At 37.5% G+C, this 144179-nt stretch overlaps 9 protein-coding genes across 23 annotated transcripts in view; all 9 read right to left on the bottom strand.

The window, feature by feature from the left end:
* Window positions 1-1183, bottom strand: part of LOC127518864 (granzyme B) — a 2696-nt gene extending 1513 nt beyond the window's left edge. The window contains exons 1-4 of the mRNA XM_051906077.1: window positions 1048-1183; window positions 676-832; window positions 364-532; window positions 1-284 (exon numbers count right to left, since the gene is read on the bottom strand). The exon at window positions 1-284 is cut by the window's left edge and continues 73 nt beyond it. Coding sequence (XP_051762037.1) covers window positions 1-284; window positions 364-532; window positions 676-832; window positions 1048-1093 — 656 coding nt within the window. The 5' untranslated portion in view covers window positions 1094-1183. The remainder of the gene's footprint in view (window positions 285-363; window positions 533-675; window positions 833-1047) is intronic.
* An 811-nt stretch (window positions 1184-1994) lies between these two features.
* On the bottom strand, window positions 1995-17710 carry LOC127519151 (granzyme B-like). 4 transcript variants are annotated; one of them, XM_051906653.1, is made up of 5 exons: window positions 17576-17710; window positions 17248-17404; window positions 16935-17109; window positions 16600-16860; window positions 1995-2303 (listed from the first exon to the last, which is right to left on the bottom strand). In XM_051906653.1, exons 1-5 carry the CDS (start codon window positions 17619-17621, stop codon window positions 2154-2156), a joined length of 789 nt encoding a protein of 262 aa, XP_051762613.1. In that variant the 5' UTR covers window positions 17622-17710; the 3' UTR covers window positions 1995-2153. The 4 variants fall into 4 exon arrangements, with proteins under 4 accessions (XP_051762613.1, XP_051762611.1, XP_051762610.1 ...); XM_051906651.1 differs by lacking the exons at window positions 16600-16860; window positions 16935-17109; window positions 17248-17404 and adding exons at window positions 2411-2674; window positions 2745-2919; window positions 3063-3219 and having other exon boundaries at window positions 2083-2303; window positions 17576-17650; XM_051906650.1 differs by lacking the exons at window positions 16600-16860; window positions 16935-17109; window positions 17248-17404; window positions 17576-17710 and adding exons at window positions 2411-2674; window positions 2745-2919; window positions 3063-3219; window positions 3419-3506 and having other exon boundaries at window positions 2083-2303.
* Window positions 12019-15533, bottom strand: LOC127519149 (granzyme B(G,H)-like). 3 transcript variants are annotated; one of them, XM_051906647.1, is made up of 6 exons: window positions 15430-15533; window positions 13956-13990; window positions 13499-13646; window positions 13186-13333; window positions 12846-13103; window positions 12019-12744 (listed from the first exon to the last, which is right to left on the bottom strand). In XM_051906647.1, the coding sequence occupies exons 1-6, from the start codon at window positions 15522-15524 to the stop codon at window positions 12586-12588; spliced, it is 843 nt and encodes a 280-aa protein (XP_051762607.1). In that variant the 5' UTR covers window positions 15525-15533; the 3' UTR covers window positions 12019-12585. The 3 variants fall into 3 exon arrangements, with proteins under 3 accessions (XP_051762607.1, XP_051762608.1, XP_051762609.1); XM_051906648.1 differs by lacking the exon at window positions 15430-15533 and having other exon boundaries at window positions 13499-13667; window positions 13956-14556; XM_051906649.1 differs by lacking the exon at window positions 15430-15533 and having other exon boundaries at window positions 13956-14552.
* An 8838-nt stretch (window positions 17711-26548) lies between the features above and the next one.
* LOC127519152 (granzyme B(G,H)-like) lies at window positions 26549-29166 on the bottom strand. The gene is made up of 5 exons (XM_051906655.1): window positions 27963-29166; window positions 27555-27702; window positions 27227-27377; window positions 26887-27144; window positions 26549-26799 (listed from the first exon to the last, which is right to left on the bottom strand). Exons 1-5 carry the CDS (start codon window positions 28006-28008, stop codon window positions 26650-26652), a joined length of 753 nt encoding a protein of 250 aa, XP_051762615.1. The 5' UTR covers window positions 28009-29166; the 3' UTR covers window positions 26549-26649.
* Window positions 29167-29451: 285 nt separating this feature from the next.
* ercc1 (excision repair cross-complementation group 1) lies at window positions 29452-41915 on the bottom strand. Of its 2 annotated transcripts, XM_051906754.1 has the most exons (9): window positions 41748-41915; window positions 38483-38866; window positions 37231-37334; window positions 31625-31724; window positions 31351-31427; window positions 31111-31210; window positions 30904-30975; window positions 30375-30443; window positions 29452-30220 (listed from the first exon to the last, which is right to left on the bottom strand). In XM_051906754.1, exons 1-9 carry the CDS (start codon window positions 41808-41810, stop codon window positions 30155-30157), a joined length of 1035 nt encoding a protein of 344 aa, XP_051762714.1. In that variant the 5' UTR covers window positions 41811-41915; the 3' UTR covers window positions 29452-30154. The 2 variants fall into 2 exon arrangements, with proteins under 2 accessions (XP_051762714.1, XP_051762716.1); XM_051906756.1 differs by lacking the exons at window positions 38483-38866; window positions 41748-41915 and adding an exon at window positions 37822-38469.
* A 20190-nt stretch (window positions 41916-62105) lies between these two features.
* olig1 (oligodendrocyte transcription factor 1) lies at window positions 62106-65697 on the bottom strand. Of its 2 annotated transcripts, XM_051905684.1 has the most exons (3): window positions 65270-65697; window positions 64965-65063; window positions 62106-64842 (listed from the first exon to the last, which is right to left on the bottom strand). In XM_051905684.1, the coding sequence occupies exon 3, from the start codon at window positions 64839-64841 to the stop codon at window positions 64134-64136; it is 708 nt and encodes a 235-aa protein (XP_051761644.1). In that variant the 5' UTR covers window position 64842; window positions 64965-65063; window positions 65270-65697; the 3' UTR covers window positions 62106-64133. The 2 variants fall into 2 exon arrangements, with proteins under 2 accessions (XP_051761644.1, XP_051761643.1); XM_051905683.1 differs by lacking the exon at window positions 64965-65063 and having other exon boundaries at window positions 65270-65690.
* Window positions 65698-77568: 11871 nt separating this feature from the next.
* olig2 (oligodendrocyte lineage transcription factor 2) lies at window positions 77569-106019 on the bottom strand. Of its 3 annotated transcripts, XM_051906918.1 has the most exons (9): window positions 102139-106019; window positions 101862-101890; window positions 101502-101653; window positions 90040-90178; window positions 89225-89312; window positions 86503-86850; window positions 83855-83973; window positions 79660-79885; window positions 77569-79190 (listed from the first exon to the last, which is right to left on the bottom strand). In XM_051906918.1, exon 9 carries the CDS (start codon window positions 79146-79148, stop codon window positions 78330-78332), a length of 819 nt encoding a protein of 272 aa, XP_051762878.1. In that variant the 5' UTR covers window positions 79149-79190; window positions 79660-79885; window positions 83855-83973; window positions 86503-86850; window positions 89225-89312; window positions 90040-90178; window positions 101502-101653; window positions 101862-101890; window positions 102139-106019; the 3' UTR covers window positions 77569-78329. The 3 variants fall into 3 exon arrangements, with proteins under 3 accessions (XP_051762878.1, XP_051762879.1, XP_051762880.1); XM_051906919.1 differs by lacking the exons at window positions 101502-101653; window positions 101862-101890; window positions 102139-106019 and adding an exon at window positions 95310-97695 and having other exon boundaries at window positions 90066-90178; XM_051906920.1 differs by lacking the exons at window positions 83855-83973; window positions 86503-86850; window positions 89225-89312; ... (2 more) ...; window positions 101862-101890; window positions 102139-106019 and having other exon boundaries at window positions 79660-80175.
* A 1380-nt stretch (window positions 106020-107399) lies between these two features.
* On the bottom strand, window positions 107400-135134 carry LOC127519298 (interferon-induced GTP-binding protein Mx-like). 6 transcript variants are annotated; one of them, XM_051906916.1, is made up of 19 exons: window positions 134890-135131; window positions 133719-133948; window positions 132747-132893; window positions 132468-132622; window positions 129895-130033; window positions 129575-129773; window positions 129063-129141; window positions 128788-128910; window positions 128464-128605; window positions 126474-126632; window positions 112932-113221; window positions 112388-112602; window positions 111437-111602; window positions 110625-110677; window positions 110013-110126; window positions 109766-109885; window positions 109515-109607; window positions 108322-108478; window positions 107400-108032 (listed from the first exon to the last, which is right to left on the bottom strand). In XM_051906916.1, exons 2-19 carry the CDS (start codon window positions 133933-133935, stop codon window positions 107904-107906), a joined length of 2697 nt encoding a protein of 898 aa, XP_051762876.1. In that variant the 5' UTR covers window positions 133936-133948; window positions 134890-135131; the 3' UTR covers window positions 107400-107903. The 6 variants fall into 6 exon arrangements, with proteins under 6 accessions (XP_051762876.1, XP_051762873.1, XP_051762874.1 ...); XM_051906913.1 differs by lacking the exons at window positions 126474-126632; window positions 128464-128605; window positions 128788-128910; ... (2 more) ...; window positions 129895-130033; window positions 132468-132622 and adding exons at window positions 113395-113553; window positions 116925-117066; window positions 117156-117278; ... (2 more) ...; window positions 118552-118690; window positions 118940-119094 and having other exon boundaries at window positions 107400-108478; window positions 134890-135134; XM_051906914.1 differs by lacking the exons at window positions 126474-126632; window positions 128464-128605; window positions 128788-128910; ... (3 more) ...; window positions 132468-132622; window positions 132747-132893 and adding exons at window positions 113395-113553; window positions 116925-117066; window positions 117156-117278; ... (3 more) ...; window positions 118940-119094; window positions 119226-119363 and having other exon boundaries at window positions 107400-108478; window positions 134890-135134.
* A 490-nt stretch (window positions 135135-135624) lies between these two features.
* hpxa (hemopexin a) lies at window positions 135625-139425 on the bottom strand. Its single transcript, XM_051906917.1, has 10 exons — window positions 139226-139425; window positions 138801-138829; window positions 138553-138675; window positions 138235-138392; window positions 137970-138123; window positions 137633-137845; window positions 137422-137523; window positions 136608-136732; window positions 136352-136499; window positions 135625-136239 (listed from the first exon to the last, which is right to left on the bottom strand). The coding sequence occupies exons 1-10, from the start codon at window positions 139285-139287 to the stop codon at window positions 136010-136012; spliced, it is 1344 nt and encodes a 447-aa protein (XP_051762877.1). The 5' UTR covers window positions 139288-139425; the 3' UTR covers window positions 135625-136009.
* Between the last annotated feature and the right edge of the window lie 4754 nt (window positions 139426-144179).

Genomic DNA, 144179 nt, shown 5'->3' with positions numbered 1-144179 from the left:
ATATAATTAATATAATATAATACCTTACAAAAAGCATGTTTCCCATCTGAAACACTACAGATCATTGTCTCTGAGTTGAAGTAGTGCTGCCACTTGTTTTTACAATCAAAGCTGAACTGCAGTTTAAGAGTGACTTCCCGCAGCACATTTGACCCCACTACTGCTTTTGGGTTTATTGACCCCCAACCAGCAATGGAGCATTTAACATTAGCTGGTATTTTCCCATTTTTCTTAGGAAGATGCATAACTTTCACAAATTTATTCAGCTTGGCTTTGTTCTTCAGCTACAAATAACAAAATATAATTTAAAGAGAGCAAACAAAGTACATAATATAAAGTCACAGTAAGTGAAGGTGAAAATACCTTTAGTAACATGATATCATAGCTGTAGTCCTTCTCATTATTACGTTGAAATTTAGGATGTCGGATGTATTTTATAACTGGGATTCTCTGCTGGCTCTTCTCATCCTTCTTGATGTTGTGAGCTCCCAGAACAACCTCCAAGTGGTCCCGACCAGAGTAGTCACTGCGACTGGGGGAACAAATTTAAAACTGTGTAAGCCTCGAAGCATTTGAATAACGAAAAGACAGAATTACAGATAGATAAACTAAAAGTCTTGAGGCTACAACTTTTTGAAAAGCATTATAAATAATCCCATAAATAATCATACTCACTTGAAACAGTGGGCCGCTGTCAGTACATAATCCTCTCTGATCAGCATCCCTCCACATGTGTGATGTTTGTTGTATTTTTTAATCTGAATAGATGCCATGTATGGTCTGGAATGAGGTTTAGCCTCTTTTCCACCAATAATACCACTCTCCATCCCACCTGTGACAAAAACATGAGTAACTTGCACCATTACCAGACTATTTAAAGAGGTATTGAATAGACATAGACTTTTTACCATTTGCATTCTATGTCTATTATTTGATTTTCATTTTAATTATATTCTAGTTTAGAGATATTTGATCTTTCAGATTTTCTGCTCTTGCAAAAAGATGCACAATGCAAATTCAGGAAGGAAGGGGTGAATAATATCTTACCAGCCAAAGAGATACCAATGAGAAGAAGAAAAGCGTGAAGAACCATGGTGCATCTGCAACAGCCTGTGGTCAACCATTGAGTGAGGATATGCTATCAAAATACTCAAACTCACTCTCTATCCTCACTAGTTGTATCTCCTCCCCTCTCTTACCTCAAACTACAAAATGAGTGTACTAAATAACAAGCAGACAAAATTCAGGAGGCATTAACAAATGGGAACTACAGTAAGTAAGAGTTTTGGTGTCCTATCATGAGTCGCATTTTACTTTATGTGAGCACCGAACTCTTATCATTTCTGAAATTCATCTGTCAGATAAATGAGAGGTGCCAGAGCCCCATTCATTACCCATGTTTTTTTTTGTTTTGTTTTTTGTGCAAATACTAAAGTTAAAACTAATGTAATCTGCTTTATTTTAAAGTCTATTTGCAAGTATAATAGTTTGTTGTGAATGAAAGGATCTGCTTTCGATAAGACAGACCACCATGTAAAAATACCTTTCCTGAAAGATAGTAGTAGACATATTGACACCTAACTAGAATATTCTCAACTCTGCCTCAAACACACCTCCTCTAGTTTTCATACCTCTCACCACACACTTGTATGGAAACAGAGGGGCTTCATAAGGGGACTTTTCACAAAGTTACTCAGAACAAAGAGCTGTGATGAATTCACATGAGCAATAACTAGCAGGAACAGACTTTATTTAATGTTTATCAAACAATCACACACAAACCCCAAGACAGTTAAAGTAACTATGAAAAACACTCAGTGAAAGCAATCTATTTTGTTCTGTTGTATTTATATTTATATTATATAACTATTATTTATGAATGGGTGTTTTCTGTTTATCCCACTACATTAATAAGCATCCTTCTCTTTGTCATCTCATACATCTGGTCATCTAAACAGACGGTTTAATGGATATTGAAGTGAATTTTATTTTAATAATCTCAAACTGGCTAAACACAAATGCACTGAGGTTTTGACAGGTGCAGCAGGAACAAGTAATTAACAGACTTAAGAACAAAATAAAACTAAGGTAACTCTAGAAGTGAACAAAAAACAGCACCTTTAATGTAAGAACCCAATTTATCTTTTATTTATTTAACCAATCTTCTTTTTAATCCAGGGGAGAAAGTGGGATATGTTTACATAAACTTGAGGATATGTTTTATTTGCACAGTTACCACCATAGGTATATGAAGCAATTGCTAATGGTATGTTATTGCAGATAAGAGGACTTCCTGAATCACCCTAGTGAATAAGATGGACAGAGGAAAGACATTAATATAATAATATAATATAATATAATATAATATAATATAATATAATATAATATAATATAATATAATAATAAATACCTGACAAAAAGCATGTTTCCCATCTGAAACACCACAGATCATTCTCTCAGAGTTGAAGTAGTGCTGCCACATTCTTTCACATTCTGAGTTCTTCTGCAGTTTAAGAGTGACTTCCCGCAGCACATTTGACCCCACTTCTGCTTTTCTGGTTTCAAACCCCCAACCAGCAATAGAGCATTGATTAACATTAGCTGGTGTTTTTTCATTTTTCTCAGGAAGAGGCATCACGTCCACAAATTTATTCAGCTTGGCTTTGTTCTTCAGCTGCAAATAACAATATATTATTTAAAGCAAACAAAACGCATAATATAGTCACAGGTGAAGTTGAAAATACCTTTAGTAGCATGATATCATAGCTGTAGTCATTATTATTCTCATTTTTATGTTGAAATTTAGGATGTCGGATGTATTTTATCACTGGGATTCTCTGCTGGCTCTTCTCGTCCTTCTTGATGTTGTGAGCTCCCAGAACAACCTCCAAGTAGTCCCGACCAGAGTAGTCACTGCGCCTGCGGGAACAAATTAAAAACTGTGTAAGCCTTGAAGCATTTGAATAACTAAAAGTCAGAATTACAGATAGATAAACTAAAAGTCTTGAGACTTTCGCTTTTTGAAAATCATTATAAATAATCCCATAAATAATCATACTCACTTGAAACAGTGGGCCGCTGTCAGTACATAATCCTCTCTGATCAGCATCCCTCCACATGTGTGAAGTTTGTTGTATTTTGTAATCTGAATAGATGCCATGTATGGTCTGGAATGAGGTTTAGCCTCTTTTCCACCAATAATACCACTCTCCATCCCACCTGTGACAAAAACATGAGTAACTTGCACCATTACCAGACTATTTAAGGAGGTATTGAATAGACAGACCTTTATATTATATTATTTGATTTTCATTTACATTATATTCTAGCTTAGAAATATTTGATTTTTCAGATTTTCTGCTCTTGCAAAAAGATGCATAATACAAATTCAGGAAGAAAGGGATTAATAATATCTTACCAGCCAAAGGGATACAAAGGAGAAGAAGAAAAGCGTAAAGAACCATGGTGCATCTGCAACAGCCTGTGGTCAACTATTGAGTAAGGATATGCTATCAAAATACTCAAACCCACTCTCTATCCTCACTAGTTTTATCTCCTCCCCCTCTTACCTCAAACCACAAAATACAAAATAACAAGCAGCCATAACTCAGGAGGTATCAGTAAAAAGAGTAATGAAATACTCAATTAAAAGTATTATTATTCAAAAAGAAATACTATAAAAAGCACCTTAATTCCAAATATCATGTTTATTGAAATTATTTGTTGGTTTGCAGTTTTGGTGTCCTATAGTGATCACACACTGACTGACTGTGTACATAATATTTTATTTGCAGCCAAGGACTGGATGTTGGTTGTGGCAAGCATAACAATGTGTGACATCAAAAGTTACTGGCTAAAAAAAAACAAAAGACAAACAACAAAAATATAGCTGCAAGCAGCAATTAACGGGGTTTAAGCGATTTAAAGCCTTTAAGCACTTGCACAAAAAGATATTACATTTTATTTAGCAAGCATGTAACCGCTTAAATCATAGAAGGAAAATACCATTTACAGTCAATACAGGCAATTTCCCATTGGAAATACAGTGGGTACGGAAAGTATTCAGACCCCCTTAAATTTTTCACTCTTTGTTATATTGCAGCCATTTGCTAAAATCATTTAAGTTCATTTTTTTTCCTCATTAATGTACACACAGCACCCCATATTGACAGAAAAACACAGAATTGTTGACATTTTTGCAGATTTATCAAAAAAGAAAAACTGAAATATCACATGGTCATATGTGTATTCAGACCCTTTGCTGTGATACTCATATATTTAACTCAGGTGCTGTCCATTTCTTCTGATCATCCTTGAGATGGTTCTACACCTTCATTTGAGTCCAGCTGTGTTTGATTATACTGATTGGACTTGATTAGGAAAGCCACACACCTGTCTATATAAGACCTCACAGCTCACAGTGCATGTCAGAGCAGATGAGAATCATGAGGTCAAAGGAACTGCCTGAAGAGCTCAGAGACAGAATTGTGGCAAGGCACAGATCTGGCCAAGGTTACAAAAAAATTTCTGCTGCACTTAAGATTCCTAAGAGCACAGTGGCCTCCATAATCCTTAAATGGAAGACGTTTGGGACGACCAGAACCCTTCCTAGAGCTGGCCGTCCGGCCAAACTGAGCTATCGGGGGAGAAGAGCCTTGGTGAGAGAGGTAAAGAAGAACCCAAAGATCACTGTGGCTGAGCTCCAGAGATGCAGTCGGGAGATGGGAGAAAGTTGTAGAAAGTCAACCATCACTGCAGCCCTCCACCAGTCGGGGCTTTATGGCAGAGTGTCCCGACGGAAGCCTCTCCTCAGTGCAAGACAGATGAAAGCCCGCATGGAGGACTCCAAGATGGTGAGAAATAAGATTCTCTGGTCTGATGAGACCAAGATAGAACTTTTTGGCCTTAATTCTAAGCGGTATGTGTGGAGAAAACCAGGCACTGCTCATCACCTGTCCAATACAGTCCCAACAGTGAAGCATGGTGGTGGCAGCGTCATGCTGTGGGGGTGTTTTTCAGCTGCAGGGACAGGACGACTGGTTGCAATCGAGGGAAAGATGAATGCGGCCAAGTACAGGGATATCCTGGACGAAAACCTTCTCCAGAGTGCTCAGGACCTCAGACTGGGCCGAAGGTTTACCTTCCAACAAGACACTGACCCTAAGCACACAGCTAAAATAACGAAGGAGTGGCTTCACAACAACTCTGTGACTGTTCTTGAATGGCCCAGCCAGAGCCCTGACTTAAACCCAATTGAGCATCTCTGGAGAGACCTAAAAATAGCTGTCCACCAACGTTTACCATCCAGCCTGACAGAACTGGAGAGGATCTGCAAGGAGGAATGGCAGAGGATCCCCAAATCCAGGTGTGAAAAACTTGTTGCATCTTTTGTATTAGATCAAAAGGGTGCTTTTACTAAATACTGAGCAAAGGGTCTGAATACTTAGGACCATGTGATATTTCAGTTTTTCTTTTTTAATAAATCTGCAAAAATGTCAACAATTCTGTGTTTTTCTGTCAATATGGGGGGCTGTGTGTACATTAATGAGGAAAAAAAATGAACTTAAATGATTTTAGCAAATGGCTGCAATATAACAAAGAGTGAAAAATTTAAGTGGGTCTGAATACTTTCCGTACCCACTGTATATGGATTTTACAGCTTTTTAACAGTTATAGCACCACCTATAGTCAGATCTCCATATAAGTTTGCATGCAAGTTTAGAATCATATGTCGCATGTGCTCATCTATTTTCGTGAAGTTCAGATTTTTCTTTTAGGATTTATAGGCTTTTCAGTATATTTTGCCACGCCCATTTTTTTTTAAATGACCCTGTTGTAGCTATCCAAAGGGTAAAGTTCAACTTTTTTTTTTTGATAATTATTGATCTAGAGAGTCCAGAGAATTTTACTGCGTTGGTTTTATTCAGATTGAGTGAAAAACCTAGGACTAGTTTGCAAAAGTAGTTTTTTCACTTAATCGTGAATATTTAATGAACATTTTGATTGACAGCATTGGTTCTTGAGGCAAAATTGTTCAGCATGAAGAGATATACCAAATGATATGAATATTGTGTGGATGTGTGAAACATTCTCATACGCTGTTTACGTTCAGCGGTTCCAGGTTCTACGTCAGAATGCCAAATCATTATTGGCCGGCCCTAAACGGAAAAACTGCTCTACATAATGCGTTTCATCACTATGTTCTTCTTCTTCTTCGTTGGTGTTTTTAGAGGCAGCTTGCATCATCAATATGTCCACACATATTCAAGAATTTATCTTGGTCTCATCACTCCAGAGTATAGAGTCCCAGTAGTCTTCATCTTTGTCAGCATGGGCTCTGGCAAACTCTAGGCGGGCTTTTTTGTGCCTGGCCTTTGGGAGAGGCTTCTTTCATGGACGGCACCCATGCATGCCATTCCTCTGCAGTGTACGCCGTATTGTGTCACGGGAAATAGTCACCCCATTTTGGCTTTCTACTTCTTTAGATAACTGCAGTGAACTTGCATGCCGATTTTCTTCAACCCTTCTCATCAGAGGATACTCCTGTCGAGGTGTTAACTTCTGTGGATGACCTGGACATCTCTGTGAGATGATTGCACTTCCATCTTTTTTAAATTTTTGTACCACTTCTGCTACATTATTCTGACTGATAAGTAAAGCTTTGCTGATCTTCTTGTAGCTGTCACAGAGACAAACTCCGTGATTCCCTCCTCTGGCCACCAGAGGGCTCCCTCACCCGAATATTGACCCTCACACATACACACTACATTTCCCATCAGCCCCGTACCTGCACTGATAACTTTGCCTGGCTGTAGCTCATTCACTGGCCTATATAAACAGTCCTCTCTGCGAGGTCTTGTATTACTACGGGTTGCATTTCTAAGCATTCTTTCTTGTTTTGCCTGCCTGTTGTGACCCAGTTTGTTCCTCGTTTACGATTCCCTGCCGACGATTCCCTGCTGCCTGCCTATTGGACTATTTGCTTTGTGTTTGACCTGTGATTGTTCTCCGCCGGCCCCGATCTCCTGCCTGTTTAACGACCACGACTTTGTCTGCTCTCTGTTGCTGTGTCTGCTGGTATCTGACCACTGCCTGTTTGACTCCGGTTTTAATAAAGTCTGCTTGTAGATCCCACTTTGAGTGACGAGTCGTTACAGTAGTCTGCAACTTTCTGCTGTAAAGAAATTATTTTCTTTCTCAGGTCTTGTGACATTTCTCTTCCATGTGGTGCCATTGCTGACAGCATGAAATGGGAAGGGGTTTTAACACCCTTTTATAGTCAACTGTCTGCACACCTGTGTAATGAATAATTAGTCTCACCTGTGGTTGAATTCTTGTTAAATTAGGCATTTGTAGTCTAAAATTTTGCTTTGCTCCAGAGACTTGTGGGGTGTACTCATTTTTGCATCACCCTAATTTGAATAAAACTGAAAATTTTGTTCTCTAAGTTATATTATTAACCTTACTTTCATGTTATAAGTTAAACAGATGTTATATAAAACTTAGTCTCGTCAACATTTTGGAAATTGTTCTTTGAGATATTGTTTAAAATGTTACTTTTCAAAGGGGGTGTACTCATTTATGCTGAGCACTGTATATATAATGGTGCCTATGGTATAGCAATCACAGACAAATAAAAGTTAGAAACAATATTTATTCTGGGACTTCCGGTTTGATGGGATGGCGTAGACACGTGTTATGTCTCGCTCCCGTATATTTTTGTCTACAATCGCTTCAAAACCCCACTATTTATTTCCATTTTGCTACCAAGTGAACAACATCTTTGTTACATACATATTGGCTTTGATTTATGGCATCCAAATCAATAAAACAAGGCAAAAAAGATCAGAAAGCCGAGGTGTGCGGAAATGACGGTAAAGAGGTTAGCATGGCAGCCATCGCTAACCTTCTGGAAGAGCACTGGGTCGCTCTTTCTATGGACTTCAAAACCACCGTTTCGACACTCGAGGTGAAGCTACACTTCAAAGATTGCTTTGCTCGAGACACACACAATCTCACAGGATGAGTGAGGAGGGGAAAACTTCACTCACACCTGTCGCTATTTATGAAGATTATGCTCCAGAGGTGCTGGAACAACATTCCAAGTACAGAGAGGTGCTGTCTGAACTTTACAATCTGGGCCTAAAACCAGCACTGTTGTTCCCAGCTAGGCTCACTATCATAACGAAGGATGGAGATAGGAGATTTGCATCGGTCGCTGAACCCAAGGATTACATTGCGTCTATATGTCCTGCTGAGGTCTAAACCTGAAGTGACTTAAGCAGTAACATATGGCGGGATCCACTGGTGACTCAAAAGTAGCGTTTGCTAAATGCTTGGATTCCTATACAGACTTAAACGGGCTGTTGGTTACCGTTTGGCTACTGTTACATCCGAGTGTGTTAACGTTTTGTTTATTCTAGATCTATTGATGCCGTTTGTTTAGCACTTGTGGAGGCGCCATTGTATGTACACTCTTGTGTTCACTTAGTTTATTGTTTAGTTCTAAAATATGATAGCTGTACACATACATGTTTACAGACTTTTTTTTTTTTTCTCTGTCCCCTCCTTTTCCCTTCGGTGTACCAGACGGTGCTTATTATTGTACTTATTTTGTTTCCACTCATTTTTGCCTAGTCCGTGAGTCACGGGTGGAATTTATTATTTTATTTTTTCTTCTCCTGAATTGTTTCATTTTTGAGCCACTATGCACATCCATTGTCTGTGTGACTGCTGTTGCGTTTACAGTATGCTCTGTTACATGGGATGTATATTGTATATGAGTATACACAAAGTATTATTATTTATTTATTTTTTACTTATTAATGCTTGAATATGTTATTTATTTTTCTGCTCTTCTCTCCCTTCGTCACAGCAGGCAGTACTTATGGTTACCATACTTATTTTGTTTATATTCATTTTGTTTGGTTTTCAAGTCACAGGCAGAACTAATTACAATTCTTCTCTTAAAGGGTTTCTGTATTGTGCCTTCTCTGGCACCACGCTTATTTGTTGCCTGTAAGACATTTTAGCAGGGGTGTCTGCACTATGTGCCTGTTAAAATATACACAGTATATATATTTTATTTTGTATATATATATATGTTTTACTGTCCTGGGAAACATACATTGCATATGTGTATATGTAAATAATTGAATTTTTGTTGGTTTACTTATGTTCATATGTGCTTTTTTTATTTTGTCAGGGCTATGCTTCATTCTTGTTTACTTGTCACTTTACAAAAAGGGGTTAATGTTTATAGGTAGTGGGAATGAGATGTTGGAAGTCTTGTATCGCTGTAAAGCATTGAGTTGTATTTCAGACCCCTGGAGGTTTAAAAACCCCCAGAGTAAAATGTTTTTCTTTTTTTCCTCCTCCACACCAAACCTTTTCCCGGATTGACTTTCTTTTTGATTGATAATAAATTGCTGCATCTGGTTACTGCTAGTGGCTATCACCCTATAGTTATTTCAGATCACACCCCCACTTCTCTTGATATTAATCTTCCTCTAAAAGTTGTCGTTTCGTCACTGTGGAAATTTAGTTCTCATTTATTAGCAGATCATGAGTTTAAAAACTTTGTGGCCACTCTAATTAGTAACTACATTGAATTCAATGACACCCCTAAGGTCAAAAGTGGATTTTTATGGGAAGCTCTTAAAGCCTTTGTTCGAGGTCAGATTATTCACATCGTACCTGCATAAGGCTGAAAGGGCTAAAAGGCAAGACTTTTTAGATGAGCTCCTCAAATTGGATGAAACACATGCAGTCTCCCCCTCCCTTGCCCTTTACAAAAAACGTCTTTTATTACAGTCAGAATACGATGGTTTTGAAGACACATGTTGTAGAGAGACAACTGCGGCAATCTAAACAGCGTTTTTTCGAGCATGGTGATAAGGCGAGTAGACTTCTAGCCCAACAGGCCCGAGCAGCCAGTGCTTCTAGATCAATTCCGAGAATTATTTGCCCTAGTGGCAATCTTACTGTGGACCCGGTTGAAATCAATAATATCAAAAATATGACATTACTTTAAAGACCTTTTTTTGGTGTGAACCATCCTTTTAGGGCTGAACAATCTGGGGAAAAACTTGAAAAATTAGATGTTCCTGCTAGATATACCCTTTACAAGAACCAACTCAAACCTTTTTCAGTAGCTTTAAAAAAACACACACTTTAGCTATCCCAGACTACATTCCCATTGTTTTTGACCCAATCAGTACAACTATAAAAAATAATTGTTTTTGTAATTGTCAAAAACTTCTAATTACTAATCTGGTAAATGGGTGGTGCATGTTGTATTGCTAAATGCATGTGTTCTCAGTTTTTAGCCTATATGCAAGCCTATATTTTTGAAGCACTGCAAAATCAAACTGATTTAACTTAAACCCATAATTGTGCCAATGTTATCTAATTTATTTTCTACATTAATGTCTGCATCTGCATTTTTAGTATACTTATTATCATTACCGAAATCAGCAACCTCATTTCCGTAACCTATGTATCATTACCACAACAGGTGTTTATTTAATATTTATTGAATAAATGGAAAAATAGTAGTTTGCTTTTAAATGCATGTGCAGAATATATACAATATGTTTTTTCAGGTTTGCCACATCATTTTGAAAATATGTCAGGTTTCATTGAAATATATAAAAAAAAATAGGTTGTAAATTGTGGAAGGTGTTGTGGTAATGAGAGGAATCAATCAAAATAAAAAATAAAAAACTGTTCATTTAAAAATAAATATTATTTCAGAATTTCAAGTAACTGCCATGACTGTTAATAATCCATTTTTAAAAATGTGAAAATGTATTTGCTTTTCTAACAGTGTTGATGTTTTCAGACTGTTGCGGTAATGAGATTTTTTAGGACTTTACAGGATTTTCTGGAAATTGTGTTCAAAAAGGTCTTAAATTGTAAGTAAATGTTTTTAAATTAATGTTCACAAATACTCCAGATTTTGTTTCTAATATCTGAAAAAAAAAAAAAAAATTGTTAAAGCATTTTTTAATTTTCATGTTTGAAATTTTAAAAACCAAGTTTTTGTGAGATTCACCCACCGATTTGCTTCGCCAACAAATCTGCAGCAAATGCGTGATGCTCTCATGTCAATATGGACCAATCTCTGAGGAATCTCTGAGGAATGTTTCCAGCACCTTGTTGAATCTATGCCACAAAGAATTAGAGCAGTTCTGGAGGCAAAAGAGGGTTCAACCCGGTATTAGCAAGGTGTACCTAATAAAGTGGCCAGTGTGTGTGTGTGTGTAGACACTGCAAATCGTATATTCTGAACTCAAGAATCATTGCCACATGATTCTATATTCTGAAGTGAACAGCAGTTTGAGAGTGACTTCCTGCAGCACCCTTGATGCACTTGGTTAGTTAGTTAGTACCCCAGTCCCCAGCCAGTGACATATTCACATTAGCTGGCATATTTCCCTTTTTGGGCAGAAAATAATGTAGTTCATCTACCAACCTCAGAATGCTTTGGTGTAATTCAGTCAATTATCAGAAGTAAAAGTATGAGTTGCATTTTAATTCATGTGAGCACAAAATTCGTATCATCTCTGATATTCATCTGAAAGAGAAATAAAGAGGTGTCATTGCTCATGTAGAATTTGAATCTGTGTTTTTCAAATAAAAAGTAAAGTTAAAACTACAGTTGACTCAGCTTCGGTATACTTAAAAGTGTAATGGTTGTAAATAAAAGGATCTGCTTTAGATAAAACAGACTAACGTGCAAAAATGCCTTTCCTGAGAAACTGTATTAGACATATTGGCTCATACAAGTTTTTGTACCTCTCACCACAAACCTGCATGCAAACAGGGACTTCATAGGGGGACTTTTCACAACATCACTCATCGAGCACAGGGGTGTGAAATGAAATAATATGAACAATAAATGCATGCTTCTCCTTGCATATGTGATATACATGTAGTCATCTAAATGGACAGTTTAAGGAATATGCAGTCAATTTTATTTCAAGTTCAATGAATAAATACTTCACTGAAATCACCTCTTATCACTTGTTTATTAATAGTCTCAAACTGGCAAAACAAATGCTCAAACTGGTTAACCTCAAAAAAGGTTTTTGACAGTTGCAACAGGAACTAGTAGACTTTATGCAGATTGACGAAAGGTAATAAATTAAGTCTAATTATGAACAAAAAAAACTGCACCTTTAATGTAAGAACAATTTTTATTTATTTATATTTAAATTATCAATTAAAAGCAATGCTATCAGAGAAGAAATAAAATAAAAAGTACATTAATTCCAAATCTCATGTTTATTAAAAATATTTGTTGGGTTGCAGTTTTGGTGTCCTATTCATCACACACTGACTGATAGTGTAGATAGCATTTTATTTACAGCCAAAGACCAGGCCAATAGGAGCCTAAGAGGCAATACAGACAACAACAACAACAACAAAAAAGGAAAAAAATGTATTCCTGACCATTTTTATGAAGTTCAAAAAACTGGAAATGGCAGCAGGGCGTAGCCAAAATTAGTAAAATAGCTTTTCAGTGTTCACAATTATACACAAAATATATCATTTAGGTGCATAAATGTTCATTATAAGATGCTATTTTAGTAACTTAATGTACTTCCTAATCCACGGAAGGAAGGCAGATATTTTCATGTAGACCTCAGGATACTTCTTGGATGTACAGTCAGAATGATATGTGTATGCAGCCATTCCTTGAAGTTTGGAGTTGCAAATAAGAGGACTGCCAGAATCACCCTAGAAAGAAACAAATGAAAGACTTAAAATGTATTCTGAATGTAAAATATCAGAAGATCTTTTTTTTATTATTATTATTATCTAAAGTGATGTTTCAGTACCTGACAGAAAGCCTTTTTCCCATCTGAGACACTACAGATCATTTTCTCAGAGTTGAAATATTTCTTCCACTTATGATCACATTCAAAGCTGAACTGCAATTTGAGGCTGACTTCCCGCAGAACACTTGATTCTTTTCCTCTGGGTTTTGTCATACCCCAGCCAGCAATGAAGCATTCCATATGGGCGGGAATATTTTTATTGTTCTTAGGTAGATGAATAACATCCACAAACTCATTCCGCACAGCTTTGGTCTTCAACTGTAACATATTAATCAGTGAATAACTAAATACAAAAACAGACCCACCCCCCAAAAAAGCACAATTTAAGCACCTTGAATACCTTTAGTAACATAATATCGTAGGTGAAGTTATTTTTTGTATAACTGGGATGTGGGATGTACTCCTCTACTTGGATTATCTGCTGGCTGTGCTCATTCTGGCTGATATTGTGAGCTCCCAGAACAACTTCTAAGTAGTTGGAGGTCTGACTGTGAAAACATTTAATGTTGAGGTGTAAACATTCTGTTAGTACATCATTACAAACAATAAAAACAAAATAAAGACTAAAAGACCTCATCATATATTCAACTGTTTTTGAATACTACATATTACCCAGTTTATTAGGGATATTTGCATGCATATACAGTACTTACGACAAACAATGGGCTGATGTCAGCACATAATCATCCTTAAGGAGCATCCCTCCACACATATGTTGTCTTCTATACTGGAGAGATGCCATGTATGGTCTGGAATGAGGTTTAACCTCTCTGCCTCCTACAATACCACTCTCTAACCCTCCTGTGATAATGACACAAGAGGCTATCATGGAGTCAAATACTTGGGTACAGTACAGTTTAACTTGAAAATATATGTCAAATTACAGAAGTAAAATGGTTATGAGCCTACTATTATTATTGATGTATTTCCTATTATTATTGATGTATTTTCTCTATGTATTTCTCTAAATATATAATGACTCAAACTGTTTGAAAGCCATTGGTACAAAAATGTGAATACAACCAGAAATAAATCTAAAAAACAAATTGCATCTCATTAAAATATTTTTTCCCAAAACAATCTGATTGATGCAAGAGATGAATGTCTTACCTGACAGAGAGAAGACAGACAGCAGGAGACAGACACTGAGCAGCATGATGTACGAATGATACAGGAACAGAACATGAACATGTGTATGAAAGTAACAACGGAAAGTTGTAGGGGAAAGTTCTGACGTATGTATTAACACAGTGAGTTGTACAGCGAGTCTCAGGCAAAATGGCAAAAAAGGTATTGTAAACTACAATTAAAGGGGTAGTAGACTAAAAAAAAAAAAAAAAAAGTACATTTATTCACCCTCATGTCGTTCCTACCCTGTATTACTTTACCTTCTTCTGTAGAGGACAAAAGAAGATATTTTAAAGAATTTTGGTAACCAAGCAGTTTTCGTGATCATTGACTTCCCTTATATGAACAAAAAGAACTAACTAACTAACTAACTAACTAAATAAATAAATAAATAAATATTTGTTCAAAATATGTATTTTATGTTCCACAGAAGAAAGTCATACAAGTTTGGAACAACATAAGGGTGAGTAAATTATGACAGAATTTTAATTTTTGGGTGGACTATAGCTTTAAAGGGTTAGTTCACTTAAAAATGACAAATCTGTCATTACTTACTCACCCTCATGTCGTTCCACACCCGTAAGACCTTCGTTTATCTTCGGAACACAAATTAAGATATTTTTGATGAAATCCGAGAGGTTTTTTTTTTTTTTTATCCTCCACAGACAGCAATATAACCCCCACTTTCAAGGTCCAGAAAGGTACTAAAGACATTGTTAAAATAGTCCACGTGACTGCAGTGGTTCAACTTAATTTTATGAAGCAACGAGAATACTTTTTGTGCGCAAAAACAAAACAAAAATAACTTTATTCAAACAATATCTTCTCTTCTGTGTCATTCTCCTACGCATTTTACATCCAGCGCTTCCAGGTTCTAGGTCAGAAAGCCTGCTCAGTACTGGCCGACGCTGTTCACGTGAGCAGCGCGATGCATGCGTGTGATGCTGACGCAGGAGCCGGCCAATAATGAGTCAGCGTTCTGATGTAGAACCTGGAAGCGCTGGACGTAAACTGATTTCTTTAGTACCTTTCTGGACCTTGAAAATGGTGGTTAAAGTGCTGTCTATGGAGGATCAAAAAACCTCTCGGATTTCATTAAAAAAAATATCGTAATTTGCGTTCCGAAGATGAACGAAGGTCTTACGGGTGTGGAACGACATGAAAATTATCCCATGATTTACTCCCCCTCAAGCCATTCTAGTGTGTATATCACTATCTTCTTTCAAACGAACACAATCGGAGATATATTTAAAACTATCCTTAGTCATTGCGTCATTGCTTCGGGTGAAAGGTTGCTCTTCCGCCCAAATCGGCTTGCGCAGTATGCATATGGTCACAGTAACGCGAGTAAATGTAATTCATTACGTTCCACCTCTGAAGTTAAGACATATACCCTTGAATATCAGATGATACGTATAAAGACAAGTACTCAAAATATCAAAGTGTCTCTACACACCTTCTGTGGACCGAGTCCAGGGCACAAAACTTGTTCCTCCTTAGAAGCCTTAATGATGCCCTCCAAAGACTGAAGAGATAAAATGCCATCAACATAAGAACATAAAAGTATTAAATAAAAATAGGAAATGGATTTTATTGATGTAATTTCCACAAATTACATCAACTACATTATTTTGGCTTTTTTTTTTTTTTTTTAATGAAATGGTGCAGTATTTCATTTCATGATATTAAATTATAAACCTCAAAATGCTTTGGTGCAATTCAGTCAAATATCAGATGAGATGAGACAGCATAAGTCCCATTTTACTTTATGTGAGCAACAAACTTTTATCATGCCTCAGTCATTACCCAAGTATTAGGATCTGCATGTGTATTGCAAATACTAAAGTTAAAACTAATGGAATCTGCTTTATTTTAAAGTCTATTTGCAAGTGTAATAGTTGGTTGTGAATAAAAGGATCTGCTTTTGATAAGACTGTGATGAAAGAGCTGTGATGAAATCACATGAGCAATAACTAGCAGGAACAGACTTTATTTAATGTTTATCAAACAATCGCACACAAACCCCAAGACAGTTAAAGTAACTATGAAAAACACTCAGTGAAAGCAATCTATTTTGTTCTGTTATATTTATATTTATATTACATAACTATTATTTATGAATGGGTGTTTTCTGTTTATCCCACTACATAAATAAGCATTCTTCTCTTTGTCATCTCATACATCTGGTCATCGAAACAGACAGTTTAATGAATATTGAAGTGAATTTTATTTTAATAATCTCAAACTGGCTAAACACAAATGCACTGAGGTTTTGACAGTTGGAGCAGGAACAAGTAATTAACAGACTTAAGAACAAAATAAAACTAAGGTAACTCTAGAAGTGAACAAAAAACTACCCCTTTAACGTAGGAACCCAATTTATCTTTTATTTATTTAACCAATCTTCTTTTTAATCCAGGGGAGAAAGTAGGATATGTTTACATAAGCTTGAGGATACTCCATATTTGCACAGTTACCACCATAGGTATATGAAGCAATTGCTAGTGGTATGTTATTGCAGATAAGAGGACTTCCTGAATCACCCTAGTGAATAAGATGGACAGAGGAAAGACATTAATATAATATAATATAATATAATATAATATAATATAATATAACATAATACCTGACAAAAAGCATGTTTCCCATCTGAAACACCACAGATCATTCTCTCAGAGTTGAAGTAGTGCTGCCACAATCTTTCACATACTGAGTTCTTCTGCAGTTTAAGAGTGACTTCCCGCAGCACATTTGACCCCACTTTGTCTTCTGGGTTTATTGACCCCCAACCAGCAATGGAGCATTTAACATTAGCTGGTATTTTTCCATTTTTCTTAGGAAGAGGCTTAACTTTCACATATTTATTCAGCTTGGCTTTGTTCTTCAGCTGCAAATAACAAAATATAATTTAAAGAGAGCAAACAAAACGCATAATATAGTCACAGGTGAAGGTGAAAATACCTTTAGTAGCATGATATCATAGCTGTAGTCATTATTATTTTCATTTTTATGTTGAAACTTAGGATGTCGGATGTATTCTATCACTGGGATTCTCTGCTGGCTCTTCTCGTCCTTCTTGATGTTGTGAGCTCCCAGAACAACCTCCAAGTAGTCCTGACCAGAGTAGTCACTGCGCCTGCGGGAACAAATTAAAACTGTGTAAGCCTTGAAGCATTTGAATAACTAAAAGACAGAATTACAGATAAACTAAAAGTCTTGAGACTTTAGCTGTTTGAAAAGCATTATAAATAATCCCATAAATAATCATACTCACTTGAAACAGTGGGCCGCTGTCAGTACATAATCCTCTCTGATCAGCATCCCTCCACATGTGTGATGTTTGTTGTATTTTTTAATCTGAATAGATGCCATGTATGGTCTGGAATGAGGTTTAGCCTCTTTTCCACCAATAATACCACTCTCCATCCCACCTGTGACAAAAACATGAGTAACTTGCACCATTACCAGACTATTTGGTATTGAATAGACATTACCATTTAAATTAAATTCTACCTTAGAAATATTTGATTTTTCAGATTTTCTGCTCTTGCAAAAAGATGCATAATGCAAATTCAGGAAGGAAGGGATGAATAATATCTTACCAGCCAAAGGGATACAAAGGAGAAGAAGAAAAGCGTAAAGAACCATGGTGCATCTGGAACAGCCTGTGGTCAAGCATTGAGTGAGGATATGCTATCAAAATACTAAAACCCACTCTCTGTCCTCACTAGTTTTATCTCCTCCCCCTCTTACCTCAGACCACAAAATGAGTGTACTAAATAACAAGCAGCCATAACTTGGCATAATAAAGGCATCAGTAAATAAAATATTATTCAAAAAGAAATACTATAAAAAGCACCTTAATTCCAAATATCATGTTTATTGAAATTATTTGTTGGTTTGCAGCTTTGGTGTCCTATAGTGATCACACACTGACTGACTGTGTACATAATATTTTATTTGCAGCCAAGGACTGGATGTTGGTTGTGGCAAGCATAACAATGTGTGACATCAAAAAGTTACTGGCTAAAAAAAACAAAAGACAAACAACAAAAATATAGCAGCAGTTAACGGGGTTTAAGCGCCTTTACGCACTTGCACAAAAAGATATTACATTTTATTTAGCAAGCATGTAACCGCTTAAATCATAGAAGGAAAATACCATTTACAGTCAATACAGGCAATTTCCCATTGGAAATACAGTGGGTAAGGAAAGTATTCAGACCCCCTTAAATTTTTCACTCTTTGTTATATTGCAGCCATTTGCTAAAATCATTTAAGTTCATTTTTTTCCTCATTAATGTACACACAGCACCCCATATTGACAGAAAAACACAGAATTGTTGACATTTTTGCAGATTTATCAAAAAAGAAAAACTGAAATATCACATGGTCCTAAGTATTCAGACCCTTTGCTCAGTATTTAGTAGAAGCACCCTTTTGATCTAATACAGCCATGAGTCTTTTTGGGAAAGATGCAACAAGTTTTTCACACCTGGATTTGGGGATCCTCTGCCATTCCTCCTTGCAGATCCTCTCCAGTTCTGTCAGGTTGGATGGTAAATGTTGGTGGACAGCCATTTTTAGGTCTCTCCAGAGATGCTCAATTGGGTTTAAGTCAGGGCTCTGGCTGGGCCATTCAAGAACAGTCACGGAGTTGTTGTGAAGCCACTCCTTCGTTATTTTAGCTGTGTGCTTAGGGTCATTGTCTTGTTGGAAGGTAAACCTTCGGCCCAGTCTGAGGTCCTGAGCACTCTGGAGAAGGTTTTCGTCCAGGATATCCCTGTACTTGGCCGCATTCATCTTTCCCTCGATTGCAACCAGTCGTCCTGTCCCTGCAGCTGGAAAACACCCCCACAGCATGATGCTGCCACCACCATGCTTCACTGTTGGGACTGTATTGGACAGGTGATGAGCAGTGCCTGGTTTTCTCCACACATACCGCTTAGAATTAAGGCCAAAAAGTTCTATCTTGGTCTCATCAGACCAGAGAATCTTATTTCTCACCATCTTGGAGTCCTCCATGCGGGCTTTCATGTGTCTTGCACTGAGGAGAGGCTTCCGTCGGGCCACTCTGCCATAAAGCCCCGACTGGTGGAAGGCTGCAGTGATGGTTGACTTTCTACAACTTTCTCCCATCTCCCGACTGCATCTCTGGAGCTCAGCCACAGTGATCTTTGAGTTCTTCTTTACCTCTCTCACCAAGGCTCTTCTCCCCCGATAGCTCAGTTTGGCCGGACGGCCAGCTCTAGGAAGGGTTCTGGTCGTCCCAAACGTCTTCCATTTAAGGATTATGGAGGCCACTGTGCTCTTAGGAACCTTAAGTGCAGCAGAATTTTTTTTGTAACCTTGGCCAGATCTGTGCCTTGCCACAATTCTGTCTCTGAGCTCTTCAGTTCCTTTGACCTCATGATTCTCATTTGCTCTGACATGCACTGTGAGCTGTAAGGTCTTATATAGACAGGTGTGTGGCTTTCCTAATCAAGTCCAATCAGTATAATCAAACACAGCTGGACTCAAATGAAGGTGTACAACCATCTCAAGGATGATCAGAAGAAATGGACAGTACCTGAGTTAAATATATGAGTGTCACAGCAAAGGGTCTGAATACTTAGGACCATGTGATATTTCAGTTTTTCTTTTTTAATAAATCTGCAAAAATGTCAACAATTCTGTGTTTTTCTGTCAATATGGGGTGCTGTGTGTACATTAATGAGGAAAAAAATGAACTTAAATGATTTTAGCAAATGGCTGCAATATAACAAAGAGTGAAAAATTTAAGGGGGTCTGAATACTTTCCGTACCCACTGTATATGGGTTTTACAGCTTTTTAACAGTTATATCACCACCTATAGTCAGATCTCCATAAAAGTTTGCATGCAAGTATAATATACTAAAAGTATATTTTGCCACGCCCATTTTTTTAAAATGACCCTGTTGTAGCTATCTAAAGGGTAAAGTTCAACTTTTTTTTTTTGATAATTATTGATCTAGAGAGTCCAGAGAATTTTACTGCATTGGTTTTATTCAGATTGAGTGAAAAACCTAGGACTAGTTTGCAAAAGTAGTTTTTTCACTTTATATTATATTCACGAATATTTAATGAACATTTTGATCGACAGCAGTGGTTCGTGAGGCAAAATTGTTCAGCATGAAGAGATATATCAAACGCTATGAATATTGTGTGGATGTGTGAAACATTCTCATACGTTGTTTACGTTCAGCGCTTCCAGGTTCTATGTCAGAATGCCGACTCATTATGTTTCTACAGTGGCCTTAAATGGACAAACTGCTCTACATAACGCGTTTCATCATTATGTTCTTCTTCTTCTTCGTTGGTGTTTTTAGAGGCAGTTTGCATCGTCACTATGTTGAATACACGTGAAGAAGAAGTAGTAGTCGTCTGGTTTATTAGAAGCAGAGACCGTTCTTTGTTAGAAGTAGGAAGAAACCTCCGTGCTTGACTGGCTACTCTGCTGTCTCAGACAACACCTTTGTCCTGTGTTGGCCACCATAGGGTCTCTACATGCTTTGAAAGGGAGGAGTGAGCGGCAGTGGCGCCCCCAGAAAATTTTAATAGGGGTGGCCAGACAAGGCCACAGCAAATCTTGGGGTGGCAAAAAAAAAATAAAATAAAAAATATACAGGGCTTGACATTAACTTTTTTGCTCACCAGCCACTGTAGCTAGTGGTTTTTCCAAAGTTACAACCACTCAGCATTTTCACTGGCCACAATTTTGCTGTTGGGAAATTACATTTTATATGGTTAAAGTTGACTTTGGCATGCTTAAATTACTTGATTTTGAGTCACTTTACTTGATTTATAACCCTTTCCAACTATCAAATGCAGATTGACCACCCAAATCAAGACTACATTGTATATCAGCTGGTATGTACAGGTGGGCAAGGGGTGGGTATATGACCATAATATGAGAAATTTTATAAGTTATTTTTGTTAGGCAGCATGCTGCTGAATGCATGGACGTAATATACTGCCGCATATTTAGTTTTTACCCACCTGTTTACGTCCACTTAAGCCATAACCGACTGTATTCACGCGAGATACTCCACACGATGGACATTTTGACATCTGTGTGTGCGCGTGTATTTGACTATTCAGGGGCAAGGGGGACTTATCGAGAGAGAGAGAGAGAGAGAGAGAGAGAGAGAGAGAGAGAGAGAGAGGCTTCTGTTGTGTGTCATTCAGCGCGATTCCGCCTATCCCGCCTTCACTAACAGCAAGTTAATCGATAAAGAATTGTGATTGAAATGTAATTTTGTGATATGACGAGCTTGGCTACCTTTCATTTGGCTGTAGGCTGAAATTATATTCAACCCGCCAAAGTGGCTAGTGGGAGTGGCTGTTTTACCCGCCACAGCTGAAATCTACCCGCATTTGGTGGGTTGGCGGGTGTTAATGTCAAGTCCTGTATATATATACAGGGTGCGATTTGTAAAAAAAACAGAGGGGGGATGTTTTGAAAAGGTTTTTTTTTTTTTTTTTTTTTGGTCTTTTTTTTTCACAAACCACAGTGGAGCTATTTTGCATCTGTTACAGAAACATTTTTACAATAAATCTTCTGATTTAACCTTGAGATTTATAGATTAGACAGCTTTGATCTTTGCACCACTATTTACAATGACACTATTTCTTAATTTCTGATAGGAATGCAAAATCATGAAAAAACAACCGGTAGCCTAGTTATTAATCTTTTGAATAGAATACCGAGAGACAAACTTCTACATTCAATCGTGTTTTCTCCCATTTATTTTTGATCACAGTCTATACACATACAAACTTTTACTCCAAAAGTGCGCACATATGGAGAAATACACGTTTAGCTCAGATTTCGTTAGATAGAAGAGAAGCAGGGCCGTACGCAGAGTTTCATATTTACCGAGGTCACACAATGTAGTTTGCTAGGGGGTTCGGGGGCATGCTCCCCCGAGAAAATTGACATTTCCCTGGTGTACACATGTGAATTAAGATGTTTTAAGGCCAACAAATTGATTAAATAACTTTAAAACCATGTCAACAAATACATACATGCAGGCGCAGTTTTAATCGCATGTTTGGTGATTTCATGACTTAATTTACAACAGAACAACGACGGTTCATGCTCGTAGTTTCTTTTGCGCTTCATTTAAAGTATAATAAAGTAGGCTAATATGCAGTGGTGTAATGTAACAAAGTAATAATTCTTCTTTACAGTACTTTTTGGGAGAATCTGTACTTTACTTGAGTTTTTATATTTCTGTCAACTTTTACTTTTCCTCTACATTTCCTAAATAAAATGTAGGCCTATACTTTTACTCCGATACATTTTCCCAAAGCATTTTCGTCGGAAGAACACAGACAGCAAGCACATCATGTGCAAACAAGTGCTCGCACAACCGCGGTTGATTTCATTTTCCGGGTTGCGTCCGTTGCTGGAGCGGCTGAGAAGAGTGCGCTGTCATTATGCAGTTCGAGAGCGACCTCTAGAGGCGACATGAAAACTATCACTGATGCCTCGTAGAGTTTGTTTTGACACGTGACGCGACGCTGCGCGCTGCACAGAGCGCGACACTTTAAAAACGGACAACAAAACGGTATGTTATACAGTGTACACTACAGTACATGATTTCATATCATTATAAAGTATTTAGTTTGTTGACTAGATGCTGCATCAGTGGAGAACAGTAGTATGTTTGCCGTCGAGGCTGAGAGGATGCCAACATTAGTAGTACCTCAAGCGGTTAAAACAGTGTGACAAAAACACCAACTGTTTAATGTCACGATTGTTACCATTCATTTGCATTAGTTTATATCCATTTGTTCGCTGTTATGCATTCATTATCCAGCGAAGTTGCATATTTAAACTGTATTCTCATCATGCAGCGACAGAAACATATCAAATCAGAAATGTAGCCTATTCAATTTCAATTCTTTTTTTATCGGCACTGTAACACATATTTTGATAGATAATCATCAAGTTTTCTAAAATAAAGGCAAATAATATGTTAAAGTATACATAAAATAGACCAATGCTATGCCTTTGTGTGTAAAGTTTGTAATTTTAAGCATGACTGTTTGGATTTGAAATGGCAACACTTTACAATAAGAGTCCATTTGTAACATTAAATAAGGTTAATAAAAATATTGTTCATTTTTAATTTCAACATTTACATTTGAACATTTTAAGGTTGTCTCTTACATTAGTTATAATGCACTATGAATTAACATGAACGATCAATGTATAATTCATATATTAGTATTTTTTATATTTAAAAATTATAATAAACAAAATTACAAAGAAACGAAATGTAAGAGTTAAAACTGAACACAATCTTGCTGCTCAAACTGTGTATAGAACATTTTATATATATATATATATATATATATATATATATATATATATATATATATTTTGCTCCTTTTGTATTTTACATTTACTTGTACTTTTACTTTCAATAGCCTATAGGCTAAGTACGTTTAAGTACTATAGGTTAAGTACGTTTAATATCAAAAAAATACTTTTCGTAGCCTACTTAAGTACAAAAAATATCACATACTTTAAAACTTTTACTCAAGTAACATTCGAAACAGTGACTTTAAGTTCTACCAAAGTCATTTTCTGGTAAGATAACTATAATTTTACTCAAGTATGGTTTTGGAGTACTTTATACACCACTGCTAATATGCAGCGCGCGCCGCATTTGCGCATGCAATTCTTGAGTGCGCGCCGCGAGCACAGTATAACGGCTGATTGGACAGTCATGTTCATTTTTCTGAATTTTACTGACATAGCCTGGCAACGTCTCATCTGACCACAGTTCACTGTTGTTCAACTGAAGCTCCCTCGTCGTCACCTGTATGTAGCCTGTCTTTTCCAATTTTCATTGATTCAACTGATTCGTTCAAAAAGCTGATTCATTCAGTAAAGAAACAGCGCCATTTGTTGCTCAGGGACGCAATTACAGTGCTGTGGATTTGTTTTGAACTAGGCTATAGTCGCTGGCAATTGTGTCTAAAATGTAAACATGAATAAAATTTGTAAGTGGCCACTAGGGACAGCTATAGGTAATTAATTCACGGTCATATAGGTCATTCATGTGACTGGTTTTGAGGTTTTGAGCCCAGGAGCCTGTATAGCTGATCAACAGCCTCACTCATCAGATTTCTCTCATCTCGTCTATGTAAGTTAACACAGTTTGTGTAATCCTGGTGCTGTTCTCTCTGCAACTTTAAGTAGTTATATGATTCCCCTTTTACATTTTGTTAAGTTGCTTTGTCTTATATTCACACTTTGTGTGCTACTTAGCCCAGAGACCATAAAGCTAGCAACTAACCCAGGAAGCAGCAAACCTAAAGTTTGCAGCCTTGGTGAGCGGAGCGAGGTGTGTATTTTTAGTTAATGTTGTCAATGTGTAGAAAATGTATGAGGATGTAAAAGTCTACATTGACTGTTAGTGGAAAATGTTTGTTTTAAGTTTCACATGTTAATTGTTTTATGCGTAATGCCCAAGGGTTTATTAACCAGCTATTTGTGTGTTTACTTTTAGTTTTCACAGTGCTTATGCTGGTTCTAGAAGAATAAAAACAATTGCACCCATTAGAGACTCTCTGCCTCGTATTAAAGAAGCCAAGGGCTGCGACAAAATCAATATAACATTTGTTATCATGCTGATATCTGGAGAAAATGGCACTCTTCATGTAATATTTAACTATAGAGCTTGGCAGACTACGTCACTGCGCGTTGCATTCTGGGTAGTCGCCGCCATGTTTTAGGTCACGTTCAGGAGCGTACAATGACAACAAATACAAATAACCAGATGAAAAAACGACTGTATTTACGTTAATTTTTTTAAAGAGCTGCTTGCACATGCTTAGAATAAATGGACTAATATTTGAATCTCTTGTGTTCATTCGATCGCTCAGTCGTGTGGCCAGGACACGATATACACACGCATAGAAATCATACTGCTGCCTTCTATCGGACCACGCACAGGAGTGATTTCTCTATTGCAGTTTTTAATAACTAAGTGGCACCGATATATCTGCCAGATAAAATAATAAACACAATATAGATTGATCTCAGCCAGCATATCATCATATCGCCCTGATTTCTTAATGTTAAAGCATTAAGGGCCTCTGTAATGCAGCTCTGAAATGAATTATATTGTGGAATCGCTACAGCAAGTAAGTTTTACTGGACCTAAATGGAACAAATACATGATTTTTTACTGAGAGAAGCTGAGCAATGAATCAAAGCAGTGCTGCTTTATGAACACGGAGAGTGATCGCAACAAGCTAGATCTCAAATAACATTTCTAAACGTGCTTTCGTACATTATTCATGGCGTGAGCACTTACATATTCAAGCGGAAATTATGAATCTAATAAATACAAATGACAAAGCCACATTTTGGTCAAGTTTATTTTCATTGAGTTTCACTTTCACCATTATGTTGTTTCTAAGCTGGAGGGCAGAAAATTAGGGACATTCTAACGCATAACGTGAAAAAGCTTAACGTGGCTTAATTTACTAAGACAGTGTTATTAACAAACAAAATTTAGTATGCTTTATTAGTTTGGTGTTTACTATGTACAGAAAAGCAGATGAGCCCAGAATATGAACGCAGCACATTTAATTACACAAGCGTTTTCCTCCCATAAAGAAAACGCTTAATGGACAGTGACATTAAAGACCAAACTTAGTAAACACTCTACTAATAAAGCATACTATACAGAAAAATTGGTGTGTGCAGAGTTTGATCTTTTAATATCACGCGTTTTGTTCATATTCTGGGCTCATCTGCTTTGCTGTACATAGTATTTATTAGTATGATGTTTACTTACATTAAGCCACGTTAAGCATTTTAGAATGTCCCGAAAATGGGACAAAATGGCGCTCCTTTTCACATCCGTTTTCAGTATATGCAGATAGTTCATAACACAAAAAACAACAATTATGATAAAATCGCAGACTAAATATATCGCACACCCCGGTCCTACCCTCTTCACAGTAATTATAAATAACATTTGAAATTCAGGTCTGTAGATATTTCTATTTAGACTCTTGGGGGCAGTGAAACAGCTAGGCTACTCTGGTGGCACCAATCAATCTACAATCTTTTTTGGTGGCATTTTATTTTCTTTCACTTCATGAACTTGTGAATTTACATTATGCATTTAAATTAATAGTACCCACTGCAAAATCATACGGCCACCCCTGGCCACCCCTTGGGGGTGCCCCTGGTGAGCGGTGGACTGAGCCCTTGGTTGCAATTGCAACCTCACCACTAGATGCACTAAAAATTACACACTGCAATTTTAATAAAGAGGAAATGTAAGTAAGTGATTTCTAATTATAAATCCTATTTTGAAGGTTGTTGCTGGCCTTCTAATGACATTTGTACTTCACATCACTTTTATGCACTTCTTAATCTTTGTCATTTCTTAATGATACCACTTTTCAGCCATTTCATAACACTTTCTAATTATATATAATATACACATACGGTGACTATGGAATAGCAATCACAGACAAATAAAAGTTAGAAAAAAATATTTATTTATTCTTGACCATTTTTATGAAGTTCAAAAACTGGAAATGGCAGCAGGGAGTAGCGAAAAATTAAGGTTCCTAATTATTCACATGATTTAGGTGCATAAATGTTTGATGATGTTTCAATCACTTAATGTGCTTCCTAATCCATGGAAGGAAGGCAGATATTTTCATGTAGACCTCAGGATACTTTTTGGATGTACAGTCAGAATGATATGTGTATGCAGCCATTCCTTGAAGGTTAGAGTCGCAAAAAAGAGGACTGCCAGAATCACCCTAGAAAGAAATAGATAATACTCAAAATGTATTCTGCCACTATTTGAATTAGCCACTATATAAATACCAAAAGTGATGTTTCGGTACCTGACAGAAAGCCTTTTTCCCATCTGAGACACTACAGATCATTTTCTCAGAGTTGAAATATTCCTGCCACTTTTTTTTACATTCAAAGCTGAACTGCAACTTGACGCTGACTTCCCGCAGAACACTTGATGCTTTTCCTCCGGGTTTTGTCATACCCCAGCCAGCAATGAAGCATTCCACATGGGCGGGAATATTTTCATTGTTCTTAGGTAGATCAATAACATCCACAAACTCATTCCGCACAGCTTTAGTCTTCAACTGTAAAATATTAATCATTGAATACCTGAATGCAAAAATAGATCCATCCAGAAAAAAAGCACAATTTAAGCACCTTGAATACCTTTAGTAACATAATATCGTAGGTGAAGTTTTTGTTTGTATAACTGGGATGTGGGATGTACTCCTCTACTTTGATTATCTGCTGGCTGTGCTCATTCTGGCTGATATTGTGAGCTCCCAGAACAACTTCTAATAAGTAGTCGGGGGTCTTACTGTAAGAAAATTATAATGTTGAGGTTATTTTAGTGGAAAGTATCATGTCAGTACATTGTTACAAACAATAGAATCAAAATAAAGACTAAAAGACCTCATCATGTATTCAACTGTTATTGAATACTACATATTACCCAGTTTATTAGGGATATACCTGTATGCATGCATAAACTTACTTCCAACAGTGGGCTGATGTCAGCACATAATCATCCTTAATCAGCATCCCTCCACACATATGTTGTCTTCTATACTGGAGAGATGCCATGTATGGTCTGGAATGAGGTTTAACCTCTATGCCTCCTACAATACCACTCTCTAACCCTCCTGTGATAATGACACAAGAGGCTATCATGGTAACTATGGAGTTAAAACTTGAGTACAGTACAGTTTAACTTGAAAATTTATCAAATTACAGAAGTAAAATGGTTATGAGCCTAGTATTATTGATGTATTTCTCTAAATACTGTATATTACAATTACTTAAACTGTGGGAAAGCCATTGGTACAAAAATGTGGATTTGTACAGAAATTATATTCATTCCCAAAACAACCTGTCTGATTGATGTAAGAGGTGAATGTCTTACCGGACAGAGAGAAGACAGACAGCAGGAGACAGACACTGAGCAGCATGATGTACGAATTTGCTGATACAGGAATGGAACATGAACAGCATTTGACCCTCAGTGGTGTCTATATACTCTCTGGCCCATATACATATGAAAGTACACAACGGAAAGGTGTAGGAGAAAGTTCTGACACGTATGTATTAATAACACCGTGACTTCTCAGGTAAAAAGGTACCATGAACTACACTGAAAAAATTAAAGTTCTGTCATTATTTATTAACCCTAACCTGCATTACTTTACTTTTTCTGTAGAACACAAAAGGAAATATTTTGAAGAATGTTGGTAACCAAGCAGTTTTGGTGATCACTGGTGAAAAAAAACACTGATAGGCTATATATATATATTTTGACCAGTAATGTATAAGTTTGTTAACATTACTATTTTTAATGTTTTTGAACGAAGTCTCTTATGCTCATTAAGGCTGCATTTATTTCATAATAAATAGAAAAAACAATAATATTGTGAAATATTATTACAATTTAAAATGATGTTTTTCTATTTTAATATACTTTAAAATATAACTTATTTCTGTGATGCAAAGCTGAATTTTCAGCATCATTACTCCAGTCTTCAGTGTCACATGATCCTTCAGAAATCATTGTAATACGCTGATTTGATACTCAGTTATTATCAATGTTGAAAGCAGTTGTGCTGCTTAATATTTTTTTGGAACCCGTGATACTTTTTTCAGGATTCACTGATGAATAAAAGGTTAAAAAGAACAGCATTTATTCAAAATATAAATCTTTTCTAACAATATAAATCTTTACTATCACTTTTTATCAATTTAACACATCCGTGCTGAATAAAAGTATTAATTTCTCTCAAAAAAAAGAAAGAAAAAAAATTACTGACCCCAAACTTTTGAATGGTAGTGTGTATTGTTACAAAAGATTTCTATTTTAAATAAATGCTGATATTTTTTAACTTTTTATTCATCAGAGAATCCTGAAAAAGTATCACAGGTTATAAAATAATATTAAGCAGCACAACTGTTTCCAACATTGATAATAAATCAGCATATTACAATGATTTCTGAAGGATCATGTGACACTGAAGACTGGAGTAATGATGCTGACAATTCAGCTTTGCATCACAGAAATATATTATATTTTAAAGTATATTAAAATAAAAAAACATAATTTAAAATTGTAATAATATTTCACAATATTATTGTTTTTTCTGTATTTATTATGAAATAAATGCAACATTAAAAATAGTAATGTTTCCAAACTTTTGACCGGTAGTGTGTGTGTGTGTGTGTGTGTATATATATATATATATAAAAATAATAATAATATATATATATATATATATATATAATATGTATATAATATTATTATTATTATTGTTATTAATATTATATATATATATTTTTTTTCTTCCCCGAAATATGTTCTTTTATGTTCCATAGAAAAGTCATACAGATTTGGAACAACATGAGGGTGAGTAAATGATGACAGAATTTTTTATTTTTGGGTGGACTATACCTTTAAGGACTATGCAAACAGTATAACATTCACATTAACACAGCTTTAAGAAGATTCCTATTCATCACTGACTGCAGTATAAAACCTCCCACTGGCTTAGTTGTGATATGACAGTAAATGATAGTATGATGACATTTATTTTTGGCATTTGTGATGGCCATAAACTTTTGGCCCACAAACACATTCATACTCTGAGTCAGTTTGCTCATATAGTCTAATTCCTATTTCCATTCTTATTTGAGTCTGTCCACATGTTTCCATCCATTTTTTCTTATATGACAGGTGGTTTCTATAGGTTTTGTTCCAATTGCAATAAGAATCATGGGGTTATAAGAGAACCTCACCCCCCACTCTAAAATAACAACATAACATACAATTACCCCTGAATACTATTGATATTTATTTAAATTTTCATAAACACCCATTAAAAAAACTGGATTTTTTTTTTTTTTTTTTTACAGAATTACAAAATCAGGTTACATACAAAAAATAAATACCCCCACCAAAAAAAAAAAAAAAATCCCCACAACAAAACTAACAAATAAACCACTGCATTTTGGATTTTTAGAGGCTGTTCATGCCCCACTTACAGGCCAAGATCATTATAGACCAAAGAATATGTTCTAAGACACAGTGATTTTGTGAGTCACAGTTTGGATTTATCCGCTTTCATTCTTCTTGGTCTTTACGAAGGGTTGGTGCAGTATATCATAAAGCCTTCTTGCCTAAATGAAACAATCAGGAAAGGCAATTAAGACACATTCCCTTGAATAGGTGAAGAGTCAAATGCACTTATTGTTAAAATTTGTATACATCAAAGTATGATGCTATGTATAAACCCAACAGTTCAAAATATGGTATCAAAGTGTCTCTACACACCTTCTGCGGACCGAGTCCAGGGCACAAAACTAGTTCCTCCTTAGAAGCCTTAATGATGCCCTCCAAAGACTGAAGAGATAAAATGCCATCAACATAAGAACATAGAAGTATTTCATGATCACTAATTTAAAATACGCAAAGTATTTTATATACACTACCATTCAAAAGAGGTCTGTAAGATTTTTTTTTAATGTTCTTGAAATAAATCTCTTAGCTGAATTTTCAGCAGCCATTACTTCAGTCTTCAGTATCATATGATCTTTCAGAAATTATTCTAATATGCTGATTTGCTGCTCAAGAAACATTTCTTATTATTATTTTTGGGGAAACCATGAAACATTATTTTCAAGGCACAGTATTTATTTGAAATAGAAATGTTTAACAATGAAAAACAGTCACTTTCAATCAATTTTGTGTATCTTTGCTGAATAAAATTAATAATTTATTTAAGAAAAGTAATCTTTTAAATGGTAGTGTAAGTAATAAGATTAATAAGATGTGCATCATATAAAGGAAAAGTGCTTCTTACAGAAAAAGTAGACAGCAGAGTCATGGCATCTGTCTTATTGACAGACTTTACTGTGGTTAAACAATCTGTAACCTGTCAAATAAAATTTATTTATTTATTTATGAAAACTGACCAAGAGTGTTTTTATAGGAATGATGGCATCAGTGTTTGATTAAATGAACCACACATAATAATTTCAGATGTGTTAATAGATTTTTGGGCTCTAACCTGGGACAGGTAATTTTTCTCCACTTGTTCTTTCAGAAGATCTGCAGGTTTCTTCTCGTATGATTTATATGTCTCAAGGTAACGACCTGCTTCCTCAGGACTTGCACATACAAACAGGTAGTTTAGTTAAAGGAACTAAATTAAAGCACTAAAAACTAACAGGAACTTTAACACCTTATATTTACACAAGCCACTAAGGGAATTCCCCTCCAGCTTGATTATTTAGAACCATCCCCCTACCTCCAGGCCAAAATGAGGGTACAGTCAGCCATGATGCATATTCGAGCAAGCTCTTTCAGTGCATGATGAGGGTCTTTCTGATAAATGAGGAAGAGAGAAATGAGACATGAACATCAACAGTCTTTAACTGAATTAAAACTTCAAAAGCAGGCACTAATATGCTTTTTTTTTAACCAACCATTGCTTAATTTAGCATTTAATTCAGATTTAAATAACACAATATATTACAGAAAGGACAAAGAAATGTGATTATGAGTGAAACAGACAAACTCACCACATCGACTTGGACGAGCAACACTCTGAGTGTGAAACTCTGTCCCAGCTGTTTCAGACGCTCATGGATGTAGTTTGGGTTCAGATTATGGTAACGCACACTGAGAGAGAGAAAGAGAAACTAAAACATCCCATACAGTACTGATATATGTTTGTTGAATATAAACACTATTCAAAAAACAATTATTTCAGTTTGGCACTTGTAATTCAGTAAAATGAAACCACTGGTTAAGGGAATGCAATTATTCATACTGTATATTAAACACAAAAATATCTTCTTGCCATATACATAATATTCTAAATCCAATTACAAAATGCTTTTGTTAATTAACATTTCTCAGCTGATTCTACATTGTCTAGTCTGTATTGTCATACCAACCATCACAGTCAGCCACAACATGGCCTTCTTTGAATTCTCACCAATTGTCTTTGCAAAGAGAGGTGGAGATTCTGGAGAATTATGTGGTTTCACACCTGACTAACAGAGAGGCTTCCATTCTCACATAACACTTACAAAATGAGTTTGAAGTGCATGTACACTTACTTTGTCTTATAGTAATGTTAAACTACATTGCTCAGCATAAATGAGTACACCCCCTTTGAAAAGTAACATTTTAAACAATATCTCAATGAACACAAAAACAATTTCCAAAATGTTGACAAGACTAAGTTTAATATAACATCTGTTTAACTTATGACATGAAAGTAAGGTTAATAATATAACTTAGATTACACATTTTTCAGTTTTACTCAAATTAGGTGATGCAAAAATGAGTTTACCCCACTAAAAGTCTCTGGAGCAAAGCAAAATTATAGACTACAAATGTCTAATTTAACAATAATTCAACCACAGGTGAGACTAATTATACATTACACAGGTATCCAGCGGACAGTTGACTATAAAAGGGTGTTAAAACCCCTTCCCATTTCATGCTGTCAGCAATGGCACCACATGGAAGAGAAATGTCACAAGACCTGAGAAAGAAAATAATTTATCTTTACACCAGAAAGGTGAAGGCTACAAGAAGATCAGCAAAGCTTTACTTATCAGTCAGAATACTGTAGCAAAAGTGGTACAAAAATTTTAAAAAGATGGAACTGCAACCATCTCACAGAGACGTCCAGGTCGTCTACGGAAGTTAACACCTTGACAGGAGCATCTTCTGATGAGAAGGGTTGAAGAAAATCGGCATGCAAGTTCACTGCAGTTATCTAAAGAAGTAGAAAGCCAAAATGTGGTGAATATTTCCCGTGACACAATACGGCGTACACTGCAGAGGAATGGCATGCATGGGTGCCGTCCACGAAAGAAGCCTCTCCTAGCCCAGGCACAAAAAAGCCCGCCTAGAGTTTGCCAGGGCCCATGCTGACAAAGATGAAGACTACTGGGACTCTATACTCTGTAGTGATGAGACCAAGATAAATGTTTTTGGAACTGATGGCTTCAAAACTGTATGGCGTTGCAAAGGTGAGGAATACAAAGAAAAATGCATGGTGCCTACAGTGAAACATGGTGGTGGCAGTGTCCTTATGTGGGGCTGCATGAGTGCTGCTGGTGTCGGGGAGCTGCATTTCATTGATGGCATCATAAATTCACAAATGTACTGCTCTATACTGAAAGAGAAGATGCTACCACCACTCCGTGCCCTTGGGCATCGTGCACTTTTCCAACATGACAATGATCCTAAACACACATCTAAGGCCACTGTTGGATTTCTGAAGAAGAACAGGGTAAAAGTGATTCAGTGGCTCCTGATCTGAACCCAATCGAACACCTATGGGAATTCTGAAGAGACAAGTTGAGCATCACTCTCCATCCAGGATCCAATCTCTAAAAGAGGTCATTCTTGAAGAATGGAAAAAGATAGATGTTGCAAAATGTCGCCAACTTGATCATTCCATGCCTAGAAGACCCGGTGCTGTCATTAAAAATCATGGAGGCCATACAAAGCACTAGATGTAGTAGTTTTTGTTGGGGAGTGTACTCATTTTTGCATCACCCTAATTTGAGTAAAACTGAAAAATGTGTAATCTAAGTTATATTATTAACCTTACTTTCATGTTATAAGTTAAACAGATGTTATATTAAACTTAGTCTTGTCAACATTTTGGAAATTGTTTTTGTGTTCATTGAGATTGTTTAAAATGTTACTTTTCAAAGGGGGTGTACTCATTTACACTGAGCACTGTAAGCAAATAAAGGATACAGTAGAGCTGGCTTCATTTATGATAGTGGCAATTTCATAAACTTAAAGAGCTATTGTGCTTATTGTGCACAGAAGAGAAGATATTGTTGAATAAAGTCATTATTTTTGTTATGTTTTTGCACACAAAAAAGCATTCTTGTCGCTTCATAAAATTAAGGTTGAACCACTGCAATCGCATCGATTTTTGTTAACAATGTCTTTAGTACTTTTCTGGACCTTGAAATTGGTGGTTAAATTGCTGCCTTTGGACGAGTTATATAACTCTCAGATTTCATCAAAAATATCTTAATTTGTGTTCCGAAGATGAACGAAGGTCTTACGGGTGTGGAACGACCTGAGGGTGAGTAATTATTGACAGAACTTTCATTTTTGGGTGAACTAACCCTTTAAGTTCTAAGGTGGCACCAGCCCCTGATTTGGCAGTGCTGTGAGGACTGACAGAAAAGCACTGAGCTTGAGTTGAGATGCAGATAATATTAACTTTTTTTTTTAATTATTAATAAATATTAAAAATATATACTAGGGTGTGGAAATGGCTAATAAGCCAATAAGTGCTCATCTGCAGCATCTACTACAGTGGTAATTTATTCTTTTTTATTTCTAAATATGTGTTTACTTTCCTACATCGTGAAACCTTTAGTTTTACAAATGGAGACAAACTATGAAGTATGAACAAATAATGTTTTGGACATCACATTAAAAATATTCAAACTGGGCAATATTTAAAGCTTTGAAGTGCTGGGAAACGTTGTGTGAAGCACTTAAAAGCACTCGAAAACATTAGACCATTTCTGCCACAAGTTATTTCTGTTGGTGTGGTTTCTCATGGTTTCCAGATTACACGTGCGCTGGGAAGAAACGCTTAAATTCACCGCAGAATTAATAACATCGCTGTGAAATCTTGTGAGAAGCATTTAGGTTAAATTCGTCGCAGAATTCTCTGTTAAACCACAGATATCAGATCAAATATCAGATATCAAATCAGAACAGTGTCCACAGCGGAATTCAAGCGGTTTCTTCTCAGCGCACGTGTAGAAATGTTGTTGTGTGATCGAGATCGGCCCGCTGCTCTGAACTCCAGTCGCGACGCGTTGTCTATTATTGGTTCGAGCTGCGCAGCTCAAACGAGTTAAGGCGGGTATACACTGTGCGATTTATGTGCGAGTTCAGCAAGGTTACCAACTCACACTGTACGAGTAGATCGCATGCGATGTAAAGCCAAAGCGCACGATTTACGTGCTCACACTATGCGGTCCGATGGTCGAGCTGTGACTAGACTGCTCACACTATGCGTTTGAACCCACGTACTGGGCTGCGCCGACTGACCATATGTTTCCAGAGATATCGTCAAAGCATAGACATCAACTATGGATATCAAGAGAATTTAGCATTTCCAATTTATATATTAAATTATTATTATTATTATAAGGGTAGGCCTACTTTTATTATTCAATTGATCTTAAAATTAATTTGGCCCACTATAGGCTAATTTCATAGCGCATTACCGCATAACCGACTCGCTGCGAGGATAATAAATCAAAAGATTTGATAGATTAGCTTACTCATCATTGAAAACGATTTAAAGACATTTATACAATGAATTATAGGCCTATAATTAAAATTATTAACAGTCTAATGTGTCCGACCACAGCAATAATCAGTCAATTAAAAGCAGCTTCATTTCAAAAACAACTCTTTAACATGAAATACTTCTCGTTTTTTTCACTATAGCCTACAGAATATGGGCCACAAGAGAAATATTAAGAAAATAAATTAAGACATAGCGTACCGTTATCAGCATGTTGAAGTAGATTTATCTCTCGTTGGTTTTACTTTTGTTTTATGTAAAGGCTGAATAATTGACTGGGGATTGAGACTTCTTCATCGGCATAACTCTTGCACAAAGTTTGCACATTGCTTGCGTGATTTAGCCTACAGTACACTGACTCGCCTTCATGGATTAAAATGAAAAAATTTCCAATATTGCGACGTGACATTTTTCTTTATCACCAATTGCCAAATGATGGACAACGGTCCGCATTTACACTGATAATAAAATTAAGTAAATATTATGAGTAAATGAAAAGTGAAAAGCGAAACAAGTAAATTAATGATCATACAAGAGGCGCCGGTTATGTACACGCAGGTGGCTTGGAAGACGTGGGTATAATAGACTATGGTTTATCCATTATGCAACACGAACTGGAGGTAAGCAACAGTTTGTTAAACTGCAGCTAGTTTGATAGCTACAGAACTTAAAGATCTCCCTCTTTTTGTTTTCTTTCTTGCTGCATTGAAGATGAAATGGTTTAATTTCTATTTTCGCGCAGGCGCAGTGAAGGAAAAAATACAGAGTTTAGGGCAATCGGTTCATAGCTCTGCTTCAACTGTGCCATATCCTCATGAGGGGCGACCAAAATTTCTGACATGCCAGAAATTCATCCGACCATCCGATTGCCAGTCGGGAGAGGTTTATCGCCTCTCGTTTCCCTATATACACTGCAAGGACACTGCAGGACAAACACGACAAATCTGAAAATCGGCCCAACTCAAAAAAAAAGTCGCACGAGTCAGAATTCGGCTCAAAATCGGACGAAAATCGCACAGTGTATGCCCGCCTTAAAGGCATTGTTGCGATGACGTCACGGGATGTGTCTAATCCCAAAATCTGCGGAAAATATGTGGCAATTAAGAAAAAATGTAAGATCCTCCGATTACTGCGGAGTTTACTTGGTTTTGCGATTAAATTCAGCGATCGCAGAATCATGAAATCCTGGAGGGACTGGGTTATGGTAAGTGGCATGACATTTCTGAAATGTGCTGGAAGCGGTTGACCAATCACAAAACACTAGTCCAGCAGACCAATTTTTGGAAAGAGGGGTTTCATAGAGACAGGAACTAAACAGAGCATTACTGACAGATTGGGAAAAGAGGTGCTGCAACAATGTAAAATATGTATTAAAAAAAGTATCATTCAAGCATAAAAACCTATTGCAGTGGACCCTAAAAACAAAATCAAGGGCATAATATGGCCTCTTTAAATATGCAAATCTGTTGAAGGCTTTGAGATCATACATGTATAAACTTATTACTTTCATTCCTCTATGTGCAGTGCATTAAAATCTAACAAGAAGTTTACAACTGGCCTCAAATGTGCACAGTGAAAACAGTGACAACACTGCTTCCATATTTATCTCCATCAGTGTCCTGCTGAAGCTTCTAGCTTTTCAATGTGTATATTCCTATTTTGAAAAAGTACTTTGACTATATTTTAAATAATTTATTTCAAGAGGGACATACAGCTTGAAACACTGACAACTGTAATATTAGAAATAATTAGATTTTCAAGCAGATGTAATTCATCTTCTCACTGGTACTGTACAAATACCCACAGACCAACCTGAGAAAAAGAGCACAAGTTGTCCGCCCCAAAACATAGTCTGGCACCACTTCTCCAAACTCCCAAGGAACATTTCTCACAAACTTTAGGATAGGGTTGCCTCTCTGTATACAGATAAAAACATAACAATATAATCAAGTTCTATATTTAATTGTTATATAGTTGAAATCAAGTAAAAGGTGCATTCAGTATGTTTTGATTTACACTGCCGTTCAAATGCTCACCAAGGCTGCATTTATTTAATCAAAAATACAGTAAAAACTTAAAAAAAACTATTATTACAATTTAAAATAACTCTTTTTTATTTTAATATATTTTAAAATGTAATTCATTTATGTGACACATATATGATTATTCAGCATCATTACTCCAGTATTCAGTGTCACATGATCCTTCAGAAATCATTCTAATATGTTGATTTGGTGTTCAAGAAACATTTCTCATTATTATCAATGTTAAAAAACAGCTGTGCTGCTTAATGTTTTTGTGTATTTCACAATATAACTGCTTTTACTGTATTTTTGATCAAATAAATGCAGCCTTGATGAGTATAGGAGACTTCTTTCAAAAACATTAAAACATTTTACCAACCCCAAACTTTTGAATGGTAGTGTCACGATCACTGTCTGTTCCTGTCAGTTCCTGGACTCCATTTCCCATAATCCTCCTTGCCAATCACATGCACACTCCACACCAATCACCAGCTGCCACATACAGCTTAGCACACTACCTGGACTATAAAGGACTCACACACACACCACCTCATTGCGAAGTCTTGATTTGCCCCGGTGATCAACGCTGAGCGTTTTCTTGTGGACTGTTTACCCTGTTACCGTTGGATTGTTTATTCTCTGTGACCCTTGCTGCCTGCCCTGATCTTTGCCTGTTTCCTGGACTGTGATTGTTTGCTGCCTGCCCTGATCCTTGCCTGTACCCTGATTCTGTTTGTCTGCCGCCTGCCTCGACCATTGCCTGTCCTTGTTTATGTACCTGCCTTTGCCCCTGTCTACCTGTGTAAATACTGTTCTTAATAAAGCTTGCGAATGGATCCCCGCTCTGCCGACCCATCATTACAGGTAGTGTATGTCTGGATGGTTTTTCTTCTTCCTAATGGACTAATACTGACACCTATCCGCATGGATGCATGAGGTCGATTTATTATTTCTGCTACTTCACACCAGAGCATTTTTCAGAAGTATTATGCAATTCTTTATGTGTAAAAGAGTGGAAACAATTTTGAAATAATACAGACCTGTCGAGGACTGACAATAATACTGTTCCCGGATCCTAAGAGATGAGGAGGAATGATACAACTCTCCAAACTCTGACCTTCCTCTTTTGTCTGATCTTCTGTTGGTACCTCTGCTGGTCCCTGCTGTTCAGTCTTGTTTTTTTCCCCTGAGTCTGTGAATGATGTACTAATTGAGCCACTTCCAGCTGTGTTTACACTGCTTTGTCCTGCAGCATCGTTCCTACTTTGGGCAGCAGATATTTGTTTCTCTGATCCATGAGCTGGTCCCTGAAGCCCCCTGTTTTTGCTCTGAACAACGAACTCTGCATAGGACAGTGGTTGACCAGGAGCTGGAACAGATGAGGCCTCTACTTGACCATCTTTGGCTTTAAACAACGATGCCACCTGTGTGAATAAAAGGAACCAGGTTACCTGCATTATTTCAGTGACACTGACGTTTGAATAATTTATTCTTAAAGGGGCTATATACACTTCTGCAGCATTTTTTGCTTTATTCATCTCTTGCAATTTATATTTTTGTCATTTGAAGATTACATTAAAACGGTCATTAAAAACAGAATCTTGGGCAAGGCAACAACAAATTCCTTTTATTTATAGATTTTTTTTTTTTTTTTTTTTAACCTTGTCAAAGACTCTGATGTTCTAGTGAGATTATGAAAATTCATTATAAAATATCAAGTTTTAAAGTATTTTTAAAAATGTGTAAGAAATGTAGAACTATGGTCTGTAGAACTATGATGATCCAAACAAAGACTTAAATAAAACCATTTTTGAGAAATTTATTTTTTATTATTTTTATTATTTTATTGAAAAATTAAGATGACCCCACAGTTATGGCACCATTTCCACCACAAAGAACAATTTTAATAATTTATTTTCCACAAGTTACTGTTGCCTACTACTTGTTCCGTAAGGAGACAACAGTGTCAGTGGAGAACATGCTTGATATAAAATAAGATACAGGTGCTGGTCATATAATTAGAATATCGTGAAAAAGTTCATTTTTTTATTGTAAATTATTTTAAAAAATGAAACTTTCATATATTCTAGATTCCCTACATGTAAAGTAAAACATTTCAAAAGTTTTTTTTTTTAAATTTGTTGATTAGAGCATACAGCTCATGAAAGTCCAAAATCCAGTATCTCAAAATATTAGAATATTTACATTTGAGTTTCATTAAATGACCATCCCTACAGTATAAATTCCAGGTATCTTTTGTTCTTTGAAACCACACTAATGGGGAAGACTGCTGACTTAGCAATGGTCCAGGAGACAATCATTGACACCCTCCACAAAGAGAGTAAGTCACAGAAGGTCATTACTGAATGGGGTGGCTGTTTACAGAGTGTATATCAAAGCATATTAAATGCAAAGTTGACTGGAAGGAAGAAATTGGGTAGGCAAAGGTGCACAAGCAACAGGGATGACCGCAAGCTTGAGAATACTGTCAAGTAAAGCCGATTCAAACACTTGGGAGAGCTTCACAATGAGTAGAATGAAGCCGGAGTCAGCGCATCAAGAGTCACCACACTCAGACATCTTCAGGAAAAGGACTACCAAGCCATTTCTGAACCAGAGACAACGTCAGAAGCATCTTACCTGGGCTAAGGAGAAAAAGAACTGGACAGTGAACAGTGGTCGAAAGTCCTCTTTTCAGATAAAAGTAAATTTTGCATTTCATGTTGAAATCATGGTCCCAGAGTATGAAGGAAGACTGGAGAGGCACAGAATCCAAGCTGCTTGAAGTCTAGTGTGAAGTTTCTGAAATCAATAATGATTTGGGGGGGGCGTGACATCTGCTGGTGTTGGTCCATTGTGTTTTATCAAGTGCAGAGTCAATGCAGCCATCTTCCAGGAGATTTTGGAGCACTTTATGCTTACATCTGCTGACAAGCTTTATGGAGATGCTGATTTCCTTTTCCAGCAGGACTTTAGCACCTGCCCACAGTGCAAAAACCACTTCCAAGTGGTTTGCTGAGCATGATATTACTGTGCTTTATTGGCCAGCCAATATGCCTGACCTGAATCTATGGGATATTTTCAAGAGAAAGATGAGAAACAGTCGATCCAACAATATACAGATGATCTGAAGGCTCAATAGTGCCTCAGCAGTGCCACAGGCTGATCACTTCCATGCCACACTTCACTGATGCAGTAATTTGTGCTAGGAGCAAGTCATTTGCTGTAATATGTCCTGCCGATCAAGTATTGAGTGCACAAAAGAACATACTTTAAAGAACTTGAACTTTTCTGTTTTGAAAATCCATTTTTTGATTGATCTTAGGAAATATTCTAATATTTTGAAATACTGGATTTTGGACTTTCATGAGCTGTACGCTCTAATCATCAAAATTAAAAAAAAAAACTTTTGAAATGTTTTACTTTACATGTAGGGAATCTAGAATATATGAAAGTTTCATTTTTAAAAATAATTTATAATAAAAAAATGAACTTTTTGATGATATTCTAATTATATGACCAGCACCTGTATATGATTTGTGAAGAAAAAACACCCTATCAAGATAATATAAAAAGTGTGTTTAGGGGATTTTATCTGGTTAACGTGCACAGTCATAGCTCAGAGAATGATGTTTGTGTTCTCTCTCTCTCGTGGGAAAAATAAGTAAAAAAAACGAGGGGAAAGACGTTTTAAAAAATACATGCCTGGCCTCTTAGGGCCTTCGTAATGCGAGGATCTTCCATGATACACAGAAGAAAAAGGTTATATGGGTTTGGAATGGATAAACATGGTGGTGAGTAGGCTAAATGATGATTATAGAATTGTCATTTTTGAGTGAACTGCCATATGAATCTAGATTGCTGTGAATTTTTTTTTTTTTTTTAAGTTCTGGTAGGTGTCTTCAGTGTTGCACTTACTGATCGAGTGGTATATGTAGACTTGCGGTGGGCAACATGATGCATCAGTTTGATTTGAGTCATCAACACCATGTTATGGGCAAACTTGCATAAGGTGTGAAAGCTCATCAAGTTGGTAGATCGTGCATGTGTTTTTATTGATTTAGTCTGTAAGGGTGACGAACCTCAGTTAACTTTGAACCTTTATTGCCATGTGACCAGAGCTAATGGACGCTGTTTAGTGATTTACAGTATATGCATTTTAGGTTCAGTCCCCCTGGCTTAATATCAGTGGTGATAGTTTATGTATGAACCGATGAACCTTGTTTGAACCTCCAACTAAGACGCTAGTAGCTGCTACAACACTCCATAGCAACATAATAATAATAGAAAGGAAACAAAACCCACCGGACTTCTTTCCTTTGTGAACGCCGAGTCGTCCAAATTGATATTGAATTTCTTTTTTTCCATTTATTAATTATCAGTAACTGCACAAACTAGAGAAACCAAACATATGACTCCATCTGCCGCCTTTGCAGCGAAACAAAACAGTCAGTGTCAGACAAATGTAATAAACACAGAAACATCGATCGACTCTGAGACGCTTACTGGTACTATCCGACAGATGGCGCCCAAAACCGGGATTTATTACATTTTCTCACACTATTAGACAGATGGCGACATTGCAACAGATTTTAATACTTTTCACACACAGGGTCCCAAATGTAGCCGACCGTTTTTTTCTGTTGCTCAAAAAAATAAAAATAAAATAAAATAAATAATATATATATTTTTTTTATTGTGTGTGCCATATACCACAGTAGATTAATATGCTAATTTACATTTCAGACTGAAGCTAGTTGCCACATCATTTTTTTCATTCAAAAATATTTAAAATGATACATTTGTATCATTTTATGACATTTTATTTTTTTATATATAACTACTTTTATACAATTTAACGCGTCAACACATTTAAGACCTAGGTTTTAAATCAACATAAAAACCACTGCAAGAAACTAATATTTAAGTAATTAGACTTGATTAAACCCTTACAGATATAGTCCTTGTGACAAGTTCCCCATGTGACAGCTAGCCCCAGTGCCTACTATGATCAGTTGGCAGTAGCATGGTACTTTGATACTGTATATAGTATTGCATGGTATTTGTAAGTCAAAGAAGCCGGTTAAAGTGTAAACCCTCTCATTATGACTATGACTATACATAACATTTTTTGTCTTGTAGACTTTTTTCTTCTCTTACCAAACATTTTCCTTAGGAATCATTGACTAAAGTCTCATTCATGACTTTATCGTCTCCTCTCAGCCCTCAGAACATCATGTTCAATGTTTGTGTTATGTATCTAATTAAGAACCCCAAACTCTGACAGACATCTGTGTATTGCCCATTTAACCCAGTTTGTGTGTGTATGTGGATGGCGTTTCGGGACGTCCTGCCACCATGCCATAGCATCATAGGTCCCACAGACAGATGGTGCCAGCTTCTTTCTGAAATCATGTTCATGCCCTCCAAGAGAAGCTATGCATTTACACAACACGCACAAACCTTTGGCATCACACCAATGTATGTCAGTCACCATTCAAGACAAATCAGACAAGATCATAAGTTGAAAGTCAGTATGGACGCACAAAAACACACACACACAAGCACACACACATTCACATACATGGGTGAGCAACCATGAAAGATTTGTCTGGTTAAGTAAGGCTGTGACAAGGACACAGTTAGAGTTTTAAGGTGAGTGGGGCTGTATATTCAGCCTGTGGTGCAAAGGACTGTGGGTAAAGACATCAAGCCAATTAGCTGCTCCATGGGTATAACCTTAAATACGTGTCCTCGTATTGAAATTATAATAATTATAATTCCCAGAAAAGACTTTATTGTATATTCTATACCCTTAAAGATGGAATAGTATTTTATTTCACTTGTTTTCACTGTAGACAAATTAATAACTATACACACACACGTAATTACCTGTAATAAATTCTTAGTCAGAACAATTATGACTGTTAAAATGAAATAAAATCAATGTCAAATACAAAAAGTGGCTGTATTTGTAATCAGATGTATTTTATTAATACAATTTAGGTCCCTAAGATTAGATACCTTCTTATTTCTATCTGCATCATTTTGACATAAGTTTTGGAGTTGTTGGGAGTGTTTTATTCATGTTCAGTGTTCAGAGCAGAATTTTGTTGTTGTTGTTTTTTAATCAAAAACACTTTAAATCAGCTCCACAATACAGCAATTACAGATATATTAACTCTGACAGACATCTGTTATACTAGTTATATAGGTACTTAACCTATATAACTAAATATTTCTATAATAGGATATTATTAATCTTATGTTAGATAACTGGAAAAAAATTGATATTTTGCCATCATTTTAAATTTATAAGGCATTTTTTATCACTTCAATGACATTTTTCCGTGAAGCCCTGGTTAGTTTTTGACACTTTCAGCATATACGATGAAAATTTGCTGCTGTCCTGTAAACGTTTTTCAGGAAAAAACACAACAGATCACATCCCACACCTCTGTAGACCTGAATTAGCTCAGTTTGTGATGGCAGGAGACATGCAGGATCTATCCAGACTAGTGCTGAATGCCATGTCAACTTTTATTTCTTCCACCAACACTCATTTTCACATTCTTATTCATTTTCTTGTCCAAAAAGAGAGAGGAGAGATGCAACAGCAAAGTTACAGATGCACGAGTGCTTTTTAACACTTAGCTGGTATATCTAGACACTGTGTTTTCTGTTTCTCTCTTCCTCTGTCGCTCTTTCTTGCTTTCTCTCTCTGTCTATGTTGGCAGTGAGCCTGGCTTTGGCTGCAATAACGGCCACCTCCAGACCTCCGGCCCCTCCCTCAGGTCTCTCCTCCCCTCCCCTCGCAGACCCCATGCTGAGCCGGCTGTGTCGAGCTGTCAGCCCCCGGCTGCGGGCTGCTCCTGGGCTCCCGGTGTGGGTGTGTGCGTGTGTGTTGGGGCAGAGGGGTAACGGTCGGGTCCGTAGTGGCCGCTTATCTGCCCTGCCATCGCTGGGCAAGCGAGAGGACAGATTGGCCCTCCAGCTGTCCGACTGAAGGACTCGCAAGACCCCTTACTGAGGAAACCACATGCCCTGATACACAACACGCACATACACACACATATCTTATTGAGATCACCACATTCCCTGATACGTACACATACCGAGTCACCCTCAGCTGTAACATATGCGTTTCAGCAGCACACTGACTGTACCATCCTGTGCCAAATGTGCCAAACTACCCTCTTACCCATGAGGTTCAGAAAAAATGCTTTTTTCAGTATGAAAGCGCATACACATTATATCAGCGTCACTCTGCATCATTTAATCACACTGAGCCAAGTGCAGTAGCTAATATCATTACTAAAGTTCATACAGTTTTTATAGAGGAAAAAAACAACTTAAACTATACCCTAAGCTGGTCTTCAGTTGGTCAGGCTGGGAGACCATCTTAAAGTCTAGCACACCATCTTAGGCTGGTTTAAGAATATTATTATTATTATTATTATTTATTTATTTTTTTTTAAATCTTAAAGATACCTTAGTGGCTCCAGCCTAATTTTTAACAACAAAGTACTGAAAAGTCCCATTAATGATGTATTATTTAAACACAAAATTTATGGAAATAACAGTAATGGAAATAACACTGATGGAAATTATATTTTTAACATTTTTGAAAAATGCCCTTTCATATTTTTATAATATATATATATATATATATATATATATATATATATATATATATATATATATATATATATATATATATATATATATATATATATATATATATATATATATATATATAAAATATATTATTTAATATTATATTTATAATTTTTTTTCTTCTAAAAAACACTATGGGACAATTATAATTTATTGTTGAAAAAATTGGTGAATTACTTTTACACAATAAATGTTGAAATGGTTTGTTTATTTTACTCTTTACTTAAATGATTATAGTTAGAGATTGAACGTCTGAAAGAAAAAAGATAAAACTATAGGATCTATACATAAAAGGCATTTATTAAATATATGAAGACATTTTAATTTGATCTCCATATAACAAAAAGTAAAAAATCGAAATCTGTTATTTTGATTAAAAAAAAATCAACTCCTGCACACAAAAGTGCCCAAAGTTGAAGAAATACCCTAATATGTATTTTAAATAAAACAAAGAAACCTACCATGATAAGGAATTGTGTGTATGAATGTATGTATTAATTAATGTATTAAAAGTTGAAAACCCCTAAGCTAGAGCATGAATAAGTAAATACAGCGTTGGTTTATTAGCAAAACAACTTATCTACATGTTTGAATCATACCTTGACTTTATGCAAGTAGAAACATATATTTTCTTTTTGTTGTACAGTTTCTATCACCATGTATCATGGCATTTGTCTCCTATTGCAGCAGACACACTAGGTCAGGAGCCCTGTTGTTGTCTACAACATTAATAACCTCTTCTCTTAGCACATAGACACATAATGAAGTGTGTTTTCTCAGTCAGGTTACAATACATTGGTCCCCACGTCCCAATGCCACATATTATGAGAATTCCCAGTCAGGCTTCGTTACTCTATCTTACCTCCCCCACCCTCTAATCCTGGGACCAGCAATTCCCAAAACTGCCTGTTAGCTACAATATCAATGCACAATTTTTCATTGGCCCCTGGTGGCTCCGTCTTGTGTATGTGTACATCTGTACACACACACACACACACACATAGAGAGAGTGAGCAAGAGAGAAATTAAGGCGATTATGTGTGCTATACGAATATAACTTAGAAAGTAAATCCTACAGTAAGTATGGTTAAATGAGGTGAAAATGCTTTCGTATCTACGTGTGCACTTGTATTTGTTGGTGTGGCCTTCGGGACGACCAGGCCGTCTTGAGAGCCTCCAGGGGCCCATGGTAGCAGGCTGCATGCTGTCTGTGTACGGTCTGTTCTCCAGTTGTGACAGGGAGCAATTCCTTATGAGCGCAATTAACCAGAGAAAGGGTGCGGCCAAGACAACGAAGTCAAAGATATGCCTTTAGAAAGTACAAGACATACCAAGAGTTTCTGAAAGAAGATAAAATCTTAGGTTGGTGGGAATTAAGTTAGATGAAGAAAATATGTATTTTGGGAAAGACTGGATGAGCTTGGATGAGAAGGATAGGTGGAGCCAGGTGTGGAGAGAACCAGGATGCAATTAACAAAGACACTTAAAATGGCCACTAATGAGAATACAACCAAATCTCAAGTGGGAAAGAGCGAGGGCGAACACTGCCCACTGGATTTGAGAGGTCGTCAAGGTGAACATCTCGGGAATACTTCCTCACCAGCCACTAAGCCTCAAATATACATGATATTCCATAACTTTCACGAATCACGCGCACTAAATTACCTCGTCTACCCACAATGCATCTCTTTCCAGATCCAGGGCTTCTTCCCATGACCTACTTCCCCCCTCGTGTGGTGCATTGTTGTGTGTTTGCGGCTGCTGAATGCGCCCTTCTTTTGTGGCTATTTGTGAGACCAGGGGGTTAAGACCCTTGTGTTCTCCCCAGTCTCCAAAACAGGCCTCTAAACAACCGCAGCAACAATAACAACAAAAAAAGCAAACGTTGATGGCAGCCGAACTAGGAAGCGGGCCGTGACGGCATTGCGCCAACACAGTGCCGCCTTTGTCAGCGCTCACATGCCGTATTGTGTGGCACGACATCATCGCCTCCCAGCAGCTGTTGCCGATGGAAACGAGCATGACTGTCAGCCGTGCTGGATTGTGTAATGCTTGGGCATCGGGCACGATGACTCAATGCCTGTGTGAGTTTAGATTGGGTTACCGTTTTTGCCAGGGTTTCGTCTGGCTTTCATGTTTTACGATGTATGCTGACATTCATTCACATTTTTCAGTCTTAGGCCAGAAACATACTTTGTGCAAGTACCCAGATTGCACACATACGTTTCCAAGATGTCCATTAAAGCATGCTTCATCTGGAAAACATCTGTTGTAATAATCGTAATAAAATTATAAAATAAAATAATTGTAATAAAAATAATCATCTTAAAGACAGATGTCTATTGAACATCTGACAGGAGGTAGGAGCCCTCCCCTTGGACAGCACGCCAAATATGCATACTTTTTACTATATCTGATTATATGTAAGGGTAAACTTGTGAACTTAATTCCAGGCGGCTCATGTTGTTATGAAAATGTTTGTGTATTGGGATGCTAAGGTAAGATGATGTAAAATTAGAAAGGGACCTGTCTGTGACATCTTGACTTCTTTGCTTGCTTTCATCACTTAGCCTACACTTTTATTCTTGTGCACTGACTAGTTTGAACACACCACAAAAACTAGCTCAATAAACGCTCATTGACAGCCTGGTGTGTCACATTCCTTACAGTAAGTCCGTTATCTATTTCAGGTCAACTACTGCCATGACAGAGCAACAGATTGAAGAGAATCTTGATGAGCAAGTCAGTTGAAATGAATGAATTTGTTGATGTTTATGCTAGCTACCTAAATAACAACAACATTTTAAATAACTCTTCCAATTCATCCCAAAGGCGTTCAATGGGTTCCAAAATATTGCCACATTCTTGAAAACACATAATTCCTTAGATTGTCAATAGCATTAAGATTTGTCCTCTCTGGAATAGGCAAATGTAGTAATTAGAAGGGGTGACTACCACATACTTTTGGCCATGGTGAAATGAGTGCATCAGTGGTTTCAAGGTATTGCACATAACAGTTTGTCATTGGATACAGGCATGTCATGAAATAGCACAACCTCCAACACACACCTTACTTTCTCCTCTCTTTTCCCTACTCCATGTTTTTTGTCCTCCTTCCTCCATCCTTAATTGCTCATAAATGTCAGAGTCACTGAGTCTCCAATGTTCTTCTACTAAATTAACCCATGTTCCCCCTACACACACATTAACACACACACACACACACACAATTAGCTCTCTTGCACTGACTCAGAGTTGTTCATTAGTGCGGATAAACACCCAGAATTGGAGTTAAAGTGCAAAACACACCTGACAACATTTATTTGAGCAGATCATCCTCCCCCTGCCTCTTGCTGTGTGTGTGTGTGTGTGTGTGTGTGTGTGTGTGTGTGTTAGAGACAGGAAGAGAGACTCACTTGGGAAATTAACCCCAATGCATTCACTGTCTCACCTTGTTATTGTTGCTGTTGCTTGCATGCATGGTGCTGACTCTGACTGTCTTTCTGAACTTAGGTTTTAAAATATTGCCCTATTCACAAGCAGCTAATGCATGTTGCTAATAGAGTGCAACAGTCGGGTTACGGAATTAAAAATCCCATTCATTTTCTCCATAATGAAAGTGATTTGTAACGATAACTTGTAAACCTTTAAAGACAGACCTACATAAATTGATGGTATATGCTTTTGTTTAAGTCACCAGCCTGCATTATTTAAGTGTAAATAACTTCCCTACAATCTCAAACTTATATATTTGCATATACTGTAAATTTGTAACATGGCCATTTTAGTAAAGAAGGAGCATTGCATCCGAATGCAGTATAACATTTATTTAAACAAAACAACAAAAGTAAATTCAGGCAGAGAACAAAATAAATCCAGGCAAAAAACAAGATATTCCAGTCACAGGAGGAACATCCATATAGAAACATCCATAGAGGACAACACCAGACCAAGAACAGAAGAAACACTGGGGATTATATTATATTATATTATATTATATTATATTATATTATATAAAACGGTTAGTTCCTGTCCTTGATTCTGATTGGTCAATAGTTGTGTTTTATTCACGATAAAGCTATGACCGCTTCACCTAACGGCTCTGTGTATCACTACACAACACGCTTAGCAACCACTCTTAGCAACGTAAACTGTTCTCGGTTGATATTGTTCATTGACGCTTACTGTATTATGTAGAAGAGTACTGTGGGAAAGAGACCGACTGAGCCAGTTTATTACCTGCATTTAGATGTAGCATTTTCCATCAGGTCAGTCCTATGTTCATAATAAAAAATCTGTTCAAATGTCCAATGTATTATCTTGTCCTTTTAACAGTTAAGGGTTTTTCCTGTGACTGACAGTGCTAGTCAAAGCATTTGTCAGTTGCGTCTTGTTCCGTGTTCACAACAATTCAGTCTTTTCAATGTAAAATATGTCTTCGCTACTGACAGACACACTCATAAAGACAGTCTTTGCCGCCATCTAATGGCGTGATAATGTAACTTCTGTTGCTGTTCATGGTCAGGGACTGTTTTTTTCCGGCGGAAGGAAGGCTTTTAGTAAAAGTTTACTTCATGAAAGTTGCATTGTTACATATTTTTGGCTTTAATATTTATATTGTGTGGTAACCGTTTTTCGCTTTGCGTCGTGCCTAACAACGCCCTTCAGCCGTGACTTATTCACGATACAGCACAGCCTCTCGTACCTTACTGCTTACATATTATATTATATTATATTATATTATATTATATTATATTATATTATATTATATTATACATGTAAAATTACATTTTATATGTGAATATATGCTAAAAATTAACTGCAAATATTTTAAATGAAATCATTTTAATTTAATAATTTTTAGGTGCACTATATACAGTATTGGATGAGAACAAAAGTTTAACTGAATTGAGTTGGATGATGAAGGCCTCTGTATTCTGCAGTGCTGCTTTATGACTGATTTGACTTAATTTCATAATTGACATCCAATGACTCAAAGTGAACACTAGAGCTACTTATAGCTGAATTGAACTCATTTCATCATTGATGAACTTTACTGAACTGAATCAACACTGAACTGAGTTCAGCTGAATAATGACACTCTTTTTTGAGCTGCTTTACATCCAAATTTAATTGTTTGCATCATTTATCATTATCTTCCTGTTTATCACTGTTAAGCTGCTTTGAAACAATCTGTATTGTATAAAGCGCTATATAAAGGTAACTTGACTTTACAAATGGACTTAAAGCCACAAAGCTCTACTTTTATAAAAACTGACATTTCTCAATAGAAACTTTAGAAGAGATGAAGTGTGAAAGAAAGAAAGATGCAGGTGGTATCTTGTTGCCTAGGTGATGGTTGGTGCAGTCTGGGGGTTTCTATCCCTTTACACCCTGTTCACAGCTGTGTGTGTGAGAGAACCTGCTGGAAAAGACACACACACACACACAAACACAGCAATAATGAGCATCTTAGTGAAAGATGGCTCCATAAGCTCTAAGGACTGACAAACACGCTCTCTCTTCTTCTCACTCATGCTGTCTCTTCTCTGTCCTCTGTCACACAGTGGCGTCTCTCTTCTCCAATAGCGTTTCAATACTCTACTGTCACGCCTGCTGTATGGGGACCAGATCTTATTGTGCTGGCTTAAGACGCACACATTGAAAAAGAGGGTTTGTGTCAAAGCTGGGAGAAACAGAGAGAGAGAGAGCGAGTTGGAAAGAAGAAAAGAGCCCAGCGGGTTCTCTATGATATCATTGCACAGGGAAGAGATGCGTTCCATTGTGATAAACTCTTGGCAGGAATACAATCTGAGATGTAATGCTTTGGGCCGGTCAGGTGTGCGTGTGCCGGCGCGCCCACGCGTGTGTCTGCGAGTCAGTCACAATGTTTGTACTGTGGGGGTTTGTTGACAGATGGTCAGGCTACTCGTAGCTGCTGTGGAACAGACCCGTCTTTGTATCAAAAGAAAGAGAGCGATTGTCATTCTGTAACACTTTCGTATCCATCCATCCATCAACACTCAAGTCCTCTTTACAAAGTTTTTTTATGGTGATATATAAAGTTTCACCTTTCAGTGTGAATTAGAAATATTGCTTTTGAACAATCAGGTGAGCATACCTTCAGAAGTTTGGGTTTGGTAAGATTTTTTAAAAATATTTATAAAATAGTCTCTTATGCTCACCAAGTATTTATTTGACCAATATAGTACAGTACAGTAATTACAATTACTGTTTTTACAGTACAGTAAAAACAGTAATATTTTGAAACATTATTACAAATATTATTATAATAATTTAAACTTTTTAAATTTAATATATTTTACAATGTAATTTATTCCTGTGATTGCAAAGCTGAGTTTTCAGCAGCCATTACTCTAGTTTTGTGTCTCATGAGAAATCATTCTAATATGCTGATTTGGTGCTCAAGAAACATTTGTTACTATTTTTAATGTTGAAAACAGGTGTGCTGCTTAATATTTTTGAAGAAACCATGATACATTCTGGGCACTGGTCACTGGTCACTGGGGTACCTCAGGGATCAGTTCTTGGACCCCTCCTCTTCTCTATACACTACATCACTGGGACCCATTATACAGGGACATGGTTTCTCCTACCATTGCTATGCTGATGAACAGCACCTGCAACTTAACTTAGCTAAGACAGAGCTTCTCATCTGCTCAGCCTCTCCGCCAGAACAGCACCAGTTTACCATCCAGATCAATGATAATCCCATCGGGTTCGGCCAGGAACCTTGGGGTAATCCTTGATGATCAGCTGACCTTTAAAGATCACATTGCAAGAACAGCACGATCATGCAGGTTTGCACTGCACAACATTAGGAAGATCAGGCCCATCCTAACAACATGCAACACAGCTTCTCATCCAGGCCCTTGTCATTTCTAGGGTGGACTATTGCAATGCTTTTCTGGCTGGTCTTCCAACATGTGCAGTCAAACCTCTGCAAATGATTCAAAACGCTGCAGCACATCTTTTCTTCAGTGAGCCCAGGAGAGCCCTCGTCACATCTCTGTTATCTCTCTGCATTGGCTTCTGGTTGCGGCTCGCATCAAGTTCAAGACATTGGTGCTTGCGTACAGAATGGCCACGGGCTTTGCACCCTCCTACTGTCACTCTCACTTATGAGTTTACATCCCCCCTAGAAGCCTGTGGTTGGTAAGTGAGCGGTGCCTCGTGGTTCCATCATAGAGAGGTTCAAAATCACTCTCAAGGATGTTTTCGTTCACTGTTCCTTGCTGGTGGAATGAACTTTGCAACACCATCCGGACATCCGAATCCCTCTCAATTTTTTTTAAAAAACAGCTGAAAACTCATCTCTTCCGTGAGCACTTGCATCCTGTTAAAAAAATGCTTCTATGCTTTCACTTTTCACCTTTGTCTATGCTCTCATTATTCCTTAATCCCTCCCATTTCTAGCTTATACTATTTTGAATGATGACTGAAACTTTTTTTGTATTACTGGCTCTTCTCCTGTTTATTGCCTTCTTAAGATGAATCGCTTGTTGTATTCCTCAACTGTAAGTCACTTTGGATAAAAGCATCTGCTAAATGAATAAATGTAAATGTAAATACATTCAGGATTTTTGATAAGTAGAATAGTAAATTGAAAGCTCAGAAACATTTATTTCCCTTTTTATCAATTTAATGCATCCTTTCTGAATAAAAGTATTAACATATTACTACATCCCCTACATCCCCACAAGTTGTTCGGGAGGGTTTCAAGAAAAATCCTCTGCTCTCATCCAGAAACAATCTCCAGCATATTCAGTTGTCAGATAAGACTGGAACTTCAAACAGGACCAGCTTCTATGGTCAGATGAAACTAAAAAAAGAGCTTTTTGGCAGCAAACCCACCAGATGGGTTTGGTGCACACATGGATAAAAAGTACCCCATGCCCACGGTTAAATATACTGCTGGATCTTTAATGTTGTGGGCCTATTTTTCTGCTGGAGGTCCTGGACATCTTGTTCAGATACATGGTATCATGGATTCTATCAAATACCAACAGATAAAAAAATCTAAACCTGACTGCTTCTGCTAGAAATCTAATAATGGGCCATGATTGGATCTTCCATCAGGACAATGATCCAAAACAAACATTAAAACCAACACAAAAATGTGTCACTGAGCACAAAATGAAGCTTCTGCCATGGCCATCCCAGTCCCCTGACCTGAACCCTAAAGAAAATGAGTGGAGTGAACTGAAGAGAAGAAGCACCAACATGGAGCTGGGAATCTGAAGGATCTGTAGAGATTCTGTATGAAGGAATGGTCTCTGATCTCTTGTCAGGTGTTCTCCAAACTCATCAGGCATTATAGGAGAAAACTCTGAGCTGTTATCTTGGCAAAAGGAGGTTGCAAAAAGTATTGAATAAAAGGGTGCCAATAATTGTGGCCAACGTGTTTTGGAGAAAAACATTTATTTCATAATGTGAATTTCCCCCCACTTTCAATTCTTTTCCTTCAATGAAAGGTTAGATTTTTGGTAATTTTATGAATTAAAGATCAAAAGGATAAACAATGCAGATTTATTTTTACAGTCATCTTTGATCATATTTACCAAGGGTGCCAATAATTCTGATCACCACTATATATATATATATATATATATATATATATATATATACACACATATATATATATATATACAGTACTGTGCAAAAGTCTTAGGCCACCATTAGATGTTGTTTTAGCAATAATATAATGACCATATAATTATTTTTCAGTCTCTTTATTAGAATAAAATTAATTAGTATTAAAGTATTAAAAAAACAGAAAAAAAATCAGGAAAAAAAAACAGCTTTTATAAGATAAAGTGGCAAATATTTCCCCTTACAATTCAGCAATAGCAGGAACTGGCTCTCTTCAACCTAAATGGAACAGAAAAGGACTGGAAGGCCAAGAAAACTTTCAAAATCTGATGAAGATGAAGTTTCTCAGAGTTTCATTTTTGAGAAAATGGAAGAAGTCCAGGAGGTCACACTAAATACTGTTTTTTGCTCAAAGAAACAATTTTGTTCCGATTTTTTTTTACATTTTGTGTACTTATTTTCTGTATTTTCTGTTTGTATCGTAATAAAGAGACTGAAAAATAAATATGGATGGTCATTAAAACATTGCTAAAACAACAAAGCTGGTGGTGGCCTAATACTATATATATATATATATATATATATATTATACATAACATACCATTTTTGATAATTCAAAGATAATTCAAATAATTCAGATAATTTCCAAGAATCTTCATTTATCAAACTCCGCATTGTGCAGAAAGGTTTCCTCCCTCACTTTGTAATATTTAGTGTTTGCGTGTGTTTCACACCTGTGTGAGGCTCACGCTGTGCTACAAGCCTCCCTGTCCAGAGACACCCCGGTAGTAAACAAGCATCAATGTCCCTCAGCAGGAGAGGACAAACTCAGAGAGAAGGTGAAAAAGGGAGGGCAGAGATTCATTTTAGACAGCAATATGTTAAACTAGTACATTCTGGAATTGAAAAATAAATAGATAGATGCTTGGCTACTTATCTTAAGTCTCTCTTACTCGTTTACTTTATGTTACGTTTATGCATTTACAGTAGCCTAATATGCTTACACTAAAAGCCTTACAGGCAAGCATTCCTGACAGTTTCCTTTTGAGGATGGGGCTATGTTTCTACATAGATGACAATCAGTATAATTCCTGTGGGTGGAGAAATATACCATCCCAGTTCACAACAGTATCTTGCATAGATATCAAGATTAGCATTAAAATCAAAATCAAAAATCAAAGTACATTTAAAATAATATTCTAAAGGTGTCCAAATTGCATATGGTGGATTTTCAAAGTGTGCGTGCTTTTTTTGGACTAATATTACCCACAAAAGAGTTTGTGAAATTTCTTTTTCTCTTTTTTGAACTTTTTCAGATATAGAAAACTATTCATGAACATGAACACAGCTTTTAAATGCCATAATTAATAATAATTGTTATGGTAATTAATTTAGTGTTATCAATGTTCATTAAATGAATTAAATTCATTCAATATATGACATGGTAGTATGTGGTTTTAAGACAAAATGTGTGTATTTTCACATAAACAGTGAAGGACAGTAAAATTTATGAGGTTTATTTTTTTTTTTAAAGTTTGATAGTTAAATATTTTAAATGTTTATTGGCATTGCATTATTCCCATTTTTTGTTAATTTTTTTACAAAGTGAATAGACAATAAGTTGGTATATACTGTCAATAACTTGAAATAATATATAAATAACTGTAATATTCCTTTAAATAGTTAAACATCTGCAAGACAAAAATGTGGAGTTAAAACAGGATATATTTTCTCTTTTTCTCTTCATCACCCTGTCTCTTCTCTGCATTTAGAGTTCAAACTGGCAGCATCTCTCTGTCTCTCTCTCTGGTTTTGGGTTAACTCCAACTCTCTGACGCTGTCTGACAGTATGCAAATATATGCAAACGAACCTCCAGTCAAGCCAAGCAGCACCTGCGGACCTGACCAGTCGAGACCAGTAGTGACCTGTGCGTGTGTGTGTGTTTGTGTGTGTGTGTATGTGATCGTGCCCTTCCAACAGAGGGCTTTTTTTACACCACCCACTTTTCTCACTGCCCTCCGTAAGCATAAGGACATTTGTACACAGGCTGAATGAAATGACTTTATAATCAGCACAAGATATGTACAAAATAATAAAATCATCTGGAATTGAAATCTATTGAGCTGAGACAAACTAAAGTTGACTTCATCATCAATAGCTGGGGGCCTCATATTTTTACACATTCTTTGGGATATTGCATAAAAAGTGTTGGATGAAAACAACAAGATGTGAATAGAATGTGTACTTGTTTGCAGTAGATACATTTTTTTAAGTACACATACATTAATAGAAGCATAATTACTAAATAAATTCCTACATTCCTACAACAGAAGTTGCGATAGTCTTTTTTTTCCCCTTTGTGACGTATATCCGAGTGAAACGGGTTCTATAGGGCAAATGCTAAGCAGAGGGCAGGGTTTCAAGAGCTCGTGTTAGCAGCACCGATTACCTCGTGTAGACTCACTTAAAATGTCAGAAACTGTTCAGCCTCTTATGTTCAAACTGGAGTCTGACAATGATGGAGAGACTCAAGAAAAAGTGACAACATGTAGAATGCAACAGGACGTTTCTGAATGGTTAGTTGATGAATTTATGTGGCTGATGTGGGATATATTAAAGTCATTGATTAGCATATTCTGTCATGATAATCTATAAATCGCTCGTGTGGGAACTGTTGTAAGATCCTACAGAGCCAGAGAATATATGCTGCATGAAGATAAAACAGGTATAGTTTAGTTTAATTACAGTTATAATTTGTCATGTTGACATCTTGCTTTTATGACATACGATTGCATTTGTGATACTGTATTGCAATAACATGGCCTCACCCCTTTCTTGCGTGTTCTCGGAGGCAGGGTTTATGTAAATTTTAGGGTTAGTGATGTCACCAACCCGGGAAGAAGCTCGTTGTAGTCCCTACCAGCCGTTTGTTGTAGTCCTTAAACAGAGAATTCTTTAAAAGAAAATATCTTGCTTTGCTTTGAACTTTGAGCATTTTAACTTTGCAGATGTTGTTTATGCTTTAACAGCAACATTACACACTAACTAAAGTTAAAAAGGTGAAATCATTGATAATATTTAGAAATGTTTCCTGAGCACCAAATCAGCAATAATTTCTGAAGGATCATGTGACACTGAAGACTGGAGTAATGGCTGCTAAAAGTTCAACTTTTCCATCACAGGAATACTTTTTTTTTTTTTTTTTTTTTTTTTACTATTTTAGTTCAGTTTACAAAATTGTTTTTAATTCAGTAGTTTTTTTTTTTTTTTTTTTTTTATTTCAGAACATGGCATGTGAACATTGATTGATATTCCCATGTATTAATGTTGGTAAACTTCCATTTGTTAAGTGGATAGGAATATAAATAAGTATACACCTGCAGATTTTGGTCCGTTTATGAATTCTGCAGAGCGGTGCGCTTTGATCCTGCCTGCTGGTTTTGGCATTCCAGCAAGCTGGAGAGGAGAGAATCTGACCCCTCTCCTCCCTCTCTCCCTCTTTCTCCTCATCTTTCTTTCCTTCCCTCCACTGCCCTTGTGCCGACGTGTCTTTAGGTTTGTGCTGGTCAGCACAACGTCTGTCCACCGTCTGGCTGAGTTCTGCTGTCAGTACAGTTCCAGAGGGTGTGTGTGTGTGTGCGTGCTGACGCTTGGCATGGATGTCAGTGTTTCCCAAATGAGGAGAGGTGTGTATGTTTGGTTGGGGTGGTAGGGTGGGGAAAAGCTGAGGTAAGGTGGCTCAAGTCCAGACCTTGTCTATAAATGACACAAACCCTCATGTCTCTCGTTCTCACACACACACACACACACACACACACACACACACACACACACACACACACACACACACAAAGCGTTTGCCCTTCCCTGTCTATGATCAGTGGCAGAGTGCACAGGGGAGAAGGAAGAGGGCATGACAGCATCACTCACACTGTGCGAAAGCACATGCTTTGCACACACACATATGAAAGACAGTGGTGGGTTTCTCTGGCTCATACCAAATACAATGAGAAAAGTGCTTCCAAAAGAAGCATGTCATTGTGGATCAGTTACTTGGCATTACAAACAGACAAATATGGACCATTCTATAATCTTGAAAGCACTCATTTCAAGTTTAACATTTTGCAATACATTAGATTCAGTTATGAAATAATATATTGTATATGGTTCACAATTAAGCATTGGGACACTTTCTGGTTGTCAAATGTGTCAGTGGTACACCTCTGTGAACATCCACTAAAATTCCCATGACACATGTTGGTTAAAAGTAATTGCAAAAACAGCAAAGAATTCAGAGAAAAGGTCTAGCATCATTTGTTTGCATTTGATGCCAATTGGCTTGATATTTTGTAACTATTGCAATAGATTTACACGTGACTTAATTATTTCAATACTTGTCACTGCCAATACGTGTGAATGCCTACAGTATATGTCGATTCGCATTTAATAATTTGCTTTATTAGTTTCCATGAAATACTTTAAAATAAGATTCATACTTTTAAGGTTACACTTTACAGTAATGTTCTACATTTTAACATTAGTTATTTAGCAGAAAAGGAACATAAGCTAACAATGAACAATACTATTACAGCATTTATTATAATGTTAATTTCTGCTTATAATACATTTTTAACATTACATTTTTTAACATTAAAAGCTGCTGTTGATGTTAAATGATAAAGTGAAAAGTGGGGACATGGGGTAATGTCCTCATAAGTCACCCTCTCCTTGTAATACCTATGTCATACCCATGTCATTATACAAATTTGTATCCTGATATGTCACAAAAACACGTGCACACACACACACACACACACACACACACACACACACACACACACACACAGTGTTTACTGAGCACTTTCATTCTTTTGTCTGAAGAGATATGCCTGCGTGCCTCTTGTGGTGAAGTATAACTGCACATAGAGTCATCTGGAAAGAACTTTGACTCAGATGAAGTAGATATTTATGGTGTTTGTTTAACTGTTAGAATTAAGGGCTCTTTTTCTCAGCACATTTTAAAGAAAATAAACAATATATTTGATGAAACATTAATACACAAGAACATTTTACATAAGCTTTCCACTCATTTATATAATGAGCACATTTCTGCTCTTTTAAATCATCAAAAGTTTAGTTTAGTTTAGTTTGAGTGCTAATTTCACACCATACTTATAGAGATTCATATAAAAATATAATGTCTAAAATACAAAATATTGATGGAATTTGATGTAGCTTTTTATTTATAGGATATTCCCTCCTAAAAAGCATTATATTATTTTCGTTACCGCTCTCTGTCTCTATCGCTCTGTGGAAGATCTAGTCAAGCAGCACTAACAGTGAAAAACTAACCCGTCTAGTGGAGCACAAAGAGCATCTCACACACACTCTGTGTGTCTATACACACACACAGACTCCCCACGCTGTGGCGGCGGGTTGACAAGCCCGTCTGCCAAACAACTCAATTAAGCAGAAAAGAGGCGGAAAAAGAAAGAGAAGGAACAGCGGAGAGAGGGAAAGGGAGAGAAAGAAAAAAGCCTGTTCCCTGTCAGCTGCGCGGCCGCCTCTGCGGGGCAAGAAGGGCAGGAACACGTCAGAGATAAAGAAGAGAAGAAAAAAGGGAGGGTGTGAAAGAGAAAGCTCTGTGATGTGTTAACTGGCATTCTGGACCCCAGGGCAGTGCTGGGGCACAGGTCAAACTAAGAGCCACTGGGTCATTGCCACGCCGACAGGGACACCCGGCCCAAACAGTGTGTCTGTGTGTGTGAGAGAGTGATTGTGAGTATGTGTATGTTTGCTCTTCTCTTCAGTCTGGAGAGAACTCTCTCTGGCCCAAGAGTGCGAGTGAGTGCGTATTTATATTGCACTTCACAGACTCTTATGGGAACTGAAACATGATTACATTCTTGCTCCGAATGCAAAAAAAAAAAAAAAAATAACTGGATAGCTAATGACATAGCTATCCAGTCATTCATGTTTTTTTATTTTTCTATAATGTTTTGTGGCATATAGTGGCTGTATAGAAAATATTTTGACACTTTAATCAGACATGACGTGTGAATGTCATTGTATTATGCAAAATATCAAGTGCAATATTATATTGTATTATATTATATTATAATATATTATATTATATTATATTATATTATATTATATATTAATCATAAGGATTCGTCTGGATTTACAAGATGAAATTAAAAGATTTTTCAAAATGAAGACAAAGTATTCAGACACTTTCTGTTTGTCAAACGCTAGTGAAACATGTTCATATATGTAAAGAGCGTCATATGTGGTTTCTCCGCTACTGGACAAAAACTAATTTACCACTTAAATGAACTTGAGATTAGTTAGTTAAAAGTAATTACAAAAACAGCAAGAAAAATAAAGTCAGTTTTCAGAAAATGTCTTGCAGCATTTGTTTGTAGATGCCACTTGGTTTTATATTTTGTTAGATAATGCAATGAATTATACATTTTTGGTTTAAGTGTCCAAATACAACTAGTCAAGCAGCACAATAATTTTGTAGCATTCAGGAGAAACCTGAATTAATAGGCCTAAATTGAACGAAAATAACATGTCTGTTTGGTAATGTTTCAGATATCTTTGGCAAGACATTGAACTCTATTTTCCAATGTCTGTGTGAGTGTGTTTGACTGTTAGGGTCTGGTTTGTTCCCATGCCACACCACCCTGAAGCACTCACAGTCTTCAGGGGCATAAGGGTAATGAGACGCTGTTATGGAAGCCAATAAAACTGTGTGTGTGTGACAGAGAGAGGGTGTGAGAGGATCGGCGGGTTAATGGCACAGGTCATTACTGGGCCCAGTAAAGTGTGTGTACTGGGCTGATATGGCCTGGAGAACAGTAGGCAGGAATTTGGGGTGGAGGGATGAGGGAATACAGGAGGTTTAATGCTCGAGGAGATAAATAAGAGGGGTGGGAAGAGGAGAGGGGTCCCCTGTTACACCCCTCCCTCCCACTCTCTCTTTCATTCACATGTTCCAATTTATGGCTCAGCATTTCCTATCTCCAAGACTCCCCACGTTGAGAAGAGAGAGAGGGAGTGAGAAAGCAGAAGATTTTGTTTTTGTGAAGATGATTTTGAAAAGATTCTCAGATAATACTCGGAAAAGCACGAAAAAGGTGTAAAAACTAAATTTTGATTTTAAATTATTTTTATTTAAATTACTTTTGTGGTTAATCAAAATCAAATTTTTATTTTAAATACATTTTTAAATTGAAACAATAATTAAATTACTAAATTAGATCAAATCATTTTTATCTTGATAAAACATTTTTACAGTGCAGGATTGAAAAAGATTTATACATTTCTGGGGAAAAAAAAGGCTAAGATGTTCTGGATGGTTACTAGGGTGTTGCTATGATGATGCTAGAGTGTCCAAGGTGGTTCTAGGGTGTTGCTAAGTGGTTAATACTAGTTGCTAGGGTTTTGGGTGGTTGCTATGTTGTTGCAATTGTGTTCTGGGTGGTTGCTTATTGGCCCAAGGCAAATGAACCCACCCCAATTTTTTATTCAATAAGCCTTATCACCTAGACAATAATCCCCTCTCCCTAGCTGCAACATTTAAGGCATCATTCAAGGTCATAACACAAATTGCGCATATGAGTTACACATCAAAGTTTAGAGATGAGCAATAGTAATAGTGATGCTTACCTTAGCTAATAATGTTATTGCAAAGTGAATATGAAAAAAAAATGTATCAGTTTCCATCTATGTGTGTGGTGTGTTTTGTATTGGGGTGTGTGTGTGTGTGTGTGTGTGTGTGCGTGCGTGCGTGCGTGCGTGCGTGCGTGCGTGCGTGCGTGTGTGTGTGTGTGTGAGTGTGTGTGTGTGAGTGTGAGTGAGTGTGTGTGATATATCGATGACTCTCTAACCCTTCATAAGTCACAAAGAGGTTGGTATTTTTTGGTCGGGTTGCTGGAATAAAGAACCCGAAGAAGAGAGAAATAAATCCTGGGACATGTGCAGAGGCTTTGAAAGGAGGAGTGGAGATCTTCTCACACTCATCTTTTCACCCATAGCTAAGGATGGATGGCCCTCAATCAGTCTTAAACTTGCCCTGACTCGGACACTTACACACATTTGCATGTTTACCTAGACTTCTATTGTTACTAAATAAAGCAAATAAATGCACGTTTTTAAAATGTGCATTTAAAAACGTTTTTGTTTATTAATTATTTAACTATTTATTAACCATGTCCTTTGAGGACATCCCCAAAAAGAGGTTTTGCTAGATTGTTTTTAACTTCAGGGCAATTTTTGGCACCAAAGCATTAGAAACAAACTTGCTGATTTAAAGCAAAACATGATTTAGCTGTTTCTGAGCCTGCAAATAGTAAAGACCACTTAGATTTTCAACAGGTTTTACTTTATTTATGAGGACATTTTTTGCCAATTTGGTATCAAAACTTGTACACACACATTCTTATACACACTTAATTGACTGGTTTTACATTACATTTCCTCATTCGTGATCAAACTTTGAGATTTTGTGAATTCACAGTACAGATGTCAGTTATTCTCTCTTCAGCACATACAGACACTCACACAGTGGTTGGTTGAGCCATATATCATTGAAGTATACCAGGACACATTGGCATTTAGTGGTGAACAATAGGACACCCCATTCTACTTTCTCTTCTTTTGTCTCATTTTGTTTTGGCTGGATTTAGCTGCACTGATGAGCTGAAGAATGAACACAAAGAGAGAGCAGACCCCTACATCCTTCTCACAATACGCCTACCATCATCAGAGAGAAAGTTATCACCTCAGGAGAGTACGACAGGAGAAGATGGCTTTAAGAAAAGCACTGAAGTGAGCTGAAATTAGTGAGGTAATCTCTTCAAGTTGTCAGCGGACATAAGGCAGCTATATGTAAATGTAAGAGGTGGCAAGTTAAAGTGAGTGTGTGTGTCCTCGCAAAGAGAAGGGTTTTAAGTCGGAGGGTCTTACTTTGATCTTTCCCACTTCTCTGTCCCACCTCTCCCCCCTCTGTACTTCTTTTTCTTTTTTTACCTCCTTGTAAGAAAATCAAGGCCTATTAACCCTAATCTCACTTAATGGCATATACCTCTCCTTTTGTCCTGGGCGATGGGCAACAGACTCTTTCCATTCAGCCTCTCGCCCTCTTTCACGCGTCTGGCCGGACTAATCCCCTTTTGCTGCAGGGCCGATTATTCCTTGTATTTTATCATTATTCTTATGATTATAATCTGCATTCTCATTCAGGCACCCCTATCCACAAGATGGAATTGCTTTCCCCCCTCTTTCATGGCTTTCACCGTGCCCTGACATTGAAAGAATTGCTTCTTCTTTTTTCAACCGCTGTCCTTCGGAGGGGTGGATGTCAGAGTTTGGGTGCAGGAGAGGGTGTTGTTTGTAATTTAGGTAAGTGAACTCCTTTGGTGGAAACACATTTTCTGGCTGTTTGAATATGTTGTTCACAGAGAGTAATGAATGGCACCACACTGGCCCGTGTAAACGCATTTACCTCGACAAGCAGCGAACGAGGGAGTGGATTATAGACGGTGGGGTTGGAGAAAGAGTGTGGGCTAATTATTATTGGGCTGCCGGGTTTGATGTGGGGTTTGTTAGGGGAGTTGAATGGGGTGGCTTCGGGCAAGGCTGGGGTGAAAGAAAGGCTCCGTCCTTGTGCTGCAAAAGGGGTGCACAATTAATTATTTCAATCAGTTTGGATGCAGCCGAGTACACACGCATGCACAAGCTTACTCTGACAGAGAACAAGATGAAAAAAAAACAGCATATGTGCTAAAAGATGAACTTTTGCACTAGTTTTAAACAACAGGCGCACACATACTGTTTCAGTATAACTAGTTTAATTCTAAGAAAACACAAAGGAGAGATAAACACAATATGGGAGACAGTTAAGGCTAGGAGATTTTGCAGAATGTAAAGCTGAAAACTCTTCCCAAAAAGGTTCAATTTGTTTACATTAGCTAATGCCAACTTGCACATTCAAGTTTAAACTACTTGAAATGTTAAAAATGTATTAGTATATGTAGAAATTAACATTAATCAAGATTGATAAATGCTGTAAAAGTATTGCTCAATGTTTGTTTATGAAAATTTATTATCATTTACTCACAATCATGTTGTTCCAAACCTGTGTGACTTTTTTTTTCTTCTGTGAAAAAAAAAAAAAATGATTTCATATTTCGTGTTCCACAAAAGAAAGTCAAACAGGTTTAAAAACATCATGATGTCATTTGGTAAACTACCCTTAAGGTTAACAAATTGGACCTTATTGTAAAGTGTTACAGAAAAATTCAATAACCAAACACCTCACCCTCCACAGACATTAAAAAAACTGCATGTTGTTGTATTGTTCTTTTTTGTCTTTTCTCCAAGGCATGTTGGAATCACTTTGGGAAACGTGTGGCGGGATTAACATGCACCACCCGTGGGGTCCGGCACACCCCACACTGGCACACCGGGCTCTCCGACATGCTGCCTGACCCCCAAGCCAAGGGCTCCTCTTGGGCACCCTGAGGCAGGAGAGGGCACTTTGCCGCACCCAGTTGCTGCTCAGGGGAGGAAAGCAGAAGCTGTCCCGGCCCGGTGAGAAATGGCCACCCTCCTGTCAGCAACAGACGTGGTACAGTCCCACTGACGCCCATCCCAATGCTGACCTCGCCCAGCAGACGCCTCATCTCCTGCAAGGAAGAGCCTAAAAGCAGGATGTAGTTACGGGCCAGCACCAGTGTGGAGATTTTGGACAGGCGCCGCCCGGTCGGAGGGACTCCAGTAGGGAGATAAGGGTGCTGCAGTGTTCCCCCTACACCGGTGGGAGAAGAAGAGTAGGGCACCATGACCTCCCGTAAAGCATCCATGGCCACGTTGAGGTCCTGCATTCTCTTCCTCTCACGGCTGTTGATCTTTCTCCGCAGCTCTTGTTGCTCCTCCGCACTGAGCTCACGAGGGGGTTTCGAAGATCTGAGAGGCCCCTGGAGACCCCCAGCATTGGAGGCTGGTCCTCCTGCTCCTGTTACCCGTACCATTCTTGGCATGAGTTGCTGCAAAGAGCCCTCGCCCTGCTCTCTGCACCTAAAACCAGGCACAGCCTGCATTCTGAAGAAGATATTGAGAAAACATGAGTAAGACAACTGAATCAAATTCAGGAATTTGCAAATATCTTTGGGAATTATGTATTAAAGTTACAGTTCACTCAATTTTTTATTTTATTTACTCACCCTCATGTCGTTCCAATCATGTATGACTTTTTCTTCATCATGTAAAACTGATTTGTCCAAATAATTAAAGTCAGTGGGGCCCAAAACAACACTGGACTCCTTTGTCAAAAAAACAAACAAAAAAAAACCACTGGGACATTTTTCAAAATATATTATTTTGTGTTCCACAGAGGAAAGAAAGTCATACAGGTTTGGAATTGCATATGGGTGAGTAAATGATGACAACATTTTCAATTTTGGGTGAATAATCTCTTTAAAGTTTAGTTGTCATGTTGCTCAGTCTTTCAGTTAGGCAAATACTTTACCTTCAAGCTCTTGATCCACACACTCCAGATCTTCTTCCAGGGATTCCTCAAAAAATAATAAAGCAGTTTACTTCTTCAAGTCCATATTCTAGTCATGAGTTCATCTTCCCTTAAAACAATAATTGTTAAATGTTAAATGCTCAGTTAGATGGTTTGCTCTCTTGTCCACCTACTGTAGCTGTCCTTTACAGAGATCTTTAAACTGTGGCTAACTAACACACTCCCTAACCATTGGAAGAATATGAGAGAATTACTGCTGTAATGAGCTAATGAGTTACTCTTTCACTCTCTCTCTCTTTCTGTTCCTGACGCCCCCTCATCTGCCCTCCATGCTAATGATTCGATCATCATTTCCAGTGGTTAAAAACCATGATCGTAAGCACATGCCTCATGTTTGTTGAATGGGATCTGAAGATGTCTTCATCTCAATGCAATACTGTGACATTTTCTTGCATGCATAGGATATATTGTGACATTGATTTTCAGCTACTGAATGAGGAAGCAAAGGAACAAGTGAGCCAACAAACAGAATGCCTAATGGTTTTCGTTACAGGTGGCACACCGGACATACCCAGTCAAGACTGATTGTAAAACATATAAGCGATGTAATTGTCTCTTTTACCAAACTATTGAGACACTTTCATTTAGCCTCCCTCTAAATGTGAGAGGAAGGAAGAGATGTAAACAGAAAGCATGTTGTTCACATTGAGAGCGGGAGGTGAGAACATAGAATCTCCTGTTTGTCTCGCAGGGGTGAGAGGAGGGTAAGAAGGTTGCGGCACCCGGTCCCGGTGAATGGTATCATGGCATCCATGCGCACATACTCGTAGGCTCAGACAGGAAAGAGAATTTAAAGAGCAATCGCAACGCCAGGCACCTGCAGGGCAACAGAACACAACCTGCCAGTGTGTTGGTGTGTGTGGAAGTGTGTGTGCTTCTAGCTGACCTATAAAAGACAGCCTGTGATGGATTAGGGCTGGGATGTTCGTCAGCTGTATGTTTGTGAACGTGTGTATGAAAAGAAACGGCGACCGAAAGGAGGGAGGGCAAGAAGAGAGGGCCGAAAGGGACACCTGCTCTGACACAGAGACAGAGAGAAGAGATGAAAAAGAGAGGGAAAGAAAGAACCTGGTGTCCACCCGCAACACCGCCCCCCTCCCGCTCACTCCGTCCTTCCTTCCAGCTTGTGGGGGGTTGAATGGGGTGGCGCAGTGCCGGGGGGCTCACATCCGTATCCCCTGCCCCCAGCGCCCATTGCCTCCGTGGGTTTCATAGTGAGGCTGGAGCGGGTCAGGGACCGGTGGAGCCAGGCAGCGGGGGAGATGAGGGCTGTCTTTGTGGGGGTCAGAGTGTTCTCCGTCTGGGCCAAGCCGGCGAGCTTGGGCTGGGTCTCTGGAGCTGCACCTGGGGGTTCAATCAGCTCATTCACACCAAGCCTGTTTCCTGTAGTTACCAGTAAAATGCCTGGCTGAGGTGGTGTTCTCTTGGCACTGCTGGGGTTCCCATCTCTGAGACTTGCACACATGCACGATAGCTTAATGCAGTCATGTAAAACATTGTTCAACTGCCCTCATGCCAAATTAAAATGGAAAGCAAATGTATTTTCAGCCTAATATCTCTATATCACATGTATGGATTGCTGTAGATTATCACTGTAAACCACAAACACTTTTTTCTGCTTAAATATATATAGACAATGAATGATAAATCAAAATCTTGCCATTTTGAATGTACACAAATGCAAATGCAAATGAGATTTCATAGCCTAAGCAAAGAGACAAAGTGTCCATGGATCCTTTATATATATATATATATATATATATATATATATACACACACATATATATATATATTTATATATATACACTCACTGGCCACTTTAGTAGGCACACCTTGCTAGTACCAGGGTGGACACACTTTTGCCTTCGGAACTGCCTTAAATCTTCGTGGCATAGATTCAACAAGGTGCTGGAAACATTCCTCAGAGATTTTGGTCCATATTGACATGAATTTCTGCAGATTTGTCGGCTCCATGATGCGAATCTCCCATTCCACCACATCCCAAAGGTGCTCTATTGGATTGAGATCTGGTGAGTGTGGAGGCCATTTGAGTATAGTGAACTCACTGTCATGTTCAAGAAACCTGTTCGAGATTATTTGAGTTTTGTGACATGGCACGTTATTCTGCTGGAAGTAGCCATCAGAAGATTGGTACACTGTGGTCATTAAGGGATGGACATGGTCAGCAACAATACTCAGGTAGGCTGTGGCATTTAAACAATGCTCAATTGGTACTAAGGGGCCCGAAGTGTGCCAGGAAAATAACCCCCACACCATTACACCACCACTACCAGCCCGACCCGTTGATTCAATGCAGGATGGATCCATGCTTTCATGTTGTTTACGCCAAATTCTGACCCTACCATCCGAATGTTGCAGCAGAAATTGAAATTCATCAGACCAGGCAAAGCTTTTCCAAGCTTCTATTGTCCAATTTTGGTGAGCCCTTGTGAATTGTAGCCTCGGTTTCCTGTTCTTAGCTGACAGGAGTGCCACCCAGTGTGGTCTTCTGCTGTTGTAGCACATCTGCTTCAATGTTCGATGTGTTGTGCGTTCGAGATACTCTTCTGCATACGTCATTTTAATGAGTGCTTATTTAAGTTACTGTTGCCTTTCTATCAGCTCGAATCAGTCTGGCCATTCTCCTCTGACCTCTGGCATCAACAAGGCATTTTCGCCCACAGAACTGCCACTCACTGGATATTTTCTCTTTTTTGGAAGTTTCTCTGTAAACCCTAGATATAGTTGTGCGTCAAAATCCCAGTAGATGAACAGTTTCTGAAATATTCAGACCACCTCGTCTGGCACCAGCAACCATTCCATGTTCAAAGTCACTTAAATCACCTTTCTTCCCAATTTTGATGCTCAGTTTGAACTTCAGCAGATCATCTTGACCATAAGCCTAAATGCATTGAGTTGCTGCCATGTAATTGGCTGATTATATATTTGCGTTAATGAGCAGATGAACATTTGAATCGTTACAAATATGGTCTTAAATTATTTTCATTATCTTTTCATTATTTACATTAAAAAGTCTTAAAATGTAAATTTCTTTCCCTTACACATACAGATACCCTCTGAAGTTTAACAAGTCATGCAGCTACAGCCCCATTCACTTTCTTTGTATGGAAAAGAAATGGCAGGACATTCTGCCCTTTATGTTCTACAGGACAGGTGAGTAAATTGGTGAGTAAATGACAGATATTTCATTTTGGTGTGAACCAATCATTTAAATTGTAAATACCTCTGGATACTCCTTTAATCTTTAGGACTTTCTGTAATTCATTTCCAAGTTTCAATGTTATCAACATTTCATTTCGCAACAAATTCCCTGATCTATTTCCTTATTTCTTGCCGCACAAAGGCAAGACTGGAGACCAAAAACAAACCTGTGCACCAGCAGAAACATCACAATACCTCTGTGACAGACATCTGCGCTTAATTGCCCAGAAACAAAAACACAAACAACAAGGAAACATTGGGCATAAAGAAGTTGGACTACCAGTGCTAACTTTGACAGCTTGCACTGCTAACTATTTTTCATGATGTGGAAGGTCACAACACAAGCTGATGCAAAAAATCAGCAACATTGAAACGGAGAAGGTCTGCTTCCATATTCATTACCAGACCATGGACGCCGAGAAACGTCTGCTAAATGCCGAGCGTGATATTTCAACCGCCGGCTGGCCAGCCTTTCGCCAGCTTGTGTCCGTACTGCACGTACTGCGGAGCTGTCTCGCACACCAACAAACCTGCATAAAGAAAAGTTCTAATGAGAAATTAACAGATGTCACAACTTTATTCTCTCTTTCTCTCCCCTGGAGGGAAGCAGGTGTGGAGTGCGAGACTGGAGGGCCTCAACCTCCGTCAGACGAGTCACGTTCTCCACAAAGTAGCTTCTAAAAATGAGTGTGTATCTGGTGGAGATGCTGTAAAACAGTTGACATGGGGGAGGTGAGCTGTCTAGAGCTTCAGAGCACTGCAAACCCTGCTTGACGTGTTGCTCTGGGCCGGCGGCCATGAATATGAGAAGATTACAAGCTGTTAATAGGGCGGAACCAATGAGCTGAAGGCTGGGTATTGTGACTCCCAGCATGCTCTGGGAAAGGTTGGCCTGGACAGAACGGTTGGCTTCTCAGATGGATGAAGCCAGGCGAAGAGTCACCCCATGGGCCTTTTGTCAAGTTGCCCGAAGAACAGTTGACACTGTTTCAAAATCATACACAGTCGCTGACGTCCAGAGAGTGTTGGGGATCATTCTTTAAACACACGCTCTGAAGCGGTCCTGCTGAGGACACACTGATTATAGCTGTCATGGGCTACTCAGTGCCAGCTGCCGTGTGTGTCACATTTCACTAATAAGAGCACTCACTCTGACACGTCACACTGAACATATGCATTGCAGAATGCCGTGCCAAAAGGCTTCATGCAAAAAAAATGTAAACCTTTTGTGAGACAGAATTCCATTTCATGGTTTTCTTCTTTTTGTTGATCTCTTTACAGCACTGAGGAATAAATGCAAAGACCGTTAAGTTTTGTCAGTTTGCTTCATCATTCACGTCTTTATTGATTCATACTTCATACTCAGGCATTATTAGTTTCTCTGTGTTACGGTTGTACAAAATTCAGAATTGGCTCCCTTTCAGTTCATGAGTGTTAATTTGAATTGAACTGGCCACAGTTCCAGGGCTGTAACAACCATAGATTTTGAGGGATCCTTCCCAATACTCACATTTGGCCTTATTGTCCCCCCAATATTTAATATTTTGTACCTGCTCTGCTACACTTCAGTACACATGCTATAATTCTTGTTAATTTTTTAGGATTGTCTACTTCATTGGTCTAACAGCACTAAAAGAAGCGGTCTAAAAGAAGGTGGGCTTTACTATTCATGGAGACCAAGGATGAATTCCAGCGTGATGCTTCAGTTTTAACAGTGAAAGAGTGCAAGGTAAGATGTAAGTAGCTATTTATTTGTCCTAATGTTTTAGGACAGAATTGTTAAACAACCCCAAGTAATATCCAGTGATATAAATACTGCTAGTCTTGCCTCAGAAGTCACGCCTACGTTGGCTGAACGTCTGATGCGTATGGCACACTTAACTAGAAACACTTCAGGATTTTCGAAGTCATCATCTGGTTGGTTGAATTCTACAGGATGTCCAGGAGACGTGTATGTCGTGTTCTTTAATGGACTGCCTGGAAACAAATGCTGTGATGCCAAACCCCCTTGTGGAAGAAGAACGCCGTCGTGTTTACAACTGTGACAATGAGCGCTTACCGGGATCGACTGAAAGCTGGATTTTCAAAAGTATGTGAAGTTTGAGGCTCCATTGTTTCAGTAAACTTGCACAGCATTCTTGAATGAATAATTTATTAGATACACGCCGGTCTGTTATTATAGGGACATCGACTTTATATTTTCCCGCCCCTAAACACGACTCAAAACAAAGTAAACTGTGCCGTTACATGCGTTACATGTCAGTCGAACGTCCTCTTGGGCAGTTTTTGGCCAGTGAAAGCTGCAATCAGGGTTGCCAGGTTTTCACAACAAAACCCGCCCATTTGCTACTCAAAACTAGTCCAAAACTAGCTCAATCGCATTTCAGGGGAGCCTTCCAGGAGGTAAAATCCATGTTTTGTCGGTAAAATTCACATTCCAAGGGCTAAATATGATGTTATTTGGGGATCTTTTAACTAATTCATAATTTAATCTGACAAGACAAGAAACATTAACTGAGCCATCTTTATATTTTACAATAAAAAATATTATTTGCAAATAATTCAAATTAATTACTTTACAATGAATTCTACTTCTTTTGTTCTTTATTGCCCTAAATCCCTTTAAATCCACCCCAAAAACTGGTTTGGTCACCAATGTTGGTGATTCGATGTTATTGAAACCTTAGCATTATAAACACTTTTGGTCGATTTCATTTTTTTATTTATATATGTAAATCAATGTCTAGCCATTGTCAAGATGGCTGACAAATGAGCTCTTTTGCTTTAAGACTTTAGACATAAGGGAAAGTGTAGGCTCATGAGTTATTAACTGCATGGGATAGTAACAACTGCAGGTTGCCAGTTTTTACAGTGCATAGAGATTTGATTAATGATTTGCATTTCTTGTTTGTCTCTTGAAGGCCAGTTTTGACCAAAAAAAAAAAAAAAAGAAAAAAAATTACCCAATTTTCCACCCAATTTAAATTCATGCCAGTCTAGTTCCACTCAATTTTATTATTTTTTACTCACTTTCCTCTAAGAGTTGACAAGCAATTTGAGTGAATTTCAGTGTTTTTCCATTCAAGTCGATAGCCAGGGCCATTAGATGAGCTCATTTGCTTTAAAAAAGACTTTGGATTGAACTTCTCTTCCATAAGGGAACGTGAAGGCTCATGGGATGTGATAGATGAGTTGACATCACATTAGGTTTGAGAGAAGAGAAGACAAGGAATAACTCAGTGACTAGCTGAACAGACGACAGACAACATGAAAAGCAATAAGCCAGAGGGACAAAAAAAAAAAAAAAAAAAAGCACACACACCCACTGTCAAGATCATAGGCTTAAAGGGCAGGAAGTCACCGGTGGTAAAAGTTTACAGGAAAAAAATAATTAACCAGACAAAATTCACAATATGCCTATATACAAAGCTTTGTGATGTTCCATTGTTTGATAATGAACATAGCATGTGTACAGAGTAAATTTCAGAGCTAATTTAGCTCTTCTGTGTTGAAACTTAACTATAATGCCAGTCTGTCATCCATTCAGGCCTGATGAAGGATGGATTCTCAGATGCTTGTCAAGGCAACGAGTGAAGATAAATGAGAGAAAAGAAGAGTCAGGCGACCCATGCAAACTGAGAGCGGAACACCTCTATCACCCAACCATCCATCAACCGCCCTGACACATGCACACACAACACACACCATCTAAATGTGCCAATACAAGACAGCATGTGTGTGTGGTGACAGAAGTGGGCAGAGAAAGTTTCTCACTCCTTAAAGTTACTAATATGATTTTGCAAAAGGAGAGAGAACAAGAGTGTGTTCCCAGTGGATTGAAACGGAGAGACATATGCCAGAACAGGATCAGATTGCAGGACAAAGTCATTTAGAGTTTATCGGGTACACACACACACACACACTCAGTTTTTTCTGAAAGGAGGAACAGTGCTCATAAGATCATGTCTCTGAAAGGGTTCAGCTGGACAGCAACAAAGACACAAACAAAAGGTCCAGCAGCCACAAACCCTCATTGGCCTGCAGAGCTCCCATGGTGCTCTTTGATGTTAAGTTGTCCAGGCCCTGTCCTCTTTTCACAGCGCATCCACACTCGGCCAGTCATGAATATCCAAGAGTTCAGCCCCTCTTTCCAGGATTATCCCCTCTTTCTTTAACTGCTCAAACATTCCTAATGCACATCTTTCTATCTATCTTACACTCCTTTGACTCTCTTTTCTTTCTCTCTGTTTCTCTGCTCCATCTGTCTTAGTCTCTTTCAGTAAACACATTGATCCACGCTGTATGAGAGTGCATTGGCTTCAAATCATAGACTTGTAGGTGCACACGGCACCCCAGATCATGACCTGCAAACAAACACACAGTCTCGCTGTATACATGCTGGCTGTCTTGCTCGCTCTCGCTCCCAAAAGCCCAATAGCACTAGTTGCAACAGAGACAACTTAAGAGACAACTATTTTTTTTTTTTTAACCCAAATGCTGGGTTTAGTCTGATGGGTAATTTTGCTATTTGTTTTTTTATTATGTTTACCAAGGCAGGTGCTGGGTATAATGTTAAAAATGTGAAAACTACGTCACACCAGTGTGATATTGATGTTTATATTCTTTTTGTATTTAACATCAAAAGACTGCTTAACACAAATGTATTCTCATTCTAAACTGAAAAAGTGCTACAAGCAGTAAATCCAAATTAATTCAAATTAACATCTAAATTAATTAATTAAAAAAGTTAAACACACACACACACACACAAAAAAAAGCATTAAACCAAAAAAGGAAAAAGTGCTGTTTTCTATACAGATTTAAAAAATGATTTACATACTCTAGGCCACACTCTAAAAATGCTGGGTTAAAAACAACCCAACTTGGGTTGAAAATGGACAAACCCACCAATTGGGTTGTTTTAACCCAGCGGTTGGGTTAAATGTTTGCCTAACCTGCGGGGTAGTTTTATTTAACCCAACTATTGTTTAAAAATTACTGTATTGCTTGCTTGCTATTGGAAATTAATATTTATTAATATGTTTAATAAATGAACATTTATTAATAAGTTTAATGAATAACAATTAAACAATAAACATTTAATAAATTGCTTATTAATAAATGTTCACCTTTTGATTATTATTGTTGCCTCATCTAGTAAATATGTCTGATTTTTTTTTATTTTACTTCATTTCAACTAACCTTCATTTTAAAGAGTTAGTTCACCCAAAAATGAAAAAGATGATGATTTACTCACCCTCAAGCCATAGGTGTATATGACTTTCTTCTTTCAGATGAACAATCAGAGATATATTTAAAAAGATCCTTAGTCCTCCAAGGTTTATAATGGTTGTGAATGGCAGCCCAAATTTTGAAGACAAAAAAATGCATCCATCCATAAAAAAATGAATCCATACGACTCCAGGGGGTTCATAAAGGCCTTCTGAAGCAAATCGATGCATTTGTTTAAGACAAATGTCCTTATTTAAAACTTTATAAAGTAAAATAATGAGCTTCCGGCGGGACAGCCATACGCATTCAACGTACGTCAAAAAGTGAACTTCCGCGACATAGTACAAAACGACATGATGTTCTACACTGTGCCATGACATACTACGCTAGTAGTAAGACCTTTATTAACCCCCTGGAGTCTTATGGATTCTTTTTTTTTTTTTTTTTTTTTTTATGGATGGATGCATTTTTTTGTCTTTAAAATTTGGGCTTCCATTCACAACCATTATAAACCTTGGAGGACTAAGGATATTTTTTTAAATATATCTCTGATTGTGTTCTTCGGAAAAAAGACACCTAGAATGGCTTGAGGATGAGTAAATCATTGAATAATTTTCATTTTTGGGTGAACTATCCCTTTAAGCCAGCCATAAAGTAATTTTTAAACAATGGTTGGGTTAAATAAAACTGCCTAGCACTACGGCTCAAACATTTAACCCAGTCGCTGGGTTATTTTTAACCCAGCATTTTTTAGAGTGCAGTTTTGACAAAAAAGGGGAAGTAAATCAAGTGTATTGAGAAATAGTTTGTTTATGCAGCAGAATTTATCGCCCATTCATGCCAGTATAGTTCCAATCAGACTATCACTTGACACTTTAATGAATCTCATCAAACTAAAATAAAAATGATTACAATGTCTTTTACATGGAGATGTCTTCAGCTCCATGGGGTGTTACATAAGGAAGAACAGATGATGGAGGGTGAGATAAACACTTGTCCCAGGGGAAGTGTGGTCTCATATGGCCACTGTACAGGTTCCTCAAACCATCCGTCTGCTCCTCCTCTAAAATGCACTTCTTGGAATGATTATGTGATAAATGACTGACACTTGCTATAACGATGATGGATCAATGAAACTGAGAGGCTGAAAAACACATTCTAGGAGAGGATAACTTTACTTCTCTCCACGTCTCTTTCTTGTTACTTTCTATTGTCCCACAATGCTACAGATGCACTTCATGTATTTGTTTATTTTGGCTCTTTTTTTCTACATTATTTGTGTTTTTCCACCACCTTTGATGCATCTCTTCGATCCTCTCGGTCTAATCCTTTGGGCTAACAAGGCCCAGTGTTTGCGTGTGAATGGCCCAACATCTGTGCTGAATCAGAGGATTTAAGAATGGTTTTAAGATTTGAGTTTAAAACCACCACCACACACATAAATATTAAACATTAAACAATCTGTGAAAATGCTATGCATGAGGCTGCTGTATGGCATGGATAAATATTAGCTCAAAAAGTTTCATTTATATAGCCTAATAACTTAGTAGCAAACATTTTTTTACATTATATAATGCAACAGATTATGTAAATTCAGTTAATGTATGTTGTCTTTGACATCATGTTTGGCACTTTATGCTCGGTCATTAGAATGATGACACGTTACTTAAGTAGATTTGCTTTGCAGTATTTTGTCCGTGCGTTATTAGTGAGCTATTAGTATCTATAATTATGTGTCAGTGAGTCAGTGAGTGAGAGGAGACCTTCGTTAAGGTGTTCCTGTTCAGTGGCTCCGCGGGGGAGGTGCTGCTCTGATTAATTTGGAAACGTGATAGCGTGTAATTCTCATTACCTTTCGGAGTAATTGCATTTTACGCGGAGCAAATGGGCGAGGCGGCTGAAGATTACTAACAAGCAGATGTTAGTGAAGGAAGACAAGACATCAGCAGCCTGTTTGCTTTCATGGAGCTCAATCTGGGGTCGAAATTACTATTACACTGACTGCTACTGGGTGAATGTAATAGGCCTACTGAAACTTGTTTTTTTTTCCCCCTTGAAACTTACGTGAAGATTGGTTGATGTTTATGAGCCCTTTTTTGTTGAATTTAGACTATTTAGTTGTGACATGAATAGCCTATGTTTTTGAAATGCCCAAAATGCATCTAGGATAAATCGGCAAATAAAATATGCAAATTAAACAGTACATAAATAAAGCATCTTATAAATTAATCAGTAACGTCTGTCCATATAAAATAGAAATTGCCCTTTTTGTTGTACAAAAGTAATACAATGAATTATAATAATATAATATAATGAATTTTTAAACAAATAAACAAGTAGCAAATATGAATATTCAAAAGCCAGCTTCACTCCGTATCGTTCCAGCTCAAAAATCCCTTGGAAAACATTGCAACAGAAAGAGCAATCTGCCATCCAGCTGCTGGCGTTTAGTTATGTATTCCACCTAATACTCCTTTATTTATTCCCTCCATCTCGCAGCTCCTTCTTTTTCTGCATATTTTGTGTAGTGCAAGACTGCAAATGCGTTTTTTGCATTCTAAATAAATGATCCCCTCCTTGAGGCTTAAAAACATGAAGGTAATCTTATTTTTATTTTTTTCCGGAATGAAGCGCTTCATAAAAGTTAGTAAGAAAATCTGCAAGGTCTCATTTGGAAAGCTGCCCAAAGCAGCAGAATCATTGGCTTTGACAGGTAAGGGTGTTCACAGGTGACATGAGAAGCGAGGAAATGAAGGCGAGTTCCCCAGCTCGATGTCACATGTGCCAAATTACGGAAAAGTCATTGTGACACATTCTTTCTATCACAATCAACTGTTTTTTTTTGTTTTTTTTCCCTGACTATAGCCTGATTTTATATTTTCCCCCAGTCTGTCTGATTTTTATTAATGAATAGGCTACTGTTCCATGTTACCTATTTGTCTATATTTGCCAATTTGTTTATATTAACTCAAACAGTGGCGAAGGCTATAGCCTATTTAAGTGCGCAAAAGTTGAGCAAACATTCGTTTAATTTCGTTAATTAGAATGAACAATACATTGAATTCATATTCTCTCTGTTTTTTAATATTACTGTTATTTGTAAATAAATAAATAATAATAATAAAAGAAGAAACTCAGTATTCAGTTTGCCTATACTTTGATATAGGATAATGCGTAAATCATACAGGTGGGCTTAATAATAGCTAAAAAATTATCATAGAATTTAGGCTATCAAGCATTAGTCGTCACTAATAAATTACTATATACAAATATAAACTATATAAAACAAAAAATAAACAATTAAACTGTAAATTATGCTATTTAAAATAAAATCTTCCACAGAGACTGTAGATTACGGTCTGTCAATAAGCTCGGGTCAAGTTATGAAACATTCTCACTCTTTTTAGACCATCTTTGTTCCAGTTTACAATAAATAAATGGTGTCGGTCTGAGCACTCTCTGTTTGTTCTCATCCAGAGCGAATAAGTGGTTATTTGTTTCCGAAAATAGGCAACCAATTATTAAAAAATGTAAAAGAAAATTAAACATTTAACTTGACTGCGCCTTCATGGTTTTCATTTTCTTTTTTTACGTTTTAAGGTTTAGATAGATAGATAGATAGAATTTTAATTCTGTTAGAATGTTATGTTTTTCACCGCATATTTATTTATTTTTCTCACATCACATTTCTCACATTTTTCTTTTTGTTTCGTTTTGTGTTTCCTTCATGTTTCCTTTCAAGAACTGGGTTAATTGATTAAGCACAAACACACATCACACATGCATCATTTTAAAACATTTATTTTACAGTTATGACTCAAACATTCACCGCACATTAATTTGAAAATACCATCAAAATAAGTAAATAAATATCATTTTGCACTTTATTATAAAAAATAAAAGTTGATCATTCTTCGCATCGGCAATGACGGGTAAGCTTGTGCAGAAAGAAGAAATAAAAATAACAAAGATGGAAAGCCAGAAAACTAAAGTGATCGAGAGAGAGAGAGAGAGAGAGAGAGAGAGAGGTGCATCTTTCGTGTTACAGACAGCGCTTGGCAAATGAATTCTGACCCCAAATAGCCTAAACTGGGGAAGGTAATATAAAATCTCTCAAACTGTACAATCGCTATCTACATATTTACACAATATACAGTCATATTATGTTTTTCAAAACCATAAGACTTTTTAATGAATAATTTCGTTTAATAGCCCATTAAACTATTTAGCCCTCTTTAACTGAAGCATAAATTGGCCGGATTTATTTTAATCTTATCTTTCGTCGCAGTCCCAGGATTGAAGGCTAAAAAGAGTAATGATAACAAACTTCATACACAAAAATGCACATGGATAGTAAACCCTAATATCTCTAAAGTGTTAGAAAACTCTATGTTAGTGGCTTTGATCCATTCTTCTTCGCTTCAGATCTATTTGTGCTTTGCAAATTGTTCAGTCATAAACTGATAAACACGAGATAATACAGTTTTTATATATATATAAAAGTCTATGGTTCCTTCTCAGAGTTCTTTTATCAAAGTTCAGTACTTTATTTTGAGTCACTGGTCAGTCGTGGCATGCTGACGGTGCTCATACCAGACACATGAGGCGGAGGCACCTGGCACATGCTACACGGACACGGGATTCCGGCACCCCAGTGCTGGAAACCAGCGCCGAGTGGCCCTGAGGCCGATGGTGCCTTGAGGAGTCCGTGATGCGGCCTGACGGCTGTCAGACCCGGGCCAGAGAGAGATGCGGCAGTGGAGACTGCTGGTGGTAGCAGAGGATGATGTACCGGGTGAGAGGAATGCGAGACAGCAGCAGGGTGACCCGGTAACGGAGCGGCCGCCGCGTGCGTAAGGGTGCCACAACCGGACGGGTGGAAACCGGCGTGATGGGCCCCGCTCCCTCCGCCGTAGATCTCGCTCACAAGCCGTTTCATCTCCTCCAGCGAGTTGCTCAGCATAAGGATATAATTGCGCGCGAGCAGCAGGGTGGCTATTTTGGAGAGCTTGCGCACGGATGGCCCGTGGGCGTAGGGCATGACCTCCCGGAGCCCGTCCATGGCGATGTTGAGGTCGTGCATGCGCTTCCTCTCGCGGCTGTTGATCTTGAGGCGCATACTCTGTAGTTCGTTCTCAGATAGAAGTTTACGGTCCTTTTTGGAGAGCATCTTCAGAGCCACTGCGTCCTCATCGGCGCTGGAGACGCCACGCAGATCTGCGCCTCTTAACTCCGGAGGAGAATCGCTCTGCGTGGAGGAGACGGCGCCGGAGAAACCGACGGACTTCTTGACTGCGGACAGGAAGAGATCATCGCCTTCAGGAGAAGAAGGTCTACTGGACACTCGGCTCGTGTCGGAGTCCATGATGTTCAGTGCGCTCTCAGCTTCTCGCAGATGTCAATATTCCTTTAAAAGATGGTAATGATTAAAAACTAAAAAAATAATGGTTTTTTTTTACAATGTAATAAGAAATTAAAAACTAAAAGTAAAAAAAAAAAAAAAAAAAAACTAATTAACATGGTTTAATTAAATGCAATACAGCAAATTAAGAGTAGCCTATGCTCTAGAAATTCATATAACCTCTCCAACTACACAAGTTTCCAAAAAGTAAAGCTGTTGAAGTTTGTTACACAGTTCGCCAGTTTAGTAGCGAAAAAGCAAACTATAAAAATATAATTATGAAAACTGTTAGAAGGTATCTAATAGCTAAGTCATATAATAGTAGCCTATAAAAAATTCTCAACTGAATAACTGGAAGGAGAAAATAATTTAATCTTGTTTAAATCATGCTTGGCGTTTACTAATTGTAGCCTACATTGTTTTTATACGAATTAATCAAATCATTGCATTTATTTTCTATATGTTACAAACTTACCGGTAGCAGGTGCAAGCGCCTGTTGGTGTGCAGCTTTGCAGAATTCACTCGTTATTCCAGTTCACTCGTGCACTGTTTGTGTTTGGCACGCCCGAGAGTGACGAGGGGTATTTTATAGTAGGTCCCTCCTCCCTATCACCCGGGGGCAAGTCACCGGGACAATGTCAACGCTTTTCCGACAGCCCGTCAAGAACCAATGAGCACAAGTGGGTGGGGGTCCAAAAATCTGATGTCATTACAAAAAAAAAAAAAAAAAACTGAGGCTTCATTAACTGCATTAGACACACTTCGCATATGGTGCATCCTCACAGAACATCGTTGGGTTTAGATTACAGTGAGTCGGTTGAACAAACTGTGCAATCTGTACTTAAGCTATTAAGTAAAGTCAGGTGGTGCATGCGTCCACAAGTAGATGAAAAACTTCAGAGAACTTTGTTTAACAATTTTGTAATTAACTGCCCTAACTCTAAATGCACTGCACATGCTTGTTGGACAATTAAATTGCAATAAAAAAAAAATACAATCAACAAAACAATATTATCACTAATTAGGGTATAGGCTATTTGTAATCAAGATGCATTGGTATTAAAGAAGAATTTATATATATATATATATATATATATATACACACACACATATATGATGGATATAGGATGGATACCGATGCAAATTTTTCCCGTAGGACTGAGCGCGGTCATTTGCAGGCACTGTTTTGCGGTTTGAATGTGCTCATATTGTTTTAACCCGGTGACCTCATGCGGGCGCCTGACAGCTGACTGATTTCAGCCGTTAAACGCATTTAAATCGTTAGGAAACGAGGCGTGCAAAATGTTTATAACGGTTATGATCTGAAACATTTCAATTAGGCCAATATGGACAAATAAATGTTTTTGTTTGGGGTAGAAGAGGAGCACATAAACATCTAGCTGGCTACAGCTAGTGCACATATTTATAAGAAATTTACGTTTCTCTTATACTTTGGAAATTAATTGAGCACAGCCTATATAAACATTTATTTGACGATATATTAATGTATAGATAGATAGATAGCTCTTCATCTATCTGACTCCACAGGTGTAGATTTAACAGACGCATCAGTGAGTTTAGGAGAGACATCATCAGATCAAGGTCTTTAACATATTTTCACTGAAGCATCTATGAGCTCTTGTTGTTTGGTTGTTTTCCCCGTGCGGACAGTCCCGTCTGTCTGTTTGCTTGTTTACTCTCGTTAAATACGCTTATGCAAATGAGTTGGTTTAAACCGGCGGTGTCGGAGAGAAGTTGTAGTTCAGTTCCTTCATTATGAATTCCGGTAATCTCACTTGTTAAGTGTACCAAAATGGTAATATATGCCGCGACTGTCTGGATTAGAAACGGGGGGACAGAAAGAGCCCTATTGTCAGAGCTGCAGTTTATTCCTCGCGCATATAATTATCTGAAATGTCACCCGGGGAAGAATGCAATGCACACAAATTCACACGCACCCACACAACACACTGACTGACAACTGTCTTGGGAGCAATTACAGAGAGAGAAAGACAGGGGTTGGTCTGCCCTCGATTCATCCCAACTTTGGTAACTGTAGTCCGCCGAGAATGTTGCCAATTAAGGCTAATTAAGAGCATGCATGACTGACGTCATTACCTCTTGATTTAGATTACATTGAGCCAATGACAAAGATGTACACTCATTCTTGCAGACCTGCTTAAACAAGACTTGAGGCAAAAACACTGGCCACACCACATTACAGAGTGATTACATAAGTACAATGGGAAAGCCTAATGAGCAATGTTCTTAATTGTAAGTTTCAGTGGAGCAGTTCATAATACACATTGTCATTGTTGCAACTGTAATTATTTAATGTAATATGCATAAAATGGACACTAATGCAAAGTGATACTTTATTAATTTTTATATTGCAAAACATTTCAATTAACCATCTTCCTGAGTTTTAACATATTTGCACCAATGCCAGTTTCCAGACAGCATTTTACAGCTTATTCAAACTTCACAGTTCAGGTGCAGAGAATTAAATCAACTGAAATGACAGAAATACAGAACTGGCTACATTTTATGTCGTTCAGTCATTTAATTAAAAGCTATTTGTTTAACAAGGGCCTGCCTCAGAGAAAGACGGAGAGAGAGAGAAACGTTAGATACGAGAGCTTTTGCCACCTCAGGGTGAATGAATGTTAGCCTGGTGGCTGAGTGTGGAGGGAGACTGAGTGCTAATTTCCGCCTGTTGGCAAAGCCAGACTCTTCTTTTCTCATTACCTTTATGAGATAATGATGTGTTTGTGTGTGCATTCCAATAATGAGGTGGGCAGAGGTGTGTATATGTGTAAAAACTGTTAACCCCAAGAGCTAAATTAGCCAGTGCTGTAACTGCAGTCATACTTAAGTTAATGAATCCAGCTGGAGTTCACTTTCAGCTTTTTTTTGCAAATCCCAAAACTCAACATAAGCACAGTAGTACTTTACTGTTATGTCACGGCACTTTTTTACATCTTCAATATTTTCTGCTGTTCTATTAAACCAACCCGATCTCACAGCAATTCGTACGTATTTTACAAGGTGGTTAATTCGTACGAATTTGTACGACCTCACTTATACAAATTCATAGGCTATGTGTTGTTGTTTTTTTTTTTTTGCTAAATCGTACGTATTTTATGTGTTGCCAAAATTCTTATGAATGACCTACCCCTAACCCCGCCCCTAAACCTACCCGTCACTGGGGTTTAGACAAATCATAAATTAGCCACCTCGTAACTGTGTAAAAAAATTGGTCGTGAGATAGCGTTGCTGGTTAAACAGACATTCTTTTAATCTTCTTTTAAATCCTGTGTCTGTTTATTTTGTGAAATAGGTTACAACAGGGTCCAAAGCTTAAAAGCACTAGAGAAAATGCTTCTGTTTTGCATAATTTTTCAATGGATCCTTTTCACATTTCCGGGGTTGGAATTCGTCATAGTTCTGTAAACTTCTATAGCGGTGAATGGAAACTACAACAACCTAATAGCTAATGAAAAAAAAACTATGTTTGCGTTTCTATGAGTTTCCAAAAGAGGAAAAAAAAAGAAAAAAAAAAAGATTGATTACAGTGGTCAGAAGAGTCAGATTTGCTGTCACTCTCTCTGCCATTGAATTAAGAACATCCACACAGCGGTCTTAACTAGTTTTCTGAAATGTGTTGCCAATAACATAATGTAAAGTAAAGTGTTATAAATGAACATTACATTTTTTTTAAATTAAAATATTTATTATATACAGTCAAACCAAAATTTATTCAGACACCTTGAACATTTCATTCATTATTACAATTTATTCATTATAGTTTAAAAAAATGGTAATAAAATATAACAACATATCAGAGTTAAACTGTGTCAGAAAAAAATAATCTTAATTATGTCAGATAACACTTAAGCAAAATGGTCAGATCAAAGTGTCTGAATAATTTTTGGTTCCAAATTTTTATTAAGTTTACTGATAGTCCACTGTATGAAGAATTTTTGGGTATAATATGTCAGTTTACTTTATTTTGCTATCCTCACTTACATAAATAAACTCCTGCACTTACTAGTAAAAATATATCAAACATATCAAAAAATGTCTGAATAATTTTTGGTTTGACTGTAATATTGAATAACTGCATCATCACAGTCTGTGAAAAGGGTCCATTAAAAAAAAAAAAAATCATTAAATTATGTTATCAGCATAAGAAGTGAAAAGTTGAACTGAAAAACTAACATACATTTCATATTATTTAGTTTTGTCTCCTTTTTGCAGTTAAACTGCATGAACTCCACAAGTTAAAGCTGATCATGGTAAAGAAGTTCACATGACCATGTCACAAATTAGCTTAAATTTGATTGATGAAATAGTGCTCAATATTATTTTCTTTTCCATCATAACCTAACTCTTTTAAAACACTTATCCTTAAACTGTTCTCTTGCAGTTTATTTATTTATTTATTTTAAATCTAACAAGGTCTAAGACTATATCCTGCACCTCAAGCTATTTACCATCATAAACGCTTCTGCACCATCATCCTTTCTGATTCCTTCCTCTCACCATCAAACAGTTTCTTTTCTCTCTCCCTTTCTCACTAAACAGCCTTTTTTCTTCCACAGTTATTCAAACAGTTTTGATTCAGTGTAGCAATGCTTTAATATCAGAAGAAAACTTTCACTCTCACCCTCTACATCTTTCTTTCTCTCCCCGTCTGGGTGGCAGTTGGGCTTATGTTGTGTTGAATGCCAATAGTGAAGAGCAGCATATGTGAGCCAGTCTTAATCCTGCTAATCTTCCCTCCAACTGAAAAAGAAAGAGAATAAGAAAAGAAAAAAGAATGAAAAAAGAAAACCTTTTCTCTCAGGTTTCTGAGCCCAAATGGCTTTCTAAAGAAAATCAAAGTACATGCATCTTCTTTCCTTTCTTTCTTTCCATCTAGACACCTCATATATGTAGTGAATATAAGTGTTGATGAAATTTTTAACATATGGACATCACAAATTTCTAACCACAGCATCTCAATAAACAGTTCCCCCCACCTCTTCCTCTCCCTGCCTTTCTCCTCTATTACAGGAGTGTAAGTTGTTGGGGTCTACACAAGTCTTTTGTCCCTACAACAGCCATTAGTAGGTAATTAAGTCTTAACATAGCCTCTGCTCCCCTGGCTACTATTACACCCTGCTCAAATGGAACGGCTTACAAGCTCCTTTACACGGCTGGACAAATTGAATGGTGCTCATCAGGCTCTGCCTATTATTCCTGCCACCCCATCTGGCTGCCAGCGGATAAAGGGGGATTTGCAAGCGGTGGTGAGGGGCATGCAGACCGCTGTGCGCAGGCTAAGAGCAGGAGAAAGACCAAGGGCTTCACTGGAGAAGAGCCCCCCCCCCCCCCCCCCCCCCCCCTTTTTAAGGTGGCTGCTTCTTTTTAGGAAAAAGCTGTGGGATTTGCTGCAGCCAAATGCTACAAATGTTACCACAACCTGCTCCCCTGATCCTGCAAGAGGGAAAGATAAAAAGGAGGGGTGTGTGACTGTGTATGTGTTCTTGTGTGAAAGAGGGAGGACGCTGAGATGGACCCTGAAAATGAGATGATGTCAGTATGGATATAAATCAAGAAAAACTTTATTGTGTCTTATGAAATCTACACCTAAAGGAACAGTTCACCAAAAAAATAAATAAAATAATATTTTCTCATAATTTACTAACTCTCACAATGTTTTTATTTTAAATACTTTTTTTTTTTTTTTTTTTATTTAATGTCCATAAAATGAAAATGGATGTGGTCCAGTGTTGTTTTGTATGAACAAAGACTGTTGAAACCTTCTTCAAAATATATTATGTTGTGTTCCACAGAAGAAAGTCATACAGGTTTGGTAGGACGTGAAAGTTTCACTCAAACCATCCTTGTTCACATTACCTCAAAACTCATGCAACTACATGAACTTAATTTAACTGAGTTGTTTCTACTAAAAATGAGTATTGTCAGCTTTACTTACGTGTTTGCTCAATCAGCTTAGTGAAACGCACAAATTCTTGACATAACTAACTGGGCAGTGGATCCTTAGCTCCCAGCATGCTTTGTAAGGGACTGCATTAGTAGAGTATATTTAGCGATTAAAGTGTTATTTTATGTGTTTTTCAGGAAAGGGAAAGGTGTTGTTAGTTTATGTTAGTGTTTAATCTTAAGTTATGGTGGACATTTTGAGGAGTTTTTGTAATGTTTTTGAACTTTGTGGTTACCATTATGCAGAAGAGTGGCATCTGTGTTTAGGTTGTGAGCACTCATATACGCATGTTTAGGATGTTTTAGGATTCTCAATTAAATTGAGTTTGTTCAATGAGGGGTTTTTTTTGTGCATTTTGAGCAAATAGTTCATTTAATAAGGTAAATTAAGTCAATAAATGTGTTCACCTTATGTAATAAACTTTTATAAATTTATTAATTAATAAACATTATTAAGTAAACTGCACATATAAATATTACGTAACAGGGACTAATTCAAATGATTTCCATTTACTCAAAGAAATTTTGTCAGTTTTACTTGATTTTCTTTTGTTTATACAACTAAATTGTTATTTGTACAAATTACTCAATATAGTTGTGTGGAACCACTTGACACTGCTTTTTTTAAGTAAATCCAATAATTCATTTTTTTGAGTGCAGGTAAATGTCTACACTGGAAAAAAAAAAAAAAAAAAAAATCTATTTTACAAAATATTGTAAAAATGCTACAGTAAAAGCTTGTTAATTGGTTAACTGTGGGTACCATATATCGGTAAAAATTTGTAAATGGTTTAAGATCACATTTTATGTAATTTTACTGTAAAAATAATGTAAAACTTGCGGTGAAAAACAGTAAAAGGACATTCCCAGAAGTCCAAATGATGTGTTGTTTTGTTTTACATTTTCTGTTATTTAGTTTATGTTTATTGCATTATTTTAGTGTCATGTGTGTTACCCTGATGCGTTTTGTCCCTTTTTTTCTTGGTATAACCCTGTGCACTGTTTATATGCAGGTATTTGCCATGTTTTTTGGACAGGTAACTTACGATGAACTCTGATTCAACATGTGGCTTTCTATTCTACTGATTATAACCGTAATTTCTGGCAAGGACAGCTGACTTTTTTTTTAACAGGACAAGTGTAGCTACTCGCCTGAACTCATTCAGTCTTAGAAGAAACTAAGAGATTAAAATGGGAAGGGACCAAAAAGACATGCATATGAAAAACTGAGACACAGAGCTCTCGCTCCCAAAAGGCACTTGAAAGAGAGCATTCCTGTACTATTGGTTCCTGGTCCTTCACTCAAACACATGCACATGCACTTACCCTCGTGATGTCTAATGAGGGGGCTGGCAGCTTTATTACGAGCATCCCCTCCCACAGGCAGGCTGAAGCAGTAACAGGTTGGGGTTTTGTTTTCAAAGGAGGAGAGTTGTTGTGGGTGAGAGCTGCCCTCTGTGTCACCCTTCTGTTCCCCAAGTGCCTGTGCGCTGTTCTATTGTCTCTGCCCAGATTCTTTAGGAGGTATGCATCTCTCCATCCCTCCTCTGCATCCCGAACTTTCACAGCAGCCAGGGGTCGAGATCATTTATGTCAGCCTCACACTGATTGTTCACCAAAACCTGAACATCTTCAAAGAATGGGTGGCACTTCCTGTGGATATTCTGCTGGAAGCTGAAAGAAAGACAGAGAGAAAGAGAGAAATTTACAGTGTTTCACAAACACTGATGTTCTCAACATATGCATTTCATATGCATTCCTTAAAGAAAAAAAAAAAGAAAGAAAGAACTGCTGTTATTATAGTCTGTAATGGGTCTCTTTGGTTAAAAAGATAGACCGGTAAAAGAAAATTTGTGTAGGACTTTGTATAGAGCCTTTACATCACTTTAATTTTCCATCACAATCTCCATATTTAAACTGCATGAAAATCTCCATTTCTTTTTAATATCTAAGACGTTTCCTGGCCTGGATATGACCTGTTTAAAATGACCTGATATTTAATATAAATTTGTTCCTGCAACAGCACATTCATAGGTTCAGTTCCCAGGATACACACCCTGAAAAAAAAAAAATCAACCTAGAAAAAAAATTGTTTCATGAGGAATGTATTCAAGTCTAGTGTGCTTTACACCACTGAATCAATATAAATGCCCTAACCTAACCAACCCTAACATAAAATATTTTCTTTGAAGTACCACCTGTTATAATATATTTCAATGATATATTTGATCTTTTCAAGTGTTTTATTATAATTGTTTTTATTTTTAAATTATTTAAATTTTACATTTTCATAATTGAATTAATTATAAGCTTTTCATCAACTCACAAACCTCGCAGTTCATTCACAAACCCTCAGGGGTTAACAAACCCTTGTTTGGGAAACTTAATACCTGTAAGTTATGCCAACAAAATTGAATTTATGGCTTAGATAAGGTAGAATTAGCTCCATATTGATAAAATGCCTATCTTTTGCCTCAATAAACTCTTAATTTACTGCTTATTAATTTGTTGTTGTAGTTGTTAAGTTCAGGTATGGGGTAAGATTTAGGGATGTAGAATATGGTCATGCAGAATAAGGCATTAATGTGTGCTTTATATGTACTAATAAACAGCCAATATGCAAGCTAATAAGCAACTAGTTAAAAGTGAGAATTGTTCCCCATACTAAGGAGTTACCCATAATTCTTCCTGTATTTTGGCTGAGTTCAGTGATCATAATAGTGTTTTCATGTGTCTGTGTGCGACTATGTGTATCGCTGCAGATACAAAGGAATGCCATTGGGTTTTTTCTCCCCTCTGGCAGTGTCGCTCATTCAATTCTTTTGCCATTACGTTGTCATCAAGCCATTTGGCTGCTCTAGCCTCATAAGTGCAGCACAAGAAAAGAGCTAGTTGATTCAATTAAAGCCATACCAATTCAACTCCACTGAGAGCCAGCAAAGAAGGTTCTTTCAGAGAGAAAGGAGAGGGAGAAAGCGAGGAAGGTAGAGGAAAGCCTTTTATTCCCTGTCTCGGATCTGAGTGTACAAATGTAATGTCTTCTAGGTAGTCTCAATGCATCTCCCATTGTGAATTTAGTAGTAGTGTTTTTTGCTAAAATGAATTAGCAAATGCACATACTATGAAGCAAAAATGCTTGAGATACTCATGGTCTGTCTGTGCATGTGTTTGTCGCAGGGGCCAGCAGTGGCCGTTTGTCACCGTGAATAGGCTCAGGGTGGTTCACATCATTGGGGCATTGAAGGTGTCTCCTCCCCTGTTGTAAAACAAGGGTGCGTGTCACACGGGGACACAGGAGGCATTGTGCTCGTTGCAGGGGCTACCGTACCACCCAGAGTGTTCCCTAAATCTAATCCCCCCTAACACCTCCCTACGACCCTGTCCGGCCCATGGCCACAACCCCGTCATGACCACTAACTGCACGGGAGAGCGGGATGGACTGTGAAGGTATAAGTCAGAGGTGGACATTGGGGCTCCGATGCATACGTATATAGAAAGAAAGAAAGCGTGGGATGAGACTGAGGCCTGGAAGAGGCGAGGGGGTGTGTCTGTGAGTTTCCCCTAACAAGATAGGTCAATGGGATGATTGATGGCTGCAGAAGTGGGAACAAAACAAGGGGAGGTGATAAAAATCAGAAAAGAGGGGAAAGAATGGAGAGGGAACGAGGGTCTTGTATCCGAGTTAGGGACGTCTGTGCGAGTGTGAGAGTGTGTGGGAATATTTACTGCCCTGCAGAAGTGGGCGGCTCTGACTTGTTGCTAATTAGCGGGGAGGCATCTGAGCTCTGTGTACTGTGGGTGTATGGAAATGGCAAGTATGCAGGGGTAGAAGGAATACGACAGGATATTTGGGCGAAAGAATGGCTACGCTGACCACCTAAGATGACCCCCCCCTCACACACTCGCATATACATACCTAAAGTTACACACCCCTCACTACTTTCCCCCGCCCTCTACAAATTGATGTAAATGAGCAGTGTTTTTAAAATAAAGGCAAATAATTTATGGGCAACTGTCAGTTTCCTGAGTCAGAAACACACACACATACCAGCAGGGCTCTTAAACTGAAGAGTTCAGGCTTGTGTTTTTAAGAGGGGTCCCTTGTCATCTGAAGTACTTTGAAGAGGATCTGCAAACTATCGCAAACAGGGACACAGGCAAACAACACATTAGGACGTACATTCATAGGTACAGTATGCCCAACACACAAGCTGTTGCTTATTTACAAGCTTTCACTGCCTTATTTACTTGAAATTACTAGCTTTCGTTTCTTGGTGCAGTCAACTGGCAACACAGTCTTTGACTTTCTACAACCTGCAGATACATTTTTTTTTTTTTTAGCATTTTGGATATGTCAGTGGTAAAGTCTAAATGGTTCTGAAATGAGTCAGAACTCGTAAAATCTGATCATTTTATGGCAAAATAAAAGCCTTCTCTTTAGTGTATTTTTTAATAAAAACTAATAAATACAAAAAAAAAAAAAAATAAATAAATTACACTTTAATTTTGACAAATCACCTTAGAATGATCTTCCTTTCCATTCTTCTTTTTTAAGCTTCCATGCTTTGTTCAGAATTTCCTTAAATTTTTTTAAATTGCCCTTCTTTTCCTCCAATTTCCATCAAAATTACATTAAAAACAACATTGATTTAATAAAGTTGGACATCAATAATCTCTAAGAACTGATTTAAAATATCAAACAAAAATGACGCCATTAATGGTGTGGTGGTTAAACCTTAGATCTGGGACAGGAAAGTTGCTGGTCTTTCAAAGGAATGAGCCGTGAATTATCACCACAGTTTATTCCAGTTTATACTCTAATTTACATAAACATGTCTGATAATATGACAAACATTTTCATACCCTTTACACAAAGATCTGACACACACCCTGATACACCCAAAATTATACTCTTCTCAGGACTCTTTTGCAGCAACTTTTCCTTTATTCTCTTCTCTCACCAACCCATCTGCTCTTCTTGGCACATTCAGTTACATTTCACCTTGAGAAAGACAGTGAGAAAAGCATCAGGCTCTAGCGAATTGCAACAATTTACGATAAACAAAACCCCCCATTGCTAAAGGCTGCACATTACTCCACTGCGGAGAATAACAGGTACAAGGGATGGCGACATGGAGGGATGTTGGTTATTACAATAAAAATATAATTATGGGTTGGGGGAATTTGATGTAACCATAAATACACACACATTTTAATTCATATTTTCACATTTTAAACACTGACAGCTTTTTCCCATACAAAAGATTTGAACCTATTGCAAACACACTGAACAGTCTCTGAAGTGTCTACCTGTATATGTGTATAGACACAAGCTCTAATTGGTTTTTCTGCAGGGGAGTCAATTTTCTTCACAGGGTGAACAGTCAACACTAATCCAGCAAGTAAAGCACGCCAACCCAAAAAAAACCTTGTTAGACTTCCCACAACACACACAGACACATAAGGTCAGCACGCATAACAGTTTTCTACCATGTTTTGGAATGGGTTACAGAGCCAACACCTCACACACTGTCATCAGCGAGTTAACACCCAACTCTCAGTGGTCACGCTTGCCAGGTTGAGTGTTTAACTGACAGGTGGGAATGAGGGAATTGTATATGTGTGTGTGTTTAGCAGGCAATCTGTAATGAGGGGGCAGTGTGTGTTTAGGCCTGTAATGAGGTGTGAGAGAGAAGCGAAGACCTTAATAGGCAGCAATTACTGAGTGTGTTGTCATTGAGCGAGTCTATTTGTGTTTCGGTATATAGTATGTGTGTGTGTGTGTTTGCGTGCCTGTGTTGCAAAGGTTACTTTGACACCTACTCTCTAGCAATTTCAGCAGAGATCATTTGATTGACAGCATATCAAAGACAGAGATCCTATTTCAAAACAAACCTTTGCATGCGTGGTTGTGTGTGCATTAGAGAAAAAAAAAGTTCTTTAATATAATACATTTTATCTATCTTTTAAATTACTCTATATATTAAATATTATTTATTAATTTCCTAATAATTATATTTAATTTGATATTATATAAAAATACTATATTTAAATATTCAGAAGTTAATAAAAAATAAATAAATTATATATGTTGTTTTGTACTTGTCACAATCTGGGTCTTTGGTTTTGTCTTGTTAAAGGACTTTTATGTTGAAATGCATTCTGAGTTTCCATTGTGTCTGTGTTCTTTTCCTGTTTGGTTTTCATTTCTCTGTATTGTCATATTAGTCACCATGGTCACCTTCATTAGTTCCAGCTGTTGTTCATTATCTACTCATTGCATTGTGTAATTAAACTCTTGCTTTTCAGTTAGGTTTTATGTGTCGTTGTTGGTGTTCATGTGTTTGATCAGATGTTCTTGTCTTCTCCATGTGTTTGTGGATTACTTTCCCGTGTCACTCTTTTCTGGACTATTTGCCTGCTCAAGGTTTGGAATGGATAATCTGTGACTTTGCCTTCTGTTAATAAACTGTGTGTGCATTTGGATTCACCCTCGTCTCATCTCTATACATCCGTTATAGAACAACCCATTAAACAATGAATCCAGCCACACAGTTAATGCTTCTCCGTCAAGGAGATAGTCCTCAATTGATCTATGTCGAGGACTTTATTGGAATGGTACATTTAACATTTTTTGATGAGGTGTGTCTTATGATATTTTTTTGAGGGGGGCTGTCTGATCCACTCAGTTCCCACATGCCATTGCATGATCTTAGTTGGTCTTTAGAACAGTATATAGATCTGGCATTGCAACGGAGCGTCTCTGGTTTTACTGCGGGAGTAAAGCAGCGAAGCAGCTTCCGCAGTATCTTCCACCTCAAAGTCTCGTCCCAAGATGGCCACCATTCCAGAGCCTCGTCACGTCTCAGCAGATCTTCCAGAGCCTCGTCACGTCTCAGCTGATTTTCCAGAGCCTCGTCACGTCTCAGCTGATCTTCCAGAGCCTCGTCACGTCTCAGCTGAGCTTCCAGAGCCTCGTCCCAAGATGGCTGCCACGCCTGAGCCCTCAGCCGAGATGGCTGCCACGCCTGAGCCCTCAGAGATCGTAGTGCTGGCCATTATAGCCACAGCCATTGGGAGTGTGTGGGCTGCGCACACATCGGCTTCAGTCCATGAATCTGCTCTTGAAACCGCTTCAGTCCATGAATTTTCTCCAGAGCCAGCTCCAGTCCATGAATCCTCTCCAGAGCCCACTCAAGTCCTTGAATCCTCTCCAGAGCCTGCTCCAGTCCTTGAATCCGCTCTAGAGCCCGCTCTAATCCATGAATCCACTCGAGACCACTCCAGTCTATGAATCTGCTCCAGAGCCCGCTTCATCCCATGAGTCCGCTCCAGAGTCTGCTCCAACTCATGAGCCCATGAGTTCACTCCAGGGCCCACACCTCTCCTTGTCTGCCCTGACGCAATCACAGAGGCCAGCTCTAACCTCTTAGTGCCTTTTGTTACAGTTTTTCCAGATCTGCTGTGGTGGTCATCTGCTCTGCCGTGGAGATCTTCAGCCCCAACTGCACTGCTGTGGTGGTCATCTGCTCTGCCGTGGAGATCTTCAGGCCTAACTGCACTGTTGTGGTGGTCATCTGCTCCACCATGGAGATCTTCAGGCCCAACTGCACTGCTGTGGTGGTCATCTGCTTCACCGTGGAGGTCTTCAGCCCTGGATGCACTGCAGTGGTGGCCACCTGTCCAGCCTGCTCTGCCCTGGCCTGTTATCAAGCCTTCTTCGCCCTGGCTGCCTGTTCAGCCTGTTCTGCCCTGGCCTCCTGATCTGCCTCAGTCTCCAGTCCTTCTCCCACCACATGGGCCAGGCCCTCCATCCCTCCCCCTGTTCCACCTCCTCTCCACTTCCTTCCTGGACTTTCCTGGATTGTTTTTAGGAGTGTCTGGAAGCCACTCCTTTGAGGGGGGGTTATGTCATGATCTGGGTCTTTGGTTTTGTCTTGTTAAAGGACTTTTATGTTGGAATACATTCTGAGTTTCCATTGTGTCTGTGTTTCTTTCCTGTTTGGTTTTCATTTCTCTGTGTTGTCATATTAGTCACCATGGTCACCTTCATTAGTTCCAGCTGTTGTTCATTATCTAATCATTGAATTGTGTATTTAAACTTGCTTTTCAGTTAGGTTTTATGGGTCGTTGTTGGTGTTCATGTGTTTGATCAGAGGGTGCTTTGACATTCTTGTCTTCTCCAAGTGTTTTTGGATTACTTTAACGTGTCACTCTTTTCTGGACTATTTGCCTGCTCAAGGTTTGGAATGGATAATCTGTGACTTTGCCGTCTGTTAATAAACTGTGTGCATTTGGATTCGCCCTCGTCTCATCTCTATGCATCCGTTACAGTACTATTTTCACTTTTCAATTTTCCTTAATTCAATGACTTGATGTTTTGTTCGACTCAATCATGTTTGTGAAAATATTGTAAAAAAAAAAGAAAAAAAAAAAAAATAGATTTTTTTTCTCATTTAAGTGAATTGAAGTACATTTGACGTGCCAGGAAGTTTAGTAATATTTGTTGATCAAAACGCATAGGAGCTGGAGTTGCGTCGAAGTTGCTCATGCATGAGTCAGGACATAGAAATGTCTGGGGACAGGTTCAAATTTAGCTTGCATCTTGGCCTGATCCCACTTATTCTCTTTCTTTCCACTTTAATATTTGTCTTTTTAATTAAAGACAAAGAGGCCTTAAAGAATAAAAACAAAACAAAAAAAAACATGAAGGAAAGACACTACGTCATCTCTCTCTGATGCTCTTTGACTTTTGGATGACCTGGTGACGACCTCCTGGGGACACGCTGGTTTTGGGATAGTCCCCGGGATGACCTCATCAATTAAGATGACGAGTTCAACAGCAGTAAGCCACCCCATCGCCATCTTTCTCCCTCTCTTGCTCACTCTGTACATCCTTTGTCTCCATTAGTTTCCATCTCTCTGTGTGCATTCCTTCATTAGACACATATCTCGTGTCCCTGTTGTCCCTTCTTTGACGTTGTCTCACCCCTTCACCTCAGTTGAACTTCATTTGCCCTGCATTACAGTAGTTCCTCCGTTACATTCCTTCTGTAATTTTTCCAAAAAACAAGATGATAATTTCACTCCATGTCAGAGTGATACATTTATTTGGGGAGATACAGTCAGGTTCAAAAGTCCACACTAAAAATATGTGATTAAAAGTCTAATTAAAACCAGGAGATTAAAAAAAAAAAGAGAGAAAAAAGTTATGACATAAGAAATATTTTAAATTCTTTACTATTTCTAGATCACTAATCAAATAAATACATTTCTGATCTGACCATGTTAACTTTTTACAAAAGGTCATAATGTTCGTGCCTCCACTTAAGCACAAGATGCTCTTTGGAGAAACTTTAAATTGTTCCAATAATATAATATAATATAATATATAAAAAAATATTATATGTGGAAAAATTAGAAGCATTTTCATAAGTGGACTTTGAACCTTTGGGGGTGCTGAATATGCAATGAAACAGGGCCTGTCTAATTCAGAGACATGGTAAAGTAAGACATCTCAGCATGTTTGAGCATGTGTATGAATGACGGAGAGAAAAAGAAGAGAGAAAAGCGAGAGAAAGAGAACATAGCTCTGATCTCTGATGAATATGTAAATCCTGATGGCGGCCTGCTCTCCAGGGGACCCCCTTCACCCCTGCTTTCCCACCCCACACAAGAGACGAGGGACTGGGCCGTACTGAAGCTTAGCGGCCCGAGATCTTCACTCCCCGGATGATAATCCCACTGTCCAAAGGCACGGATAACGAGAAGAGGACCATAATCCTATTGTCCCTCTGTGTCACATATGTCGCTTAACACACTGTCTCTCCATCACAAGACTTCATCCAGAGCTGCAACAGATTGGCCCCCTCCAAAAAGTGCTTGTCTTTCTTACTGTCCCTCCCTCTTCCTCCAAACATTTTTCATACATAATAACATAACCCACACAAACCAAGACCTTTCAAAAACCACACAAAGCATCATCTTCACAAACTCCTCAGGCTGGGTTTGTATCAATGTCGCATCTCCATATTGCTGTGTGGGTGGCATGTGGTGGGGTGTGTGTGAGAATATATGCATGTGTATGTTTGGACGTCCCAAGTTAAGATGCACCCCTCGTCTCGCCCGCCTACCTCAGCCCCTCGGCGCTTTGTGTTAGAGAGGACCTGTTGGTATCCGCCTTTGTCATTGAGTGTGTATGTCCATGGGCATATGGTTGATCCACCTCCAATAGGTTCATGTAGGCAGAAAACAGCCATTCATACGCCTATTCAGTCAAGCTGCTAGAGACACAGATTGCTATGTCATAACACAGAGGGAGGGAGAGAGGGAGGGGTTCGAGTGATAGCGAGAGAGAAGAGCGAGAGAAAGAGAGATTACTTCATAAACTTACTCTGATCTCTATGTGTGTGGCACTGCTCTAGCAATTGAAAAGACAGAGCCATTGTCGTTCTTTCAGGCTTGACTTCAAACACCAAAATTTGTTGCACCAACTACGCCAAACTTGAGAAAAAGAGATGCTGTGTTTGAATGCAAGTTAGCTGTGAATCAAATACCGTAAGGCCTGATAGATTTGCACAAAAGTGCTGAATTGACGCTACAGAGCGCCATCAACATTTTGTCTAATATTTATACTCTCTTATGTCAGATTTGTTTTCCAAATTTGAGAAACAAACATGGCAATGGTGTGTGAGATTAATATATCCATTTATGAAACCTAGCATTATAATACAACCTTCATGTGCTAAATTCAAGTGTTTTAAAGAGTAGGAAAAATGTAGGTTCATTCATCAACAGGTTCATTCTTGCTTATTCCTTGGGGAAATCCTATTAAAGCCAAAATGTATAGCAGATATTTAGCAAAGTCCCTTTCAAGGAAAGTCTGTTCACTCAGCAGCCATATTTGCAACGCCTCCGGGCAGCTATTTCGGGCATCCAACACCAAGTCCTATATATCCTGAAATCTCAAAAACTGCTTGACGAACTTACAATTAAATAACATATTTTAAATCAGCAACAAAATCTGACATGAACTGTCCCATAAATGTTGTTCCTTATGCTCAAATAGCGTTAAAAAAAGCTTATTTTTCAGGCTAGACAGGCCAGCGCGCATGTGCAGTACTCGGCGCGAGTCTCAGGTTTCTATGGGAACCGGAGTGTCAAACGGCAGTTGTAGCGATGCAATGACTTTACCAATCAGCGATTGCCTTGGCTCTTTTACTTAGAAGGCGGGACGTATTCTGCGCCAGAGATCGTATTAAATGCCACATTCCAGGAACCCGTAACCCGTGTTTTTCCAACCTTCTACCCGTAAAAATGCACTGGAACAGTAGTCAAACCCGTGACTTCCCACCCGTGAACTCGTACTAGATCGATGTACTCCCACGTCCGCGCTCTGATGTCACATAGCCCGCGAAACAACAATGGCAGCCCCTACGGATGCGGTGTTTATGCAAGTGCACGGTAAAATAACGTAAAATAAAAGGCATAACAGCTCCTCTTGCCTTATGCGCCGTTTTTCCTCCTCCGTTTCCCTCAAATAAGCAAGGAGTAAGCACCTTTGGCGATAGAAATGATTGTAAATGAGCATAAGCCCCGTACAGTCCGCCATGCTGGTTTGTTTACACTCGGGCAGTTTGGCATGACTTCCCTGGAACACTACAAAGTCGTGAGTCGTTGTTTGAAGTCGTGACTTACGGGCTCAAAAACCTGCCTGGAATGCAGCATCATTATAGGGAGATAAGAGGGTTTGTATCCCTTACCATTGGAGAAAGCGTAACGGCTAACTTAATCACGTGCAGCCCCTCTCAGCCTATCGTGTCACCGTTCAAAACTCCTCCCTGCGTACCGCTCGTACCGCCAGTTAGCCGTTAAGCTTTGATTGCGCGTTGCAGTTTGTCATAACTAATAGGAGTGAACCGTCTTTCTATATCTAGTCTTTGTATCTAGTCAATATCCATATACATCGATTCTGACGATTATGGAATTTCAGTCAAATAAATGCTATTTTTGCTATATAAAATACATACAATGTGCATCAAGTGGTTATTTATATACGCAAATGCACAACTGTAACCACACTATGGATGTTGTGGGAAAAATTAAAACTTAAGTCACTGTAGAAATGGTTCTTTTTTATACCATGTTTAAAGTTTATGGCACGCCCAACTCGGAAACTCGGGTATCAAAATTATCTCAGAGTTTCCTAGTCATAAATATGATTTGAAAGGCCATTCATGCCCAATTTCCATCTAGGAAACTTGTGTTTATGATAATGCCGATAGCACGTGAAGGCAGCATTACCCATGGTGCATTTGGACAACATTAAGAGGTAAAGAACTTAACCATCTTCCTAAAATAAATAAAATTACATAGTAAAAAGTTTGTAAAGTGTGTAATTTTTTATGTTAAAACACTTCTATCCAAGTTATTACGCAGAGACATTTAAAAGTTAATGTTCTTAAATGGCGTAAACTTTAATGTGATAGCTAACAAAAAATTTTATATTTTGTTATCATTACTCACCCTCAATCACTTGATTTCTTCTGTAGAACATAAAATGGGATATTTAGAGGGAAAAAGAAAGGAAAAAATATATATTCCATACAATTAAAGTCTATTCTTGTTTGAACCCAAACATTCTTATACAAAAACCTATTATAACTGTATGTATACATACTGACTTTGGCCTTTTGGTGCTATTGAAAGATTATTTTGCATCCTGATCAGCCTGACACAGCAACACTGTGGAAGAGCTATCTGTTTTCCAACCAACGGCAGGCAGGGAAAGTACTGGGGAAACCCGTTTAAAAACAATCCATTATTTTAGTATTTCTGAATGTTGCTGCTCTTAGAGTCACGGACATTACACACAGTGACAGAAAAAAAAAAAATGGCATGAAAAGTTTCTGATACCTCCACAAATATCCTTGAAGTGTCCTGTTTTCTCTTTCCAAATCAGTTTTTATATAAAGTTCACTTTCCTGACCTCTGCATTGTCTACTTGTCTAACCGGCTTATTTGTCTCTCTCTCACGGCACAGCACTGTCTGCGTTATTCTCTGCATGTCCATCCTTGATCACCTTTTCTGCCCTCCTAGGAAAGAAAGCCTCTCTTTCTGACAGCAACGGCCATCACTGTCTCACTTCCTCTCATTCTGATGACCTCTCGTTCTCAGGCCCCAATCACTTGTTCGCCAACAGTGTCAACACTGTCATTAAAGGCACATTGTCCTTATTAATTAATGAGTGCTGTTGTTTTTTCCCCTCTCTCCCTCTCTACATACTTATTCGGGCAAATGCGGATTAACATATTCATGAGTCGGCCAGCTTTGCAGCAGCTTGCTCGCGAATGGGGCGGCTCTGTTTAGCCCCTGTGTTTTTGTCTTTCTCCATACCTAACCTCGTTTGCTGGGCAGATCCCTGAACCATTAAAGCTCATGATCCCTTTATGCCAGCGAGACTCAGACAGGAGGGTCGGGTTATGAACCCAAACGCTGCTGTTTCACGCACCAGTGAACACACCCCGGATAATAAGGCTCAAATGCTAAGTGTTACAAACTGATTAAAATGTCTGTGTTACAACTTTATCTAGCCACAATAAACAATGCTCCTCCACGAGAAACTGCGGCAGCTTTTGATATTGTCCCAGAACTGCTCAAATATTCCCAGCCCTGGTTATTTTGCTGGGTGATCAGACAAAGAAATGTTTATTTGTTTATCGTATGCAGGAGCATAAAAAGCATCATTAACAAGCATTTAATCCCAGAAATAATTAAAACTGAATGTTCCAAATGATTATTACAAATATGAGCTAATTCTTCACTGTAAACTTAACCTAAAAATCCCTGATGCTTATTTTGCAATTTAATCTTAGTACGCAAGGTGACTGCCAGAGTACATTTGATTTATGGATACACAATATATCAGTACCGTATCAGTTATCGTTCAATATCAAAGTTTTTCTATTTACTTATCAGTAATGGTTGATATTGGATATTTAATTGTACATGCTCATTTGCTCTATTTTTACATTTATTTAAAGGATATTTGCCATCATCTAACACTCACTGAAAGTTAATCTTTAAAAATACTAATGTTATTTTATAACAGTGTTAAATCTTTAGCGAATCTCAAAATGAATATCCATTTTTAAAACAGTACATTATATTGCTGTGATCCCTCATTCACATGTAGCATTTCAAATGTTCAAATGATTTTTTTTTGTGTGTGTGTGTTTTAGTGTTTTTGACTAAATAGTAGTTTAGTAACAGGATTAGTTCACTTTCAAATAAAAATTTCCTGATAATTTACTCACCCCCATGTCATCCAAGATGTCCATGTCCTTCTTTCTTCAGTCGAAAAGAAATTAAGGTTTTTAATGAAAACATTCCAGGATTATTCTCCTTATAGTGGACTTTAATGGTCTCCAAACGGTTGAAGGTCAAAATTACAGTTTCAGTGCAGCTTCAAAGGGCTTTAAACGATACCAGACAAGGAATAAGGGTCTTATCTAGCGAAACGATCGGTCATTTTCTAAAAAAAAAAAAATCAAAATGTATATGCTTTATAGGCACAAATGATCGCATCACAAGTGCTTCCACCAGAACGCGATTCCGTATTCCTTACGGAAAAAACGGAACTGGCGCCACGTTTTTTCCGTAAGTTGAATAAGGAAGGCGTAGGACATACAGCGTAAGCTTTTTGAAGAATACAGAATCGCGTTCTGGTGGAAGCACTTGTGATGCGATCATTTGTGCCTATAAAGCATATACATTTTGATTTTTTTTCGAAAATGACCGATCGTTTTGCTAGATAAGACCCTTATTCCTCGTCTGGTATCGTTTAAAGCCTTTTGAAGCTGCACTGAAACTGTAATTTTGACCTTCAACCGTTTGGAGACCACTGAAGTCCACTATAAGGAGAATAATCCTGGAATGTTTTCATTAAAAACCTTAATTTCTTTTCGACTGAAGAAAGAAGGACATGGACATCGTGGATGACATGGGGGTGAGTAAATTATCAGGAAATTTTTATTTGAAAGCGGACTAATCCTTTAAGACAAACAGGGCTGTAGCTGGTGTATCCAGGGCCCCTTGAAATTGCTTTCCAGTTAAAATCTCGGGGCCCCCCTAAGACCAGGGGCCCCTAGAATCGTCAACACCTTTCGCCCCACTAGCAACGGCCCTGAAGACAAATTAACAAAAGAATAAGCCAATAATTAGCAGCTTACAAGTATCAGCCAGAATTTAACGTTGGTGAATCCCTAATTTGACTTTAATACAACAGTCAATAATCTCAAACAAAAGTTACATAACAGAAAAGAATGTGGGAAATGAATAGAAATGGTATTCTGTATGATGATATATTTTGCAAACATGATAATAAATCTATATATCTCCAAATATGCGCAAGTTTGAAATAACAGCTCTAACGAACGGTGTCTAGTGCGTGTATGTGAACACATAAACCGGAGCAGACATGAGGGAATATGAAAGAACAGAATTATTCTATTCAAAATAACAAACATTACAGATTGATTATTTTGCACTTCTAACATAAATTAAGAAATAAATGTCACTGCAACCTAGTTTTATCATAAACAGTGGTCAAATATCGAAGCTGGAGTCTTTAATCTTTCTAATGATGCTCAGTTTGTCCCGAACAAGTAAGAATGTTATGTTTTAAAGTGCAGTGAATGTTCAACAACAACAATCTCGGGCCGTCGACGAACCTTGAACGCTAGGGGGTTAAACAGTTTTCTCAACTATACATTTAACAATTTTTTTTTCATTTAAACTCCAGATCAAAGCTTTCATTTTAAACAAGCCATAATTTCAGAATGTAGTAATTAATTAAAATTAAATGAATTCATTAAATGAATAAAATCTATATCAGTGTATATCCGTAGAAAACGTATAATGAGAAGTGAAAATTTACCAAAGCGCATGTTTACTGCAAAGTGCTTTGTAAGGAATTTATTAAAAATTGGGAAGGTTTGTATTTAAGTAATTTTCTTTTTTCTTTCTTTTAATTACCTGAGGAGTGAAAGCAAGAACCCCTCTTATTAGCCATTATTGGTTGTGTCCACCACAAAGCCTTGCTAACTGCTAAACATTTACCTTACACAGACACAGACTGAATCTGTCTCTCCCTTCAACTCACTGCCCCTGCTTACACATTCACTCATGCACACACACACAAACTAAAACAGCCTCTATCGCCAACTCTTCGTCTCTTGCCCGTACACACGTGCACACACATTCTCGCTCTCTCTCTCTCTCTCACACACACACACACGCACAAAACACACAAACTAGCACTCACCAATTTGTAGCCGGCACAGTCACATTGTTTGTTGAGGCTTGCAGTGCAGGCCGCTTCGTTAGCTTGGCCTTTAACGAGCTGCTTAATTGAGCTGTCTAGCGGGCCACCTGTCGCCCTGCACCTCATTAGCATACTAATGCTCCTACATTGTGCTGTAGTGACAGCCAGAGAGTGAGAGAGAGGGAGAATTGAGGGATAAAGTGGGCGGAATGGAGACAGAGATGTTATGATTAACCAATTTTTTACAATTACCAAAAAAAAGGATATATTTAGGATTATTAATCTGACAAAAATATGCATATTATCAAACTAGAATTAAAATCATAATGGATTTCCCAGATAAGATTTGATTATATTTACCTGTTCCAGGTCTTGCTAAATATTGAAACCTAAATGTAAAGAATACAAATGAAATGACATGAAAAACATCTTTACAAAGCCTGAAGGTGATACCAAAAAATTTGATTTCTAAGTTAGACATACTAGCTGTGTGCAACCAAACATGCTGTGTTGAGAAAATGATACAGCTTTAAAGAGCTAAAATTAATTTGATCACTGATTTATTTTATTACTAAGCTGGATGCAACTGGGCAATGCTAGTGTAATGATCGTGGAAAGGATTAATAGTCTTTTTCACCTTTTTACTGGCTGCACACAGTTGCTCAAGTGCCTGCTTTCATTCAATTCATGACATGCAGCTGCAGCACCAAAGATCTACCTGCCAGAGAGAGAGAAGTGCAGTGTTTTTGTCAATGGTCAAATGGCTTGACAGGTATTGTTGTGTGTGATTGGAGCATTCAGTACAGCCTCGGGCTAAATTTGCCTCTAAACACACTGTAAACTGAAGAGGCCTTTAGACCTCACACAGGACACACATGGACATGTGATTCACACACTTGTTCTATCACACACAAACTAAACTTCTGAAGACAAGCTACACACTTGCAGACACTTTTTAGCCCTGACCCTCAGAGGCCGAGTCCCCACCAGATGGAGAGCCGTCCACCTCAACCATTGATGACCATGAACTTTGACCCGTAACAGGATGACCACTCACACTGATCGTCTGACAGATACCCACACAAAATACACAATCACACACAGTTCGTACTTACATATATCCTATTCCTCTGGCCAGAGGGAAATATTCAGTGAGGGTCTGCCAACGGTTCATTAGATGATGAAGGATTCTTGCTCCCACTTACCCATTGCAGCAGGTGTAAATAATTGCTCCAAAACATCCCAGAGAGACACTTAGCAAAGCAAGACAAACATGATGACACTTACCGAATCTGTTTGAAAGACCAAAAAGTACATCCTGTTTGCAAAGGAAGCAAGCTAAAAAGCTAAAAGTCCAAGAGTACATTTGCATGTGATCTCCTGGATTTGACATGCACTAATGTGACAGCAGAAAGCTGGCACAGGGAAACCAGCACACAAAAGATGAGAGGCACCACACTGGGTGACCTGCTCTGCTCTTTTTCAGTCCCAGAGAAAAGTGTAAAATACTTTACCTTACTGCGAGAGGACAGAGGCACAGATGTCTGATCATGTAACACACCATTTCATTAATAATGAAAATAATAATAACAAATAATTTAGTAATAAGTAAACAAATATTTTTTAAAAAGTAAATAAAAATATAAAAGACATATAGATAATAGATGTTATAAATAAAAACATAATTAACACTTTATTAAACTGTATCCAAAACCCATGATAATAAGATTATAAAATTATTTTAATTAATTATAGAATTTCTGTCGGCTGATCATTCATTGCTGGACAAGACTGATCTTTATTAAAAAAAAAAAAAAAAAAAAAAGGAGGAAGGAGGAGAAAAAAGAAGAAGAAGAATCGGCCCAGCCGTTGGTAACAACCTTTATATTATACATTCACACCATTGAGAAAGAGGGCAGAAAAAGGCAATGGCCATAGAAAAGAGGTAAGAAAAGAAACTGAAAGGTGAGGGGGTCTTCAGAGTGGGGGAAGGCTGTATCTGAAAAGGTGGCTGTAGAAATTTAGGGGGGACAAAGTCACATCCACGCCGCACACGCATTCAATTCTGCCGGTAAATACCAGGTCTGGACAAACCACCACATGCTAATCACCACAGCATTTACACGTCAAAATCAGCATCCCTGTCCCTTTTGCTCCCAAACTCTTTCTTCCTGCTCTTTCTTTCCTCTCTTTCCCCCCCTCACCCCTCGTTAATTACCGTATGTCTTTCGCTTTGATAGAGAGTCTCTTGCACGAATTAGTACAATATTGCAGTCCCCTTTAAAGCTCAACCCCCCTCCAGCTCCCCCTTCTTCACCCCATCTTGTTGGATTGGGCCACCTTGTGCACGTATTGGTACCGGGTTTTTCAGTAGAACACTTGTCAGTGGCATGCATATGGAAATGTGAGTCTCCATTTTAGCTGCTAATTCTGCATCCTCTCTAAGGCCCCTTGCTGTGTGCCCCCCACTATCACAACTAGGGGATGCTGGGACCTCATGCTGGGGGCAACAAGGCGTTGTACTATTGAGGGATGGACAGGGGTCAGTGCAGGGGTACACTAACAGACAGGACACGCTTCTCTGGTCAAACACCAGCCCACCCCTATATTCTGGAACTGGAACGGTTCGGCCCGACACTGACCAGCTGTCACATTTATAAAGTGGTTGTGGTTAAAGTTTGGAGTAGAATTGTGGGTTATTTATTTATTACTTGAGAACAGACATATAAAACTAGGCTACATTTTTACAACCAACTCTTTTTATGGATCAAACATGATTATTTCTAACAAATCTTTCAAATGGGGTAGGCTGGGGGAATATGATGTCATGAGAAAAAAATCCCCTTTCATTGTATGGACTAGTACGACCTCACTGTAGTAAAAAGCCTCTCAAGGAGCATAAGCCAATCAGAATAAGAATAAAAGAGAACACAGAACCTAATCCGCAGCCTGCTATCAAACAGGCCTCTTCTGCATAAGTGTGAGCGGTTGAGAAATGCTCTCTCCGGGCGTACGTGTGTGAAAGCGAAGGTGTTTGTGAGAGAAAGGGAAATGACAAGTGTGTGTGTGACTGGCATGCTCTTGACCTGCGGCTGTATGCTGCTAATCCTCTGATCAGGATGCCATGAGGACTGCGGGGCCTCAGGCCTCAGTCCGGCCCCTGATAGACTGGCCCACTCACAATAATACACTGAGACCTCAGCCTATTTACATCCCACAGGCTGTCAGAAACGCTCACACGGTCCACATTTTATCTCAGGACAGATGGAGCCTAAAACAACTACTTGAGAAAAGTTACTTATTTCTGTAATATTCCACATAATTGTGTAGTATAAGTAGTGTTTATACTCAAAGCAACTAGACCTAGTATACTATGAGTACTCGGATGATGTCCAACTGAAATTTAAAAAAAAAAAAAAAAAAAAAAAAATAGTCAAGATGTGGATGTGACCACAACCCAAACTTTACAAATTTGAGCTGAATGCTTAACATCACACCATGTTTGAATTATGGTTAAATATTCAAACTCATGTGTTAAAACAATGGCAACACAAACACAAGGAACATGCATATGTAAAACAATTTCCCTCAACTAAAAATAACTAATTAGTTCCATGTAGTACAAAAACATTATTTGAGATGATTACTACCCTACTACAGCTTGAGAATGGGAGGAAAGGTACAATTAATTATGAAAAAAAAAAAATGTTGAGAATGAAACTAAAACAAAATAAGGTAATTTTTTGATGTCTTAGACCAGTTTGAACATCTTAAATTCAAGAACGATCTGCTTGAATTCTGTTACTGACACAAACGGGTAAAACTGGTTGTCCTAACTGAACAGCATGGCCATGATGAGTAACTTGCAAAAACCAACGCGAAAGAGCTTGGGAAAAAAAAAAAAAAAAAAAAAACAATTCGTACTTTCAAGGCCATTTTTTGACAGTCAGCATAAAGAAACCAGTTGTCCGAGAGTGTAGAGAAAGCACCAAGTGAGTGTGTGTTAATGCGTAGTAGGGGTGGGGGTGAGGAATCTCAGACTGCCAAGCAAATACTTACCATTTGTCTGTGTAAGAGTGTCTGCAGGCCCCCAAATCCCCACGTTTTGTACGAACAAATTGGCAGAACGCGGGGTCTTGTTTGCCCAGCCTCTTTGGAAGGATGTGGGAAGTGGGTAGGCTGATGAGAGGTGGGTGGGAGAAATCCCCATCAAAGAAGGCCGTGCCTGGGAACAGAAGAACTAGATTCCCTGGTCTGAGAACTGGCCTCCATCAGAAAGAGGGAAGTCTAAAGTAACCAGTGGGGAGACTCATCTGCCTGACCTGACCTGAATACAACTGAAAAGAGGGAAACCAGTCCAGATATTGACGCTATCAGATCAAAAAACAGCAGAGGCGGCAGTGAGAAAGTATCAGTTTTCACAAAAATATTAAGACACTATCCAACACTGATAATAAGAAGTTTCTTGAGCTCCAAATCAGGAAAAAATAAATAAATAATATTTATATATATATATATATATATATATAGAGAGAGAGAGAGAGAGAGAGAGAACAGTTATTTTAAATTGTAATATTTCAAATAATATTTAACTGATTTTACTATATTTTTGATATATAAAATATATTTAATATATTTTTGATAAAAAAAATAAATTAATGCAGCCTTGGTAAGTATAGGAGATCACTTATCACAAATATTTAAAATATCAGAAAGCCTTATATATATATATATATATATATATATATATATATAATGCATTATAAAATTATTTAATGCATTAATTATGCCTTGTAATGCACCTTAAAATGCATTATATGGTATAATTGTAACCAGTTATAATACTTTATATTATATTATATTATAATACTTATGTTCCACCTTTACAAAGTATAAGGCATTAAAACATGACAAACAACCAATTTCAAATGTAACAAGGAATCTGCAAATATTATAATGCATCATAACATACATTATGAATACCTTTATAATGCATTATGCATAAAGGCTTTAAGTAAAGTGTTACAAAATATCTTACAGACCCCAATCTCTTGAACAGTAGAGAATGTTAAAAGTGTTACAGCTTAACCCAATGCGTATATACGCACACATTTTTAAGTCATAGCATATGTTATGACCAAATATAAACAGTTATAATAGGCTTGTGTTTGTGTGCACTGCCTATAAAGTCATACCTCAATAAGATGCGTGTGGGTGCTCAGGAAATGAGTCTGTGTGGGCAGACCACAGGTCTCTTTGAGGTGCGTGTAGCCTTGCGTGATGCCATATGATGATCGGTGCCTGTAGCTAGTCGTGTGACTAATCCTGTTAGTCTAAACACACACATTTCCTTTTTTTTCCCCACTGCCTTTCTGCCTCTCTTCAGTTTTCAGGACACACTTCTCCCTCCACCATCTGATTTCCTAACCATAGACAATCACTTCAGAAATTAACCATGAACATTTGAACATATGTATGTCAGATGAAGCAAATGTATTAAATGTTATTAGAATGTTTGGTTTATTCTCTTTAGGGTAGGAGGGAATGGGTTAAGCTGTGACACTTTTTAAATCATACTTTAGGCAAAGAGAAATAAGGTTACTACAGATTGTCTGCTATTTAATTAAATTAAGCACCAAAATTAATGAACAAAAAATGTTCAAAAACATTATAAAAAATAAAAAATAAAAAAAAGACTTACGGATCCTAAACTTGTGAACGGTGATGTACATTCAAATTGCAATTCTGCATCCTGTTTGTTAGCTCAATTCAAATTCAGAATTGAAATGTAATTTAAAAGGCATTCTCAGTTTGATATAACTCGATTTTCAGTTAGTACTACACTAAATGACATTACTGCTTTTAAGTACTGACTAATAAATGACTAGCCACTGACACTTTATATTTTTTTAGAAAATTATTTACTTTATTTTCCATTTCAAACTTCATATTTCATCACACACTGTGTCTAATATATTTAAAGAGCACAATGAGATGTCAAGCTTTAATTGGTGCACTGTATTAAGTTGATACTCTGAAATCTCAATTTCATTTTTTTTTTTTTTTTTTTTTTTTTTACTGATGAGCTTTCCTTCACATGTCAGTTAAATTTAAAAGTTTTCAAAATTGAAAAAAAAAAACAGAGCTTCATTTAGTTCACATTTACTTTTCAAAAACAGAGAGCGCCCTCTGCTGGATATTCAACAAAATACTATTTAACACTGTCAGGTAGATACATGTTCGATTAGTAATGTCTGTCAAGTCTTTCACAGTCTCCTCTTGCAAATCACTATAAATCACAGCAAGAAATAGCCTACTCTTTTTCATTTATGCAGTCTGATACAGATCCTATGTGAGCGACGACGTACTGAACATGAAGATACTGATATATTAGTTGAACTTTTACTTCCCGCTGAGCTTTAGGACGTCTCTCACCATAGCACCAATCCCATCAAAAATCAAGTGCAACTTTGTTTCACACATGAATGCAGGTGTGGTCACCACCTTATTCTTCTGGTCCACATGCGCTTCGTAAGAATGGAAGGTTAAGGTTAATTCAGAAAAACAAAGCTTTCATAACATTAATGATAAGTAAATTAAATAATAAAAATAATTAAAATGTTTTACTTTAGTCTAATAATTATGACTTTATCTTGGCATGTCATGATTATGACTTTTCATCTCATGATTATGAAAAAATCATTGGTGACATTGGTGTCATGATTGACTTTTTACATCATAATTTACTTTTTATCTCAATTACAGTATGTCATAATTTTGAAAATAGAGAAGAAGAGAATACTCTGTACAGGTAGGATATGGTAACTTCTTTAACAGTATGTTTGGCTCCCAGTGCAGTGATGGCTTGTGTAGTACCAGCATATGGCCACTTCCCACCTTCCTCCTCCTCGTGACCCACCGTCACATCCACACCAGGGAGAACTCTCGCCGCCAGCACTGGAGATATACAGCACAACCTGGTGACCAGAAGACAAGAAGTCAGTGCTTTATAAAAAAAAAAAACATGCCTATAAAGTCTGATTTGATTGACAAATATCATATTTTCATGTCAGAGCACTTCATAACTCTTAGTCCCTGTCCCAAATAGAACCCTAAGCCCTTGCAGTCTTCCTCCGAGACCACACTTTCGTGACGTAACGCCGCTTTGACTGTCAGGTAGAAGTCTGCTGCAGAGCTTTGTCAGTGCGGGCTCTGCAAAAGTGAGCAACAAGCGCACATATCGGCTGAAATGGGGGCACTCGAAAACACCCTCCTGAAAACTAAAATGAAAAATGGGACACCCTACGACGGTCTTGTGGACTGAACAGACACGTGCATGCAGGGGCCACTGTAAGACCACAAGTGCACAAAAAGCGTGCCATTTGGGACAGGGCCTTACTTAGAGCACTTGAAGTGCTTGAAGTTTCTGGCTTAAAATGCATTCCTTATTTTGTTAAACTTAATAACCTCGCCAGCCACTGTAATCTGGTTCTGTTTTTTGTTTTGTTTTTTAACTTATAAGTATTAAATAAAAAATTTGAACAATTTAAACACAAACTTTAGGCCTTTTTATGATCCAGACCTCAGAAATAGAAATTTTACTTAAATTACTTTAAATGACTGCAATAGCTACATTACAAGCTATTTCTATATAACAATAAATTTAATACATAAAAGCACAAAAAGACCCAAAATCAGTGGTCTATCCACCTTATTATTAACGTAAGAGCGGAGGCAGCTATACGTAAATTGAAAGTTTCTGACCTTTGGTGTCATCCGCTTCCAGTTATTTTTAGCTGTACAAAACAGCTTGTTAGGTTGTTATGCATTTTCGTAATTATAAACACACTGGTTTGTAGCACAAACACTTTTACCATTTACAGGACTTTGTTATTCTTCTAGTTATTTATCTATAGTGACTAATGAATCAGAAGTCTTGCACATTCAGAGAAAATAGCTTACTTTTGTGTTGTAAAATAAGGTGAATATAAATAGTAATTTATAACGACTTACCCAATTGGCTTTCCTGCTTTATGGAAGTCCTTTAAAACCCGCTCCACGTCCTTATTCACCTTACAGTCCTTCCCATCAATAGCAAATGTTGAACTGATGATGGTAAAGATGCAGAAGATAATACAGAGAAATGAGGACTACAACAGAAATGTATCTAAATGCAAAAAATGTTTATCAAAAAGTTTAGTATTGGTTTTATCTTTGTTTTCTTTAAAAGACAAGTCCAGTTTATCACAAGTCACAACACTCACAGGTTTTTAGCTGCACCGAAACCACCAGGGAAGATGACCGCATCATGATTACTGGCACTCAGTTTTGCCAGGTCAGTGATGTTGCCTCTTGCAATGCGCGCTGATTCTGACAAGACATTCCTATATAAAAAGCAAGTTTATGACTTTTCATAACACATACTCCTAAAGTAACAAAAACACAAAAATGTAGTTTTGCTAAGGTATATAATGGACTGTTTTGACAGTATAATCAAAGAGGACACTTTACCTTGACTCAGTCTCCGCTGGCTGACCTTTGCCGTGGTCTATCACATGCATCTGAGACACATCGGGAGCAAACATCTGAACCTCTGCACCTCCCCGACTTAGATGCACAAGGATTCTACATACACATAAACGAGTATTCACACAAAAGAAAAGAGTTCAAGCAATAGCTCTGATGCATAAAGACACACGTTTGGGTTTCACTGAGAGAAAAAAAAAAAATCTGAAATAGGACATTAATTGTGACATTTTACAGTAGTAGAGAAATCCTAAAGCAGGAGTGTCCAATCCTACTCCTGGAAGACCACTGTCCTGCAAAACCCCAATTAAACAACAGAATTAGCTAATTAAGGTCTTACAAGACATACTAGAAACTTTCAGGTGTGTTGAGGCAAGTTGGAGCTAAACTCTGCAGGACAGTGGCCCTCCAGGACCGAGTTTGGACATCGCTGTCCTAAAGTCAAACTCTGTATGAAACCCATGCAACAAAGAGACCCTCGATGCAATTGTCCTGTTGGTTGTCTGTCCCTTATCGAGCTAGATATTTTGTGAACCCACTTAATAACTCTAGAAAGAAAAATAGTATAGAGATATAAAAAATGATTAAGTTACTCACGCTGATGCCTCATGAATTTCAGTACCATCATAAACACCACATCCAGACAACACCTAATGAATAAAAGTTAGAACTCAGAACTCTTGTGGACACACTGTCTGTAGTAGATCTGTCTCATAATAGTGTATTTTCCATACTGTCTCAGTAATTGTACAATTATGTGCTACAATACATAAAATACGTTACAAGATATATTCATATGTATATTATCATTTTACTATCATAAACACGACATCCAGACAACAACACTCTTGTCGGCATGTGTTTTGGCAGGAGCTAGAAAGCAGTAAACAAAAACAAATTAAAAGGCTTCCGGAATACTTAAAACTGATGGGTCATGTGACACTGGTGGCTGGCTCTACTTTCACTGTGGATTTGAGTCGTTGGCTTTTCCTGCATACATAACAAACGCAACTGGCGCCATCTTGCGTCTCATTTATCGAGTAGTAAAGGTTAAATGAGAACTTCAGTAACGTTATTAATATTCCTGTGCTATTGCTGCAGTGTTCGTCCTCTGCTCCCGTCGAGATTTATTTTGACATAATGACCGTCTGACAGTGACTGTAAATTTTCTCGCAACTTAACGTTACATGATGTTCTATAAAAATGCACCAGAACTGAGAAGGAACTACTTTCAGTGCACAGTTAAACTCCCGCTGAAATGCAGAAAATGTTCATTAAATCTATTAATTTCACACAATACATAAAAGGCTGCTCTAAAATGGGACACTAAAACGTGTAAGTAATTTGACACAGAGCGCCAATAACAGTCACGTGCAACACCAGTTTGGGTCTGCATAACTACTACTTACAACAGCGACTTTTGCGCCACTGCAGTTTGAAGATGCATGAAACTGAGCAGCAGCCGCATATCTGAAGTGCGCAGTACGGAACAGCGAGCGCAGAGCAAACATGGTGCGGAGTGATGAGAAGGACATGGAGGAGTGCGCTGAAGAACCACTGCCTTCTTCGGAGTCACTGACGGATGGAGAAACATAGAAACATACCGCCACCTACAGTTTACTGTGCCAATCCACATGGGCGATCTAAATCTCAATCAATCAACCTGAATTCACCCTATAAATATATATATATATATATATATATATATATATATATATATATATATATATATAGGGTGAATTCAGGTTGATTGGGACACTTTTTGCCATTGAGATGACTGGGAAAAAGTGTCCCAATCAACTTGAATTCACCCTATATACACACACATATGTATACATACGTTTAATATACATATACATTCATACACACACACACACACACACGTGTGTGTGTGTGTGTGTGTTTTAATTAACTTTAAAGACTACATAACCTTTCACCATTTTTTATTTTTATTTTAAAGTTATAAAGTGCATTCTTAGATATAAATTTCACATGACAAAATATTACAAATACCAAAAGTGCAATCTAAATCTTTTGCCAAAACAGTTTCTTTAAAGGTATCATCAATTTGAGATTAAAGAACATCATCATAACACCTTCAGTAAAAGTTTGAAGTTATCATTACTAGATTTATGTGGTTCTTATTAATGTTAATATTGAATTAGAGGTCATAAAATTAACAATTAGGAAACTGGATGCACACATAACATACAATAGAAAATATATTTCTTATGAGTGTAAAACAAGACAGGTCCTAAATGACAAACTCCAATGACACCCTATTGCAATTCTGAACAAAACATCTGGGATTGGTGCAGCAAAAATACCAACAAAGACTTAATTATACAGAATGCACAAACTTGGACAGGACTTTGCCAGCACTCTTCAGGCGCTCCAGTCGCTCTTTCAGTTCTCTCCTTTTACGTGCAACATCAGAATCTTCTTGAAGCAGCATTCCTGGATTGTTCCTTCCAATCATGGCAAGCATTGCATTCTGAAGCTGAGAGATGTACTGGTCCAGTATGTGGTACTGGACTATCAGTGGCACTTGATTAGCCAGATGATCAGAGGTAATCTACAAATACATACAAAGTACACTGAAATTCATTCTAAACCATAGCAAGAAAAATCAATATTTATTTCAAGACTTTGCTGCAAATAATTTAACCTCTCCTTGCATGTGACAGGAGAAGGTGATGTGTTTTTGATGTTAAAATCTTTCAGCTATCCCAAGATAGAAGACCGAGACAACTACAAGAAAACCAACCATACGTTTTTGGAAAACAATTTTTCCAATTGCTAAGTGGCAACAGTGCCAAAAAGATTACACACAGACATTAAAGAACAAAGATTCTTAAATTTTTTAGGTATGTGAACACATGCATAAACGTTTCAAATGATTACCATAAAATAGGCAGTGAGATGCTGTGCCATCTCACGTACCTCTGCACTGATGAACGGCCTTTGCCCAAGAACTTTTAGGTTTTGTTTTACAGTGTCAAGTTTGTTGCTGTAGAGATGGTCTTGGGAGTAGACAATCCTCTCCATCTTAAACTGAGAATGTATTTTCTCCTCAGCTTTCTGAAACTGCTCATCAAGAAAATCTTCAATTGGATCTTTGGTGGCCCTTAATAGGTGTGAGAAGGCCTTGAAATGAGAGCTAACAATGCGGTTCACACATGAGTGAACAATGTCTGTAAATAAAGGACACAAGAAAACAGAGAAGTCAATCAAAGGAGGTACAGTAAGACACATCATAGTATATATGCACACCTGACACTTGTCTCTGATTTTATGCATTTTAATTTATTTTTATCATGTTTCTCAAAGATCAGAATAAGGACACTGCAAACCATCTGCCATTCACCTGTGACGTCTTTGAGCAGCTTTAAAGCAGGTTCCTCCAGCTCCTCAATGTGTTTCTTGACAATGTTTTCGAAAGTTCTGTAGTTCACAAATGCAGGAAGCTCCCTTCCTCTACGAGTTCCAACATACTCTTCTACCTCATCTCTGAGGGTTTCCTCCGCTACAGAGAAAAGATGAAGGAAATCATGGAGTACACACCCCTGTAGCACAGAGGGTTACACTAAAGCAGCATGCATATTGCATGCCCACACAGATGTTTTGATGCTGCACAGAAGTGGCTTAAATGCATTTATGAGGGAACTCAAAAAACAGTATCACACGCTTGTTGATTCACAATAATAGTGGAGAGAAAACAAGACACACTGACTGTCCTTTAAAGGCTACAATGGCTTGATAGTGTAAAGACACTTTAGGAGACTTCACTGGGTGAACTGCTTTCCTGTAATAAAATTCTAGAGCAGAGCTCCATTCAAGAATCCAATCTTCCCTCTCATTTGTGTCACGGTCAAATATTTACTGATTTATTAAAAATTGAAATGTCCAGCACTAACCCACTATAAAATACCTGTAGAGTGCCAGATTTAGAGCAATATAAACTGCACAAAGCCACATTACTGTCACTGATCATTTAAAAATTTGGAGTGTCTATTTACACTAAGTGCAAATAGCGGCCCTTGTTGGCAAACGCTATTTACACTAGCTCCGCCCACCAATGTCTGGTTGGGCCACTCAATTTTTAAAAATGACATGCAGATTTCAGTGTCTTCAGCGGTGCAGCAATAGCTCGTAAGGCTCATAAGACCTGGCTTTTAACGCAATCGATGCGGGTTCAAATCGCCATTTTGCCGAGCTTGCATTTATTTTCAATAAAAATGAAAATGTTCTAAAAGTGGAAATAAACTGCGAACGAGTGTTTAATTATAAGTGTTCTTATCTGAGTAAGGTTAGGGGAAGGTGTGGGGAGGTGTCCCAATATGGCAGCATCTATTTAATAATTTTAATAATTATAATCATTTACACTATGATATTATTGCATCCTGTTAATGTAGAAAAAAATACTGAGGTGCAAATAGTATCAGCAAATATAAAGTATAGATAGCATCTAATTACTATTTACACTTATTGCAAAGAACTGATAGTTTTACATGGTGTAAATAGAATCAATCGCTATTTTACCCTAGTGTAAATACAGGGTTTCTACAGGTTTCATCAAATCTAATTTAATGCTTTTTAATGCATTTTCAATGCCAATTTTTAAATATCTAATGCCATATATGTATGTCCCTAAATGTCGATAGATGACGACATACGGCAATTAGAATATTCATCATGTCGTTGTATTCGCATTCTGCCAAGTGTCAGCCCAACATTTGTTTGCTTCTCTGCTGCTACCCTTTTGCTCACATTATATATTTTAATACAGCCAAATTCCCAATAAAATTGTTTCATCTATATATTTTTCTGTTTTTCTTGTCAGACAATATGAAATGGTGACTGCGTAAATCGGTCATTCACTTGTACGAGTAAAACAGTTGCTTGTCCGGAAAAAAACAAAATAGGATTTTTTTTGTGTGTAAATATAAATTTGTTCTGAAGCAATATCCTTTCAGAATATTGCAGCTTTGACATAATTATGTAAATCTGCATATTTGTGATAGATAACAACTGCATTAAATAATGTTATGGGATTGTGTTAAATATTTTTTGAAAATACAAATAAGAAATGTTGGGGGGGAAATGATACTTTTAAAAATGAAAATAAACCACCAGTAGGTGGCAGCAAGTAACGGTCTTAATGAGTGAGTCATTGATTCATTCATTCAAACGATTCATTCCAATGGCTGATTCAATCAAGAATGAGGCAATTGTTAATGAATGGGTCATTTAATCTTTGACTCAACCGATTTGTTCAAAATGCTGAATCATTCAGTAAAGAAAACAAGGTTGAGTGTTGCGCTTTGGTTCTGCTGTGATCTTTGTTTGAAACTATTTTTGGTGCTAAAATAGAACAAAAACCGTCAATGTTCCTTCTAAAATGTAAGTGACTTAATATTAACTACTTATTAATTGAACTGTTGTATGAAATCAGTGTCACATTTTTAATCATGATGGTAGCATATTTAGGAAAACAGCATTCTTGGTCGTGTTATTTTGCTTACCAGTATCAAGTTATAAAAACTCCACATTTTTAATATTTACCGCAGTATGTTTAACCGAGTTTCTTTTTGTGTGCGCTTCGCTCATGTTTCCATTTCTCCTCGAGATGGTGCGCGAGCCTCAACAGCGCAACCTTGTTACCATCAGTACATTATACAGACTATTATTATCCACTACTGATCGCCACTTACACTAAATGTAGTAAAATCAGTCATTCTGACATTTTGGTGATTCCCAAGTTGTTGTTTTTTTTGGGTATTGACGTTTTAATCAGGTCCTTGCCCAGCCGGGAAAGTAAAATTCTCTTTCACTTGCCCCTTCAAAAAAAAATACACTTATCCCGGACTAATGTCCAAGCGTTTATGTCGAGCCCTGACATGTTACACCAGCACTAAAATCCTGATTTATAATCGAGACGTTGTCTGACAAAAATCACCATACACATAAGATAAAGACATTTGCTGTGATTCTGGCTATGTGTACACGTAAAATGATCACTCAGGTTAGAAGCAATAGTATCTATTTTATTTGTTCTCTGACAGAGCGCACATCCTCAACTGAATGCGCTGCTGAACCAGAGAGGTGCGCCTGCGGCAGGAAAGCGAGATCTCACGCTCGTGCGGCAGTACCGGTGGGTCTCGGAAGCTAGATCAGGTTAACAAGTCACTATATTCGTCACAACGCACTTTCTTAGAAAAAAAAAAAAAAAAAAAACGCAAAAGGGCCTGAAAAGGCGCTAAGTTGGCAACACTGATGCAGCCTTCCGTCTCCATGTCCCGGCCCGCCGCTGTCCAAACCGGTGTTACGGCAATTTTGCACCGGCCGGAAGCAATTACCAAACTGGTTCTGTGTGCGTATCATACCAATGTACATGTTTTGCGACAGCAATTCAAAGTTATTAATTATTTAGGCTTTATTCAAAATAAACTGGTAGTATTATTTTTCTTCAAAACTATCTAAAAAATTTTAATGCCTATAGAAATAAAATTTAATGCTTTTTAATGCCATTTAAGGCCTTAATTTTCATAAAATCCATTTAATGATTTTTAATGCTTTTTAATGCCCCGCGGATACCCTGAAATAGCATATCACTAAGAAAATGCTGCTATTGTCACTTGTGTAAAAATCGTCACAGTGTAAATAGAATATGTTGCTATTTGCACTTAGTGTAAATAGCATCTACCGCTATTTGCACTTAGTGTAAATAGCATCTATCACTAAGAAAATATGCTATTTGCACTTAGTGTAAATAGCATCTACCGCTATTTGCACTTAGTGTAAATAGCATCTAGCATCACTTAGTGCAAATAGCCACTGCCTTAAAAATGTATGCCGTTATAATATATTATATAAACAAAATATTTATAAACACACTCTTTATGGTTTTGGCATCCAGGACAGTTTTCCATCTATCAAATTCCTTCCTGATTTTGGTGAAGACCCTCATATCTGAGCTTCTTAGATCTTCTTCTGCCTTCTTTATTCCTTCAAGTGCATCAATGAACTGGCGAATTTTCTGCAAAGTGCAAGTCTCATCAGGTTATGAGATTAAAAAAAGGCCACATAAAAACATATGGGGTGCAACATGTACAATTAGATTTTTACCGTTATCAGAAAATTGTTTTTCTCGTGTTCATCAGTAGGAACTCCAGCTCCCAGTGCTCTAAGATCCTCAGTCGTCTTCTCTAATTTCATCTCAAGTTGTTTCTGCAACTGTGGCAGCGTTTTCTACAGGTAAAGAAATTACATGGAAATGGAGACATTAGAATGCCAAAGACAATCTAGAATTCTGTATTCTATTCCGATTTTAGTCTTCTATGCATTAAGACATTTACTCTGTTCTGTGTCAATGTCTGCTGTATGTTATGTAACTCTTTGTTAGGGCTGAATAATTAATCAAATTTTAGTTTTGATTTATTAGCTGAATACTATACTGCTAGACAGACTTACACGAAAAACTTATAGCATTATTTTTTTTTTCTATTTTATTTGTCCTATTATTTGTAATTTGCTTGTTTTTATTGTATTACTGGCTGTTTACTTGTCTTCAATAATTGTTTGATGATTTTTTTTTTAACTTACATTAGTTTAGTACTAGTCTAGTTTCTGCTGTGGTATCGGAATTGGTATAAAAAATTGTGACATTTCAGTGGTACCTAAAATTTGGATATCATAGCAACCTAATTTCCTTATATCGCTATTGTATCCATATCGCCCTATCCTAATCATGATAAATAATCATGATTACAATATTGATCAAAATAATCGTGATTATGATTTTTGCCATAATCGAGCAGCCTTTCTCTGCATACGCACAGTAATGTGTTCAACCAATTCTTTTGTGAGTCTTTCTGCAAGAAGGGGTATTGTAGCTTTTCCTTCCTCAAGAAGAGACCTGAAGGGAAAGGATGAATTCCAATAATGACAAGAAAGTTGAGGAAAGCAGCATAACTACAGCATTTTGTGAGTTATGTTATGTGAAATATGTATATAAATAAACAGTAGTGGTGTTGTTGTTGTAAAACAACAGCAACAACACATACAGAAAAATATTACTAAAATATAACATAACAAGAATGTCATGAACATTATATATATATATTTAATTATATTTCACAAACATCTTGCCTGCATATATATCACACCATTGTTCTTCTTCCACAGACATGAAATGGCTCAAGCTTCAATTCTGAGAGAGCAGACTTGCCTGAAATGAGCATGTTCATCAAAAAAATGTCTTTCTTTTTCCAGCGCTTTGACCAGATCAAGCTTCTCATTGATGTCTTGCTGGCCTCGGCACTTTACGATCATGTAGCCCTTCTTCAGTTGTATCACTTGATTATTGACTGTTCTGACCACCGTCTCCTCCATGCCTTTGTCCACCAAGTCTGGTTTAGTCAGAATACCTGCAGATATGAATTTTGTCTATACTCTTATCAGCGTTTTATTTTATTGTTTCACCAATCAAGAAAACGGGAACAATGTATGTGACAATACCTACCCAGGGTCCTTTGTCCAGTTGAATCGACTTTGGATGCCATCTGCAGTGCCTCAGTGGTGGCGATGTCAATGTTTGCAGGCACCACAACCAAGCTGATGGTTTCTTGTCTTTTAATGAACTTTTCAATTACATCTTTTATCTGTTACAGAAAAACAACGTTAGTAATGTTAAAGGGATAGACTTTATTCCTGAATAAAACAATATCATTTTTTTGGGTTTGTACTGTGACACATGTAATGGCACAGTCCAACCTGTAATATTATTTGAAATTCCTATTACTGTAATAACCACCTGCATTTATGTTTAAAGGTCTGAGAAACTGTGTGTAAAGGAGCTGCTATGCAAAATATTGTAATGCAATAACATTTATATACAAATTGTGTCTTACTTGTTTCTCAATGTCTTTTGGCTGGTTGCCAGTGGCAACTCTAGCAATGCCTGGCAGATCAATGAGAGTGAGGTCAGGGACATCACTGGACTGGATCTCCAGAGTGATCATCTCATGACTGATCCCTTCTCCCTTTCCAGCCAATACTGTCTGAGCTACAAAACAATACCATGTCACAATCATCCCACAGATGAAACAGTTAATTCAACTATTCTAAAGACTCACAGGGAATTAAAGTTCTCAATAAACTGTATATTAATACACTTAAATGTGTAATAATACAGACCATTTAAGACAGCATTCTCGATTTCAGCTGGGTCCTTCAGTTGCTTTATTTGATCCTTATATGACAGCAATCCATGCCAGTTGTTGTCCTTTGTAATTTTCTTCAGTTTCAGTACCAGAGGACAGCGTGTCACAATACCTGTGTACGATCATATGGTCAGCTTCTTATTTGTATAAACTTCCATACAGTAAATATATTCACAAAAACAGACACACAAAGAAAGACAGAAAGACTTATAATGTATTGTGCTGTATTACCTGTTCCCCTAGGCAGCGCCACTCCAGACAGGGCTTCCAACACAGGAAGCCCTATTTTGTTTATAGAGTAAATATGGATAAAGCACGTTGTTAGGGTGTCGTCGTCGTCATGCGAATAAAGCCTAGGCCTATTTGAATTTGAATAACCTTGACCATACAGACCTATGTGTTTTAGAACTGTTTTCAAACAAAATTCAACGTGAAAGTCAACAAAAATAAACTTTAAACAGTTTCCTTAAAACTTGCCATAACTTTAAAACTTTTCAATATCAACGTTACTGAACTACTAAAGAGAAAACAAAAAAGCAGGTATACGCACTGGATTCAGTGCTGTGAGAGACGCGTCACGCGCTGACACGAAGATCGTAAACGCCTAAATTTCTGTTTTATTAAATGTAAAACTTCACAACGTGGAGTGAATATTTTCCGTTTGGTGGTGCATTCAACAAACACACAACTCTCGACAAAAGTGTCTCCAATTTCGCTGTATTCGCTCGGACTGAAGTTTCTCTCACCAAGAAGCGGGAAAAGGGATGTCAAAAAAACCCGGGCTGGAATATTTACAGAACTCTTTGAGCTCTGTCGCTCCGATCCTCCGATACAATCCGTTCCAGGCTGAATATGTTCATGTGTTATTGGGTTATTGGGTTATTGATCTTTTTATTAAAAGGAATTAAATAATTAAATGATTAAAAGGGATTTAAGCAAATAAAGAAAAAGAAATAAGAACGGTAAAAGTTTCAGGTCTACTGTAGTTATGAAATAGGCCTAAACAATTTAAAAATAATATTTTTTTAATATGCACACATTCACTCTTATTCGTATGTCTACTATGTAAAAAACACAAAACGTTTCTCGTCTTGTCACATTCACTTATGATTTACATGAATCATTTAAATAATAGCGCAATTCAAAACAGTGAAATATCATAAAAATGTTGAGTAGTTTGCATCAATTGATATTACTGTGGGTCGCGCTGAACATCTCTATCGTAAAACAGTTGTCAAATATTAAATATTTAGCTTCTTATATCTTACGACGCACTGTTTGCGATTGAATTTGCAATTAAAGCAGTTTGGCCATTTTGTCCCCCTCAGTGTCTATGGCCCTGATAATAGAGCTGCACATTATCTACTTATTATCCATTATTCACACCGATTGTACAGACTAATCGTTAAAAAAAATGAATAAATAAAAAACTTCAAAACTACAGAATTCAACAGCAAGTTCTTGACCCATTTCACCTGTACATACTAATCATAGACCTTAGCCGGTTAGACACCATGTTGAATTTAAAGCGGATAAAAAAGACTGTGAGAGATAGACTTAAAAGTAGAAAATAAAGACAACAAAAAAAAAAAATTGTAGATATCAAGCTGCATATGCAATGAACATTTGATATGCTAATCTTTAGTAGCTCCTCTGAAGGCATCTTGAGAAAAACAGCTCTATATTTAATGAAGCACATAAAGGACCTGAACCAGAAGTAATACAACCTGTTTGTGTGTGTGTGTGTGTGTGTGTGTTTAAGTTTTTTTCTTTTTCAACCTGTTTTACAGAATACAGAATAAAGTTTATTGTGCATATTGGCCAAACAGCCAAACAGCTCCTGAGACACCCTTTCCGGCAGGGATTTTCAAGTATAATCATAATAGGACAAAAATGCAAAACTTTTTTTTTTTTTCCTTCAATTTGTTAAAGGGTTAGTTCACCCAAAAATGAAAACGTCCAGAAAAGTAGTAAAGACATTGTTAAAATAGTCAACCTGACTACACTGGTTTAATGGAAGTGCTGCACTGCGTTAACTGCACAGGAGACTGACAGGGGAGAGAAGAAATCCCAGCAAGCAATAGCCGTCATTTCACCGTCTCGGTTAACTATAGACCCGATATAGTCCGGCTATGTGTAACCCACTTTTAGCCAAAATAATCTTTAATTCGGTTGCATGTCGTTTTTGCCAAAATAACTTGCGAGATGTATGATATTGCATCATGTAAGCAAAGTCAACAGTGATTACAAGGTGTTTGGTATCATATCTTTGACATGTTCTATTGCGTAGGCTGTGCGTAGCCACGATTTAGCTCGTAGTCAGACCGGCTATTTGTAGCCCACATATAGTCAATCCTGATTTATTGTAGTTTTTGGACAGGAAGTGCATGAGATGGTTGATATTCTATCATGTTTGCAATGTCAATGATTTCTACAAGATGTAAGTGGCATTTCATGACATGGTCTATATGTAGTCACGATTTAGCTCTGAATTGGATAGGCTATGTGCAGTCTGCTTTTAGTCCACCCGGCAAAATCGAGGCAATCTATAGTCTAATTTTTATTGCTTGGCTATAGCCCTGATTCAGACCATGCAATGAGTGTAACCAAAATAGTGTTAAGTAATTTTCGGCCACAAAGCTTGTGGGATTCATGATATACCATCAAATGCAAGTATTTGAAACAGCATATTTTTGCTGTCACACAATCCTACACATTCTACGATATTATATATATATATATATAATATTGTAGGATGTGTAGGACTGTGTGACAGCAAATATATATATATATATATATATATATATATAAATATATATATATATTCAATTCTCAACCGCTAGATGGCAACTGTGGCTCTACTGAGACATGACCTCTGGCAACGCGAGACTTGAAAGTTAGCTCTCGATCACTGTTGCCAGATCTCGCGATAAACATTTCCGCCATTTTACAACTGTTGGAGACGGAGAGCAAGCAACAGCAAATGTTAAAAGCAGATTCTTTCCTGCTTTTGGTCTTGTAAGTATCTGTGTTTTTCATTTTGACATGCGTTCATTATTTATGTACTTCATGTGTTATGATGTGTAGGAACCGTGACATTTTAACGGGACTCAGAGTAAGCCAATTTGTGGTTAGATTAACATACTACATGCACATGTACAGTATGTTTACTTGTGCCCTAAAACTCTCTAATTATCTAAATACAAGGGGGTAAACATGAAACCTGTGCACCCTATTATTATTTGTTACGGAAGCTTACTTTTAAGCTTTTAATCTTTTTGTTACTTTTAATCTTTTGATCATTATGATATGAAAATATGAGTTTTTGATTTGGCAAGGCAAGTTTATTTTGTATAGCACATTTCAACAACAATTTTCAAGGTAATTCAAAGTGCTCTACATAAAACATGGAATTTATGGAACCGAAAATTAATCAGGTTGTTTTATAAACCAAAAAACATTGTTAACCTTTTTTTATTTAACTTTTTTTGTCAATTTTTTATATTTTTATTATTTTAAGTTGTAAAATGTTCCATTTTTTTTTTTAAATGTTTATTTGTATTGTATTTGTAAAATTTAATTTTCATTATTTTTTATCATCTTGAGTTCTTTTTCTAAATAAAACCTTTATATTTAATTTGTTTGGATGGATTGTCATTTATGAGAACCCATTATATTTAAGTGAAAAGAATCCTTTAGCCATTATTTTGTTGTCTATTACATGTATAGATGTAGTCATTCATTAGCTGTATATTTGATGACTAGTCTACTCTTGGGTTATGGTTAGACATCTGTTAGATTTTCACTGACAGCCCAAATTTTGCCTCGTTTTAGCCTAGACGGCCGGGCTATGTTTTGACGGCTATTAGACGTCTATTAGACATAAAATTGCTTGCTAGGATTGTTGAATAAAGTCGTTGTTTGTTTTGTTTTGCGCACAAAAAGTATTCTTGTTGCTTCATAACATTAAGGTTGAACGACTATAGTCACAAGGACTATTTTAATATATTTGAATTATGGTAATTACGTTGCTTTCTATGGGGGATAAAAAAAACTATTGAATTTCATCAAAAATATCTTAATATGTGTTCCAAAGATGAAAGAAGGTCTTGCGGGTTTGTTTCGACACAAAGATGAGTACTTAATGACAGAAATTACATTTTTGGGTGAACTAACCCTATAAAAAGTTGGCCTATACCGCAAATCTATATTTCCAGAACCAGTGCGTTCTCAGATATAAATGTCTCACATGAAAACACACCACAAATATCAAAGGAAAGTTGTCATATAAAAGGGACAAAGGTGTCTTTAATTTATAATCATCAGAACAGCATCACGAGTACAGTAAATTATGACAAATGATTCACGTTATTCATGTGATACCAGATTCATGTGAAAATTCTGATATTTTAGTTAAAATTACATGGTCAAACAATTTTCATATATATATTTTCATATAGACAATTTTTATATATATATATATATTCACAAACATTATTAATCATTCACAATAAGACCAGAAACATGCAATAAGAAAATTATTACGAAAATTATTTAAATGAATTCATGCTGATTTTAAGCACACACCAACACGGGGAGAATGTGCAAACTCCACACAGAAAAGCCCCCTTGCTCAGCCAGGACTCGAACTAGGAAGCTTCTTGCTCTGAGGTGACAGTACTACTCATAATTATGCAGAATGCACAAACTTGGACAGGACTTTGCCAGCACTCTTCAGGCGCTCCAGGCGCTCTTTCAGTTCTTTCCTTTTATGTGCAATACCGAAATCTTCTCGGAGGAGCATTCCTGGATTGTTCCCTCCAATCATGGCAAGCATTGCATTCTGAAGCTGAGAGATGTACTGGTCCAGCAAGTGGTACTGGACTATCAGTGGCACTTGATTAGCCAGACGGTTACAGGTAATCTACAAATAAATACAAAGTTAACATTCAAATGAAAAAACTCAAACACAAAATATAACTTGCACAAATCAATCAATATTTGTCACAAGACTGCGCCACAAACAATGTCCTTGATTATGTAAAAGATTAACTAAATTTCTTTATTCTTTATAAGATGATATGTTTATTTTTTCCTTCTATCCCACATTAAAGGGTTAGTTCACACAAAAACAAAATTTCTGTGATTAAGTACTCACCCTCATGTCGTTCCAAACCCGCAAGACCTTCGTTCATCTTCGGAACACAAATATAATTTTTCTTCTTCCCTGTCAGTCTCATAGTTAACGCAGTGCAGAGCTTCCGTGTTCTATTTCAGAACGCTGACTCTGTATTGGCTCCTGCGTCAGCAACACACACGTGTCGTGGTGCTCACGTGAACAGTGTCGGCCAATACTGAGCCAGTGTTCGGACATGAACATGGAAGCTCAGCACTGCGTTCACTGTCAACTGCGTAGCAGACTGACAGGGAAGAGGAAAAATTGTGGAATAAAGTCGTTATTTTTGTTTTGTTTTTGAGCACAAAAAGTATTCTCATCGCTTCATAACGTTAAGGTTGAACCACTGTCGTCACGTTGACTATTTTAACAATGTCTTTACTGCTTTTCTGGACCTTGAATGTGGTAATTTTGTTGCTTTCTATGGGAGAAAAAAAACCTCTCGGATTTCATCAAAAATATCTTAAAGCTGCTGTCCGTAAGATTTGCCTCTTAGTCGCCATCTCTGCTTGAAACGTGCAATTGCAGTTATATGCGGAATTATTATCTTTACGTGCATTGTGCATCGGCACAGCTCGTCAGCACGGATGAATCTAATGTTTGCTGTCAGTCACCATACCGGTGTGGATACTGTACTTCAAGACTACAATCTGTGATTCCGAAGTATGACCAAAGTAGGAATTTTCACCGGAAAATGTCATCTGAACAAGTAAGTAACATGTCTGCCACTTTTGTTTCTGACCAACTGAGGGGAAAAAGCATTAGGCCTACAATAAATCGCGCTGCCGATGGTGTTTAAATCTAATGATCGCTTAGCTCATATCGCATCAAACCGTGCAAATTATTATTATTGTTATACTTTGTTCTCAAATTGTTAATGTTAACAACATGGATTACAATCCGCCATCAAAATGATTAGTTTAATTATTGCAGCTGCTGTGAGAAAAGGCTATAAATGATCCACTACCAGTAGCATCCTAAATGCATAGTCTAGCTGGGAATCCTTCCTTCTGCTTACAGACGTGAAGTAATGATGCAAAGACGAACGGCTGCATGCTTGAATTTCCCACGGAAATCCACCAGTATCAATTTATTATAAAACATTATTACAAGCTTACCGTTGTGAATCGAGCTAAGGTAAGGAGATAGTTTTGAACACTGGCTGGTTATGTACTTGCTCAATTTTGCTCAAACTTGCTTGATTTTGGATCATTTTTAACCCAAAAAAGTAACGGACAGCAGCTTTAATTTGTGTTCCGAAGATGAACGAAGGTCTTGCAGATTTGGAACGACATGAGGGTGAGTAATTAATGACAGAAATTACATTTTTGGGTGAACTAACCTTTTAATGTGAAGGATCAGTTAAATGTAAGCACTGCAAGTTGTGGTAGTATGCTGTTTAGAAGGAAATTGACTGCAGAGGAATGAGTGGTTGGAGTATTTAGAATTTAGAAACAATCATTATTTTTTGCAGTTAGGTGCCGCTAGTGGTACAGAGACTACACACTAAAGAACAAATATTACTTATAAGGTATACAAACCGTTAAATAGGAGGTGAGATGGTATGCCATCTCACGTACATCTGCACTGGCAACTAATAGTGAATAAGTTTTTGAGGATTTTTGTTTTACATCGTTTAGCTTATCGCTGTAGAGATGGTCTTGGGAGTAGACAATCCTCTCCATTTTAAACTGAGAATGTATTTTCTCCTCAGCTTTCTGAAACTGCTCATCAAGAAAATCTTCAATTGGATTTTTAGCAGCCCTCAACAGGTGAGAGAAGGCATTAAAATGAGAATTAACAATACGGTCCACACAGGCGTGAACAATGTCTGTAAATAAAAGAGATGAGAAAGAGGAGGTAAAAAAAAAAAACTTATCATGTATCTGTAATTGCCACTAATTTTATGCATTTGTATAATTCTCAATCATTTTGAAAGAAACTTGTTTTTTGTACAGAAGTAACAGATCACATGTATATTCAAATTTAGGGGTAAAATTAAAATTGAGGTCACTGTAATCCATCAAACATTATGGTGCCATTCACCTTTGACATCTTTGAGCAGCTCTAAAGCAGGTTCCTCCAGCTCCTCGATGTGTTTCTTGACAATGTTCTCAAAAGTTCTGTAGTTCACAAATCCAGGAAGCTCCTTTCCTCTACGAGTCTTAACATACTCTTGTACCTCTTCTCTGAGGTTTTCCTCCGCTTGAGAGAAAAGACAGAGAAAAAAAAAAAATAGAAAGAATACAACCATTGGCATATTGGATTCCCGTGCAAAATTAGTTCAAACATATTTGAGTATGTTTGCATATATACCAAAAAAAAAAGGGAAGGATAACATTTTTATCCAGATCATTATCACCCTTGCTTTTTACTTTGTCAGTGGAGCCATTACCTCAAGCAATACATCAGTTATCAGCTACTCTCTTTAACATATTTGGTACACTTTCGGGCGTCACGGATGGTGTTGGGTTTTGTTTCATGTTTTATTTTGATGTTCGTGCTTATGGTTTCATGGTTTATTTTCTAGTTCATGTTGCATTGCTTTGTTTGCTTTGTCTGCCATGTGCTCCCCTTGTCATGTGTTCTATGGTGTCACGTTCTGATTGGTTCATTGTCTTGATTGTTCACAGGTGTCCCTTGTTAGTTATTAGTCTCTGTGCATTTAAGCCCTCAAGTTTGCCTTGTTCTTTGTCTAGTATTGTCCCTGTAATCACTGTGGTGAGTTTTCTTGTTGATGATTTTGTACCAAGCCAAACCAAGTCTTTGTTTTTTCAAGTTTGTTTTATGTTTGATAATGTGGATTTAAATAGAACTGCACCTTGGGTTCTCCTGAAACTTGTCTCAGTGGACTTATTACATCCAGTTACAAAATTAATTGGAATGAATCAGCATTAACGCCCCTTTACCTGTTAGCGTTCCACTGTACCGCTCGTGGTACACATACCTTTCAAAAGAGACTTTAGGAATGCTAAAGTGTTAAAGGGATAGTTCACCCAAAAATGAAAATTCTGTCATTAAGTTAATCTTTGGAACACAAATTAAGATGTTTTTAATAAAACCTGATAAGCTCAATGATGCACAGTGTTGGGGGTAACGCATTACAAGTAATGCAAGTTATGTAATCAGATTACTTTTTTAAAGTAACTATAGTAAAGTAACGCATTAATTAAATTTACAAAATATCTGAGTTACTTTTTCAAATAAGCAACACAAGTTAAAAAAAACACCAAAATAACAACTGTATTCAACAGTTGTATTCAACAATATCTAGTGATGGGTGATTTCAAAACACTGCTTTATGAAGCTTCGAAGCTTTACGAATCTTTTGTTACGAATCAGTGGTTTGGAGCATTATCAAACTGCCAAAGTCACACCCCCCAGTGGTGAAGCACTGAAATTTCGAAACACTTATGATGTAACGAAGCCTCATTTACTGAAATCACATGACTTTGGCAGTTTGATACAAGCGCCAAACCACTGATTCGAAACAAAAGATTTGTAAAGATTCAAAGCTTCATGAAGCTTCATGAATTGCCCATCACTAGATAGTGTTGAATGAAGTTGTTATTTTGTTTTTTTGGCACAAAAAGTATTCATGTCACTTCATAACATTAAGGTTGAAAACATTAATTGTTTTAAATATGTCTTTAGAAGCTTTCTGGGCATCTGAAAGTGTTAATTATCTTGCTGGCAATGGAGACCTCACTGAGCCAATGGATTTTGTCAAAAATACCTTAATTTGTGTTCCGAAGATGAACAAAGGTCTTATGGGTGTGGAACGACATGAGCGTGAGTAAGAAATAATAGAATTTTCATTTTTGGGTGAACTAACCCTTTAATTATTTCAGTTTAGGTGTGAAAAGGTCTTTACATTTACCAAAAACAGAACAAGCAAAAGTAACACATTACTTTCCATAAAAAGCAACATTCCAGAAATAAATGTTTGCGTAAAATGCCCACAAGATTTGCAGTACATCACTGGATACAGGATCATTTGAGTTAATGCTAAGGCACAATTCTATTATAAACTCACTCTTAAAGGATTTGTCATCCAGGACGAGTTTCCATCTTCCAAATTCCCCCCTGATTTTGGTGAAGACCCTTATGTCCGATTTTTTCAGATCTTCTTCTGCCCTCTTCACTTCTTCAAGGGCATCATTGAACTGACGAATTTTCTGAAGAGCAAAAAATAAAATAAAAAAATGTAAAACTATAAATCCAGGTTAAACATTGCTGGGGTGAAACATATACAATTAATATGTCCAGCTTAGGGTGAAGTCAAATAATATCTTAGAAGTTTAGGACACTCTGTGTCATTCACCAGATGTGTCCAGTGTGTGTTTATTTATTTATTTACCATAATCAAAAAATTGCTCTTCTCGTGTTCATCAGTAGGAACTCCAGCTCCCAGTGCTCTAAGATCCCCAGTCGTCTTCTCTAATTTCATCACAAGTTGTTTCTGCAACTGTGGCAGCGTTTTCTAAAGGTAAAGAAATATGATGTAAATGGAGACAGAATCTAGAATTCTGTAACCAATTCTGACTTTAATTTACTTCAGTCTTCTGTTTTTTAAGGCATATACTCTGTACTGTCAATGTTTCTGCTGTATGTCATGAAACTTTGCATACGCACAGTAATGTGTTCAACCAATTCTTTTGTAAGTCTTTCTGCAAGAAGGGGTATTGTAGCTTTTCCTTCTTCAAGAAGAGACCTGAAGGGAAAGAATGAATTTCAATAGTAACAAAGAATTTGAGGACATCTGGAGAATTTTGCATAATTTTCCATGTGTAAATATTGTAAATATTAACAAGAAAAGGACCATTTTTAAAATGCCACACAAAAAAAATGTCCCTAATACCTGACAGACTGCACTATAATGTTTGTCAAGTGCCCTAATTAATTTCCCCTGATTATAGGCTAGTTTCAGACTGCATACAGAGAAGAGCTGAAAAAAATGTGCTATACTAAAATAAAATATTTAAAAAAAAAAAAACATGTTGGAGAGTACATATAAGATTATATCTCACAAACATCTTGCTCAAATGTTTTTCAGTCTACCGTTTTTCTTACATAGACATGAAATAGTTTGTGCTACACATTCTGAGAGAACTAAGCAAATTCTGATAACCAAATTAATTTCTCGCCTGAAATGAGCATGTTCATTAAAAAAATTTCTTTCTTTTTCCAGCGCTTTGACCAGATCAAGCTTCTCATTGATGTCTTGCTGGCCTCTGCACTTTACGATCATGTAGCCCTTCTTCAGTTGTATCACTTGATTATTGACTGTTCTGACCACCGTCTCCTCCATGCCTTTGTCCACCAAGTCCGGTTTAGTCAGAATACCTGCAAATAAGATGAAAGTTTGTATTATTTGTATTATTTCACAAGCAAGATAAACTATAAAACTATAAACTATACAGACATTACTTCACATATTCAGTGAGTAGCCTTTTTGAAATGTTACCCAGGGTCCTTTGTCCAGTTGAATCGACTTTGGATGCCATCTGCAGTGCCTCAGTGGTGGCGATGTCAATGTTTGCAGGCACCACAACCAAGCTGATGGTTTCTTGTCTTTTAATGTACTTTTCAATTAGATCTTTTATCTGTTACAGAAAAAACAAAATTACTGAATGCATACTACAAGGATCAGTGGGGCTAGAATATATACTGTTACGTACCCAAGCTTTGAAAGAATTATTTTTAAATTATTTTTAAACTAAAGAGGAAAGGCAAGTTTTTTTTATTTTTCATTTTTCAATAAAATAAATACATATGGCATAAATCTGAAAATTTCCACACACAGAAATGAAGGCCTGGTACTAGAGCACAAATGCAAATGCAAACATGCTCACTTACTCACACATATACACACACATGTGTGACTGCAACAGAGAGCACTTTTTGCATAGAATTTGGCAAACAAAATCAGCCACAAATGAAGGGCATATACAGATATGAAGGGGTGAGACCTAACACACACATGCACACACACACATGTGCTGGATATATATGGTCAAAACACTTGTAATTCCTACAGGCTTTTTCTAAACAGCAGATGGCAGAATTCTGCCTCTAACACCCTAGCCTAGATCAATATCCAGAAACAACTTGTATTTTTCAAAAAAAAAAAAAAAAAATATAAATATATATATATATATATATACAGGTGCTGGTCATATAATTAGAATATCATCAAAAAGTTCATTTTTTTAAAATGAAACTTTCATATATTCTAGATTCCCTACATGTAAAGTAAAACATTTCAAAAGTTTTTTTTTTTAATTGTGATGATTAGAGCGTACAGCTCATGAAAGTCCAAAATCCAGTATTTCAAAATATTAGAATATTTCCTAAGATCAATCAAAAAATGGATTTGCAAAACAGAAAAGTTCAAGTTCTTTAAAGTATGTTCTTTTGTGCACTCAATACTTGATCGGCAGGACATATTACAGCAAATGACTTGCTCCTAGCACAAATTACTGCATCAGTGAAGTGTGGCATGGAAGTGATCAGCCTGTGGCACTGCTGAGGCACTATTGAGCCTTCAGATCATCTGTATATTGTTGGATCGACTGTTTCTCATCTTTCTCTTGAAAATATCCCATAGATTCAGGTCAGGCATATTGGCTGGCCAATAAAGCACAGTAATATCATGGTCAGCAAACCACTTGGAAGTGGTTTTTGCACTGTGGGCAGGTGCTAAAGTCCTGCTGGAAAAGGAAATCAGCATCTCCATAAAGCTTGTCAGCAGATGGAAGCATAAAGTGCTCCAAAATCTCCTGGAAGATGGCTGCATTGACTTTGCACTTGATAAAACACAATGGACCAACACCAGCAGACGTCACGGCCCCCCCAAATCATTATTGACTTCAGAAACTTCACACTAGACTTCAAGCAGCTTGGATTCTGTGCCTCTCCAGTCTTCCTTCAGACTCTGGGACCATGATTTCAACATGAAATGCAAAATTTTCTTTTATCTGAAAAGAGGACTTTCGACCACTGTTCACTGTCCAGTTCTTTTTCTCCTTAGCCCAGGTAAGATGCTTCTGACATTGTTTCTGAAGTGGCTTGGTAGTCCTTTTCCTGAAGATGTCTGAGTGTGGTGACTCTTGATGCGCTGACTCCGGCTTCATTCTACTCATTGTGAAGCTCTCCCAAGTGTTTGAATCAGCTTTACTTGACAGTATTCTCAAGCTTGCGGTCATCCCTGTTGCTTGTGCACCTTTGCCTACCCAATTTCTTCCTTCCAGTCAACTTTGCATTTAATATGCTTTGATACATCACTCTGTAAACAGCCACCCCATTCAGTAATGACCTTCTGTGACTTACTCTCTTTGTGGAGGGTGTCAATGATTGTCTCCTGGACCATTGCCAAGTCAGCAGTCTTCCCCATTAGTGTGGTTTCAAAGAACAAAAGATACCCGGAATTTATACTGTAGGGATGGTCATTTAATGAAACTCAAATGTAAATATTCTAATATTTTGAGATACTGGATTTTGGACTTTCATTAGCTGTACGCTCTAATCAACAAATTAAAAAAAAAAAACTTTTGAAATGTTTTACTTTACATGTAGGGAATCTAGAATATATGAAAGTTTCATTTTTTAAAATAATTTACAATAAAAAAATGAACTTTTTTACAATATTCTAATTATATGACCAGCACCTGTATATATATATATAATATTTGACATGCAAGCTGTGTGGTTATAAAATAAAAAAGAAGTAAATAAAAATGTATCATATCATTTGTATGTTTTTTTATGTATGTCATTATATTTTAAAAAAAAAAAAAAAAAAATATATATATATATATATATATATATATATATATATATATATATATATATATTATGAGGGTTAATTTATGTGATAATTTGCTGTAGGTAAATATATATATATATATATATATATATATATATATGTATATATATATAGTAGTGTATGTGTGTGTGTGTGTGTGTGTACACACACATATACATGCAATTACCAATACATATCCAAAATGTTTGAGTGCTGTAAATATAGTGTCTTACTTGTTTCTCGATGTCTTTTGGCTGGTTGCCAGTGGCAACTCTAGCAATGCCTGGCAAATCAATGAGAGTGAGGTCAGGGACATCACTGGACTGGATCTCCAGAGTGATCATCTCATGACTGATCCCTTCTCCCGTTCCAGCCAATACTGTCTGAGCTACAAAACAATACCATGTCACAATCATCCCACAGATGACAAAATAGTTCACTGAACAAGTCTAAATACAAAGCAGTCAATTTCTTAAACTGTTTAATAAAACACTATAGTGTTGAATACATACCTTTTAAGACAGCATTCTCTATTTCCGCTGGGTCTTTTAGTTTCTTTGTTTGGTCCCTATATGACATCAATCCATGCCACTGATGCCAGTTGTTGTCTTTTGAAATTTTCTTCAGTTTCAATACCAGAGGACAGCGTGTCACAATACCTGTTGAATATACTATATGGTCAGCTTAAAGGTAGGGTAGGCAATTTCGGAGAGGCTAGCAATAGCAAGCTAGCTTTGAAAGCATGGGACCCCCCCCCTCCCTTCAGAGCGCTCTCCAAAGCCACAGCTCCTTCAAAACACATGTGCGCAGCAGAGTCTGCAAAGCGTCACGAGACAAGAGATGGCGTTAAATTACCTTATGTCTCAAAGCACATAACATTACAGTAATAATGAACATAACTTACAGAACTTTTACTTGTACCACCTGATTGCTGCAGATTAATTTCGGTGTTGATAGTGTTGACATAGAAACGCATAATCCGAGTCTGAGGATGTGAACAGCTCTGGGTAGAACGTCTATAATGCCTTCTCTAAATTACAGTTATGACATGGCGTGCACGCAGCACAAGCTCGTTGTTTTTTTGGATCAAGAGGAATTGTAAAAGGCGGCAGCTGTTTGTTTGTGGCTCTGTGTGTCTGTCTGACATGTGATGTCTGCATTAGCAGGGTGTGCAGAGGTATGGAAATACAAATGTTGACAGGCAGGTAGGACGTCGTATCAATGCATTCGGAGTACATTCAGATCAAATGCAATGATTGGAGTGACATTTTTTGGTCCTGAGATTTGTTTTAATATTTAGACCACTTCTATTATTGATTGCTATCAGGATGTGAAGAGAATTTCAACCAGTGTAACAAAGAGTGTTTATAAAAAAAAAAATGCCTGCCCTACCTTTAACAACACATTATTCAGACTAACAAATAAGGAAAGCGCAAACAGGTGTTTCCAATCTGCTGTGTAATACTGTATTATGCTCGTATTACCTGTTCCCCTAGGCAGCGCCACTCCAGACAGGGCTTCCAACACAGAACTCTTTCCTGAGCTCTGGTCACCTATGACAGCAATAGCTGGCAGGTTCAGGTCCTTTTCTACACCTAATGACCTGAGTGAGTCCACTAGGTCAATGCATGGGCGCACCTTCTCTTCATAGTGCTGGTTCAGACCACTACTCTTTCCCTTTGAAGAAGTGCTTGGAGACATGTCTGAACTCTGTCTGCAAAATTTGACAAAAAGAGCCAGTTCTCTATTATAGATCAGTTGTATTGAATAATTGGCAACAAATGATGACTTGGCCTATCAGTTTTGGAACTTCAAAGAAAGTTCAACAAAGTCGACAAAAATAAACACAGTCGTTAAAACTTGACCGTCTTATTAAAACCATGACATTATAATTGCTGCATATTATTACGACTATAGAAAAGTTTGAAAGAAACTGGTGCAAAGGATTCATCAACATCTTCACTGCGTGAGAGACGCGCTGAGACGTAGATTGTGTTTTGAACGCCTATTTCGGTTTTATTAATACGGTGCAGTAGCCTATAAAGTGATTATTTGCCGTTTTGTGCTGCATTCAGTTAAACTAGCCTACAAGAACGTTTCTAATCTCACCAATCGCTTAGGCTACTAATCGCTCTATCGCTCTCCGGAATTTAAAAAAAAAAAACAGGCTGATCGAGCACTTGTGACGTAAGGATTACTGTAACAGGACCTATTTTAAGGATTCATAAAAGATAAATCAGTCTGTCCATCTGAGAATTCGAAATGGAAATAAAGGTTAGGATCATGATTTATTACAGCACATCATGTGTAGCCTATCAGCACCGAATGTGTTTTCATGTTCATGGATCAACATCGTTGTTGATCCTGGAATAACATTCCAATCAATTAATCAGATTTGAGGGACAAGCTACGTTCATGTCACGTTTGCTTACAACCACGATAATCATTCGCCTATTATTAAATTTAGCTAAAGGACTCACGTATAGAAACAGTCTTAATGTTTTTCTTATTACATGAATGAAAAAATACACAGTTGCGCGTGAAGTCAGATTTAACATTCTCAAAATGTTAACATTTTCAAAAACATTTTTTTTTTTCAAGTTTTCCCATGAAAGACTAGAATAAAGTTTATTTGAGAAGGAAGCAGGTACTCACTCAGTTCACCAGCGACGCCTATGTGATGTGAGATGCGCTGAGAATCAGACCGAGTTAAACGCTTAAGTTTCGTTTTCATTTAATCTGAAACTGCACATCATAGAAGGGATTCTGGTGCGCACAACTCAATTTGTTTGTAAGAGGGTGGTTATTTTGCTTTCATTTCATGGTTTCGTGGGGCTGCTTCTTCACTTACCAATTTTTTCATATAAACATTTTGCAGAGCTCATGTCTAAGTTTCACTTTACTCACACTAAGTTTCAATTTACTCGATCCTTAAGCGCCCCTGTAGGTGATGTCTGAAATATTGTAATTACGATTTGCACAAGTTATCACTATGACACACAACAATTTTTGAACAACTACATTGTTTTAGAACAAATCATAAAACCATGTCAATGCAAAATGAAAACGGCTACTTTGTAGAAATCAGTCTGCATGTATTGCAATGTAACAGGCCTAATTTTTATTATGGTCCTCCTCTGCACCTTTCACCATTAGACTGAAAAACGAAGTTCCAGGATTGTAGTTTTTTAGTTTAAGACAGTAAAGGGAACAACAGCAAAGCTGTGCTCATACCACAAGTCTATATTTCTGTGTCAAAGCTGTTTGTGTGAAGTTAGGTCATTTAAGCAGTTTAGAAAGTGTAGGCCTATATAGAACAGTGTAATTCATGAACAAAACTAATAACTACCAATATGCAGTAATATATGGATCACATTAAACAGACAAATATGAAAGATATGATTATTTATTAACCACACAGTGCACAGATCAAGGAGAAATAATCAGGTCTTATACTTTGACGGAGCTTCAGATAAAATATTACAGGCTCGGTGGTAGTAGACACATATACATTAGCCAACACTGTGCAATGGCAAAGCCAGGATTGTATAGATGTTCACATGTTTGAAGAAAGCCGGGTTATTTGAGAAGAACATTAAAGGCAGGAATTTTATTTTCAGATCAGAGTGACAAATGTTAGAAAAAAGTGGATATGGCAATGCTTGAAAATTAGTCTGTGCAGTTTCTATGTATGTTTTAAGAGATTTCCACGCAATCTGTATAGACTAAGTCACTTGCACAGCAGTTCCTCTTTTCTTTCTCTGTACACCACCCTCTAGTGGTCACAGCCAAACAGCTCCTGAGACACCCTGTGCTGTTCAGGTATGATTTTGGCCATCATCATAATCATGGGACTTTCATAAATGTAGTAATGGTTACCGATGACAACCGTCACACCCTTGGGTCCGCACATTGCAGTATCAATCCTTTTGAATTGTGTTATGCTTCCTTCCTTCACAGGCACACGTGGGGTGGCTTTCAAGTCAACATCATAGACTGTTTGACCTATAGTAGAAAAGACAGTGAACTTTCTGTCACTATATGACAAAAGCTTGTAGAAAGGATCTACAGCAGACCTACTTTGAATGTGACAGAACAAGCATGCCGATGATTATACCTTTGATGACATGAGCAATGTGTTTGTCTGCGCACACAAAGGCAGCATCTACAGGACCCTCAATTCCCAGCTCCTCCTTCAGGGGTTTGGGGTAACCCTCTAGGTGTGTGTGTGGCTCTCCAACTTTGTACACAAACACTTCACTATCCTGTGCATGAAATAAAATATATGAGAAGACAAATGCATACATTTTCACAATAGATTAAAAGACACAAATTATAAAGCCTAGTAAAAATCAACTGCTGCACAAAAGAACCTTGATCATGTAGAGATGGCCTTCATAAGAGAAGACTGCATCCACTTCACTGTGTAACTCTTTAAAAGCACTCTCAATTGTGTCTGAATGAAACTTATCACCAGTTATGCTGAGGAAGTGGTGCCCTAAGGAAGAGAAACAAAGATTTTATTATTATAATGATTATTATTATTATATGGGAATGTGAAATTGCATTTGTTAAAATAGTGGCTTGCAGTTGTATGTGTATATTGGTATATTTTTTTAAGAAACAGCACAATAACAAGAGAGCTTTGCTTTATGCCTTTCTGATATTCAGAAGACTGTACAATTGTGATTTTGCTTTTGCAAGAGATTTTGCTTATATATAAACATTTAATAAACAAAAGGCTAATATTGTATAACTCACATTTTAGACACATTATGGCCAGTTGTCTGTTTTTGTTCTGCCTACGAAAACAGTTCAAAACAAATGATGCAAATACGTATCTGAACAACAAGTCGCGTTTTTCAACGAATCGGTTGAATGAATGATTCAATGACTCACTCATAAAGGCTTCGCTCCTGAATAAATAATCTTGCTTCCCAATTTGCATACTATCCACCCTAAAAAGTAGCCTGTTCAAGATTACTGATCTCGAATAGGCCTACTATTTAGGGTGGATAGTATGCCAAATGAGACGCAGGGTCTACATTTTTGAAGGAATCGTTCGAATGAATGATTCTTGACTAGCTTATGAAAACAGTCACTTGCCGCCACCTAGTGGCGTAATGATGTAACCTAAAAGAGTCACTCAAAATCCCTGTCTGGACAAAATAACAATAGGAAACTCACCTCTGAAAGCATATACACTGCCATCGTCGTCAGATGTAATAGCATCCAAGTGCACACGGCTGCACTGTTCTCTCTCTATGTGGTCATCAGTGCTCTTACTTCCTGAGGGAGACACCAATAAAGACTTGCTTTAAGACTCCAAGTTCAGCTTTTTTTTAATGCTAGAATGCTTTCTCAAGCCTTATAACTTTTCCACACTTGTAACGCTTACCAAAATGTGAGCATCTCATGAAGTAATCACGGCTCTCCTTTGGATATTTGCCATGGACTTCTCCTGTAATGGGGTCAAACTTGGAGAACTGATGTCCATGGAAGCAGTAATAATGATCCATGTAACGGAAGGCTCCTGTGCAGTTGGGCATGCTCTCGAATTCCTTTTCATCAACCTTCTTCGTCTTCATATTGAAGTGGTAGATCTCATCACCTTTGGTGGATTATGAAGGAATTTAAACACTACAAAATCTTCTCAACATACTTACTGTCCTTACATGTTTTCCATTATGTTTGAACCTTTGCAGACACAGAAAAAGACTACGATATTACAATACCTTTGAAAAAGACTATGGTGTCATCAGTACAGTCTGGCTTGGGACACTCCACTGCAGCATCCAAGTGGTCAGGAATTCCAGGGAAAACTTCAGAGATATCTTTGGGATAGCCCTTCTCCAGTTTGTGCTTGTAGTAGCTGAAGACCTTAGTGTCCTTTAATGGTGTTAAAGAAGATGTTAGTTTACTAGTCTGGTGTTGATACATAAAGCAAACGTCACAGTGGATTCGACACATAAATTGCACTTCAGGTCATGATAAATTTACCAGGAAGAAGAACTGGTGGTCATGGTGGTCTGGGCTGTCTTCAGAGTGCATGCGGAATGCAGCATCCACATGTCCCAGGTGATGATGGTCGTCCAGCTCAGGGAAAGTTTCATTAGACAGTTCAGCCTTGCCATGGAAACCCTTGAACAGGTGGTCACCTTAGGTCAAAAATCAAAGAAAAAGGTCAGCTAATTATGTAAAATAAAAAAAATATTTTTATTGTTTACATTGATATATTTATCATTACTGTTTATCATATTTTTTTTTCAATGACAAAAGTTTAAAAGTATCTGATTTCTCTGATCAACCATCTCTCACCCTTGAAGAAATAAGGAATTCCCTCCTCGTTCACAGCGACTGCATCAAACTCCATTCCGGCACAGCGGTCAAGCTTAGCGCCATGGTGCAATTCATGCTGATGTCCGTCAGCATGAGGTTTGTCTGAACCAAAAACGTTATATCATGAAGTATGTGTCTTGATGAAATAAGGATGTGCTAATGTATCACTTTCATTTACTGCCCACTTAAGGGGAAATTGTTTTATTCTAGTTATTGACAAGACCCACCTTTTTTATCATGACCCTCCTGATGATGCCTGAACACAAAGAAACAAATAGGTCTACGTTAAAATTAACCACTACAACACACTGTAACAGGGGCTCCGCTGGGGAATTAGTTGAATTGCATGTTATGTTTCTCATTTATAAGCCACTTTTGATTAAAGCTTCTGCTAAATGAATTGAATTCAAGAATTTATTGAGTGAGAGACCAAGCAGTTAAAGGTGAAGAAATCAAAATGTTGGTGCAAACATGAACACATAAAATACCACTTCAAACACACAAACTTGCAAAAAACAAGTAGTTATTATTAATGCTACATTAAAGTAACACACTTGTGATATATAGCTAATTTGTACACATTATTCAGTATTTTGATTCATTTTAACCTTGTACATACTACGTGTTGACAGGTGTCTGTTTGTATACTCACGAGGGAGCAGCAAGGCTCAGTGAGAGAGCCAGACACAGAGTAAGCGCTTGAACGAGCCTCATGGTCAGCAGGGTCCTATGGTGAGCCAGAGCTCAGCTGGAGAAGGTAAAGCACAACCTGATGGCCCCAATTTATACACTCCACCAGGGACTGTCTTGCAAGCACGCTCGAGACGACACGTACGCCCCCCGTTTGCACAGCGCGTAGGAAGGGACATTCAGTTGCATGCCTACACATAACAACACACGTACAAATGCACGTTTGCACACTTCTACTGACTCCCCCATCCACAAGCTGGTCAAGGTACATATGGTTTTTTCAAGGAATTTCTGGTGGGTTATTGGTGGTGGTACGGGTAACATGAGTTGTGCAATGCAAAGATCCATGCATTGTGAATTAGACTTGGCATGAACCCCCCCTTTGCAGGTCAGCAATCATTGGCATGATAGTTCATACAGTACATGCATTAGCATGTATTTTCAAACTTTCATACTTAGGAATATAAGAGTAAACTGTACTTTATATTGTATATAGTATTTGCATGCATTTTGTTTCAATTTTTTTTTTTGTCATTTTTTATTTTAGAATAGTTTGAAATGTTTTCCAATCATAAGACGTATTTACACAATACCTGCTGTTTTGAAATTGCTGTGAATGACATGGTGGCGTGTGCATGACCCCAAATAAGGTTCAAATCTTTACATTGTAAACAAAGTCACATTCACGTGTGATCAACAGCTGAAGCATATAATGTAGAAATGATAAAGCCATCAGATAGGTTGGTAGCTGCAAAAGTATGCAGCATGCCTTTGTGGAAAAATATAACATAAAGTCAAGAATTGTCAACCATTGCAACCATCAAGTTAACAAGTCTCTAACCAGTGCAAGTAGAAACTAGCATTGACAAGCCTGCATAAATTGTGTCCTGTAGCCATAATACTGATGTTTACAATACTTTGCAGCTCAGGTAAACAGATTTAGATGTTTTAACCTGTAGAAAATTACTTAATGAAAACAAGTCATTGAAATGCAATGTGTGCTCAAATATATATATGCTTTGTAGCTATGTGCATGCACAGGATCGAATTTTCTAGAAAACCCAATGAAATAGGCTGTGTTACCTTTTTCCCGGTTAACCAGGCAAATAATACAGATAATCAATACGATGTGCTGACCTCTGCAGTTTAGTTTGTTATGGTGATCATTAACAGAGAATGCTTAGTGCTGTCCAAATACTTATGGAAGCAAATGCATTAAGATATAAGAGTGTTTTGTGTAATTCTTATTTTATAATATTTAGTTGAGGGGTTTTCAAGCATTTCAAATGTCACCAAGACCCCCAAATATGCTGGTATTTTTGTGAGTGACCCCTTTCTATAATATAAAGGCAGCTATAGTATATATTTTCATGCATTTATACAATGAAAAACAAAAATACTGTAAATATGTGTTAATTAAATGCAAAGACAGAGCAAGTAAACACTTTTTGTAGCACATATGAAAATATTGGGATCATCGCTATTGTTTTGTTGCTCGAGTAATCCTGTGTTTGAGTTTCTCGTATTTACTACTACATGATGACATGCGCGAATTGGTGGGCGGGGCTAAAGAGGCAATGATGTAGAAGTAGGCATTGATCTTCTGCAGAGGTGGTCTTTCGTCGCACTATGATGTTATAATGTGACAAAATCCGAAACGAGTCATTTTCTGAGCTTGGTTTCAATAAAAGCTGATGTTTTTGAACTAATGAGTTCTGAAACTTACAGTATATTTCATAGTAGGCTACAGTGACCAATGTCAAAAGATCAAGGAAAATGTGATTGCTCAATTCATGGCCCCTTTAATTTTCTGCTCAGTGACCCATTTTTGTTGATTGTGATGTTTGTTTTGGACCATTGTCCTGATGGAAGATCCAAACCCTATGGCCCGTTACAAGATTTCTAGCAGAGGTCATCAGGTTTTGATTTTTCATCTGTTGGTATTTGATAAATAAATCCAGGACCTCCAGCAGAAAAATAGACCCACAAAATTAAAGTTCCAGCAGTATAATTAAGCGTACACATGAGGGTACTTTTTACACCAAACCTATCTTGTGGGTTTGCTGACAAAAAACTCTTTTTTTAGTTTCATCTGACCATAGAACCCAGTCTAGTTCCAGTATTGTCTGACAACTGAATATGTTGGAGTTTGTTTTTGGATTAACTAGAGGATTTTTCTTGAAACCCTCCCAAAACAACTCGTGGTGATGTAGGTGCTGTTTGATATTTTTTGAGGCTTTCTGACCCCAAGACTCAACTATTTTCAGCAGTTCTCTAGATGTGATCCTTGAAAGTCATTGGTCACTCAAATATCGTCCTCGTTGTGCAAGACAATATAGACCTGCGTCCTCTTCCATGCAGATTCGTAACATTTCCTGTTGATTAGAACTTCTTAATTATTGCCCTGATGGTGGAAATGGGAATTTTCAATTCTTTGTCTATTTTCTTACAGACACTTTCTATTTTATGAAGCTCAACAATCTTTTGCTGCACATCAGAACTATATTCTTTGGTTTTACAGATTGTGACAGATGATTAAGGGAATTTGGTGATTCTGTTACCTCATATTTATAATCTTGTGAAACAGGAAGTCATGGCTGGATATTTTCATGTTCCTAGTCACCCTGGTGTGCTAAAAAATGTAAATATGAACAGCAATATACACCAGATATATTTTACTCATTAGGATTTCTAGGGGTACCAATAATTGTGGCCAGCGTGTATTCCCCTCCCCATCCATAAGATCAAAGGGATAAACAATGCAGTTTTATTGCCTTCTTTGATCATTTACCAAGGGTGCCAATAATTCTGACCACGACTGTATATATATATATATATATATATATATACCTACAAAACCACCTGACTATGTCACAGCACTGTTGACCCTAATGCATTACATAAGCGTGACCTTGAACATAACACGTACACGTACAGTCTGTTTAACTGTGATCACACACCTTTACTCCGTGCACTCAAAGTAAATTGATAAACATTATTTTATCAATAGCTTCTAGCCTTCCATGATAAAGAAATGATTGATGAATTATTTTTAACAGAAATGTATTTCTAATGAAACTAAGTCTATGTACAATTTTATAAGAATTTAATGTTACGCTAATTTTGACAAATATATGTATTGTTTTATCATTTGCTATGTTTCTATAAATTTCTATAAATAAACAAAAACATATTGCTTATAACAATAATAATATATTGCTTTGATTTTTCATACAATTTAAAAACATTTATACAAGTATGGTTTACGAAGTGTGAAGGCCTTCTGAAGCGAAGCGTTTGTGTAAGAAAAATATCCATATTTAACAAGTTATAAAGTAAAATATGTAGCTTACGCCAGACAGCCTTCCATATTCAACTTAAAAAGAAAGTGTAACGCCTCTAGCAGTTCAAAAGGCTTACACTAACTGACATGATGTGAAGGTTCAGCTCAAAATACCCCGTGGGAGAAAAAAATGTGCCGATTTGGTATGTGTACCTTTAAATGCAAAAGAGCTCGTACTTCCTCGCCCCCGAGCTCGAGATTCCAATACAATTGAGGCATAAATAATACAGGAAAAGCTCACACGGCAAATATAACTCTCAAAATCGATCATTAACAAACTGTTTGTGATGCTGCATATCAATTCACGTAGGTATGGCATGTATTTTGTGGATGTTTGCTAACATTCGATTCTGAATGAGTTTGATAGCGTGCTGCACGGCTAACGTGGCTAAAGCTACACACTGTTGGAGAGACTCAATAAGAATGAAGATGCGTTAATGAATTATACAGACTGCAAACGTTTTCGGGTTAAAAGTAAAAATAATGACATGGCTCTGGTCTCTGTAAATACAGTAAGAAACAATGGTAACTTTAGCCACATTTAACAGTACATTAGCAACTTGCAAACAAAACACATTCAGAAAGACAATTTTCAAAATCATTAAATATACAGGTGCTGTTCATATAATTAGAATATCATCAAAAGTTGATTTATTTCACTAATTCCATTCAAAAAGTGAAACTTGTATATTATATTCATTCATTACACACAGACTGATATATTTCAAATGTTTATTTCTTTTAATTTTGATGATTATAACTGACAACTAAGGAAAATCCCAAATTCAGTATCTCAGAAAATTAGAATATTGTGAAAAGGTTCAATATTGAAGACACCTGGTGCCACACTCTAATCAGCTAATTAACTCAAAACATCTGCAAAGGCCTTTAAATGGTCTCTCAGTCTAGTTCTGTAGGCTTACAATCATGTGGAAGACTGCTGACTTGACAGTTGTCCAAAAGACGACCATTGACACCTTGCACAAGGAGGGCAAGACACAAAAGGTCATTGCAAAAGAGGCTGGCTGTTCACAGAGCTCTGTGTCCAAGCACATTAATAGGGAGGCGAAGGGAAGGAAAAGATGTGGTAGAAAAAAGTGTACAAGCAATAGGGATAACCGCACCCTGGAGAGGATTGTGAAACAAAACCCGTTCAAAAATGTGGGGGAGATTCAGCTGGACTGCAGCTGGAGTCAGTGCTTCAAGAACCACTACGCACAGACGTATGCAAGACATGGGTTTCAGCTGTCACATTCCTTGTGTCAAGCCACTCTTGAACAACAGACAGCGTCAGAAGCGTCTTGCCTGGGCTAAAGACAAAAAGGACTGGACTGCTGCTGAGTGGTCCAAAGTTATGTTCTCTGATGAAAGTAAATTTTGCATTTCCTTTGGAAATCAGGGTCCCAGAGTCTGGAGGAGGAGAGGAGAGGCACACAATCCACGTTGCTTGAGGTCCAGTGTAAAGTTTCCACAGTCAGTGATGGTTTGGGGTGCCATGTCATCTGCTGGTGTTGGTCCACTGTGTTTTCTGAGGTCCAAGGTCAACGCAGCCGTATACCAGGAAGTTTTAGAG

This window comes from Ctenopharyngodon idella, chromosome 9 (assembly GCF_019924925.1).
Source record: "Ctenopharyngodon idella isolate HZGC_01 chromosome 9, HZGC01, whole genome shotgun sequence".
Classification (NCBI taxonomy): domain Eukaryota; kingdom Metazoa; phylum Chordata; class Actinopteri; order Cypriniformes; family Xenocyprididae; genus Ctenopharyngodon; species Ctenopharyngodon idella.
The sequence above is the reverse complement of the archived record's forward strand: the minus strand, read 5'-3'. Positions and strand labels throughout refer to the sequence as shown.

Coding starts and splice junctions, on each gene's coding strand:
- olig1 (XM_051905684.1), bottom strand. CDS start 64,841: ATGCAGGCTGTGCCTGGTTTTAGGTGCAGAGAGCAGGGCGAGGGCTCT.
- LOC127519298 (XM_051906916.1), bottom strand. CDS start 133,935: ATGTCTCCAAGCACTTCTTCAAAGGGAAAGAGTAGTGGTCTGAACCAG. Junction 132,623..132,746: donor AGAGAATGCTGTCTTAAAAG/GTATGTATTCAA, acceptor ATTGTTTTGTAG/CTCAGACAGTATTGGCTGGA. Junction 129,774..129,894: donor AACTGGACAAAGGACCCTGG/GTAACATTTCAA, acceptor TCTTATTTGCAG/GTATTCTGACTAAACCGGAC.
- olig2 (XM_051906918.1), bottom strand. CDS start 79,148: ATGGACTCCGACACGAGCCGAGTGTCCAGTAGACCTTCTTCTCCTGAA.
- LOC127519149 (XM_051906647.1), bottom strand. CDS start 15,524: ATGTTGATGGCATTTTATCTCTTCAGTCTTTGGAGGGCATCATTAAGG. Junction 13,647..13,955: donor GTCTGTCTTCTCTCTGTCAG/GTAAGACATTCA, acceptor TCATTATCACAG/GAGGGTTAGAGAGTGGTATT. Junction 13,104..13,185: donor ACGATATTATGTTACTAAAG/GTATTCAAGGTG, acceptor AATATGTTACAG/TTGAAGACCAAAGCTGTGCG.
- LOC127519152 (XM_051906655.1), bottom strand. CDS start 28,008: ATGCTGCTCAGTGTCTGTCTCCTGCTGTCTGTCTTCTCTCTGTCCG. Junction 27,145..27,226: donor ACGATATTATGTTACTAAAG/GTATTCAAGGTG, acceptor AATATTTTACAG/TTGAAGACTAAAGCTGTGCG. Junction 26,800..26,886: donor GGAAAAAGGCTTTCTGTCAG/GTACCGAAACAT, acceptor ATTTCTTTCTAG/GGTGATTCTGGCAGTCCTCT.
- hpxa (XM_051906917.1), bottom strand. CDS start 139,287: ATGAGGCTCGTTCAAGCGCTTACTCTGTGTCTGGCTCTCTCACTGAGC. Junction 136,733..137,421: donor CAGTGTATATGCTTTCAGAG/GTGAGTTTCCTA, acceptor TCTCTTCCTTAG/GGCACCACTTCCTCAGCATA. Junction 136,500..136,607: donor GCCATCTCTACATGATCAAG/GTTCTTTTGTGC, acceptor TTTCATGCACAG/GATAGTGAAGTGTTTGTGTA.
- LOC127519151 (XM_051906651.1), bottom strand. CDS start 17,621: ATGGTTCTTTACGCTTTTCTTCTTCTCCTTTGTATCCCTTTGGCTG. Junction 3,220..17,575: donor CCTTTGTATCCCTTTGGCTG/GTAAGATATTAT, acceptor TTTTTGTCACAG/GTGGGATGGAGAGTGGTATT. Junction 2,675..2,744: donor ATGATATCATGCTACTAAAG/GTATTTTCAACT, acceptor TGTTATTTGCAG/CTGAAGAACAAAGCCAAGCT.
- ercc1 (XM_051906754.1), bottom strand. CDS start 41,810: ATGGAAAAAAAGAAATTCAATATCAATTTGGACGACTCGGCGTTCACA. Junction 38,867..41,747: donor TCACAAAGGAAAGAAGTCCG/GTGGGTTTTGTT, acceptor TTATTCACACAG/GTGGCATCGTTGTTTAAAGC. Junction 30,976..31,110: donor AGAAAAATTACCTGTCCCAG/GTTAGAGCCCAA, acceptor TTTATTTGACAG/GTTACAGATTGTTTAACCAC.